A 144,179-nucleotide genomic window follows, 5' to 3' on the forward strand; every position below is an offset into this window, starting at 1 on the left:
AATATGTATTTTTAAGTGATTTTCGGAAATGGGGTTATATGGGAGCTATGACCAATAATGGACCGATCCGTAAAAAATTTGGTGAAATGATTTGTATGTACTCAAAACGTATTTTTGTCGAATTTTATCCCAATAGCTTTAGAATTCAATGAGATATATGTTTTTAAGCGATTTTCGGAAGTGGACCTTATATGGGAGCTATGTCCAATTATGGGCCTATCCGGAAAAAATTTAGTGGAATAATTCATATTTATACGAAATATATTTATGTCGAATTTTATCACGATAGCTTTATTTGACAATGAAATATGTATTTTTAAGTGATTTTCGGAAATGGGGTTATATGCGAGCTATGACCAATAATGGACCGATCCGTAACAAAATTAATAAAATGATTTGTATGTATACAAAACATATTTGTGTCGAATTTTATCCCGATATCTTTATAATTCAATGAAATATATGCGTTTAAGTGATTTTCGGAAGTGGACTTTATATGGGAGCTATGACCAATTACGGACCTATCCGGAAAAAATTTCGTAGAGTGATTTATATTTAGACTAAACATATTTGTGTCGAATTTCATCAAGATAGCTTTATATGACAATGAAATACGAGCTTTTAAATGATTTTCGGAAGTGGGCCTTATATGGGAGCTATGACCAATAATGGACAGATCCGTAACAAAATTAGTAAAATGATTTGTATGTATACATAAAATATTTGTGTCAAATTTTATCCCGATATCTTTATAATTCAATGAAATATATGCGTTTAAGTGATTTTCGGAAGTGGACTTTATATGGGAGCTATGACCAATTACGGACCTATCCGGAAAAAATTTCGTAGAGTGATTTATATTTAGACTAAACATATTTGTGTCGAATTTCATCAAGATAGCTTTATATGACAATGAAATATGAGCTTTTAAATGATTTTCGGAAGTGGGCCTTATATGGGAGCTATGACCAATAATGGACCGATCCGTAAAAAATTTCGTAGAATGATTTGTATGTACACAAAACATATTTAACTCGAATTTTATTACAATAGCTTTATTCATCAATGAAATATGTGCGTTTAGGTGATTTTCGGAAGTGGACCTTGTATGGGAGCTATGGCCAATTGTGGACCGACTGAGATCTGCGTTGGCAGTATGATTTCTGTTCATATTATATTTGCATGTGCAAAATTTTGTGTTGATACCGATATATTTGAGGGAGTTATTAGCGATAAACTAATTTCCGGGAATATATACCTTTGTATGGGGGCTATGGGAAATATTGGATAGATTCTAAAGATTTTCAACATAACTGATCACTGCCATGAAAAAATAATGTGTGACAAAATTCATCAAAATATCTTTGGTAGTTTCTGAGAAAACTTCAAAAAAATGATGAAAAAAACGTAATTTTTTTCGAGGTAGTCTGAAATTTTTACTCATAGCTTTTTACGTTGTGAACCGATTTTGCTGATTTTCAATACCAAACTGCTTAGGATAACAATAAATATTTTGGGTGAATTTGGTTGATTTCCTTTGCTTAGTTTTAACGTGAGCGTGTTTTACACAGACAGACAGACAGACAGACAGACAGACGGACAGACGGACAGACGGACATAGCTAAATCGACTCAGAATTTCATAAGGACCCAGAATATATATACTTTGTTGGGTCCTAGATGAATATTTCTTGGTGTTACACACGGAACGACAAACTTATATATACCCTCTATCACCACTGATGGTGGTGGAGGGTATAAAAACAAGTATGAACATATAGTCGGTCAAGCCCGACCATATGATACTTATTTATTTAAAATGTCATTATACGATATTGTTAATCACTTATTTCGGATTTCACCTCAATTCCTACATATTTATGTATATAATTATGATATTTATTGACTACAAACTGATTTTCTAAAAGGGGCTTTGTATGGGGGTTAGAGTCAAATATGGATCTATAAGTATAAAATTTGATGAATGGATTTATGTTGGTATAAAAATTATTTATACCGATTTTCAGAGGGGTACTGATAAGTACATATAAGTCAAAGAATTTCCGCAAAAGGATTTTGTATCGATAGTAATATTTTTGTTCGTTACAAACATCAGCACAAACGTATAATACCCTACCCACTATAGTGGTGTAGCATATAAAAACTTCTGTTTAAATATTGGTACATATTAAATTACCGTAGTATCCTTAAAGATAATATTCCTTAATATTTTATACCCACCATAAAAAATTGTTTTTGTCAATCCGTTTGTAACACATCGAAATATTGGTGTAAGACCCATAAAAGTATATATATTCTGGGAACTTATTATATTATAAGACGAGTCCAAACGGGACGAGCATTCACCTAGGTCCCTTATAATTTTAAACATGTTTTATCGGAACTAAAATCTCTCTGTCAAATTTTATAAGGATCAATCTATAATTGACTCTACCCCTCATATGAGGTCCCTTTCAGAAAATGACTATAACGCTTATAACATGCTTTAAAGTGCCAGTTTATCAACGAAATTCTACATAAATAAATTTTATAGGAACTAAAATTTCACCGTTAATTTTATATGGATAGGTCCATAATTGGACCTACCCCCATATAAGGTCCTCTTTAAAAAAATATATAATGCACATACTTGCTTCAAAATGCCAGTAATTCGCCAAAAACATGTTTAATTGGAACTAAAATCTCCCTCAAATTTTATAAGGATCGGTCTATAATTGTCTATACCCCCCAAATGAAAATTATTTTAAATCCCAATAACATATATACATATGTATAGCAATAAAATTCGACATGAACAAGTTTTATAAGAACTAAAATCTCTTTGCCCCCTCAGAAACTTACTTTAACACAGATAACTGGCTTAAGGAATATGGATAACAAACAAACCAAAATATTTGATAACATACTACTATCACGCCAGGGTGATACTATTATTTATGTATATAGGATATTAAAATTTAGAAAAAATTAGTATATTGTGGAAACAAATAACAAAAGAATAGATTCATATAGTATAGGACCACTTTCCGAAGCTTACTTGAAATATATGGCACATGATTTGATGGTGGATATATAAGATCCGGCATAACCGAATATAACACACTTATTTGTTCAGTTAACTAGATGATATCTAGTATACCAACCTGATTAAGACCGTTGAAATCGGCGATCAATTAGTGTCGACAGGGAATATTCATATACTTATAAACTAAAATCAAATCCTCAATAGATTCTGTGAGGATTGATTTAATACAATTAATATTCTTCAATAGCTTTTTACATGTCATTAACTAACTTTTAAACAAATCATGCTAATCCTCTTCAATAAATAATTTTGTTTATAAAAAATTTAATATAGTAAATCCATGAAAAAAAACATGGAAATATCAAAAATTTTCTGAATCTTTTCTTTACTGTATGTATATTAGACCGACTCACTCTGTATGGAAAGCTAAATCCAATATATTTAAACGGTTTTCACCTAAATTCCGAAATATTTTAACAATTTGTTGACAAAAAAGTTATTTTATGGGCGAGAGGTTATAGGGAGCGAAGGGGAAGTATGGACCTATCCTTATAAAGAATCCTTAAAGAATTTCATCTTAATGCTATTGTTTATAAGCGAATTATTAATTTTTAAGTCATTTTCTGAAGGGGACTTTGTATGGGGGCTAGAATCAAATGAGGCCCGATCCTTATGTATATCGGCAATATTATTTTGACTTATATAAAATAAAGTTTTGTTGATTTTTGTAGAGATACTAGAACATTTAACATAATTGTGGGCTTAAAAGCCATATTCGGGGGGTACGGTTGTATGGGGGCTATATGAAATAATAAACCGATTTTAACCATTTTCAATAGGCTTTGTCCTAGGGTATAATGAAACGTTTGTTCTAAATTTCATCAAATTATCTTGAAAATTGCAACCTATAGTTTGATTATAAGGTTTACATGGACGGAAAGATGGTCATAGCTAAATCGATTCAGAAATTGGTATACTTTAAGGTGAAGTGCCAATATTTCTATGCGTTACACACATCAACACAGACCCAATAAACCCTCCGCATATTTTCTTAAAAACTGTCCAGCTCACGAATGGAAGCACTAAGTCCAAAATATTTTGATAAATCATATGACATAACAATGTATATTTTGAGAAGGTTTATTCAATCACCAGTTTTTGTGAGTCGGTCTAATTTATATGCATACAAATTTTTATCAAAGGCTTGTTCTTTTGTTTAGGTTTTCTTTTGTAAATTGAATTTTTTTATTCTTTTGTTTATAAAAGTATTGACGATAGTGTATTTTCGTTATTTTTTATTTATAACGTAAAGATGAAATATCTCTCAACAAGAGACAAACTATTCGATTTCAAACCTAAATATTGAATTCAATCGCCTCTCAAAAAGTATTAAAAAACAACAACAACAGAAATTGTTAGAAGAATTAAAAAATAAAGCGTTTTTTCACTTGGGGATTTTAGGGGAATTTTTTAAGCCTCTTAGTTTTCAGCATCAAAAAAAAGTCGTTTATAGATTTTTTTCTTTTATTGTTTTTGTGTTTCTGGTGGATTGTTTTAGAGCGATTGTTTATTTGTTTGTGTTATGGTTGTTATTGTACTGTTTTTATTTATAGATTTGATGTTTGATGGCTGGCTGTCATAATATAAGTGGACCTTAGCTCGGTATGCAGTAAACATACACACAATTGTGGGTAATAATATTTATCTATATGCATTACGATTATGCGAGGGTTTAGTAAACCCTCGAATAATCAATTATAGGGGACACATATACAATTTATAGGTGGCTTACATAATATGTACATATGTATATTATACATGTATATCATATATATCATGTAGGTCCAAAATGTCTAATTCATAAGTAAGAACCAACGATTTAGATAATTATATAGTACGTACATAATGGCTATCTGGTTATTATACCCATCGTAAAAAATGCATATCGAAGAAACATAAAAGTATGTATATGTATGTGTAAGATGATCTAGCCATGTAAAGTATGGAGAACCTAGCTCTCATACATATAAAGTCCTAAGAAAATTCAACATAAAAAGTTTCAAATATCTCTTTACGAAATTACATAAGAATGGGTTAATCGTCTAAAATCATGATACCTATAAGCTTAACATTTGCCAATAGATATTTGTTCTGTCACAAATTCTATAGAGTTAGGTCCATATTTAAAACGAACATCCACAATAGTCCCACTTCTAAAAAGCATGATGATGATCATAACAATACAAGTCAACATAAATCTAATATGTATGTACCTTGTGTCAATAAATACCGAAAAGATTGTGCCATAATGACTAAAGTCCATATATAGGGCAACCTTCCAAAATTTTATAATAGATATATTTATAATAGATACATCAAAATATAATTCTGATATGTGTTTTTATCAAAAGAGGTTTTGATTTGATCATACATACATACATACATACATACATACATACATACATACATACATACATACATACATACATACATACATACATACATATACCCATTTATGTAAATATGTTTTTATGTATATATACTTATGCTTAAGTGTTTGTATATTAAATTAAATATATAAAAAATATAATTTTTTTGCTTATGACCATAAACGTTTCAGCCTCATAAAAATATTGATAAATTATTATATTGTAGTTTAATAGTTTAATAATAAAATCAAATTTTATTTGACTGTTAAAACCCCAAAAAGCAAAAAAACGGAAAATAAATAAATAAACCGGCAACAAATAACGAAAAATATGTATACCGTTTAGAAACAATATTTTTAACACATTTTTCGCCATTTTTATTTAGGTCTATAAATTTTATTAACTCAAACTGTCATAAACAATTTGAATAAATTAATCAGATAAATAAACATTCATATTTACCCCCTTCATTCATTTTGACAATAATGTGTCACAGGATTTTTTTTATTACAAAGAATAATATTAAGAAGGAAATTCTAATAAATAAATTAAAATTTCGTATGATTAAGTGTAAGAGTGGAATAGGAACTGATGAAATGAATGTTAAAATGATTTGATAAATTCTTAACTGCAAAGTAGATTATAAGAATGGGTAATGAAATTTTTAGCTGAATTTGGGTGGAGGAGCATAACAAACTGTAGTGTCTGCTTAATTTTCTATTTAAATGGTAATAAGTAATTTTATAACCAATATGAAATAATGGTTTTATACTTATTTTATCATTCCGTTTGTAACAGATCGAAATATAGCTAATATTCTTTAAATAATTGCCGCTCATATACATTGTGGGGTATAACCAAAAATAGGCCCTATCTCTACGTGGTAGCCAGTAGTATTCTAATTACTAAAACCTTTTTTTCGCGTCATTTTGGTGCAAAAACCTTCCCCGCAAATCGATTTTATAACCATTCACAAACAAAATTACATGAACTTTTATACCCTCCACCACCATCACTGGTGATAGAGGGTATATATAAGTTTGTCGTTCCGTGTGTAACACCAAGAAATATTCATCTAAGACCCAACAAAGTATATATAATCTGAGTCCTTATCTAATTCTGAGTCGATTTAGCTATGTCCGTCTGTCTGTCTGTGTAAAACACGCTCACGTTAAAACTAAGCAAAGGAAATCAACCAAATTCACCCAAAATATTTATTATTATCCTAAGCAGTTTGGTATTGAAAATCAGCACTATCAGACTAAACTATAGACTAGACTATAGACTAGACTATAGACAAGACTATACACTAGACTATAGACTAGACTATAGACTAGACTATAGACTAGACTATAGACTAGACTATAGACTAGACTATAGACTAGACTATAGACTAGACTATAGACTAGACTAGACTAGACTATAGACTAGACTATAGACTAGACTATAGACTAGACTATAGACTAGACTATAGACTAGACTATAGACTAGACTATAGACTAGACTATAGACTAGACTATAGACTAGACTATAGACTAGACTATAGACTAGACTATAGACTAGACTATAGACTAGACTATAGACTAGACTATAGACTAGAGATAGATAGACTAGATAGACTATAGACTAGACTATAGACTAGACTATAGACTAGACTATAGACTAGACTATAGATAGACTATATACTAGACGGTAGACTAGACTATAGACTAGACTATAGACTAGACTATAGACTAGACTATAGACTAGACTATAGACTAGACTATAGACTAGACTATAGACTAGACTATAGACTAGACTATAGACTAGACTATGACTAGACTATAGACTAGTATAGACTAGACTAGACTATACTAGACTAGATATAGACTAGACTGTAGACTAGACTGCAGGCTAGATATAGACTAGACTATAGAACTAGACTATAGACTAGACTATAGACTAGACTATAGACTAGACTATATACTAGACTATAGACTAGACTATAGACTAGACTATAGACTAGACTATAGACTAGACTATAGACTAGACTATAGACTAGACTATAGACTAGACTATAGACTAGACTATAGACTAGACTATAGACTAGACTATAGACTAGACTATAGACTAGACTATAGACTAGACTATAGACTAGACTATAGACTAGACTATAGACTAGACTATAGACTAGACTATAGACTAGACTATAGACTAGACTATAGACTAGACTATAGACTAGACTATAGACTAGACTATAGACTAGACTATAGACTAGACTATAGACTAGACTATAGACTAGACTATAGACTAGACTATAGACTAGACTATAGACTAGACTATAGACTAGACTATAGACTAGACTATAGACTAGACTATAGACTAGACTATAGACTAGACTATAGACTAGACTATAGACTAGACTATAGACTAGACTATAGACTAGACTATAGACTAGACTATAGACTAGACTATAGACTAGACTATAGACTAGACTATAGACTAGACTATAGACTAGACTAGACTAGACTATAGACGACTATAGACTAGACTATAGACTAGACTATAGACTAGACTATAGACTAACTATAGACTAGACTATGACTAGACTATAGACTAGACTATAGACTAGACTATAGACTAGACTATAGACTAGACTATAGACTAGAACTATAGACTAGACTAGACTAGACTATAGACAGACTATAGACTAGACTAGACTAGACTATGACTAGACTATAGACTAGACTATAGACTAGACTAGAGACTAGACTATAGACTAGACTATAGACTAGACTATAGACTAGACTATAGACTAGACTATAGACTAGACTATAGACTAGACTATAGACTAGACTATAGACTAGACTATAGACTAGACTATAGACTATATACTAGACTATAGACTAGACTATAGACTAGACTATAGACTAGACTATAGACTAGACTATAGACTAGACTATAGACTAGACTATAGACTAGACTATAGACTAGACTATAGACTAGACATAGAATAGACTAGCTAGACCTAGGGGGGAGGGAGACTAGACTATAGACTAACTATAGACTAGACCTATAGACTAGACTATAGACTAACTATAGACTAGACTATAGACTAGACTATAGACTAGACTATACTAGACTAGACTACTAGACTATAGACTAGACTATAGACTAGACTATAGACTAGACTATAGACTAGACTATAGGACTAGACTATAGACTAGACTATAGACTAGACTATAGACTAGACTATAGACTAGACTATAGACTAGACTATAGACTAGACTATAGACTAGACTATAGACTAGACTATAGACTAGACTATAGACTAGACTATAGACTGACTATAGACTAGACTATAGACTAGACTATAGACTAGACTATAGACTAGACTATAGACTAGACTATAGACTAGACTATAGACTAGACTATAGACTAGACTATAGACTAGACTATAGACTAGACTATAGACTAGACTATAGACTAGACTATAGACTAGACTACTAGACTAGACTATAGACTAGACATAGACTAGACTATAGACTAGACTATAGACTCGACTATAGACTAGACTATAGACTAGACTATAGACTAGACTATAGACTAGACTATAGACTAGACTAGAGACTAGACTATAGACTAGACTATAGACTAGACTATAGACTAGACTATAGACTAGACTATAGGACTAGACTATAGACTAGACTATAGACTAGACTATAGACTAGACTTAGACTAGACTATAGACTAGACTATAGCTAGACTATAGACTAGACTATAGACTAGACTATAGACTAGACTATAGACTAGACTATAGACTAGACTATAGACTAGACTATAGACTAGACTATAGACTAGACTATAGACTAGACTATAGACTAGACTATGACTAGACTATAGACTAGACTATAGACTAGACTATAGACTAGACTATAGACTAGACTATAGACTAGACTATAGACTAGACTATAGACTAGACTATAGACTAGACTATAGACTAGACTATAGACTAGACTATAGACTAGACTATAGACTAGACTATAGACTAGACTATAGACTAGACTATAGACTAGACTATAGACTAGACTATAGACTAGACTATAGACTAGACTATAGACTAGACTATAGACTAGACTATAGACTAGACTATAGACTAGACTATAGACTAGACTAGACTAGACTATAGACTAGACTATAGACTAGACTATAGACTAGACTATAGACTAGACTATAGACTAGACTATAGACTAGACTATAGACTAGACTATAGACTAGACTATAGACTAGACTTAGCTAGACTAGACTATACTAGACTAGACTATAGACTAGACTATAGACTAGACTATAGACTAGACTATAGACTAGACTATAGACTAGACTATAGACTAGACTATAGACTAGACTATAGACTAGACTATAGACTAGACTATAGACTAGACTGTAGTTTAGACTATAGACTGAACTATAGACTAGACTGTAGTTTAGACTATAGACTGAACTATAGACTAGACTATAGACTAGACTATAGACTACACTTCTATAGACTAGACTATAGACTACACTACTATAGACTAGACTATAGATTACACTACTATAGACTGGACTATTGAATAGACTATAGACTGTACTATAAACTAAGCATAATTCCAAAAATTTACATCGTCTATTAAATCATTTTCTTTATATACTAAAATTTAGTATAAAATTGCTAATTTAGTTTTGTGGCAATTTTCAGTTGTTTATTTTAATTTTTCTTTCGTAAGGGTTAATAAATTTAATGACCACCGTCATTTTCAACATCATTTTCAATCAGTTTAGAAATCTTAAATTGTATGCAAAGAATCCTGTGCACAATTTGTATGACTCTTGTGGAATCTAAAGAGTTGCTCTGACGATTGGCATTTAAAATTCATAACAAAATGAAACTGTAAATTAAAAACACCTGTCGCACACAGCAAAACAGCCGGTTAGCCTACTGCCATCTCTTCATCCAAAAATAATTACACTCAAATTTAACAATCTTCCACCAGCAACACAGCCTGTCTGTCACACAACAGCCTCACACAATAACAGCGTGATGATGAACAATTTACAAAAAGTCAATATTACTTTGTTACCGAGTACAAAATATTATCAATTTGTATGTATTTTGTATCTGGTAGATACATATTTTAGTCGTGTGTTTATATTTATTTATTTTTCGTATAGTTTTTATGTGGCAACAAGAATACGGGTATACTACAAAGGTATTCCTGGTGTTTTCTGTTGTTTTCCTTATTTGAATGATGGTTAGTTATTAACACTAAAGACATGACCATAATTAGTATTCATAAAGTAGTAGCCAACCATCTATATCCATCCCAGCCAGCCACTGTTGATTGTATTAACAGAAGGCAATGTTAAGTTCATCGTTACCCAACAACCAGCCAACTAGTCATCCAACTACGCCACAATTTCCTCTATCAACTACAGCGTCAGTAGGGCGACGAAGAGCTAGAAGTATAGAGGAAAAACAAGAAGGCGAAGTTAAAGGCAAAGGCGCTAAATCAAAATGTCGTAAAAAATAAACAATATAAAATTAAAATTAAAAAAAAAAGTTGAAAAAAACTACAAATAATAATTTTGAGTACGATCAAGATGCGTGCCATACACAAATTATGCAAAACACGTTACACGCACAAAACAATGCCTGGAATGGATGGATGGAAGGTTGGTAGGTTGGTTAGTTAAAGGCATGTTTGTAAGTGTATTGTATAGGTGTATTCGTTGGAGAGAACCAGGTATTACTTAAATCAAATTCTGTTGCCTCAACTCTAAATAACAATGACAATAAAATTAATAACAAAATTATGAAACGTAATTCCAATATCCTTTTAAAACCCTGCAGTATTACGTTTTAATTCAGGTTTTTTTTACAGAAAAGGAGAGGAGTTTATTTTTAATTTAACGTTAAGTAGGTACAAAACCTCTCTCCTCGTAACTGTTTTAGAGTCTTTTTTCGTATGCACAGTAAGAAAAATTAAACAAAAAACTTTAGACGAACTGGCCATAATATATGTCATAATATATACTGGACACATTGGAAGGCTTTACACAATAATCGGACCAGCGCATATCAGACACAGAATATGTCGCAAGCTTTGAAATACTGATCCTAGACAGAATGTACTCATGGCTCTAAATTTGGGGATAAAGGTGGCCTGTGGTTCTTTATTAAAGACCCAGAAACAGATATACATATACAACCGTTTACCTAATCTCATTACTAGCTTCCATGCAGAAGTCCGAGCAATAACGGAGCAGTAGACGGCAGCGAAAGAGCGAATGTAATAGCTTTGAAGGGAAGGGAGCTCGGGGTAGTTAAACTGATGAACGCAATGAGAACAGAATTCACAAAATGGGTGAGAGAAACCCATAAAGCCTCTTGGAATAATGAAGCGGTAGGTAGAACCACAGAGATCCTAATGTGAGCAGGACGTGAAATGAGAAAGTCTGAGATTAGTATGATTCCGAGTGTACACACAGGATTACGGGCACAGCTATACAAAATTGGACGTGCGGATACAGACAAATGTAGAGCATGTAGATAGAACAAAGAAACTCAGGAGCACATTCTTTTTGTCAGGCTTTCGCCGAAATTAGATCGAAATATCTTGAGAGTGATATTATTCCGGATATAACATCCCTCACGAACACTGATTGGAAAATTCATAGGAATTACGTCAGTTTCGATTTTCTGAATATCGGATGATAATACATTCAGCGAATATATTTTTTTGTTCATAAAAAGGAGCGCACAACAGGTCCGATAGCGGCCTAGGTGTATATCTTCGTATTTGATGTATATACATCCTCCTATCAACCTAATCTTCGGAAAAGGTATGATATCACAAAATCAGGAAATCAGACCCATCTGAGTAAAATTTCTATTTTTTGGACACCTCTAATGTATATACATTTAATTGAGCTATATTCTTGCAAAGGTTATTGGAGTACTTGATCCATTTAAGTAATTCCAGACTACTCCCTTGTAAACATTATTGGAGTATATAATCCGTTTAGTAGTCCTATATAATGCAGGCATGGATCATTATATAGGACCATGTTGCGGATAATATATTCCCATAATTTTAGCATGGGAGTAGTTTTGGGATTACACTGATCTAATACATGGTTGAATTACGTGGTCCTCACGTAGAATTAGTTTTGGACCAGTCTAGTCCTTTGAGTATTCTTTACACGTATGTACGGACTAGTCTAAATTCTGAGAGGTATGTATTTTATATCGGAGATATGGTCATACATATATGGACGATATTCACAATACTTTGCAGTTGGCACTTAAAACTGACTTATTTATCAGCATTAAGACGATTTTCCGGAATGACATTTGTATGGAGTCTGGATAAAATATTTTTTATATATACCCAATGCTTAAATTTGTACATTTCAATATGGAAAAAATACCTACATATCTATCTACATTTACTAACGATGTTTTAATGCCCTAAAACAAATCATATCTTACTCGTATGATTGTTCTTGAGGATCAGCTTAGACTTTTGTAATGTCAAATTTGCTCACAATTGCTGCATAACCAACGTATTTAGCAGCATTCAGATGATTTTCCGGAATGACATTTGTATGGAGAATGGATAAAATAATATTAATATCCACAATATTTTTAACATTTTAATACAAAATACCTAACTGGTAAATGACCAACGATGTTTTAATGCTCTAAAACAAATCATATCTTACTCGTATGATTGTTCTTGAGGTTCTGCTTAGACATTTTTAAAAGTTGCGGGCTTTTAAACTTGGGTGAAGCGCGTAGTCACATGCAAACAATCAAACACAGAAACATATGTACATTCATACATATTCCTAGATAAGTTTAAATATATAAACATGAGGTTAAATCGTACAACTCGTAAGTAGAAAACTTGTTTTTTTAAACTAACGAATAACTAAATACAAAAACACAAGTTAAGTTGAAATGCATGTACGTTTGAATATTAGTAACTACAAGTATTTACTTACAAACATTCATACATAAATACATGAGTACATACATACATACAGTCATAACAACAAAAACAATTTTATAAAAGCAACTAACTGACTGCTGACGACTGGTTTATGTATCTCTAAGAAACGGGTTAAAAGTAGATCGTCAACTCAGTACTATAAGATTCCATTGCTTGAACATATTGTTTCTACCGTTGTCGTTGTTGTGCTGTTTTTTTAAGTTCTTCTGAATTATACCATTTGATTTTACCTTGGCTCTGAGTGTCTACTAAATATCTAAGCTGTTGTTGTTTTTCACTTTAACTCACCGTATGAAATGAACATGCCAAAAACCAGATTTACACAAATACAACAACTATAGCATGAGTATGTACAGTGGCAGATAGATACTTTTTAAAACTCTGTTCCAGCTTAAATAAACTTTAACTCATACCAAGAAAAGAAAACATTTGTTTAGCTGTGTGCTTTGTAAGGGGCAACTTAAAAAATGGGTAGAGTTTTATTTACGGATAAGAAACAATGTGTCTCAACTTTTAAATGTTGTTATTTATTTTATTGCAACATTACTTACAAACGTATGTTTATAAACTACAACGACGTACACATGTTTTTAATAACTAAAACAGAGTTGTTATATGTTTATAACATCTAAATGTGGCTAAACATGAATTATGTTGCCTGTTCAACAACAACTTGTTGATTTTTGTATAATATTTATCAACAATTTGCTGTGTTGCTAACAAGGGAAATTTTTTGTATTGTAAATAAAATGTTGCTTTGATGCCAGGGATTATTTTTTTAGGTTCCAACCAAATGTGGATTGTATCTGTTTATTTTGTAGAATGAGTTTATCAGATTTTCTTTATTCGATGTTGCTAGATTACTTTCTGTTTGAATGTGGGATATTTTGTGGTTTATTAATTTGCTAAAAAATGTACATATAAAAAATGTATAAACAATTATTTTGATGAAATTTAAAGTAACATCTAAAATGGAAAACCAAAATTTTTACACCTACATACATACATATGTACATTAGGGTCTCCTTTTTTAAGAATGCCTATCAAACGATGCGTATTAATGTACTAAGTAAGAGAAAAATATATAATTTTTTTAAAAAGGCCTAACGACGATGGAAAATCCTGATCTTAGTACATACAATATATTAAACAAAAATGTGTGAAATCCTTTCGAAATGGGTCTTAATAGTTCCGTAATTTTTAGCTTATGGCGAGAAAAATAAATGAACATTTTTTAGACTATTTTGGTCCGCAAAACGATTTTAAATTCTGGAATGGACCAAACCTAATGCCAAACTATTTATTAAATATTTTTCTGTTCAAGCTAAAAATTACGACTATTTTGACACCTTTTTCGATAAAAGCGAAAATAATGTTTTGAACCAAAAATATTCTAAAACAAGTTTACAATTATTTTCCCGTAAACAGCACAAAATTACAGAATTTTTGAGACCTATTTTAAAAAGGTTGCAGAAATTTGATTTAACATTTTGTACTGAGATCAAGTCAATATTTTCAAAAAAATATTTTTTATTTTTCTCGTGTTCAGTACAGTAATACGCATCAATTGGTACACTCTAATGTATATATGTAAATACATACTAAACTAAAACTAAAAAATCTATTTTTAAATTAAATTAAATAAATGAAATAAATTTTTAAATTAAATTAAATATCTGAACTCCTTTGGACAATTTTTGCTAGGACCAATAGGTGAAAAGTTACACTCATTTGAATAAAACCCTGTATGACCAAAATCCAAAGTCCAAATCGGAAGACATCGATTTAAATACATGGGACACGAAATTGCCCATATGTTTTTAATTTTTAATTTCATTGTATTCTAGAAGCATGATATTTCGAACGGAAATTAAGATCTTCAATGATTGGACCAAACTCTTAAAAAAGTGATGAATTTCTTACTGTTATTTTTCAGCCAGTTATAAACATCAATGTAATTTTTTAAAGTAGACCTTATAAAAGGTTTATAATCCTTGACCAGAAATTAAAATGGACACACGAAATGGGATAGGATCAACAATGAATGGGGCTGTTCGCTACGTGGGACAACGAAATAAGGCGTTATAAAGCTTTATAAAAGCCGACCCATATTTAGACACAGATGCTTAAATTTTCGTTTTAAAAAAGAAGGCCTTTTAGTCGAATAATTGGCTTCCATTGGTATATAATTATATTTGAAAAGTCTCTGTGGTACAATTATATTAATTTTGCCATCCCTGTATTGAACTTTTAAGCAGTCCTATTGTGAACGAGAAAGCAATTGATATATCCGCATCATTTGTTAAAAACGAGCTGTATCACTTCGAGATAGTTCTGACTTATCCCATATGTTCCTGTCAAAATTACGTTAGTAATTTCCAAGTTGGAAATAACATACATAAATACATAAATATTTTTATACCCACCATCAAAAGAGATGGCGGTATATTGTTTTTGTCATTCCGTTTGTAACACATCGAAATATTCATCTAAGACCCATAAAAATATATATAATCTGGATCCTTATTAAATTCTAAGACGATCTAGCCATGTCCGTCCGTCTGTCTGTCTGTTGAAAACACGATAGAGGCCAAATGGAAGTAGCTAGCGAGCTGAAATATTGCATAGACATTTTTTATTAATACAGTTTGATTGGCATTGAAAATGGGCAATATCGGTCCACGATTTCGCCTAGCTCCCATATAATGTCCCCTTCAGAAAATGACTTTAACGCTCATAACTGACTAAAAGAAGCAGCTATAACGATGAAATTGGACATGAACATATTCTATAGAAACCTAAATCGCTTTTGTAAAATTTTATAAGGATCGGTCCATAATTGACCCTACCACCCATATAAGGTCCCCTTCAGAAAATTACTTTAGCGCTCATAACTGCCTTAAAGAAGCATCTACAGCGATGAAATTCGACATGAACATATTTTATAGGAATTTTAATATCATTGGTAAATTTTATAAGGATCGGTCCATAATTGACCCTATCCCCCATATAAGGTCCCCTTCAGAAAATGACTTTAACGCTCATAACTCACTAAAAGAAGCAGCTATAGCATATTCGACATAAACATATTTTATAGGAAATTTAATATCTTTGAAAAATTTGATAAGGATCGGTCCATAATTGACCCAACCCCCCATATAACGTCCCCTTCAGAAAATTACTTTAACGCTAATAACTGCCTTAAAGAAGCATCTATAGCGATGAAATTCGACATGAACCCCCATATAAAGACCCCTTCAGAAAATGGCTTTAACGCTCATTACTAGCTTAAACTAAAATCTAGAAAATTTGACCCCCCCCAAATAAGGTTCCTCTCAGAAAAATACTTTTACGCTTTTTACTACCTTAAAAATACAAGTGCAGCGACAAAAATCGACAAAAATTTCTCTACCAAATTTTAGGAGGATGAGTCCATAATTGATCCTACCGATTTACATATGTATGATGGTAAAATTATATATAGATGTAATAAATGAGAAAATTGTTTTGATAATAACAAAAGCATCGATTCTTAAATATCAAAGTTTATTTATAAGGAAGCATTCCTTTTCGGCAATGATTTGATGGTGGGTATACAAGATTCGGCACAGCCTTAACACTCTTACTTGTTTATATTCCGAAATTAAATATAATACATACAATTAGATAATTTATAATTCCCGACAATATATTCAGTTTCCTTTAAAAGTATTTTCCTTGTATAATAAGTAAGAAACGGAAGGAGGTACACATTAAGTTAAATTAACAAAATAAATATGATATTAATTACTTTATTTCCATAAAATGACTCTATTGCAAATTCATTCGTTTCTTTTTATGTTTTTCATAATTTATTTTTGTTGCTAGTTTGTTTTTTATTAATTACATAAAAATATCTTTTAAATATACATTATTTTTCAATGTAATTTAATATTTACAATGTAATTTTCTCATGTCTTAACTTCAAGGCTTGTATACAAAGAAAAAAGTTTACAAAATTTTCCATAATTGGGTAAGGACAAAAATACATTTCTGCTAAAAAATAGAACTAAAATTCCATTCAGCAATTTAATTTTACGTTTCATTGCGGTTTGATTTTGACCATTGAGATTTAAGCCAATACATGGACAGAGTGACAGACAAGTAGGACATAGATGTTCTTAGGAAATTTGGGGCACACGCACGTAGACTAGCTCAATCTATAAAGAATGAGGACGCTCTAATTTGATTTTTTCTGCCCCCACACAATAAAAATTGTTATAAAATGAAATATAAAAGTCGAAATAAAGCAGTAGCGAGCAAAATTGTTAAGTACAATATTTTTATACCCTCCACCACCATCAGTGGTGATAGAGGGTATATATAAGTTTGTCGTTCCGTGTGTAACACCAAGAAATATTCATCTAGGACCCAACAAAGTATATATATTCTGGGTCCTTATGAAATTCTGAGTCGATTTAGCTATGTCCGTCTGTCCGTCTGTCCGTCTGTCCGTCTGTCTGTCTGTCTGTCTGTCTGTCTGTGTAAAACACGCTCACGTTAAAACTAAGCAAAGGAAATCAACCAAATTCACCCAAAATATTTATTGTTATCCTAAGCAGTTTGGTATTGAAAATCAGCAAAATCGGTTCACAACGTAAAAAGCTATGAGTAAAAATTTCAGACTACCTCGAAAAAAATTACGTTTTTTTCATCATTTTTTTGAAGTTTTCTCAGAAACTACCAAAGATATTTTGATGAATTTTGTCACACATTATTTTTTCATGGCAGTGATCAGTTATGTTGAAAATCTTTAGAATCTATCCAATATTTCCCATAGCCCCCATACAAAGGTATATATTCCCGGAAATTAGTTTATCGCTAATAACTCCCTCAAATATATCGGTATCAACACAAAATTTTGCACATGCAAATATAATATGAACAGAAATCATACTGCCAACGCAGATCTCAGTCGGTCCACAATTGGCCATAGCTCCCATACAAGGTCCACTTCCGAAAATCACCTAAACGCACATATTTCATTGATGAATAAAGCTATTGTAATAAAATTCGAGTTAAATATGTTTTGTGTACATACAAATCATTCTACGAAATTTTTTACGGATCGGTCCATTATTGGTCATAGCTCCCATATAAGGCCCACTTCCGAAAATCATTTAAAAGCTCATATTTCATTGTCATATAAAGCTATCTTGATGAAATTCGACACAAATATGTTTAGTCTAAATATAAATCACTCTACGAAATTTTTTCCGGATAGGTCCGTAATTGGTCATAGCTCCCATATAAAGTCCACTTCCGAAAATCACTTAAACGCATATATTTCATTGAATTATAAAGATATCGGGATAAAATTTGACACAAATATTTTATGTATACATACAAATCATTTTACTAATTTTGTTACGGATCTGTCCATTATTGGTCATAGCTCCCATATAAGGCCCACTTCCGAAAATCATTTAAAAGCTCGTATTTCATTGTCATATAAAGCTATCTTGATGAAATTCGACACAAATATGTTTAGTCTAAATATAAATCACTCTACGAAATTTTTTCCGGATAGGTCCGTAATTGGTCATAGCTCCCATATAAAGTCCACTTCCGAAAATCACTTAAACGCATATATTTCATTGAATTATAAAGATATCGGGATAAAATTCGACACAAATATGTTTTGTATACATACAAATCATTTTATTAATTTTGTTACGGATCGGTCCATTATTGGTCATAGCTCGCATATAACCCCATTTCCGAAAATCACTTAAAAATACATATTTCATTGTCAAATAAAGCTATCGTGATAAAATTCGACATAAATATATTTCGTATAAATATGAATTATTCCACTAAATTTTTTCCGGATAGGCCCATAATTGGACATAGCTCCCATATAAGGTCCACTTCCGAAAATCGCTTAAACACATATATCTCATTGAATTCTAAAGCTATTGGGATAAAATTCGACAAAAATACGTTTTGAGTACATACAAATCATTTCACCAAATTTTTTACGGATCGGTCCATTATTGGTCATAGCTCCCATATAACCCCATTTCCGAAAATCACTTAAAAATACATATTTCATTGTCAAATAAAGTTATCTTGATAAAATTCGACACAAATATGTTTTGTCATTATATGAATCACTCTACGAAATTTTTTCCGGAGAGGCTCCCATAGAGGGTCCACTTACGAAAATCACTTAAACGCACATATTTCTTTGAATAATAAAGCTATTTGGATAAAGTACGACTCATTCTACGGATTTTTTCTTCCGGATCGGTCCATAGGTTGTCTTAGCTCCCATATTAATATACATTTTTCTCGACCTAATTAAAATTAGTTTGACATATGCATAAATGTTAGTACCCTTAATAAGGAAACAAAAATTTTACCAACTTATCTAAAAATTAGATAGTTAAATGGGTTTCAATAAAAAGTAGCTTGCTGGTGGAGGGTATTTAAGATTCGGCATAGCCGAATATAGCACTCTAACTTGTTCTTTAACAAAAAAGTTAAACCCAACAACCAACCAAACAAACAAACAGCCAACCAACAACCACACGTTTATAAGTTCTTCTTATTATATAAAATGTTCTTTTTTCAACGTTTTTCTGTAATAAACGCATTACTTGCACTTTTGCCCCCCAAATTATAAAACCAACAACAACAATTATAATGCAGTATATAAAAGTTTATTCTCTTTTGTTTGTTGTTTTGCATACATTTGCTTATGAACTTCATCGTAATAGAAACGTAAAAGATACTTGAGGTGGTGTTGAAAATTCCATTTTTTCTGTTTGTGTTGTAGGTGTATTAATGTTGTTGTTCTTGTTATATTTTCTGCAAACTTTGCAAAATAAAAAAAGCGAAATTGTTTTAACATCACAATTTAAAGTTGATCGAAATCTGTTCTTGTCTATACTGTTTTTAAAGTAAATATTTTTGTAAAAAGTAAATTTCAAAGATTTTATATAAATTACGATGATCCAGATTTGCACAAGGGTATTGATTGTATGTAGTTGGAAAAGAACATTTGCAATATTAAGGAATTACAAAAGTATGAAATTTGTACTTGAAAAGTAGTTATGCATACTTATACAATACTTCTAAATAATTACGTTGCATTCATTAGCGTGTTTTATAGAATTGTAATCCAGATTGAATGAAAATTAAGTTATGATTAGTAAAATTTTTCAATACTCTTTAAAAATGCAGATCTATGGTTGCCATTTAGATATATTCAAATCTATTTCGATCGGCAACCCTTTATGGAGGTAGCTATTTGAACAATCTTCTACGGAGTCAAAGAAAATTGCTTTGAGTTATGACTTTGATTATACATTCAGAATGATTTGTATATACATATATTTCATTCTCTTTTTGTGAATGAAATATATGCGTTTAAGTAATTTTCGGAAGTGGAGGTTATGTGGGAAACAAGACAAATTATGGGCCTATCCAGGAAAAAATATCGGAGTGTTTTGTATATACAAACAAAAAAAAACTTATTTATACGAAAATGTATTCCAATAAATTTATCTATCAACGAAATATGCTATTTTCGGAAGTGTATCTTATATGAGAGACCAATATGACCAATTATAGACTGATCCGGAACAAATTTGGTAGAGTCATTTATGTATACACAAAACATACCTATTTATGTCGAATATTATTCCAATGTCATTATTTCTTAATTAGTTATGTGCATTTAAGTAATTATCGGAAGAGGGCCTTACATGGGAGTTATGACCAATTATAAACCAATCCAAAAAAATTTCGCCCGGTGATTTATATGTTCTTTAAACATTTTCATGACGAATTTTATACAAATATCTACTATCAGTAATAAAAATTTGTGCGTTTACGTGATTATCGGAAATTGGCCTTATATGGAAGCTATGCCTAATGCGACGAATTCGAAAAATATTTTGCAGAGTAATATACATATGTATGTGTATACAAGACATTTTTAAAATATCTTTATATCTTAATTAGTTATGTGCATTTAAGTGATTTTCGGAAGTAGGTCATATGTGGGAGCTATGGACAATTATGGACCGATACAGATCTACGTTGGGTTTTAGAGGCATATTATTTTTGCATTTTATCGAAATATGTGTCAAAATTGTCTAATGAATCTTCTCGCGACAAACTCAACATTACGGAATTTTTGAGACATATTTCGAAAAAAAAATTGCAAGGGATCTTTTTATACCCACCATCAAAAAGATGAGGGGTATATTGTTTTTGTCATTCCGTATGAAACACATCGAAATAATCATCTAAGATCCATAAAAGTATATATTTTCTGGATCCTTATTAAATTCTAAGACGATCTATCCATGTCCGTCCCTCTGTCTGTCTGTTAAAAACACGATAGAGTCCAAACGGAAGTAGCTAGCGAGCTGAAACTTTGCACATATACTTTTAGTTGATGCAGTTTGTTTGGTGTTGAACATTGGCAATATTGGTCCACGATTTCGACTAGCCCCCATATAAAGGACCCTTCAGAAAATGACTTTAACGCTCATAACTGTCTAAAAGAAGCATCTATATCGATGAAATTCGACATGAATATTTTTTATAGGAACGTAAATCGCTTTGTAAAATTTTATAAGGATCGGTCCATGATTGATCTTATAAGGTCCCTTTCAGAAAATAATTTTAACTCTCATAACTTTCTAAAAGAAGCATCTATAGCGATGAAATTCGACAAAAACATATTTTATAGGAACTTTAATATCTTTGTTCAATTTTGTAAGGATCGGCCCATAATTGACCCTATCCCTCACATAAGGTTTCCTTCAGAAAATGACTTTAACGCACATTACAGACTAAAAAATACGAGTATAGCGATGAAATTCTGCAGAATAAGTTTAGTGCGAGCCAAACTTTCTCTACCAAATTCTATGATGTTCGGTCAGTAATTGACCCAACTCCCATATTTGGTGGCCTTCAGAAAATGACTTTAACGCTCATTACTAGCGAGCGATGAACAAGATTTGTATAAACTAAAATTGTTCTAGAAAAATTTGACGACGATCGGTCCATAATTGAAAATAACAAAAGCATCGATTCTAAAATATAAAAGTTTATAAGGAAGCATTCCTTTTCGGTAATGATTTGATGGTGGATATATAAGATTGCTTTGATGTGGAACTAGATCCAAGCACTTGCAGCTGATCGTGTAAATTGGAGAGGATTTGTTGGTGCCCTATGTTCTTCTACTACATGAACTTTCTATTAATTATTCTACTACTTTGTACATAATTATTATGAATAAAGGCATTAAAAAAGATATATATAAGATTCGGCACTGCCGAATATAACACTCTTACTTGTTTGTACAGAGATCAAGACTTTTAATCGCTGGAGGGAACTGAGGGCCCTTCAAAAAAATTTATTTTTTCAGTACGTGTTCAGTACATTAATACGCATCGATTGAGAGGTATTCTTACAAAAGATTTCTAAAAAGGCTGTTCCTCGGGACACCCCTCAGAAATGTGTACCTTTTACATGACTTCAAAATTTCATATGAAATATGAAGAAAATGGAAAAACCTCCTTTGGTCTAACTTCAAAATATTGATCTCAGGACGAAAAAATTGCTTGTAGATGGTGCAAATTATTACAAAAACAAACCTTCGTCACTGTTATTAAATAAACATGTTATACTTTAAACAGCAACATATGTTTCTATACGTTAATAATAAACACAAATTAAATGCACACAAATGTTGCCAATAATAAAATAACTGGCCGAATTTGTTTTAAGAGTTTTATGACTACGACTCTCTCAACATCATGGTATCAAATTCGATGCTCTCTTGAAACAATCACTCTTTTAAAAAGTACTACGAATTTTAAAGAGTAGCAGAGCCAGAGAGTTTGTATTAAATCCGAAAAAAATAAAGTTATATGGAAAATGTTAAATGAAATACAACAAATAAAAATCTCGCTTTGAACCATGAACTAAAAATGTAAAATGTTTGTATCACACGCACACACATCACAGTGTTTCGAGGGTGTGCAAACAACAGCAGCTGTAGAAACACAAAACAAAACAGAAGACAATAGAAAACATTGAAAGAGAGCGCGCTAACAAGACGGACGGACATGTTGACTCTCCGAATGATAAAAATGTTTAGGTACCTTTAGTTAAGCGAAAGATCTCTGTTGCAACGGACAGACGTTACGGATGGCAACGGTATTTGCGTACGATTTTCTTGGATTATTTCAGTTTTCTGTTTCTGTAGTTCTTTCTACATGAAATTTATAATTGTTTGCCTTTTATGCTCTCAACAAAAACAAACAAAATAAAGTGTAATAATTAGAAAAAGTCATTATAACCCGAAAAAAAGTAAACAAATTTATTAAATGTTTTGTGTTTCAAATCGAAAAAAAGATAATTAATAATTTAGAGAAATAATAAAAACATAACTACTAAAGAAATGGATACAACAAATATCAAGAGGATTATAAAACCGTTAATTTTACAATAAAATAAAAACAACAAATGTGTGTGCAGTGTACAACAATAATTTACTAAAAGGTAATACCTACAACGTCAACTAAATTTAAAGCATTCAATTTTAACAGTGATTTTTATTGTGTGTTAATAATGAGAAAAAGTTTAAAATTAAGAAAAATTTAAAAGTTTTGTAAGAAAATTAATGTCTTAAAAGAAAATGTTGGCTTCAACGCCAATATTATGACAAAAATATATTCAAAGTGCAATTATCACACCAATACAAACTGAATTGTTTTCTTTGCAACAAACAATTCCTGCCCCTTTGGATAATTTACAATTTACTGGAAAACTGAAATAGAGTTTTCTTTATAGAAAAAACTACAAAGAAAAATTTAAAAGGTGTTAGAGCAGGTAAAATGTACAAAAACCAACACTGAAATGGACGGACAGACATTAGTAGTGATTGTGTGTGTTAATTGTACCCAGCATCTGGGAAGAGTTTGGATAACATGTTTATATACCATACATACATACCCAACATTCATGCTTGATGTTATAAAACATAAAAACGTTTTTATACCCTCCACCACCATCAGTGGTGATAGAGGGTATATATAAGTTTGTCGTTCCGTGTGTAACACCAAGAAATATTCATCTAGGACCCAACAAAGTATATATATTCTGGGTCCTTATGAAATTCTGAGTCGATTTAGCTATGTCCGTCTGTCCGTCTGTCTGTCTGTCTGTCTGTCTGTGTAAAACACGCTCACGTTAAAACTAAGCAAAGGAAATCAACCAAATTCACCCAAAATATTTATTGTTATCCTAAGCAGTTTGGTATTGAAAATCAGCAAAATCGGTTCACAACGTAAAAAGCTATGAGTAAAAATTTCAGACTACCTCGAAAAAAATTACGTTTTTTTCATCATTTTTTTGAAGTTTTCTCAGAAACTACCAAAGATATTTTGATGAATTTTGTCACACATTATTTTTTCATGGCAGTGATCAGTTATGTTGAAAATCTTTAGAATCTATCCAATATTTCCCATAGCCCCCATACAAAGGTATATATTCCCGGAAATTAGTTTATCGCTAATAACTCCCTCAAATATATCGGTATCAACACAAAATTTTGCACATGCAAATATAATATGAACAGAAATCATACTGCCAACGCAGATCTCAGTCGGTCCACAATTGGCCATAGCTCCCATACAAGGTCCACTTCCGAAAATCACCTAAACGCACATATTTCATTGATGAATAAAGCTATTGTAATAAAATTCGAGTTAAATATGTTTTGTGTACATACAAATCATTCTACGAAATTTTTTACGGATCGGTCCATTATTGGTCATAGCTCCCATATAAGGCCCACTTCCGAAAATCATTTAAAAGCTCATATTTCATTGTCATATAAAGCTATCTTGATGAAATTCGACACAAATATGTTTAGTCTAAATATAAATCACTCTACGAAATTTTTTCCGGATAGGTCCGTAATTGGTCATAGCTCCCATATAAAGTCCACTTCCGAAAATCACTTAAACGCATATATTTCATTGAATTATAAAGATATCGGGATAAAATTTGACACAAATATTTTATGTATACATACAAATCATTTTACTAATTTTGTTACGGATCTGTCCATTATTGGTCATAGCTCCCATATAAGGCCCACTTCCGAAAATCATTTAAAAGCTCGTATTTCATTGTCATATAAAGCTATCTTGATGAAATTCGACACAAATATGTTTAGTCTAAATATAAATCACTCTACGAAATTTTTTCCGGATAGGTCCGTAATTGGTCATAGCTCCCATATAAAGTCCACTTCCGAAAATCACTTAAACGCATATATTTCATTGAATTATAAAGATATCGGGATAAAATTCGACACAAATATGTTTTGTATACATACAAATCATTTTATTAATTTTGTTACGGATCGGTCCATTATTGGTCATAGCTCGCATATAACCCCATTTCCGAAAATCACTTAAAAATACATATTTCATTGTCAAATAAAGCTATCGTGATAAAATTCGACATAAATATATTTCGTATAAATATGAATTATTCCACTAAATTTTTTCCGGATAGGCCCATAATTGGACATAGCTCCCATATAAGGTCCACTTCCGAAAATCGCTTAAACACATATATCTCATTGAATTCTAAAGCTATTGGGATAAAATTCGACAAAAATACGTTTTGAGTACATACAAATCATTTCACCAAATTTTTTACGGATCGGTCCATTATTGGTCATAGCTCCCATATAACCCCATTTCCGAAAATCACTTAAAAATACATATTTCATTGTCAAATAAAGTTATCTTGATAAAATTCGACACAAATATGTTTTGTCATTATATGAATCACTCTACGAAATTTTTTCCGGAGAGGCTCCCATAGAGGGTCCACTTACGAAAATCACTTAAACGCACATATTTCTTTGAATAATAAAGCTATTTGGATAAAGTACGACTTGAATATGTTTTGTGAGCATATAAATCATTCTACCAATTTTTTTTCCGGATTGTTCCATATATGGTAATAGCTCCTCCAAAAAAATCACTTAAACGCACATATTTCATTAACAAATAAAGATATCTTGATAAAATTCGACACAAATATGTTTTGTGTAAGGTCGTAGCCCCTATACATATAAAGTTCACTTCCGAAAATCACCTAAACGCACATATTTCATTAATTAATAAATCTATTGTAGTAAAATTCGACTTGAGTTTTTTTGGCATATAAATCATTATACGAAATTTTTTCCTTAACGGTTGATAATTGGTCACAACTCCCATATAAGGACCATTTCCGAAAATTACTCAAATGCACATTAACAATCAAAGTTATCGGGATAAAATTCGACATAAATGTGTATTTTGTATGTATAAATCATTCTACGGATTTTTTCTTCCGGATCGGTCCATAGGTTGTCTTAGCTCCCATATTAATATACATTTTTCTCGACCTAATTAAAATTAGTTTGACATATGCATAAATGTTAGTACCCTTAATAAGGAAACAAAAATTTTACCAACTTATCTAAAAATTAGATAGTTAAATGGGTTTCAATAAAAAGTAGCTTGCTGGTGGAGGGTATTTAAGATTCGGCATAGCCGAATATAGCACTCTAACTTGTTTTATATGGGTCTCTACAGTTATCCATCCATCTAATGAAGCAGTGAACTCCAGCCACTATCAAACCAGTCGTCGTCAGTCAGGCTTTATTAATAAAAATAAAACGACAACAACAACATCACCGTAAACTATAAAAAAGTCTCCTCAAAAGACAGCAACAACTACAAACAAACACACACAACAAGAAATCATACAAATATCAAAGAAAACCAAAGCCCGAAGTAAACGAAGTAAAGAAAAAATGCTCAAGTCGGCGTTTTATTTTTATTTTGCTTGTTTCTTTTTTTTAAATTTTACCTGTTAAACTGGTTCTTCAATATCACTATAAAATAAAATTCTTCTCTTGTCTCTTATGCCCCTCTCATACTCTACAATTACCTACCTTTCGTAGTTACTGTTGTTATTGTTGTTGCTATTGTTTGTCATCATCAGCAACCAAAGTTGTTGTCGTCGTCGTAGTAGTAGTCGTCATCATTGTGATGGTATTTGTTGTTGTTGTTGTTTTGGCCCATAGAATAATAAACAACAACAGCGACTATTACACTAACAAGAAATCTTGGTTTAAAGTTATAATCGTTTCTTAAGAAACGTACAAACGTGTAAAAGAAAATCACAAAGAAAAATAAAAAATAAATAAATATTAAAAAATATAAGAAAAAAATAATAATATACAGACTGCTGCAATCGAAAACGAGTTTTGTTATTTTTATTATTTTCTTCTTCTTGGTTTATTCGTAATTTATTTTTTTGTGTGTGTTTTTTTTCTGGCCAAGATTGACACTAGCAACAAAAGAGAGTGTGGTAGAGTGATAAAATGAGCAACAGATCAAGAGTTTAATAAAAAAACACAATATTTGATCTATACACAGAGAGAAATTAATGAAATCAGTTTTCTAAAGAGAAAACAAGATATGATATAAATCATTTCACAGATAGAACAACGAAAATTTTATAGATCGGAATGGATATGATTTGATCTAAATTGAAAAACGCTAAATTTAAATCAAGAGTTAAAAAATAATAGACCAGGAAAATTAGGTTTCAATTATGGGATTAAAAGTGCGAGATATTGGATGTCAAAGGTATATGAAAATCGGTTATATGTTATACATTTGTAGAGCATCGAATTTCCAATGTTTTGGCTGAAGATAATTTTTGCATATCAATACCTTTTTTCTACCTATAGAGCGTTTATTTTTCCTTGTAATGATATTTACAAATCATTATATTTACAAATTTCCTAGTAATATACCAATATAAATATACCAATATAGATTTCTCAGAAAACATCCTTCTAAACCATAATCCGACGTCTGTCTATCCAAAAATTACTAAAGGGTCACTAGTCGTAATTATGAGTATAATTGGTAGATTTAATCTACATATTCAGAGAAATATAATATTATGTTCGGTAATTGTTTTCAAATTTTATTCATATTTACGACCAATAACCATACCCAGCAAAAAAGAACTTCCAAAGAAGCGAAAAAGAACACAGGCTTGTCATAGGAGGGATAATTCCAAATTCACTACTTCTGAAGTCATTCTCAAGAAGTAATTTTAATGCTCTTCTTTTGGAAGTTATTCGGAAGTGTAATTGTAGTATTATAGAATACAACTAATTTGACTTAAATAATACTAACATTAATAAGGGTAATAGAAACATTAAATACAAAACCCCAAATACCTATAACATTTTTTATCTCATAAAAATGTAAGAACAAAAAAATATAACTTCAATATTGAAAATTATAATTATTTTAGCTTCTTCGGAAGTCTTTAAACATCACTTCCTCAAAAGGTAAAAAAATCGATTAGTGCTACTTTTTAAGTGGTAATAAATGTTATTCTTTTGGAAGTACTTCGTTTTATTTTTGCTGGGTATTGGACCTTTTCGATAGACGGAAATTGCACTATAGGTCAGGGAGTGATTCTGAGATAAAAGGTGTAATAAAAAGTTATTGTGTTGTAATTGTTCTTTAGCTATTTTTATAGCGAAAACTTATGACAATTTATAAAAGTTTGATTAATTTTAAATTTCATTACGAATAAAGATTTTAACATTTTGTTTAGCATGGTCTTAGCTGGTGGTGACTCCAACATCACGATTAATACAGCCTAGAGGTAGATAGCTGTACAAAGCTTTAGTTAATCGCAATACTAGTTTGGATTTCATATCTCCAGGTTATCCTACTTATTGGCCAATAAATCCTAAAAAAATTCCAAATTCTTATAGATTTTGCCATATATAAAAATATAAGTAGAAATTCCATATCCACTGAAATCTCCTATGATTTATCTTCTGACCACTCTCCTGTAATAGTAAATTATTACAGAAAATGTTATATCCATACTAAAACTAATAACAAATTCGGATATTAAAAGACATCTTCTAGAAAAAAGAAAATTTACTGCTTCAAAGAAAACTGAGAAGAGTGCTTCTATTAGAAGAGGATTGCATAAGTAAAAATTCTCCCTTTGAAAGGCAACAAAAAACATTAAGCCACCGGTAGAGTTACAAAATCCATTTAGAAAAACAGACGGAATTTGGATACGAAGTGCTAATGAAGAAGCCAATGTATTTGCTGAGACACGCATTTCAGACAAATGCTCCAATAAATAATTTGGACTTGGATGAAATCCCAACATCTGTAATGATGAATGCGCTTCAAATCTATAATAGTCCAAAAGATATCAGTATAACAATTAAAGAAAGCTTAAATGTGTGATTAATGATTAAAAACCTACCAAATGTGGCAATATTGTTGCTAGCAGCTTAAAACTGGGAGTTTAGCGTAAAAATTGAAAAATTTTCCAAATAATTATGATTCCAAATTTTCCCCTTTGGAAGGCAACAGACCTATTAGTCTACTTCCCTGCATCTCCAAGCTGTTTAAATGAACAGTTCATCAGTTTGGATTCCGTGAACAACATGGAAACATTGAATAGGTTAATCGGCTAACTGGAGAGATAAGAAAATCTTTTAAATTAAAGAGATATTGTTCTGCAAACTTTTGACTGTTGCTCAAGCTTTTGATCAAATATGGTATATCAACTATCGTTATTCTAAAAAGTAGGAGACTTCACGGGTAATTTATTGAGAACTTTAACTTCGCAAAATCGATTTCATAATTCTAAATCGTCCAACTAGATTTTATTCCACTTAAATTCCAATATTCCCACTTAATTGAATAATGAGTGCAGCATTTAACAATTTATACGATCTTATTAAGTGATCGTCTGATCCTGGTGTCATAAAGTATTGTGCACTTTATTATTATTGACTTTTTAATAATAATAGAATAAATGGAATTTAACTAAAAAAGAAGATTAATTAAGATAATCCCACGAATTAAAGAATTAATATAATCTTTAAAACCTTAAAATTTATCCCTTTCGTATAAGTGTTAAACACTGTCTAAATAAACGTTACTATTGTTTTATTTTTATAAAATTGCTTATTGCTTTTTTAAAAATTTCATATATTTTTAAAAATCTCGTTTAATTTTCAAGGAAAACATTGTCTCTCATTTAAATTCTGATATGTTTATCTCCGTTTTATTTAATTATTTGCTTAATTATGATAATGTAAGATCGTAAAGATAACAGAATTACATTATGACATTGCATGATCATTTATACAATATCATTTTGTTCACATTCCCACAATAATGGGAGGTTTATACATTTTGACAGACATGTTTGAATAAACATTATTTTAAATTAAAAGTTTTGACTACCTAGTTAATACATATAAAAATTCTCCAGTTTTAAAGTTTCCAATTTCTGTTTAGGGATTTATCAACAAAACTTAAGATCGTCCAAAATAAATGTTTCAAAGTTTTAGAACTTCACTATAATATTAAAGTGAAAGTTAATCAAAATGGAAAATTCTTGCAGTGGATCTGAATTGCCTCAGAAAACTCTTCTATACATTCTCGAAAAATTTTATTAAATTGCTAAAATTCAAACAATAATTTCCCATGAATATATGCAAAACCCCTTTTATTATATAATATTTGTAAATTTAAGCATTTTGATTTAGTATACTTTTCAATAATTAAATATTTAAATTAAACTTTTAATTATGCTAGTAAATGAATGTGTATAGAAATTATGTGGAGCATCACAGGAATAAACACATTGAAATAAACAAACTGAGAGTTTTAGTAGGAAAGTTTAGAATTAGTAACTACAATCTCTCAGCAAGAGAAAACTGCTTTTAATTAATTCATAATAAACATTTAAATACAAAAGATAATTAATAATAATGAAGAATGTTTTGTTGGAATATTTATAATACATAATCTGTTTTGAAACTCCTTAAAGGAATTTTACACAATTGGGAAACACTTCAGTAATTTTGAAAACAAATAAAAGCAATATTTAAGATTATCCTTATTATAAATATTGTTAAGTTTAATGGCAGAAATAATTTAAATTATAATTACTAAGTACCTATGTATTAAGTATGAAAAGAGCAAATGAAAAAAACTCCTGTTGACCTAAAAAATCTATTTCCTTTCTCTTTTCACATTTTATCAGTGTATTTTGGATACGATTCGAAAAGCTAAGAAATACACTGATAAAAATATTGTAGCTAAATTACCAAATGTTATATGCGAATGTTGAAGGTAACTTGGTGAGGAGAAACTTTTTTTTGCTTCTTGGAAACATTTTCAACATTTTGTTCTGCTTGTTTTTATGTGGTTTTATTGGAATTGTATTTGTTAAGTGGTTGTAGTTGTTGTTGGTATTGTTGTATCTGTTATTTGTAGTTTAAACTGTTGAAGCCTTTCAAGCGCAAGCAGACAATCGAACGTATAACCAAACAACACTCAACGTATCTCTAGTCAACACATTAAACCCTAAAACAACAAGACCAACAATTCTATATTGCTGATGGTTTTTTCTTCTTTCCATCTTACGGAATGGGCTTAAATTGTAATTGTGTGTGTGTGTGTGTGTACGGAGTTTGTTTAGTTGTTGTTGCTGGTATAAGTAAACAAGCCCTAAATTGCTTATTGCTGTAGTTGTTGTTTTTGTATTTGTTTACTTGCCAAGTTGCTGGATATTATAAGAATTTACCTGTTTTATTTTTTGTCTTCTTTTCGAGTTTTCTTACACTTTTTTTACCTTTAAACATAAATACTACAACAACAACAAAACCAGCAATAATAAAATGTTCTCGGTTTTCCAGTATATGTATGTTGTTGTATGTTTATTTTTAATTTGTGTATAGTTAATGTAATCAGCGATTTAAAGGAATTTAATCCTTACAATTTTTTTAACAACAACATCAATTATTCCAAACATATTTTTCAACTTGAATTAATAACGCCAAATAATTACTTAATTACACAGGCCAACAAAATTTGAAAAAAATCGAAAATCTGAAGGATTGGGCAGTGCTGAATCCAAATCTTTAATCTTTATTTTAAAGTCGAGAGAATGGACTTTTGGATGCTAGATTTTATAAATAAAGGAGTCTTTGTGCTGTTATAGCGCCTCAAATATGGTCGAAAATGGGATTTTTCCACAATTTATGACACGATATCTGGAAAACCTGATGTGATGTATAAATTTTGAGTGCTGTTCAATCCTTTGGAGAAGTATACTTTGGTTTCTGAGTTAAAAATTTATAAAATTATACAATAAACTTACTATATAAGTTTAAATCTTCATTAACATCAGCAATATCATGTTTCTAAAAGGGTTATATTTCTGAAATCCCATCTGACTTAACGAACATTCATTAGTTTTAAAATATATTAAACAATTTTGATCAATTTGCATACAATCACTTTAAGCACTTTATAACAGAATTTATTTTGAGATTAGCTAATATTCAAACCTAAACTGATCAAGTACTAAAGGTACTTTCATATCTATCAAATATTTTGACGCAAATAACGTGACCCCTATCTTTGAGGCGCCTTTATTACTAGTTTTGCCATTATTTGCAATTAAAAGAATCACTTGAGATCAATAAAACATCTACCAAAAAGTAGTGGTTACATCCTTTTCATCAAATATTTGATAGATGTGAACGTACCTTAAGAAGTACAAAAATAAAATTTTGATAAATTTCAGTACAATATTCTAACTATATACAGATTAGTATCAACATTTAAAGGAAGATTAATTTAGAGTAACCCGGCAACAATTAATAGCCGATAAAAACAAAGCGAACGGATCTGGAAAACTGAAAATTTATGGATATTTTTAAAGCTATGTATACACGGTTGTTAGATCTTACAACGTTGGCAGTAAAATGTGCAGAAAATGTCTACCAACAGTGTCAACTAACAGATTTAGTCGTACAATATTGTCAGTAATGCTTTTTCTGACAACGTTGCAAAAGAAAAATTGTAAGTTCACACGATTTTTAGACTTTTTCTGTACATTTTACTGACAACGTTGTAAGATCTGACAACCGTGTATCACAGCTTTAAGGAACCTTTAATATTTTATCTAAAAGTATTTTTGACTTCAGACTTGGGTAGAAATATAAAATAAAACACAAGCGAATATTTACTGAATCGTTAAACTATTTCGATTTTAAATACTTTCTTAATATCTCTAAAATATTTTAAAACCTAAAAATCACTGTTAATTTTATAGCCATATTAATGAATACTAATTTTATTCTCATTCATTAACTAGATAATTAATTCCTTTACATTACCGCTTAAGTATAATGTAAATGATTACTAAAATACTTTTTTATTTCTTTTCCTTTTCAGATCGAAAGAAAAAGGTTTCATATTGAAACAAACACATTATTACAAAAGGAGTCGAGTTTTTGAATAATAAAATAATAGAAAAAGAAAACATAGTATAAAATAACAAAATATAATAAAAAATAAGAATAAAATATAAATAAGAAATAATATAATAACGACAAGAAATGAAATGAAGAAGTGCATTGAAAAAATATAAGAAAGAAAAGAAAAAACAAGTCAACAAGTTTGAGACCAGTTTAAATAAAGTGAAACGTGCATAAAAAAGGGGTTTAAACCCGAGTGTGTGAGTTTGTGTATAAGAAAACAATTTTTTTTGTTCCATAAAAATACAAGAAGCCATTTTGTTATTTTCCCAAGAAGAAAAAAATCTATAAAAGAATTTATATGAAAAAAGAGGTTGTATTTTGTTTAAGGAAACTCAAATAAAAAACATTATGACCTAAAAAATAGGAAAAGTATTTTTTAAAATAATTGAAAAAAGCTTTCAAAAGAAAAACATAATGGCTGGCAAAATCTCACTAAAAACTTAGCAGTGAGTGAAAGGTTTCTATAAACTAAACCATAAACTTAATACCATCAACTAAAATTAATGAATTAATAAAAGTTCTATTACAAATATAGTGCAATAAATTTTGTAAAAATAACTAATTGAAATAGCAACAACAACGACAACAACAGCACCTAGTGTTTAACAACAACCACCTAAATGTTTTAACAAGTTTCAAACTATTTAAAAGCTTTAATTTTATTTCAAACGGGAATTTTATTCATAAATTTTTTTTACTATACTGTGTCTAACATTAAACTGAACTGAATTTCTAAATTTCTAAACTAATCTAAGACTAGAGCATGAATAAACTGCAACATCGACTAAAAGTATCTTTTACCTGTCGTCTCGCTGTCATTTGTGTTTAAATTGCAACAAACAAAACCAAACGTTTGCAAACAATTTCAGCAACATTAACCTCGCATACAGACAGAGGAGTGTGTTTGGAACCAACTGCAAACATATTCAAAATATTCTCTGCTTTGCGGCATAAACTTTCGACTACAATAGAATCATTTGTCGTCAGCATCATCATTATCAGCCGCATCAACCAGCAGCTTCATTTCAGCATTGTTTGACATCAAACAATTTTACTCAACTTTTGCAACAACAAATCGCAGTGATTTGTACTATAGCAACTGCAGCAACAACTAATATTACTACAACAAAATTAGCAACTTTTTAAAGCCCCGAACAACAACATAATGGCAGCAACTTGGAAATACTTTTTGATCGGTGAGTATTGGGAATTTACTGCAAACAAAATAACAATAATAAGAGAAAAAAAAATATCAAAAATTGCTATGACAAACTTCCAGAACAACAACAAAAGGAAAACTCAAAACTAACAACATTATGTATTTGTTAGATTGTTAGTAACAATCTTAAAGTACATGTGTATCTTCGAACTGACAAACCAACCAACAAGCCAGCCAGGCAACCAACATCTTTTTTACTTTATGAAAGTTTTATTTCTATTTATTATTGGTTGTTGTTGTTTTTTTTTTAAGTTGTTGGCATTATTTTTATGTTAGAACGAACCTCTTAGACGAACGTGAGTTGAAATTTTAAAAAGGAGTTGTGTTCAACTATTCTATTCTTTTGTGTTTTTTTCTTCTCTTTTCTTTGTTATTTTTGCCAATCGATGTCAGGAGAAAGTTTCCATTTCTTATTTGATTTTCTATATGTATGTATGTATGTATTTTCCATGTTATTTTCTTTAAACATTTATATTGAAAAATATACATAGACTTTTCCATTATTGGGGGTCAATAATAAAAAGTTGAGATTTTTTTCTTTTGATTTGATTTTAAAAAGAAATCACTTTGTTGCAAAACTTTTGTTAAAAATTCAAAGTTTTGGCAAGAAATTTACGCCTAAAAATCTTTGTTGAAAATCAATCTTAAAAGTTGAAAGTTCTTTCTTTTTAAGTTTTTCTTTGCCAAATTGTAAACGTGTAATAGGTGTTAATTAAAAGTTTATCTTAAAAGAAATCAAAAATAATTTAGAAAATATTTTAATAATTCAATAAATTCAGGGACTTTAAAAGCTAACTTAATTTCCACTTTTATATTAAAATTTTACAGATTTGTCACGCTTTAAAAACATAGACTTTGAATTAAAGTTGTTTGTTGATCATACTTTTTCGGGACAACATATTTTGATTTACTAAAGCTATGTATACACGATTGTCAGATCTTACAACGTTGGAAGTAGAAGATGTCTAACAATCTCGTGAACTTACAATTTTTCTTTTGCAACGTTGTCAGAAAAACCATTACTGACAATGTTGTAAGGCAAAAATTGTAAGTTGACACATAGTCAGCCAACATTGTAAAATCTAACAACCGTATATACAAAGCTTAAAGCTATGTATACACGGTTGCTAGATCTTACAACGTTGGCAGTAAAATGTGCAGAAAATGTCTAACAAGATGTATATACGTTTGTCAGATCTTACAACGTTGGAAGTAAAATGTCCAGAAAATGTCTAACAATCGTGTGAACTTACAATTTTCCTTTTGCAACATTGTCAGAAAAGGCACGATTGTTTGACATTTTCTGCACATTTTACTGACAACGTTGTAAGATCTGACAACCGTGTATCACAGCTTTAAGTCTTGTAATTCTGCTATTGATATCCCAAATAGCTTATTTTCCGAAATCCATTTAATTATATTTATATTTCTTAAAATTTTATTTAGTTCCTCTAGAATTATTTTAGTTTAATAAAAAAAAACTCCTACAAAGACTAATTAAAAGTAAATTAATTTATAAAATAATTTCATTTATTAGTTGATGCAACATTTTGCAAATTATTTTGTGTGCAAAAGTTTATATTTTCAATTAATATTGAACCAGCAGTTTTAAAGAGACACACTGACTCTCCCATAGCTGCTGAATTATTTTTGATATTAAAAATACAGAATTTTTCAGTTTCTTGTCAAATACCTGTTTAATCTTGAAAATTCCGAGAAAAGTCAAAAGCCACTTTTGTGTTTCCTAGTAGTCAAGCTGGAGGTCCATCATTACTATTGTTGCTCTAACAAAAATTAGATTTAAACTTTATAAGTTGTAAGCTAAAGGTAACAGCTTAGAACACTTACGTAGAGACAATCATCTGGAACTTCAGGGTGTTGTCAAAATATGTATGTATGTATTTTAATTTTATATTCATCTCTTGTATGATTTAATTAAAAATGCCACATATTTTACATGCAATAAAATTTTACATACAAATCTTTCTAATTTAAAGAGAATTTGTTAAATAACAATATAAAAAAACAAACAAAATCAGTGTTTATTACAACATTTAAGCCACTTTGTCACAATTTCATTTTATGTCTTCGTTGCAATTTATATAAATAATAAATTATAAGTAACAATCTATTAGTATGACATTTACCAGGAATCCATTAAATCCTTAACGTGATCCTTCTTCGACAAAAAATAATAAACAAAATAAGTAATGGTATAGAGTAAAAGGAGGAGATTTTCTCCAGTAAAAGTGAAACAAGTTCAAGGAAAATGCTCATAATAAACGTATGTATGTATGAGTTATGTATGAATACAAGAAACATACCACGACATAATTCTTTAAATCATTATAGAATGAGAAAAAAAAAGAAACAAGAAAAATGCAAATTACATGATAAAAACAGTCGTCACATGTACAATACACAAGGACAACATTTGAATCTAAACATTTGGTTTGAAATTCACACACGTCAAATAAACTGACTTTGTAAACATTACAATATTCTTATATAAAATGTATATGTAAGTATGTATGTATGTACGTATTCCCATTCATTTATACACTTACACATAAATAATTTTGATTTTTGCATAATTCATGTTTCAAATTTGCCAAGTACATTCATACATCGTTCTCACATCATACGTTTGCAACCAAGCAAGGAACCAACCAAACCACCACCATTATACATCGTTAAATGAACAGCAGCATTAAACCCAACAAACACATATATTTGATCTTAATTTAAGAATGATTTATAATCAAAAGCTTTCTTAAAAGGAAAGCATTTACACTAGAGACACTTTTCTTAATTTCAGATCAAGCCTTTGGTGATAAAGCCTAAAAATTTTCAAATGTTTGCTGGGCAACAAACAGCGTAATAAAGTAAAATGAGTGGCAGGACTAAAGATCTGTAGTAAAATTATAATTTTATTACTTATGTACATTGTAAAAACGTTTTAACGTATGTGTGTGTGTGTCTGTATGTACTGTAAGGAACATTATTGTGTTTAAAATATAAATTCGCAATAATTTATTTTTATTGAAATTTTTTCAACAACTTTTAAAACGTTTTATAAGCACTTAAATCAGTGGCAGGAGATTGTAAAATTATGCCACTTCCTTTTAAATTTAAATTAATACATAATGTTAACTTATTGTACAAATGTGTTAACAGTAAATTTTACGCAAGGCCTTGGTCTAAAACGTAAATAAGTCACCACCTGCAAGCATTTCGTCGGTACAATTTAACCAAATTATTTAACACCACATACGGAATTGTACCTTTGTAAAATTTACAAAGAAATTGGACATAACACCTTTTATATCTAAAGCTTAACATATTATCGACTAAAGCACAAATGATTGAAATTTTCCATTTTATAAAACATTTCTCTGAAATTTTAACATTATAATAATATTTATATAGTCTTCATATATTTTTTGATCCTGCAGAGTCCTGCCTATGATGAAATGCTTTGTCGATATATGCATTTATGTTTCTAAATCCATTTGTTTCATAGAAATTAAAGATGATTTAATAATTAAGCTTTTCAGAGGTAAAATTTTTGAAGATATTCATTCTTCTTTCACATGCGTCCTAATACACATTTTGTTCAGATGAGCATTTTTATAACTCGAACATTAACCGATTTTAGACTTAAATTAAAAAATGATGTCTGGAAGCTTGTGTAATGGAACACAATAACAATGCATTAATAAAAGTAATTCCACTGTAGTGTTTTTTTAATACAAAATAACTCCTTTGAAGTTTTATTTTTTCATTTTATATGGCACGCACTACGTACATATATTTATCCTCACGCATGTTTGTGTAAATATGTCCTTACAAATCTTTAAAAGGATTCACATACCTCAAACCATAAATGTTGAAATTCTTTCATATGTTGTATTGAACAATTTTACATTTTCTTTTTATTTTATTTTTTGCATAAGTATATGGGAGTTACAATAGAAGTCCCAGCAGTTCGGGAAGACGCCATTTTACCATTACATTAAGTACTTCATTACAAATACAATTACTTGTAACGTGTAATTGGGCCATTATTAATTACAATTACTTGCAAATTATATATTACCAATTACATGTAATTGTAATGGAAAACAGCTCTACTATCTTTACATTTTTCAAAAGAAGTAATAAAAATTAAAGAAAATATTGTTATGATTACTGGATTACAAGTAATTGTAATTGTTAAAACATAATTTACAGTTACTTATACAGTAATGTGATTGAAAATGTATTTCAAGCCTATAATCTTGGTTATAGAATGGCAACTAATCCTAACAAATTACAAACGCAAAGTACTTCGTTTATAAATGTTCGTTGATTCCCCAATAGATTATTTTTGGGGGATTAAAGTAATCATTTTCTTAAGATGATTTCAAAAACTGGTTAAAGCGTCTTTTCGCTAGATAATCTCTGAAAAAGGAATACACTGACTTTTTGAAAAACTGTTGGATTGTAGTGTGTCCCAAATGTTTACCGCCCGTCTAAAGCAATAACTTGGCAAAACAAAAATTGTAACGCATAAATTTTATATTAATTTTACATTTTTTTTTTCATTTTCATTTCCATTTTTAACTCCTTTAAGAAAACAAGGCATGTTGAATAGGTCATAGTGTTTGTTGCTAAAATATTAAAGTAATAAAAATAATAGAATCTCCTACAATCAATTCATAAACAAAATTTCTATAAAACTTTTAATTTTCAAAACTATATTATAGTTTCCTAATAAAGCATATTTTGACATAAAAAAGCATATTTCTCTAATTGTTTGTTAGCCACTAACGATTCGTTATAGCTAAATATATATATTGAATAGTTTTTATTGTTGTTTTTGTAGTTCTACATCAACATTGTAACACACTCATAAAATGTTTATAATAAAACGTAAAAAAATGCCATAATATCAAAAGAAAAAAAAACACAACATCACGCATAATACCCAGTCTGCACAGTAGCACACCCAGAATTTGCATAAAAAACATTCACAGACACACATTCGTCATATAAATATGTATAAATAAAAAATAAAAATATAAGTATACAACCATAACAACAACTTTGTAATAAATTTATGAAAAATTCTTAATAAATAAAGTCTGATAGCAGTATTCTATCAAAAAAAGGAAACAGAAAAACAGTTCCTTTCATTTTTTATTTATTTATTTTTTCCTTAAGTTTTTAATAGAAAAATTTAAACCTCTAAAAAGGTAGATTTGCATAAACAACAAAAATAAAAGATATTTAAAGGATTTAATTCAATTTGTTTAGATAAAATTTCTTTAAAGAAGTTCAATTTAAATATAACCGCCAAAAATCTCAATAAAACTAAAATTAGCAATAAAAAAAATCAGTTTTAAATTTAAGCTTTTGTTTTCTTTATTGGCGCATTTTTTGAAGGATTAACAATAGCATCCTTTATAATCTCTGAATTTCTATAAATTGGTATTGAACTTAGTTGCTTTTCCTTCATCTACACAACTAGTTAGTTAGTCAGTTAGTTAGTTAGTTAGTTAGTTAGTTAGTTAGTAGTTAGTTAGTAGTTAGTTAGTTAGTTAGTTAGTTAGTTAGTAGTAGTTAGTAGTTAGTTAGTAGTTAGTTAGTTAGTTAGTTAGTTAGTTAGTTAGTTAGTTAGTTAGTTAGTTAGTTAGTTAGTTAGTAGTAGTTAGTAGTTAGTTAGTTAGTTAGTTAGTTAGTTAGTTAGTAGTTAGTAGTTAGTTAGTTAGTGTTAGTTAGTTAGTGTTAGTTAGTTAGTTAGTTAGTAGTAGTTAGTTAGTTAGTTAGTAGTTAGTTAGTTAGTTAGTTAGTTAGTTAGTTAGTTAGTTAGTTAGTAGTTAGTTAGTTAGTTAGTTAGTAGTTAGTAGTTAGTTAGTTAGTTAGTTAGTTAGTTAGTTAGTTAGTTAGTTAGTTAGTTAAGTTAGTTAGTTAGTTAGTTAGTTAGTTAGTTAGTAGTTAGTTAGTTAGTAGTTAGTAGTTAGTTAGTTAGTTAGTAGTTAGTTAGTTAGTTAGTAGTTAGTTAGTTAGTTAGTTAGTTAGTTAGTTAGTTAGTTAGTAGTTAGTTAGTTAGTTAGTTAGTTAGTTAGTTAGTTAGTTAGTTAGTTAGTTAGTTAGTTAGTTAGTTAGTTAGTTAGTTAGTTAGTTAGTTAGTTAGTTAGTTAGTTAGTTAGTTAGTTAGTTAGTTAGTAGTAGTTAGTTAGTTAGTTAGTTAGTTAGTTAGTTAGTTAGTTAGTTAGTTAGTTAGTTAGTTAGTTAGTTAGTTAGTTAGTTAGTTAGTTAGTTAGTTAGTTAGTTAGTTAGTTAGTAGTTAGTTAGTTAGTTAGTTAGTTAGTTAGTTAGTTAGTTAGTTAGTTAGTTAGTTAGTTAGTTAGTTAGTTAGTTAGTTAGTTAGTTAGTAGTTAGTTAGTTAGTTAGTTAGTTAGTTAGTTAGTTAGTTAGTTAGTTAGTTAGTTAGTTAGTTAGTTAGTTAGTTAGTTAGTTAGTTAGTTAGTTAGTTAGTTAGTTAGTTAGTTAGTTAGTTAGTTAGTTAGTTAGTTAGTTAGTTAGTTAGTTAGTTAGTTAGTTAGTTAGTTAGTTAGTTAGTTAGTTAGTTAGTTAGTTAGTTAGTAGTTAGTTAGTTAGTTAGTAGTTAGTTAGTTAGTAGTTAGTTAGTTAGTTAGTTAGTTAGTTAGTTAGTTAGTTAGTTAGTTAGTTAGTTAGTTAGTTAGTTAGTAGTTAGTTAGTTAGTTAGTTAGTTAGTTAGTTAGTTAGTTAGTTAGTTAGTTAGTTAGTTAGTTAGTTAGTTAGTTAGTTAGTTAGTTAGTTAGTTAGTTAGTTAGTTAGTTAGTTAGTTAGTTAGTTAGTTAGTTAGTTAGTTAGTTAGTTAGTTAGTTAGTTAGTTAGTTAGTTAGTTAGTTAGTTAGTTAGTTAGTTAGTTAGTTAGTTAGTTAGTTAGTTAGTTAGTTAGTTAGTTAGTTAGTTAGTTAGTTAGTTAGTTAGTTAGTTAGTTAGTTAGTTAGTTAGTTAGTTAGTTAGTTAGTTAGTTAGTTAGTTAGTTAGTTAGTTAGTAGTTAGTTAGTTAGTTAGTTAGTTAGTTAGTAGTTAGTTAGTTAGTTAGTTAGTTAGTTAGTTAGTTAGTTAGTTAGTTAGTTAGTTAGTTAGTTAGTTAGTTAGTTAGTTAGTTAGTTAGTTAGTTAGTTAGTAGTTAGTTAGTTAGTTAGTTAGTTAGTTAGTTAGTTAGTTAGTTAGTTAGTTAGTTAGTTAGTTAGTTAGTTAGTTAGTTAGTTAGTTAGTTAGTTAGTAGTTAGTTAGTTAGTTAGTTAGTTAGTTAGTTAGTTAGTTAGTTAGTTAGTAGTTAGTTAGTTAGTTAGTTAGTTAGTTAGTAGTTAGTTAGTTAGTTAGTTAGTTAGTTAGTTAGTTAGTTAGTTAGTTAGTTAGTTAGTAGTTAGTTAGTTAGTTAGTTAGTTAGTTAGTTAGTTAGTTAGTTAGTTAGTTAGTTAGTTAGTTAGTTAGTTAGTTAGTTAGTTAGTTAGTTAGTTAGTTAGTTAGTTAGTTAGTTAGTTAGTTAGTTAGTTAGTTAGTTAGTTAGGTTAGTTAGTTAGTTAGTTAGTAGTAGTTAGTTAGTTAATTTAAAGGAGGATGTATATATATCAAATCTGAAGAATATACCTAGGCCTATATCGGGCCTGTTGTGCGCTCGAACCCACCACCTCCAGTCTGTCAGACTAGAACACTAGCCACTAACCTACCGGAGGCCAACAACTATATTATGATAATTGTTGCAAACATATTATGTTAAATTTCTTGTAATCATATTCAATCATAACCAAACAATGTTTTTTCTCAGTGTAAACTTTTTTAAACACGTTTCTGCTGTTTGGCTCATTGATCAAAATTTTATTTGAATAAATAAATAAATGCATTGAATTTGTATTTATTTAAGGTATATTTTGTTGTTGCTGTTGTTATTGTGCTCCTTATTTGTTTAAATTTGTATTACCAATACCAAAGTGTGTAACAATTCATCATCATCAGTTTCAGTTTTAGACTTAAGCATCCATCTTCTCGTTTTCTACTATTTTATTAAGTTTCTTTTTTTGGCATTAAATTTAAGGATTTCGTGTTTTTTACTTTTTCTTCTTTAAGCTCTTTTCAAAAACAATTTGTTGTTTAAAATAGAAAAATCTTATTTAATATTTAACGATTTTAGGCTAGAATAAAAGTTCTATGTTGTTTAAATTTTATTCTATGGCTTTTATTTTCAAAAGTAAATATTTTTTTATAAAATTAAGCTTGTTTTGGAAATCCCAAATATTTTGTTTAAATTTTAGTTGAAACTTGTTTTTAGGTTTTATAAAGAAAAGTAATTTCAATACAATTGTAATTGAAATTGCAAAATTAAATTCAGAAATTTTAAAGGAAGTAAAACGAACGATTTAAGGCTAATACTATTTTTTAAAGAAATATAATTATAAGATTTTATAGCCTAACATAATTTTAAAAGTTTAAATTTGTTTTGGTGTTAAAATTTATGATTACAGACTCAATTAACTATTTAATTAAACTTTGCTATAATAACAAAATTATGTTCTCAATATAAAATTATAAATATTTGTCTTTATGTTGGTTCGAATTAACTTATGATTAAAATCTAGGCCTAACACTTCAGACATACATACATATATTCGAGAATTTTGCTATTAAAAATCAACAAAATATTTCAATAAATTTTTCACTTAACTCATGTTTTTTCGGCTTTACGTCATTAATAATTATTAATTCTTTAGAAATTTATTTTAAATGCTTTGTTTTGCAAATACATATTTATATTTTACTTGGAAGCTAATTTTATTATTCACGTTTTTTTTTGTATTATTTCTTGCAAACTCATAATAACCTAAATTAGCATATTGTTGTTTGTTTTATTACAAAAAAATTTCAAAAACTTTTGAAATTTTTTAAACAAATTTCTGCATTTAAAAACAAACATAAAAAACCTTCTCCTGTTAATGTTTAACTAATCAATAGACTGTTAAATATTATTCTTATTTTTATCTATTTGTTGGAATTTTTCTTCTAAGAGGCAATTTTATGAGATTTTATTTTATGTCGTCACATAAAATCCAACTCAAAGCAAAAATATAAAAAAGGCAAAAAATACCTTTTTATCTACTCATGTCACTTAGGTTTTTAAGATTTTACTGGATTTTATTTCGTCATCAACATCATCATCATTATTATTTTTTCTTTTTTTATTTAAATCATCTTATATAATCTCTCTTTGTTGTTTTTGTTTTATAATATCGTTGCTGCTGCTGCTTTTGATGTGTGTGTGTGTATCAGAGTGTATCCAACAAATACTTAATGCGTTTTTAATTATGGCTTAAATTTGTTTTTATACACTTTTTTGTTAAATACAAATAGAAAAACTCATACATATTTGTCAGTATTATACAAATACATACAAAGTTGAATTTTATACACTTGACGCATTTGCTGCATGCAACATTTATGTATGTATTTATATTGTACCCAGTAGTTTTACAGGGAGTTAATGTATCCTTTGACATTTTCAATGTTAAATAAGTAAGAATGTATAGTCAGGCATGGCCGACCATATGATACCCTTCACCAGCGAGTATGTTAAAAATATGGATTTCTTTTCTGATAATAAAACATTTTACCTTAATTTCGAAATATTTTAACAATATGTTGCAAAAACTAAGTGATTTTCTGAAAAGGGTGTTTAAAGGGCTTCGTCCTTGGGTGAAAAGAAGAGTATGTGCAAAATTTCATCAAATTATATTGAAAATTGCGACCTGTAGCGTGCACACAAGGTTTACATAGACACATAGACGGACAGACAGACGGACGGGCATAGCTAAATCGACTCAGAAAGTGATTCTGACCCGATTTGTGTTCTGTAAGGTGGCTGTAGGACCAATATTTTTGGGTTTTACAAACAGCAGCACAAACGCATGATACCCTCCCCACTATAGTGGTGTAGAGTATACAAATAATTAAAAGTTTTATTTTTAGAGCATATTTTTTTAATTTTAAGAGCATATTTTTAACAGAGTATTTACTGCATAAAACGCTTAAAGCTCTTTTTTAGAGCATATTTTTGGTTACCCTGGTGATAATTCTCTATTCAAGTTCTCTATTAGTAGTTCGCAACCAAAACTCCATATTGCAGGGTATAGATATATACATTTGCATAAATATACATATATGTAGCATACTTTTCCTGATCTGCCTTTGAGGTGTACATTTGTTGTTATTGCTGCTACATGCATGTGTGATTTGTATTTAAGGCTTTTTTATTTTTAATACCCTTTTTTGTCTAACATTAAATTTGTATTCAATTCCAAACGAGTTCAATAAGTACTTAATGACTGGGGCTTGAAACAAATAATGGCAAACTGTAATTATAAATTAAACATCATTATCATGTTGTATGGTGGTAAATCATTTTTGTATTATTCAGTATGTCTGCCGGTCTTTCTGTGTATATATTTTATATTTTGTGGTTTTGCAAAATGTTGCAAATTAAAAGTTAATTTTGTATTCAAATAAATAGTATCCACAGAGCAGAGATGCCACAATATTTAAATTCCTTAATTAAGGTGCGAAAATAAATGTATAATCAAACTATCATTTAATGAGAAGAATATTCAAGGCCTTCTGATTTCCCTAGCAGCTGAAAATGTGGCAAATAGTGCCAAAACCGATGTTTGACTCTGAAATATCTGTGTCGGAAAGGTAATTTAAATCTATAATGAATGTTACCGGACCACTTGCATATGTAGAGAAATTGTGCAAAATAGACCGGAAGTATAACTTTGTTCACACTACCTTGGAACACTCTAAGTCAAAAAATTCCACAGAATTTTTAAATGATATTTTATATATAGAAAAGGGTTCCATTATATTATTTGCATTATATTTATTATAACAATTTTAGATTTAAAATCCTAATTGGCAAAACAAAGTTCATTTGGTTGTATGAATTTAATTAAAACTAAAAAAAACAAGTAAGAAATTATAGTCGGGCGAGGCCGACCATGTAATACCCTACACCTGTTACAAAATTAAAATGTGATTTAGTTTTCATAGTAAAGCATTTAAGTTGAATTGTACCTTACCTCAGATATACTTAAGCCAATTATTGTTGAATAAAATTGTGGACATTTAAGTCAAATTTTGAAGGGGGCTTTGTATAGGTGCTATGGTAAAATGAGAACCTATAATTATAAAATTCATTATGGTTATCAAGGCTAGTATAGAATTTAGTTTTGCAGCTTTTTGTCGAGATGCGAGTATATTAGACATAATGATGAACTTAAGAGCCCCATTCGGCGCGTTCAGTTGTATGGGCTCTAGGTGAAATAATGTACCGATCTTACCCATTTTCAATAGATTTCGTCCCTGTGACAATAGAAGATCATGTACCAAATTTCATTATCTTCAAAATTGCGACCTGTAGTTTGATTACAAGGTTTACATGGACGCACAGATGGACGGACAAAGCTAAATTGACTGAAATCGAAATGGTTCTAAGCCGATGGGTATACTTTAAGGTGGATATATAACCAATATTATTGTGCGTTACAAATATCACCACTAAAGTGGTGTAGGGTAATTAGTTTAAATCATATATGAATATGTATGTGACTATTACTAATAATACCAGGGAAAAGCTTTGATTTAAATATTTATAAAATTCTATTATGTTTTTGAACTACAACTAAAAAGGGGAAAATACTAAAGACATCTCAACCTTTAGGGAATTTTCTAGTAACAATCACATGAAATTTACCTTAAAAATGTTTCAAGATTTAAATTTTCTTTTAGTTTAAAGCTATAACTATAAATTCTTTAGAACTATTATTTAAATTTATTTTATTATAAATAATTTGCTTTGGGCTATCGTTTTAATGCATATGGCATTTAGTGTTGCTAAATTGTTTTATTATTTCCCTATTTTAACTAAAAATATGAACTTAATAAAAATATAAAAAAAAATATATATAAAAACTAAATTTAAATAATGCTTTTATACGGTTCAGTGAAACAATAATGTTCAAATTACCAAAAAATTTTAATGAAATAGCTGTTGAACAAAAAAATGCCCTGTTGAATTCTATAATATTTAAGTGCCATTTACTTAATATTAAGGGTATTAAGGATGCTTGAAACCAATAATTCTATAAGTGTTTGCTGATTTTTTTCAATATTTTAAAAAATTTCATTTGAGTGTTATAAGATGTCAGAACGTGGTCGTGGAACAGGAAAATATAATTGAAAAAGATTCGTATTTATATAATAACTTAGTTTTAAAATTTAAACTGATTCTAATTTCTTTTGAGACATGTTCACACGGGAACATTATTCAAAACTTGCTGTCATATTCGTAACTCAAGTGATTTGCAAAGCATTGCAAATATTACAAAGTAATTCGTAATAGTAATTCAGAATGTAAAAGAAATATTTGACGGCAATATAGAAATAGTAGATTTTAAACAAGTTTTGAACAAAATCTCTTATTTCTATAACTATTCGTTTTAATATTTTTGCTTAAGAACTATGAATACCCCTAATGCAAATAAGAAAGTATTCATACATACATATTTAAAACTAACTAAAACATAATAAAATATGTTTCTATCGCAGTTACTTTAACAACAATAAATTTAATAAAACTAAATAAAAACAAAAAAACTACATGTATTTAATAAAAACTCAATAACAAAGTAAAAAAAAAGTAATAAATTGTTTATTGGATTTTTAGAGTTGGTTTTCAAAATACAACAATAAAAACAAAAAACAAGTAAGAAATTATAGTCGGGCGAGGCCGACCATATAATACCCTACACCTTTGACAAAAATATAATGTGATTTAGTTGCCATAATAATGCATTTATGTTGAATTGTACCTTGCCTTAGATATACATACTTAAGCCGTTTATTGTTGAATAAAATTGTGGACATTTAAGTGAAATTTTGATGGGGGCTTTTCATAGCGGCTAGGGTCATATGAGAACCTATTATTATGGAATTCGTGGGGGTCATCAAGTCTTGTATACAACTTGGTTATTGCAGCTTTTTGTCGAGATATGAGTATATGAACTTAATTATGAACTTAAAAGCCCTATTCGGCGGGTTCAGTTGTATAAGGGCTAGGTGAAATAATGGACCGATGTAAACCATTTTCAACAGGATTCATCTACGGTACCATAAAAGATCATGTGCCAAATTTCATTGAATTATCTCCAAAATTGCGACCTGTAGTTTGATTACAAGTTTTAAAAGCCCTATTCGGGGGTTCAGTTGTATGGGGGCTAGGTGAAATAATGGACCGATGGTAACCATTTTCAATAGGCTTCGTCTACGGTACCATAAAAGATAATGTGCCAAATTTCATTGAATTATCTCCAAAATTGCGACCTGTAGTTTGATTACAAATTTTAAAAGCCCTATTCGGGGGGTGCAGTTGTACGGGGACTAGGTGAAATAATGGACCGATGCTAACCATTTTCAATAGGCTTCGTCTACGGTACCATAAAAGATCATGTGCCAAATTTCATTGAATTATCTGCAAAATTGCGACCTGTAGTTTGATTACAAGGTTTACATGGACGGACGGACAGACGGACGGACAGACGGACGGACATAGCTAAATCGACTCAGCAAATGATTCTGAGCCGATTGGTATACTTTAAGGTGGGTATAGGACCAATATTATTGTGCGTTACAAACATCAGCACAAACCCAATATACCCTCCCCACTAAAGTGGTGTAGGGTATAACTAGCAGCAACAAAAAACGATTTTAACCAGCAGATTTGTAGCAATAAAACCCATAAACTATGAGTCGAATTTCTACAGAGAAAGAGTTTTATTACAGATTGTTTTCTATATGTGTGTGTGTTTGTTTTTTTTAAAGGGAGAATTTGAGATATTTATGCCATGAATATAAAAATAATAACAACAAAATGCTAAATCGAAACTTTTTAAACATATTGTTGCTGCTATAGTATTAATATTGTTCTAACAACAACAACACAAAAAAATGACTAAAAACAGCAACAAATATAATTTATGATAAATTTAAAGAAAAAACAAAAATAAACTATCAAAATATTGTTAAAGTTTTCAAGTTATTGGTCTGCGCAAGGAGCAAGGGTAATGTTTGGTAAATAAAGGTGTTAAGCTTTTTTGGCGGTGGTGAAGGGGAGTTTTCTAAAGCCCACTGTAAAACATAAATTTTTCTTAACCTCGCAATGACTTTATTTAAAAAATATGTGTTTTCAATGTAGTTTTTGTTTGAAAATAATTTTTATTTTATTTTTCAAGTTTTAACAACAATTGTGTAAATAACACCAATACTAAAAAGTAAATATAACAAGAGAAAAAATAATAATAATTTGAAATATATACATCAAATAAACTGAATAAAAAAAGTTGTAACGTATTGAATGAATGGTGTGTATTGTTGCAAAGACTTATTTATCGGCAGGCACCCAGAGTTAATAATACATACAATTCAAAAAATACATCATGTTTATGGAGCATATTGCCAGTCGGGCCATATTATTCAATTAGGGTGGTGCCTCAACTAATTGTTACTACTACGTCTTAATTATGCAGCAATTTTTATAATTAAAAAAATTTAAGAGATCACTTAGTATTTAGTAATTTTTCTTGTTTAATTTTTTGTTTTTTCTTCAATTTTTGTTACCAACCTAATGCAATGTTTGTTTTATTATGTTTTTTTTTTTTTAATGCAAACGGGGCACGTGTTGCAATACTTGAATTTTTCAGTTGTGTATTGTTTGGATTTAAATAAAATGAAAAAAGCAACAAACTGTAAAATAAACTCCAATGAACGCCACAAATTAAAATGTATGTTGTGCCCCGTAAAATATTTCATACATTTTTTTAGAACTTGAAATCAAAATAATACAATTAATTTAAAAAAAAAAATAAAAAACAACTTTTACAAATAAATCTTTAGTGAAAAAATAACATAGTGTATGAAAATAAGATTTGTATTTGAAGATAATGAGCACCAATTAAGCACTCGTTTTTAACAAAGAAATTAGTTTACAAAAAACAAATTTTAAAATTAGTTTAACTAAATGTGTTGCTTGCAATTTGAAATTAACCAGAGCTTCATATTAAGTCCCGATTATTATCCAGTGAATATGATCAGAAAGTAAAAAGCTTTCTTTTAAACACGATATATTCTTAATTGTCATAGATATTAGAAAATTCGTTTAATCAGTATAAAGCCTTATGTCTGACTTTCTTCCAAGAGAAAGCTATAAAACCAGATTCAATTTTAATACTTGTTCAAATACATATTTTACATTTTTAAGGTATTGAATATCTACTTTCAATATACTTTCATAATTCTCGCATTACTTAATCATTGGTTCCCTCTGCATTACTTTTCGCTGACATTATGCCAAGCGACTTAATGCAGTGAAAACGATATGTTATCAATGTGATTGCTCTATGTTCTCAAACATAACGTTGTGTTGTCGAAATGACAACGATGTGCTGTCGAACTCATTGCCGAAATGACACAAAGCATAATCGAAATGACAACAATCCATTTTTGCAATGACAACGATGCGTTGTCAAATTTTCAATAGTGGTTGTAGTGGTTGTTAAAACGTGGTAAGCTCACTTAATGCAGTGAAAATGATGTGTTATCAATGTGATTGCGCTATGTTGTCAAACAGAACGTTGTGTTGTCGAAATGTCAACGATGTGTTGTCGAACTATTTGCCGAAATGACACAAAGCGTAATCGAAATGACAACAATGCGTTTTTGCGATGACAACGGTGCGTTGTTGCAATGACAACAATGCGTTATTGCAATGACAACAATGCGTTGTTGCAATGACAACGATCAAACTGACAACAGATTGTAATTTCGATACTTTTCTACCGGTTTTTCCTCTTTGTAAATTTTTTTTAGTAATTCCACTTCTTTGAAGTTGTTTTTTTGCTGGGTAGTGAACTAAAGTCCACAAGTTTCTAAATAAATATCTAAATGACTTACAAATATAAATGTCTAAGTATTTAAATTTGTTTCCATTTAATTTTTTCTACTTAATATTTTCAGTTTATACTGTTTTCTGGTAATGGAGAAGAATAAAAAAAAAATACAACTGCATTCAGCAACAAAAATAATTTGGGTCAAATGAAATCAAGTAGAAAAGTGTTTAGGTGCATTGAATGACTATTTTAAAGTAGAACTTTGTAATAAAAATACAAAAAATAAAACAAAATATAAACAACTAGAAAACAAATAAAAATTAACTTTGTTTTAAGTTAAACGTTTTCTTTTCTGTTTGTAAATTGTAGCCCTTACTTCATATTGTTGCACACAGTTGGCATTCAGAAATTTATAGAATTTTTCTACTTCTTCGTTGATTTTTGTATGCAAATCAAATTGAAGTGTATTTTCGTAATAAATTGATTGTTTTTGTATTTCTTGAGGAAAAAACAACAACAATAAAAATTGTATAGAAATATAAAATAGTAATAAAAAGTAAAAAAGAAAAAAAAAAAGAATAATGAAAAAGCGTACAGCGAACGCACAGAACGATTTTTTTATTATAATGTTCTTCTTTCATTTGTATGAAACGAGTATAAAAATGAAATTTAAATAGAATTCCAGACACGCATTTTTGCTTTTAACAATTGTTGTACTCGTATGAACAACGTAGAAAACGTGCAAATATTTCTTAGTAACTAACAAAAAAAATCATTTGTAAAGACTCTATTAAAATTACACTCACCCAGCCAACGGACTCACCAGGCAAACCGACTTAACTCAATCTTTTACTGATTCACTTACTTACTTACTCGGTTACTAACTTGCTTGATTTCGTACTTGATTTCTTATTCTGCCAAATAATAAGTTGTATTTGTTTGTCATGAAAAATAAAGTAAAATAAAATTTATAGATAAATTTCCAACTAAAGTGCTGTTCTACTATATCTACACTTTAGTATTTACAGCCAAACCCAAGTTAACTAACTTACAACTAAATTACGCATTTGAATAAATTGATTTAAAGTTTTAACTGATTTTTAAAGCGTAAGAGATACAAAGAAACTTAATGGAAATCTTTTTAATCAAAAATTAAATAAATTTGAAAACTATCCCAGCAAAAACTTTTATTCAAAAGTAATGAGTTAAAAAGCTAAAAAACCGCTTTTCATTACTTATTCATTAGCATTTTAAGTTATTATTTGAACATTGAAGGCAAGTATCACACTTATCACACTCGCTTACAAATCACTACTTAAATAAGTACATACAAATAAGGAGTTATTAAATTTGTTTTTTTTTTAAACAAACAAAATATGCTCACACAGAATACGAACCTGGGCTTCTTGCTTATTAGTTCGCTGTCTAAGTCACAATACCACTGCTTAGTTATTTTTTTGTGCGTCCAATAATGCTTTTAATAGAAGAGCTTTTTTCTTTCTATGTGTGTAAAAAACAGTTGATATCGCGCAATTCTATAAAATGTGCAAATAAAACGACAAAACTCAAAATAAAGTACTTACTTATCTGATAATATGTAAGTCATTATAAGAGTACTTAAAAGTAATGCAGAAGATAAGTAGAAGCCATTGCAAAGTGGTTATGTAAGTACAATCCATTACCGAGTTTTTGTTGGGTATATATTCAATTGATTTTTAGAATTAATAAGAATTAGGCCAACATAAATAAGAGTAAAAAACAAGTAAAAATTTATAGTCGGGAATGGTCGACCATATGATACCCTACACCAGTGATTGCTAAAAGGCTGATTTTTGGAATGATACAAGAACATTTAAAATATTTATATGCTCAAATGCATTATTCGGGGTACGGTTCTATACGAAATAATAGAATAATTTTAAGCATTTACAATAGGCTTCGTTCTTGGATCAAAAACAGAGTATAGGCCAAATGTTATCAAATTATCTTGAAAACCAATATTTTTTGGTCTTGCAAACATCAGCACAAACGCATAGTACCCTCCTCACTATAGTGGTGTAGGGTATAATTATGCATATACTAATTTGTACTAAAGACCTCTGTTTAAGTTTGAGAAGCTTTTGAGAGGTGTGGGGCTAATACTTATTTCAATATTCTAGACATTTTCTTTATAAATATATACCAAGTTTCATTTTAATTTATAAAACTAAATTTCTTCAACTAATACTCAATAAAAATGCAATATTTATTTACTTAAATATTTAACTAAATTGCTTACAAATCAAATAAAATATTTCTTTAAATCCTCAAAGAACATGTAATATGAAAATAAAATTAAATTTTTATTATTGAGTACTCATGAAAATTTCACAATGAAAGTATCATCTTTAAATAACAACATAACATGAAATCGTAGGACCAGAAAAACTATAACTGTAAAACGTAATAAAATTTTGTAATTAAATTGATTTATTATGCCATTTTTTTTGGAAACTCAAGTGACCCTTGATATAAAGAAACAAATTCATAATTTACTTATGTGTTATTTTGGTTCCTAAAAATGTTTAACTGTACAAAATATAAGATGAAAATAATCAAGTAAATAGACATAAAGAAAATTATAAACATAGTATGTATACTAAATGTAAGTATATTCTGTGTAGGCCTGGTATTTGTAGTTATATAGAAAATAAATGTATATGTATATTCTCTTTTAGTAAAACCAAATAAACATTAGGAATCCATGTGATGAAGTACTAGTACAGATGTTTGCATACATCCTTTATATGTTATACAGTTGTAAACAAAAGTAAACTAACAGGAAGAAAATGAAATTATGCTTGTACAAAAGCTTACATTATTTAGCTAATCTTTATATATAAAAGAGTAGCGTTACTGACTGACTGATTCATCATCGCACAGCCCAAACGGGGTAAAACAGGTTTTCTTAATTATCTTACCTAATATTAATCATACAAGAAAAATTTTAAATGCACATATATCTACTCTTAAAATAAGCAGATGAGTGTCTGGTACTTTTTTGAAATTCGTACTTTAAAGGGGTGAAAATGTGTAACAAAGGTGATTTTGGTACCTTTTTTGGACCTTTATAACTTTTTAACTAATAAACAAAATAACATTTTTGTAATTATTTTGAATATATCTCCCAAAATTAGGAGACACCTGTTTCGTACTTTTTTAAAATTCAGCCCTTTTTGGGTGTAAAAGGGAGAAAACTGTATTTTTAGTACTTTTTTTTAACACATTAAGAAAAATTTTTCTTTTGAAGTATTTTTTTATTGAAGTATTCCTATTAAATTACGGACTAGTTAGTTAGTTAGTTTGAAAGGAGGATGTATATACATCAAATCCGAAGAAATACACCTGGGCCTCTGTCGGGCCTGTTGTGCGCTCCTTAACCAGTGCCTCAGGTGGGAATCGAACCCACCACCTCCGGTCTATCAGACTTGAACACTAACCACTAACCTACCGGAGGCCTCAAAAATTACGGACTAACTCTATAATATTTATTGAAGCAAAATGTTTGCTATTTCACTGGGGAAAATAGTACCAAAAAGGGGAAAAACGGGAAATTTTATTTTATTCAAGCTCATTGAGCAAATTTTGATAAAATTTGAAAAAGTAGTTTATTTACTCACATAAAATAAGCTATTGGTATATTATTTTGGAATTCGAGTACTAAGGCCTATATAGGATCAAATTCGAGTAAATTGTTTGGTACCTTTTTGAAAGCAGAATTTTTCTTGAACAAATGAATGCAGATTTGAGTCGTTTGAGTTTTATCTGTGATATATAGATTTAAATACGGAACATTTTGTAAACGTAATGCTAAAAAAGTATATTTCTAAGCGAAAAGGGGAAACATTGTACTATTTTTATTAGAACTTTAAACTAAGGTAGTATTTATTCCACTTTTGGTATTTTTTCTTTCTTCAAATGATACTCTGTATGTTTTATAATATGATTTCAAAACACATGATCATTAAACATACACGGTCCTCATTGAATAAGATTCCTTAAGAGAGAACTTTTTAGTACTTTTTATCTTATAAATGATACTTTTTGAATTTTCTAAAATATTCAACCGGGAGCATAAATTTTAACATACATGGTCTTGAATGAATAATATTCTGTAAGTGGGTACTCTTTGGTACTTTTCCATTCTTCAAATGGTACCTTTTGGTTTCTCTATAATTGTTAACCGGAACACATCCTTATTAAATGAGAATTTATTGAAAGGGACTTTTGGTACTTTTTCGTTTTTCCGATGGTACTTTTTGATATTTTTACGATATTGAACATAGAAATATAAAATACAGGGACCTTAGTGAATGAGAATCTACTGAAAGGGACTTTTGGTACTTTTTCATTCACCAAATTATATTTTTTGAATTGTCTGTAATATTGAACACAGAAACACAACATTTTTGATTAAATAAGAGGTATTTTATAGTACTTTTTTTCAAATAGTAATTTCGAAATTTTTCTTATAATGTGGAAGCTAAACGAATGAAACTAAAAATACAAGCTTCTTCCTGAATGCGAATTTATTCATGTGATATTGAACGCAAAAAACTGAAACATTAAACAATTTTTAAATCAATTTGAATTTTCTATAAAAGTAAACAAAGTTTTGTATGTATTTAATTTTGGTTAGGGTAGCGAAGCACCTAGGGTATGCTAGTTCAACTATAAGATTAGAACGAGAGAGCTAAATAAAGCGTTCAGCAAACTGGGAATACCTTGAGTGATCCCTAAACATTTCAGCATGCTGCACAGTGGTATAGGAAAAAAAAAAGAGGGAAATAATTCGGTAACTTCTAAACGGTTAATCCGATTTTAATGAAATTTGGTATGCACAAAGAGGAGGTGTTGTCGAGTTTAGGTTTTGAATTTGGACCTTATAGGCCAACCAGGGGCCCGGCGGGGGGTCCTCAAATTAGGACACCTCGGCTATGTTAAATTTTTAAAACGATCCTATTTCTTCATTTGAGTTCCGATTTAAAAAAAAATTTCGTATATAGAATCTCCTCATCGAGCACTATAAAAAATGTCGTCGTAGCAGTAAATTATCTCTTATAGTTTAGGAGATATTCGCATTTGAATATTAAAATTTTAAAATTTTTACCGTCCTTACTTTAGTTTTTTTGATAATAGCAGGTCCAAATATTTCCGATTTTCGCCATTTTTTTTTATTTGCTTAACAACAAGTTTATATACCAAGCAGTGAAAGAATTATGTAAAAATCATGACTGAGTCCAAAGTTATAGGCATTTAAATTTAAAAAATTAAAAAAAGGCGATTTTTTGTCATTTTTTTGGGAAAAAAGTATCTTTTTCTTTTTAAGTTATCTAAAAAGTTTCTAAGAAGATGTATATAGAATTTATACTTTTTAGAAAATTTACCTAGCACTATTATTTTCATCCATATATGTAACAAATTTAAGAGTTAACCTTATGGATGAAAATAATAGTGCTAGGCAAATTTTCTAAAAGATATTGAGTTTTCCCTAATTAATTTGTCACTTAAAAAACATTAGGTAGGCATGTTATATATCAATGGAAAGGTAATTTTGTCTATTTTTCAAAACTGTATATAATTTTTGAAAATTAAAAAATTCGCGGAATACTTTTTTTAAAAAAAATTAAAAAATGTTTTTTATTCAGTTTTTGCGAAGATACAAATTTTTCAAATTGCAATAAAAATTTTATTTATGAATATTTTTTGATGAAATTTTACAGTTAGGTAGATTTTTTTACTCAAAATCCAAAATTAAATAAAAATTTCGAATTTTCTTATTAGAAATCCCGGAATTCCCAAAAAAGTTTTAAAAAATCCCAAAAATGGGATTTTTTGGTTTTTTGCCTATTATATCCATACCAGGGGCGGGGTTATCGAAACCCGTTACAAAATGATTAAGAACTTATTGGGTCATATAAAACAGGTCACTATAATTTGATATCGACTATGCGATTTGAGAATTTTTGCTCAAAATTTAATTTTCCATAAAAAATAGGGTTTTTTTGGATGGACCTGGTCCCCTCGGTATCAAAAATTTTTAGGTTTTGTTTCATTTATCGTATTTTATGTAAAGTCAGCTTTCCAAAAAGTATAAATTCTATATACATCTTCTTAGAAACTTTTTAGATAACTTAAAAAGAAAAAGATACTTTTTTCCCAAAAAAATGACAAAAAATCGCCTTTTTTTAATTTTTTAAATTTAAATGCCTATAACTTTGGACTCAGTCATGATTTTTACATAATTCTTTCACTGCTTGGTATATAAACTTGTTGTTAAGCAAATAAAAAAAAATGGCGAAAATCGGAAATATTTGGACCTGCTATTATCAAAAAAACTAAAGTAAGGACGGTAAAAATTTTAAAATTTTAATATTCAAATGCGAATATCTCCTAAACTATAAGAGATAATTTACTGCTACGACGACATTTTTTATAGTGCTCGTAACAAATTTAAGAGTTAACCTTATGGATGAAAATAATAGTGCTAGGCAAATTTTCTAAAAGATGTTGAGTTTTCCCTAATTAATTTGTCACTTAAAAAACATTAGGTAGGCATGTTATATATCAATGGAAAGGTAATTTTGTCTATTTTTCAAAACTGTATATAATTTTTGAAAATTAAAAAATTCGCGGAATACTTTTTTTAAAAAAAATTAAAAAATGTTTTTTATTCAGTTTTTGCGAAGATACAAATTTTTCAAATTGCAATAAAAATTTTATTTATGAATATTTTTTGATGAAATTTTACAGTTAGGTAGATTTTTTTACTCAAAATCCAAAATTAAATAAAAATTTCGAATTTTCTTATTAAAAATCCCGGAATTCCCAAAAAAGTTTTAAAAAATCCCAAAAATGGGATTTTTTGGTTTTTTGCCTATTATATCCATACCAGGGGCGGGGTTATCGAAACCCGTTACAAAATGATTAAGAACTTATTGGGTCATATAAAACAGGTCACTATAATTTGATATCGACTATGCGATTTGAGAATTTTTGCTCAAAATTTAATTTTCCATAAAAAATAGGGTTTTTTTGGATGGACCTGGTCCCCTCGGTATCAAAAATTTTTAGGTTTTGTTTCATTTATCGTATTTTATGTAAAGTCAGCTTTCCAAAAAGTATAAATTCTATATACATCTTCTTAGAAACTTTTTAGATAACTTAAAAAGAAAAAGATACTTTTTTCCCAAAAAAATAACAAAAAATCGCCTTTTTTAATTTTTTAAATTTAAATGCCTATAACTTTGGACTCAGTCATGATTTTTACATAATTCTTTCACTGCTTGGTATATAAACTTGTTGTTAAGCAAATAAAAAAAAATGGCGAAAATCGGAAATATTTGGACCTGCTATTATCAAAAAAACTAAAGTAAGGACGGTAAAAATTTTAAAATTTTAATATTCAAATGCGAATATCTCCTAAACTATAAGAGATAATTTACTGCTACGACGACATTTTTTATAGTGCTCGATGAGGAGATTCTATATACGAAATTTTTTTTAAATCGGAACTCAAATGAAGAAATAGGATCGTTTTAAAAATTTAACATAGCCGAGGTGTCCTAATTTGAGGACCCCCCGCCGGGCCCCTGGTTGGCCTATAAGGTCCAAATTCAAAACCTAAACTCGACAACACCTCCTCTTTGTGCATACCAAATTTCATTAAAATCGGATTAACCGTTTAGAAGTTACCGAATTATTTCCCTCTTTTTTTTTTCCTATACCACTGTGTGCTGTTGCAATCAAGCAATGGTTCCTACTGTTTGAACGTTTATGACTTGGGGAGAATATCTCGAAAGGTGCTAGATAATCTCGAATTGGTAGCCACTGGTATTGCCCAATTTTATTACCCACTGTACTTCAATATGGCAAAACTTATTTTAAATAAAAAGTCCAGACTAAATAAAATAACACACACAAAAACTAAATGATCATCACAATTTTATATTTCCATTCGTTAGAAACTGCCTTTTCCGCAAACATCTATCTATTATCCCAAGAATACTAAAACAATAACCAAATAGAAAGCAAAAAAAAAAAAAAAAAACAGAAGCAAAATCAAATGAAAACTCAATCAGTATATTGACCGCAAAACAACTTTAATACAAATAAAATATTTTATGTCTTAATAGACAAAAAAAAAAAAAAAACAACAACAGACCAAAAATCAAAATCAGTAGCTAGTATATAGTAACAACATCATGTACTTCTTGTACTGCCAATAAGTATCTGAAAGATACACATGTGTACGCCGTGTATGTACTATATGTGTGTGTCTGTAAGTTTGATTGTTTGAAAATCTTAACATGATACGCATACAAAATTAGTTAAAAAGCTTTAACGGAGAAAAAAAGATATCAAACCTTAAATAAAATCTATACATTAATTTTTTTATAAAAAACAACAACAAAATCTTTTTTGTTGTTGTAATATTTTTTTTAGCTGTTAGTAAATTTTTTAATGTGTTTTTTGTTGTTATTGTTGATTTTTTATATATTTTGAATTTCTGTTGGCGTTTAACATGTGCCACATATGGTCTCTTCTTTATAGTATAAAGATATTATTTGTTTGTTAGCTGCTCGGTTTCCTTGTATGATTTATTAAATATTTTTTTCTTTTTCGTTTTCCCTACAACTTGGGGTTAAATAAATAAAAATGAAATATAGAAAAATGGTATGGCATATTAAAATAATATAAACAGTTGATATTAAGAAAGAAGCCTTTGGAATGGAAGAAACACACATATTCTTAAGGTCAACGGGATCATGTCTATAAATTGTAATTAACTTGTATGGTTGAGTTTTTCATATAAAGACTTGAGCATTATTCAGTATCTGCCTTTCATTTCTGCATTTGTGGATGACTACAGCAGGAAATTATTTAAAATTCTTTGTGTTTTTATAGTTTTGCACTTTGTAGCGGAAGGACGGACATGTAATAGAATTAGTCATTAATTTGTTTAAATAAAAAAAATAGTTTAAAATTCTACCAGATAGTGGGAGTTTTAGTAAAAGATTATATTACTCTAATTAAAATAGCCTATATTTGTAAATTAAGGTTAGTTTAGGTTAAGTGATATTTGCTTAATGAGTCTCACGGATGTTTGTTATAAAATAGAGAATTTTTTTTAAATCAAACATTTTATCTAGTTTCAAAGTGTTTGGTTATGATTAGATAATAATAGTAGACTCAAAAGTTCAATCATCTATATGAGCCCTATCCAAGATATTGGCCTATAGCACTCTCATTGCAAAGGTTTCAGCCATAAAGTAATCGGTTAATTAATAGTGGCGCTACCTAGCGGACAAATTTGCGCAGGTTTTACCGCCATTCTCCCTGAAATATATATTTAAAGCTTTGTTTCATTAGCTGTAATAGTTCTTGAGTTATACTTAAATTGATTTGAGTAAACGAGAAGTTCATAATATATCACGCCTACTTTTACGCCCACTTTCTGTGGAAGATATATCATACAAAATATTCAATACAAATGTGAAATAAGCATTTTGTTGGATTGAGAAAACTTGAGAATTACCCAGCAAAAATTGGATAATGGCTTGTACTTACATAACCACTTACTTTTAAATGACTACTACTTACCGTCAGCATTACTTTTAAGTACTCTTATAATGGCTTACATATAATCAGATACGTAAGTACTTTATTTAAAGTTTTGCCGTTTTATTTGCACATGTTATTGAATCACGCGTTAGCAACTGTTTTTTACACACATACACACAGAAATAAAGCTTTTCCGTGGCAAAAGCTTTATTTGACGCACAATAAAATAACTAAGCAGTGGTTTTTGTGAAAAAGACAGCGAACTAACGAATACGAAGCCCAGGTTCGTATTCTGTATGATCAATATTTTGTTTAAACAAAACAGCTTTTTAACTCCTTATTTGTAAGTGCTTATTTAAATAGTGATTTGTAAGCGAGCTTGGTAAGTACTTGCCTCCAATGTTATCACCGTGATAAAATAATGAGTTAAAATTAATTTATAAGTATTGTATTGCTTTAACTCATTACTTTTCAATGTAAGTTTTTGCTGGGTACTTTGAATGTTAAATGCTCTATTTTACAAACTCTTGGATTTATTCTAGTTTTATGAATATATATTTTTTTAATAAAATACTTTGGAAACTAGGTGAACATTTTAAGCAATGGGAGGCAGGGAATGAGCTATACACTCATGAAATAGCCATATTTTGGAAATTGGTAGAACATTTTAGGTTTCAATGTAGTAATCTCTACGTTGTATTTCTTTTCTAAGAGAATGAAATATACTTGTAAGTATCACATATCTATTCTAACCCACTGTATTTTATTTTTCTGTATTGATTTATGTTAAAAAATTACAATAGTAATAATGCTTAATAAACAGAAATTAATATTTCTTCATTTACATTTTTGAAAGAATCATGTCCATTATTATTGCTTATTTAAAAAAAAAAAAAACATTTTAATTCCCCAAAACAATCAACCATAAATGTTAAGGGCATCATTTGTAAATTATTATGTATTTTTATTCCCTCATAACACTATTAATTAAAAGCAATAAATTTGAAAAAATTAAAAAACGACTAAAATAATAAAAATGTATTATTTGTTCACTCACACATACACGGGAGAGAGAAAAAACGTAAAAAATTGAATTAAAATCAAGCAGAACAATGGATGAATGCAGCTAAATGAAAAATATCATACTATATTTTTTTTTTTGGAATTCCTGGCACTTGTGCTGCTGCAATACAAAAAAAGCTACCAATTTAAAATGTTTGATATTAAAATGAGAAGAAGAAAAAAAAGTGGAATAATAATAAATAATAAAATAAATGTAAATTATTTCAAGTATATTAATCCAATGTGTACAACAAATTGCATATAATTTTTAATTAATACCAAAAAACACATAAAAAAACAAAATTAAAAAAGCTCAAGTGGTTGCAGTCGTCATCAGCAGTGCAGAGTACAAATAAATAATGCGATTGAACTGAATGCTATATATAACAACAATTCCTAAGAACACAATATCATTTTTTTTATTAATAAAATAATGAAGCACTTTTGTAATCATTCTCCTCCTCAACAATATTCTTGCAAAACAAGTGAATGAGGGTGACTGTTTTTGGTGTTTTTATTTTATTATTTTTTTTGAAATCTAAAGATATTAACAAACCAAAATTAATTTTTCCTTTTTTAATGCTTTATAATGATTCTACTTAAGTTTAAAAAATATTTTATGATGTTGATGATGCTAGAGATTTATGAAAGCTGCTGCGAAAATGTTTGAAATAAATTCATCATAAAACACATTATAAACATGTGTTTAGATTTGAATTTTATAATCTCAAATCAGGAAATTTTCAAGCTTTTTTTTTGTTAACTGTTTATAAAACAGTTTGCTTAAATGTTTATATCAAGACAGTTATTTTGGAAAAACATAAATTTAAATTGCAAGTTATCATTCTGATTTTGTAATGCATGTATAAATTAAATGATTTTGATTCTGTTCATATTAAAATTTTAAAACCTAAACTGACAATCATTTAAAAATACTGCATACAAAATGCAAATGTTTTATTTTGTTTCCAAAAAAGGATTTTTTTTGTAATTTTAAGAGATGCCATTGTATTTAATTTTGTTTTAGGAAATTTAATAATTCTTTAGCAAAAAATATAAAATACAATTTTAATGGGGAGTGTAATAAGTTTTGCCTTTGTGTAAAACTTTAAAAAAATCCAAAGTTTTTTTAAGGTTTTACATCGAAATCTGGACTAGATTGGTGAGATTTGTCAACATAATTACTGTATTTATAGAATTTTACTGAATAAGTATTTTGGTCTGTAGGTCATAGATTTAAGGCACTGCCTACGTAAATGAATTTAATATATCCCATAGAAATAAACATGAAACATTTATAGACACAGACAGACTTAATCCTACATATGGTCACATACACATGTATACATATGTATGTATATATTAGGGTATGACTACTGCAACTTTTGTTCAGCTCATATCAACAAAATTTAACCCAGAGACTAAACTATACTTTTCTAAAGGATTAAACTTCGCTGAATCCGAATCTGACATTAAAATTCTCTATTATATTAGGTTTTCGAGATATCGTGTCCAAAAATTTGAAATTAATAAATAAATATGACTTCGCTTTTTTGACAAAAAATGGATTTTGTAAATGAGGGGTTATATGGCGTTAATATGGTCCTATCCCTATAAATTTTGGTATAGGGATTTACGTCTACATCAGTTATTTATGGAGAATATCATCGTAGTATTAGTGTTTATAAGAGAATTTTGACCATCCAGTCATTTTCTGAAGCGGACTTTGTATGGGGGATAGAGTCAAATGAGGGCTGATCATTACGAAAATCAGCAGTAGACTTATATAAAACTAAGTTTTGCCGATTTTTGAAATAATACAAGAACATTCAAAATATATTTATGAGCTCAGGGGATATGGTTGTATACAGGCTATACGAAATAATGGACCGATTTTAACATTGGGTCAAAAGATCAGTATGTGCCAAATTTCATCAAATTATCTTGAAAATTGCGGTCTGTAGAGTGCGCACAAGATTTACATGGACACACAGACGGGCGAGCGAGGACAGACGGACATATCTAAATCGACTCAGAAGGTGATGATGATGCGATTGGTATACCTTAAGGTGGGTGTAGGACTAATATTTTTGGTTGTTATATACATCGGCACAAATGCATAAAACCCTCCCAACTATAGAGGTGTAGGATATAAATACTCAAAAATAACTGAGAATACTATCAGCAAGAAGAAAAGCAAAGCATACAAAAACCAAATAATGCTTCATTGCTTACTGACAGTTGGCTAAAGCAATGACAAAGAGTAATGATGATAAAATTACATTGAAGAAGCTCGTAGACTTCGATCTATGTTAATAAAAAGTAAATTAAACTCAACTCAAATCTGATAGTTTAATAAAATTATAGAAAAAGTATGAGTCTTTCGTAATTTTTAGAATACTTTAGAATGAAAATTATACAGTTGTTAACAACAATTTATAACCAAATGATGTTTACTCTTAGGAATTTCCACATAGCAGTAATTCGTAAAATTATCCTCCCTAATGTTTTTAAACAAAATATGAAAAATATCTATGAATGTATCTACTACCTACGCAGGATACAAAAATTGTTATATCCATTTGTTACGGTATTATTTACACTAGACTGCATTTTAAGTAAAAATTTTATTAAATTTTTGCAATATTCTTTTTTTTTTTTGTTTTTAATTTTTCTCTCAATTTAAATTTGTTTGTTTGACTGAATAAGTATACTCGAGTGTTCGTGTGTATGTTTTATAAGGAAGTATTACTGCCAAATAGAAAAATATATATGTACATATAGAAACTGATTGCTCGATTCATTTTACTTTAGAAAAGATATTATTTTGTGTATTTATAACATGATTTCAGTTTCATTTTAAATTCTTTTTTTTTTTAATGTATTTGTTTTTCCAGATTTTTTTCTATATCATTTTATTGTTCATTCTATTGTCCATAGTATTTGTGTGTTTAAAAAATAATTTTTGATTTTTGTGAATTTAAAATACCTAAGAGTCGTCCTGTCACAGTTTGCCTGCTGTGTATGTGTGTCTGAGCTTAATTTCATTTTATTTTTGGCAAGCATAAAAGATAAAATTTGTTAAAACAATTTGAATTGAATTTCCTTTAAAAAACATACACATACAAACATACACATTAAATGATATAATGGTCTTTGATAGTTTGAGTTTTAGTTAGTTTCTGGCAAAATATTGTGTGTATGAGAGTATTTAAATCGTATTATATTTCATTTTGTCCAGTTATCTAGTTATTTAGATTTGTTTTTATACATTTGAAGTCTCTATTGTTTAAAGGATTTGTTTTCTTTGTTTTTTTTCTGTTAAAATCTTTGAAATAGAAACAACATTGTTGCCAAAATAATTGTCATTTTTAATGTTACACCCGGAGAAAAAAATAGGTTTGAACATGATAACAATTAACAAGAAATTCAATGATACAGTGGACGTCCAATAGTACGTATACTCTTTATTACGAATGTCCAATAATACGAATGGCAAAATTGTTGCATTGTCAACTCTATAGTACGAATAAAGTCACAATTTTTCTGTTCGATAGTACGAATAACGCATTTTTTATGGGAATTTTGGTTTTATTCACGTATGAATGAAGTTTTTATTATGTTTTTATTTTATTATTTCGGTATCATTCACCTTAAGCTCAGTAATTTTAAAGATTTTTTGGATTTATTACAAGTGTTTTGTATTTTTAAAAATCCTATACACACAATTTACTGCATGTATATTTACAAATCAACAATTGTTTAGTGTTATTAATTTATTTTATTGGAATTTTGTTGACCCAAGAGAAGAAATTAAATTGGATGATAACGCCAATGAGGAAAGTATTTTATTATTTCCCGACAATAACTCTGCTGAGAACAATATTGAAGCCTCAAAAGCGCTGTTATTGAAAAAGCCGTAAGAATCATTTTACAATGTAATAAACATCGATGTTAAATGATGGATTTTTTAATAAGTAAAATGATATTTATATACATATGTATGTATGAACTGTTAATTTTGAAAGTAGTGTGACTCCACATTCCAAACAATGGGTTTAAGGATAACTATTCTAATTTTTAAGAGAAAATTATAAATTAGAGAATTGTGGTATATTCCATTCAAGTTTCTAATAAAAGTTTTATGTAATCTGAACATTTTAATACATTTTAGAACACATATGTAAATTGCAAATTGTCTTTGGCACACATCTTTTAAAAAACATTAAAATTTAAAACCTTCTACATATTTCTCATTTCAACCATTGGACTCACGATACTTTCAAAATTAACAATTCATATACGTAAATATGTCCCTTTTATGCCTGTTTATATACAAGAAATTTATTTAAAACAATACACATTTATTATATTTTGTTCCGTTATGTAATTTTCCATGAAAAATAAAACAAAAATAAATAAAATCCAATATTTTATGTGTATTATTTTAATTTAAACATACAAAATGTGTTGTTCAATAATACGAATTTTTCGGTATTACGAAAGGGCCTGACACTATATAATTCGTACTAGTGGACGTCCACTGTATAAGGTTATTTTTCAATATAAAAGTGTTTTAACGAAGTTATAAGCGATTTAAGTTTTATCAAGTTTTGTGACCAAAAACCCGATTTTTTGAGGAGAATATAAGTGCTCACAAAATAAGTGTATTTTTTAATTTAAATGTGTTATAACGAAGTTATAAGCAATTTTTGTTTTATCAGATTTTTCGAACAAATTAATCGATTACCTTTAAGAATTCCAACCGCAAGTTTAATAAAACTATAGGTATTTTACATAATACTTTTTATAAATTATTAACGCCCTCAACGTTTCCCGTTTTATTTACTTTATTTGAAGTATGGGCAACTCTACTGCCTATTTGCTGTTAACTGAAAACAACAAAAACACTTGTTGCGAAAATACAAACACGTGACACTAATTTCTTTATTTCTGTTTCCACTCTTGTTTCTTAAAAACAACAACAACATTAAATGCATATTAGGCCACCCATAACCCACATACACACAAACTTCTGCATGAAAAAAACAATAACAACAATAGGCAAACACTACAAATCAACAGTAATGGAAACGATAGCAAATGCACTTTAATTTGGGACATTTTTTTCTACATTAATTAATTTTAATAAAAATTTGATTTAACACGTAATTTTTAGAATTTCAAATAGATTTTGTATTAGTTTACTATATTAGGATTGATATTTTAAGGATGTGATAAGATTTACAACACTTTTACTTTAATTAAAATGCACTTAAAGACGGACGATAATTTTAACGTGTGATTTTAGTGGCGAACGCAGTAGAACTAAACTACTTTGTCAGTACGGCAGAGTTGCCAGTGAAAGGGGATTTTTGTTAGGTAAAAGGATATACATATGTATAAGTAGTTAATATTTGTAGGATTGTTGCGTTAAATGGGAGTTTATAAGAGAAAAGGAAATCGTTACTTTTAAGACTCTTTCTTAGTTTTATCCAAATCCAAATATCGACTTTTAGGAGAAAATATATGGATTACAAAATAAACGTATTTTTCAATTTAAACGTGTTTTAACGAAGTTATAGGCGATTGTAGTTTTGTAAGGGTTTGGACCAAAAAAAAAACGATTTTTGGAGGAAGATAAGAGTAATCACAATATAAGCTTATTTTTCAATTTAAACGCGTTTTAACGAAGTTATAAGCAATTTTAGTTTTATCAAGAATTCCCCCCGCAAGTTTTATAAACTATATTTTATATAGTTTATATTTCTATATATTACACAGGCCAACGATGAAAAAACTTTTTAAATAATTATCACTAATCCCACTGCTATTTGGTGTTCTGATTACGGATATGAAAATAGGAAAATTGTATCACCCACCAATTTTCCACATTTTCATCTTTTAGTCCTTCTGACTGTATACCTGAGTCCCAAAAATAAAATTCTATAATTTTACAGAAGTTGCAAATAGTGGCCGTCTGTCTCTGTCTCTAGACTTATACTTTTTATTGTAGAAATGCATTCAGGAAAAATTTAGCGGCATGAAGGGGAAAACGATTTTTACAAACAATTTTGGCACTAAATTTATATTTTTGGATTTTAATAGCAAATAATTGTAATATGTATGCAGTTATTGTTTCAATAAGATATAAAACACAAAAATTGGTCTAAAATTGTAAAAGTTATTACAAATTTCTCCTATCATTTAGTGTCAATGATCAGATAGTGTCAGAAATGAGAATATTTAAAGAAAATTAACAAATTTTAGGGAAATATTGTAATAATACCTTGTCATTCCATTAAATATATTCGTATTATCTTAAATTTGAGTTTTTATCCTCATTATATAGCGAAAACCGTATTTGGAGTTTAGTCATAAGGAAACTCTTCAGACGGCAATATTTGGGGTATAGTCATAAGTGGAAAACTCTTCAGACGGCAATTTCAAAACTCCAGTTTCAAACTTTTGGCAATTTTGTTAAGCAAATTTTCAAATTTTGACAAAATCTCCATGTGATTTATAAACAATAAAGCTGGGAATAAAATAGTAAAGAAATTAAGTCGATATCTTTCACATATAGGCGATACATGCGATTTGAATTTTGGAGAAAACTATTTTTTGTTAAAATTTTTGGAAAACAGTCTTTATTCTTTACTGATAAGCATTTTATATACAACTTTTTTCATAACAATTCAAGATAATACGAAATACACATCTGAATTTTTAGTAAAATCGAATAATGTTAACCCATAAACTGTGATGGTCAAACTCAAGCTATGCAATATTGGGAAATTTTCTTGAAACAATAGTGAAATATTATTTTGCTTTCAACCGATTTTAATGAAACCTAGGAAAAATATGTAATGACGATCCGTATTTATAATAACACCGAAAAAAATTACATTAACCCTTAAACGTAAATATGTATATATTAATAATTATATAAAATGTCCGTAATATCCCAGCAAAAAAGTGTGGAAAAAGATGTATTATTTTAATTACAAAGTGCTTCAAATTTGGGTGAAAAACCTACGAATTTTACATTAGCGTGTCATTGGAAGAATGTTGTTCATTTTTGACAACTTTGAACTACATCTAATCTTATTTTTAGAAGCAGTAAAAATCCGATATTTGGATGTCAAAAATTAACCACAAATTTCATTGTGTGTTATTTGTAGTGACTTTTCTACATCTCTTTCCTCCCTTTTAACTGGGTTTTTATTTTCATTTTTAGATGTAATAAAGATGTCGTTTGTAAAGTATGACATCAATTATTTTTTGCTGGGATATGCTATTTTGGGAGAAAATTATGGATGATAGAAAAAACAGATGTCAGAAAATAGTCGAATTGGTTTCAAAAGTTTTTACAAACCCGGACCGTTTCCCGTTTTATTTATTTGATTTAAAACATGGGTGAAGGTGAAGTCATTTCATCAGCTGATTGTTTTTTTTTTTTTTTTTTTTTGTCCATGGAAATTTAGCCCGACGCTGTCAATTTCTATATAAAAAATTCCCTCTCAAAACCGACGCAGACAAACCCCATATATAAAAAAATTAATGAATTTGCCGCAAAATGAAATGACTTCACCTTATAATATATTCACCTGTTGCCAAAATATAAACATGTGACTTTATTGTTTTTGCTAGTTTTTGCTTAAAAAACAACAACACACAGCAAATATATATACATACATATATCTTATAATAATGGTTAATTATAACACATATTTTAAATCCATCCCTATTAATTGTTAAATGAGACCTTTTCGTAATTTTCCTTATAACCGTTACATCCCTGGTTTTAACGAAGTTAGATTTTTGTTTTATCAGATTTTTCGTACAAAAAAAATCGATTACCTTTATGAATTCCAACCGCAAGTTTAATAAAACTATATTTTAAATAATAATTTTAGTAAATTATTAACGCCCGAACTGTTTCCCGTTTTATTAATATATTTATGATATGAGCAACTCTACTACCCATTAGCTATTAACTGCAAACAACAAAAACACTTGTTGCCAAAATATAAACACGTGACTTTATTTTCGTTATTTATCTGCTTCTACTATTGAGATTTTACAATTTTTTCTTAAAAACAACAACAACACACAGCATAGTTTTAATGCACGTCAGGCAACCCATACCCCACATACACACAAACTTTTGCATGAAGGGTTTTGCATAGAAAAAACAATAACATCAATAAGCAAACACTGCAAAACAACAAAAAAAGGAGCAATAGCAAACAGTCTTTAGTTTAGGACTTTTTTTCTACAATAATTAATTTTAATAAAAACCTGATTTTAACACTTAATTTTTAGAATTTTAAATAATTATTTTATTATATAACTTTTTTAAGATTGATATTTTAATGAGTTTATAAGATTTACAACACTTTTACTTTAATTAAAATGAACTTAAAGACGGACGACAATTTTAACGTGTGATTTTAGTGACGAACTCGGTAGAACTAAACTACTTCGTCACAAAGGCAGAGTTGCCAGTGATAAGGGAGACTTGTTGAATAAAAGGATATATATATATATAAAGTATATAAAAGAATATGAGTGATCACAAAATAAGTTTATGTATATTTCAATTTAAACGAGTTTTAACGAAGTTATAAGGGATTTTAGTCTTATCAAGTTTTGTGACCAAAATATCGATTTTTGGAGGAAAATCTGAGTGATCACAATACAGTGGACGTCCAATAGTACGTATACTCTTTATTACGAATGTCCAATAATACGAATGGCAAAATTGTTGCATTGTCAACTCTATAGTACGAATAAAGTCACAATTTTTCTGTTCGATAGTACGAATAACGCATTTTTTATGGGAATTTTGGTTTTATTCACGTATGAATGAAGTTTTTATTATGTTTTTATTTTATTATTTCGGTATCATTCACCTTAAGCTCAGTAATTTTAAAGATTTTTTGGATTTATTACAAGTGTTTTGTATTTTTAAAAATCCTATACACACAATTTACTGCATGTATATTTACAAATCAACAATTGTTTAGTGTTATTAATTTATTTTATTGGAATTTTGTTGACCCAAGAGAAGAAATTAAATTGGATGATAACGCCAATGAGGAAAGTATTTTATTATTTCCCGACAATAACTCTGCTGAGAACAATATTGAAGCCTCAAAAGCGCTGTTATTGAAAAAGCCGTAAGAATCATTTTACAATGTAATAAACATCGATGTTAAATGATGGATTTTTTAATAAGTAAAATGATATTTATATACATATGTATGTATGAACTGTTAATTTTGAAAGTAGTGTGACTCCACATTCCAAACAATGGGTTTAAGGATAACTATTCTAATTTTTAAGAGAAAATTATAAATTAGAGAATTGTGGTATATTCCATTCAAGTTTCTAATAAAAGTTTTATGTAATCTGAACATTTTAATACATTTTAGAACACATATGTAAATTGCAAATTGTCTTTGGCACACATCTTTTAAAAAACATTAAAATTTAAAACCTTCTACATATTTCTCATTTCAACCATTGGACTCACGATACTTTCAAAATTAACAATTCATATACGTAAATATGTCCCTTTTATGCCTGTTTATATACAAGAAATTTATTTAAAACAATACACATTTATTATATTTTGTTCCGTTATGTAATTTTCCATGAAAAATAAAACAAAAATAAATAAAATCCAATATTTTATGTGTATTATTTTAATTTAAACATACAAAATGTGTTGTTCAATAATACGAATTTTTCGGTATTACGAAAGGGCCTGACACTATATAATTCGTACTAGTGGACGTCCACTGTATTAATATATTATTTTAAGATTTCACAAACGTATAAATAAGAATTGATTCCATTTAATATTTCAAGTCATTATTCCCTTATTTTTTTTTCTAAGTGTAGTTTGGTTTTATTGTTAGGACCCTAATGTTAATGGGGTGTAAGATTTGTTACAAATCCCTTAAGATTGTTTTCTTTTTTTTTCAAAAAAAAAATTGTAAATTAAAATTCTTAATCACAAGCCATTACTTTTGGTTAAAAGGCGTAAAATTTGTATTTTTATTAAAACTTACACATACAGCTCCAATTATTTAGTTTTACACACAGTTGCACTTTTATACTTTAGCTTAATTTCAACTAAAAGTGTGTGTAAATATTGTACTTTATTTTTTAAATAAGAAATTTAAAAAATGGTAACAATTCAAACACATTCGTTTGAGGCTTTTCCATTTCATTTGTATTTTTTATTATTGTTTGTCAAAGAAAAAGGATAATCACCCAAAACTACCCTGAGGATGTATTTAGCCCAAAACACAACAAAAATCTAAACACGTGCACTGCGGATTTCTTCATCATTTACTAGAGTCTTCAAACCAGAAACAAACAAAAAAAAAAAAACATTTTAAATTCGATCATCCTTTCTTTTAAAGTCATTTATTCCTGTTAGATTCACTCTAACAGGGGTGGAAAAAGTTTTTAAATGTTTGGTTATGGTTAAAAAAAAATCTGTTTCGCAAACACATGCAAGTTTACATTTACAATATTTCAACACACACACACGAATTTCTCACACATTTTAAAAAAAATATGTAACTTTACAGGGGGTTTTCTACAAATTACCGCATAAATGGCCTGAATGTAAAATAAAAATCAAGTAAATGCGCTTTTTATGCATAATAAAAATCCATTCCCCGTATTAGAATAAGGATTATGGTGCTTTTGTCTGACAAAGGATACCATTACCTTTCCTCTTACCGTTTAGTTTAGTTTCAGTCTTTGTTGTTTGTTGCTGCTGCTGCCACTGCTACTGCTTGCAATTAATACATTTTATTTCAGCACCCTTCTTGCAACGGTCTTTTTTGTCATACATCTCTTTGTTGTTTTGTGACATTATGGCTTTTTTTGTTTGACAAAGAGTTGATGTTGCAACCGCTTTTGTTTTTTTTTAGTATCACATGCCCTGACATGTCATGTTTTGCCGTTAAGGGATATTTTGCCTTTCAGGTCTAAGCTTAACACTAAAATAAAAAAAAAATCCTTTAACCAGGAACAAGTAGTTTATCCAGTTGTCTTTCGTTTTGAATGGGCGTGTAAAATTGCCAGACAAATGTTAATTTTTTTTATGGAAATTAGACATTTTTGTAATTTTTCAAATTTGTTTTAAAATGTTTTATTTGATTTTTTTTCAACTGTTAAGCATTTAAATTATGTGCTAGCAGCATCCCTTAAATATTTTAAAACACTTTTTTCAGAGCCATTTTAAAATTTATCTAGGAAAAAACTGTAGTTTTTAATTAAAAAATATTTGTTTGCTATGGAATTAAATGAAAACCCTTAACTGCTCGTTTTTATTATTATATGTAGAAATTATTATAGAAAAGTCCTTAAGGAGGATTGTGGCAGCTATTATATTCCAAATTTAAAGGCGTTTCAAAAAGATGATTTTAAGCACATATTTAAATTTGTGCTGTGTCATTAATATTCCAAAATATGCATTTTTTATCTTTATTTTACAATTTTAAAACTTAAGAGGATTATAATAATCAACTCATAGAAAATGGTCCCGAAGGTCCTGAAATCTCTTGCTGTAGAATTAATAAATAAATAAATTTTTTTTACAATGTAAGAAATTTTAACGTTTTTTTCCTGTTTTTTTATATCTTTATAATAAGAAATAAAACGATAAGATAGGACTATAGAATATTGTCATAAATAACTTCTTAATTGCACAATTGAATTGAATGAAAATGTTTGCCTATAATGTTAAAATTATCCTAAAAACGGTTATCAAACTAATGTGGAAGTATTAATGTCTGATCCATTCAAATGTTCTATAATAATGATCGTCAACTATAACCTCCAAGAGGAATAAAAGCTTTTTTTAGTGAAAAAAGTCTATTCTCTCTTTTTGAAACAATTTTAAGCTTATTCTCTTTTTAAAAATGTTGAATACCGATCCCCGTTCTACAATATAATTTCAATTAGTGAAAAATAGAATAGTTCTTATTTATTAACTACAATTTTTAATTTATTATTTTTGAATGTCCCTTCAGAACCCCTACACTCTTTAGAGGGTTAATTAACATATACAATATTTGTGATTATTTATTTCTCATTTGTAATTAAATGCATAAAATTTCAATTTCATTGGTAAATATTTTTTTATTGTTTAGAATGAAAACACCACAAAAAAGTAAATTGCAAAATGTATATACACTAGCTATACCCAGTGTGCTTTGCAACCCTCAAAACAATATAAATAAAAACGTCACTTTATGATGTTTTTGATTCTAGCTCTAATATTTTTCCAGATGTACGATTTTTGTATTTGCTTCATGCAAGAGATGCCTCGCCAACTATTGAAAGTTTTCCAAGCTGTAATTTGGATTTTAATGTAATCTATGAAAAATCTGAATAATCTAATAGTATCCCAGATATATATGAGAGGCTTCAAGCCCCTTTAATGAAAGTCTGCCCACTTTTCCTAAAAATATTCATCCATCTGAATTAAAATTCTTCGTGCAAAATTTCAAGATTTTAGCTTCTATAGTTTCCTGATAAACTAAATTTTGTATATAATCTATATGGGAGGTTTCACTCCCCAATTTCCCAAGTCCTCTAAATTATTAGATATACGATTTTTGGTATTTAATTAATGTGGGAGGTTCCGAGCCCCTTAATTAAAGTCCGTTCATTTTCGATATGTTCACATGAACGTTAGAGTTATTCGTGCAAAATTTAAAGATTCTAGCTCTAATAGCTTCCAAAATAAACGAATTTTTTTATTTAATTTATATGGGAGGTCCACCCATTTGGTTCATAAATACTCATATTGACAGTAAAGTGGTTTCGACAATAATAGAGAACTCTAACTGTTTTTTCTCAGATATACTAATTTAAGATTGTCTTTATTTGGGAGGTGCCACGTCCACTACAGCTAGTACATCCATACTATCCTCATATATTTATGTGGATGTCAAAGATGTCCATACAAAATTTAAAGACTCTAGTTGTTGCATTCTCTGATATATGAGACTTTTAATATTTATTTTGTATGTGGGCGTGGCACCTCGCCCACTTGAAATTTAATAGCCTATAGTTCCTTCCATACTGGAAGACACTGTGAAAATTTAGGGAAAATGTGTCTAGCCGTTTAGCAGTCTATTAAGTCCAAACAAACATACAAACACACATTCATTTTTATATATATAGATATACTCATACCTACATTAAATATAATATATATTTTCATGATGAATTATTTTACAATTTGTCATCATTTTGTGGAGAAAAATAAAACATACACTCAACTTTTCAATGATTTGAAATTAACAATAAAATCTCATTTGAAATTCGTATTAAAAATAAATTTAAAGTCAAGTATAAATAAAACAAATAGGTTTTTTTAAATTGCAAATTAATGTTTAAAATTCTGATTTTAATTAGCAGTGTTCACAGTTTTTGGTATTAAAAAATAAAACCACAATGGGATCGATTGTGTGATCAAAATTATATTTTAACTTAGTACATTGCTTTAAAACTTGACATGCAAAGAGAGGAAATGTCAGCCTTTAAGTCTTTATACATAATTTTTTCCAGAATTACTAAATAGCAATGCAATGTTTTATTTAATACATACTTTATGTCTTCTTAAAATATGTTTGTGGTAACAAAATTTTGTTGTAATAACAAAATTCTTTATAAACGGAAAATACCTTTTGTTGTTTAGATCATCATTTTGTAATGGAGAATTAATAGAATTAACACAATTAACCAAATAATTGTGATAATATTGTGAGGGCAATCGTCATTATATTAGAAACATATCAACCTAATTTTAGTTACTACAATTAAAAATTAAATTAGTTGACTTTGAAAAAATTAGTTGGGACAACTAAACAGTTTGTTTGTTTTCAAAAATAGTCTGGAATATTTAAAATTATTAAAAATTAATTGAAATATCTTTGTATTTTAATAATATTAATTAAATTTGTTTCTGTTTTCTTTTAGGTAAGTGCAATAACTGTAAAAAAACTTTTTATAACCATTTAAAATGTAAGTACAAAAACAACTCTTAGTTTTAGTTTACAAATTGAAAGTTTTTGAAATTCGATAAAACCAATGGAAAACTTCGAAAGTTACAGAACACAGGTACAGTGTGTAGACTACTTACGTGAGAAGAAAAACGAATCATTAAACTCGAATCAATTCTTATTTTTTACAAACACTCTTGTGTTCGCTTGGACACTTCTTCACTAGTAATTTCAATATCTTCACTAGTAATTTCAATATCTGCCTAAAACGTTCTATTGACTAATACGCAAAGACATACCCCTGTTTAACTTATCAAATTAATGTCTAGTAATTAGGTTAAGTTAGTGCGTAATTCTAGTGGTTATTTTTAGATTTTTCATCAGAATTATATATGCGTTAAAGAGGGTAACTTTGATGCTTCAAACTAATCTCCATTTAGTAAGCAAAATCTATAGCAACTTGTTTTGTTTGATTTGAGTTAGTTTTTTTTCAAATTGAACAATAAAAGAAACATTTTGTAGAACACTTGTGTTTCTTGTCTAATAATAAATAATGATGAATTTTCATTGCAGGAAACAACTTTTGTTTGTTAAATTTCCAACTGAAATACAAAAGTTAATCAAGCGTAACAACGTTTTGTGTATTTAAAAGTTATAAATAGAGAAAAACAAATAAAATCGTAATAAAATAAAATTGATTTGTTTGAACATGTTTTTTTTTTACTTTTTTTTGGTTCAAAAGTGGTTGGCTGTAGGATTTTTGCAACTATTTACACTCACACTGAGTTGTAACAAGTGTTTAAATTGAAAAAGGAAGCTATAAAAATTGGAAAAAACACAGACAACACAGAAAAATAAGTTCACCCTCTTTCCTAGACTCAAGTACTTACTAAATGTCAGTTTTGTTACCCTAATCGAAATGTTAAAGTCAATCAGCCAAAGAGATACTGAATCCGTAGTAAACTGTACAATTGACCAAATGTAATGAAATCAAATCAAATAAAATATTAAATAAATAACTGTGTGTAGCTTAGAACAGTGGTTGGCATCTATAGCCAGCAGGGGCTGAGAGTAAATAGTAATTTTTGATAAAAAGCAAAAATGTTAATATAAATTATAAAAAATACAGGAAATTCAAGACAAAAAAATTTTTAGCTTTAAGTTTCAAAGTCAATTTGTTTTCCTCTTTATGTTGAACCCTTAGCTTGAAATAACTACTTCCACTAGGAATCCCCATAATGGTAGTAAAACTACAATAAAAAGAAACTACTTAAATACAAAATTTGAAACACTTGTTACTATTGGAACTAAATAGTGTTAAATTTATCAATTAAATAACAATCAATAGATAAAATTCATAGATTTTGCACAACTTAAATTACAGCTGGAGTTTTGCTTAAATAAGGGGAAAAATAGGGTGAGGGTTTTGTAGAAGAAAAAAACGAAAACGAAAATCATGACCATTTAATATTAATTGTTGTAATCACACGTTATTCTTATCCTGATTTTATATTTGAACTAAATCTAGAAAAAAATACACACGCACACACCAAAAATAGATAAAATACCATTAAAAAAATATAGAAAAAAGTTAAACAAAAGACATTAATTGACAGTTATTGATTTAACTTGGTGTCATTTAGCTTTTATTGTTGTTGTTTCTGCCGTTGCAAAGGAATTTGGCTAAAAGACAAAGTAATTTAAGTTGAAAGTTTATCTATAGCAACATAAATTTAACAATTTTAAAGCTTCCACGTTTATGGATTTTCATTTAAACTTTATTTTCTCTTTGCCAATCAACTAACCAACAAAAAGTCTATACTTTATAGTGACTTTTAGGTTTAAAGTCATCAATAAACCAACAAACTTTGGCAAGAAAACTTTGAAATTAAACATAAATACTCTGAACTTGAAGGAAAACATTATTTAATTCCTGGAAATGTGTGCTGGGACTTTTTACTTACGTATATGTTTAAGTTTACAGGCGTTAATAACATTTAAAATTTATTATAGTCTACTTTTAGGCCGTAATAACACTTTAAAATTTATGAAGCCGGTTTTTTTTCTGGCTTTTTTTTAGTTTTTCTATACTTAATGGCATAGGACCATAAAAAGTTACTTGCTAGTTGTGAATACAGGAGTAACACATACATATTTTTTCTAAAAATATAATTTTGAGTTGAAATAAGAAACAAAATACCTTTATGGCCTTAAAGGTTTCTTTTATTTGAGTTGTTATATTGCTTTTTTGGTTGAAATAAGAAAGCTTTCAAGTTATATTGTGTAAAGTACCATTCGAGTTTAAGGTTAAACGTTAAGCAATTTGAATAATAAGGAATTTTTCTTTTAAGCCCGGAAGTATGCTACAAATTATAAGAAGTGTACTTTGTTGATCAGCTGCTGATAAGAAGATATTTAAGAAAAATGGGATCCCCGTTAGGTTATTGGTTAGTGTTCTAGTTTAAAGGTCGTGGGTTCGATTCCCACCTTAGACATTGGTAAAGCAGTGCACAACAGGCCCTATAGAGGCCTAGGTGTATTTATTTCGATTTGATATACATTCTCCTTTCAAACTAACATAAAAAATTAATTCTTGCAACTTTTAATACTTCTAGAGTATGAAAATCAAAACTTTACACAATTCTCGCGAAAAGACTCTATTTGTCTTTAAGCTTAGACAATTTATCAGATTATATGTTCAAGAGAAAAACACTTTTTTATTAATAAAAATTTCTTGATTTCAATTTCCTCAATTGAAATAAACCACCTTTCAAGGTTAAGCTAACAATGCCGACATTAAGAAATTAAAAGTTACAAATATTTTTTAAAACCATAAACTTCTTGGCCAATTGTCCTCATTTCACGGTGCACAGAACACAAACGAAGAAAATTAAAAGTGTAAAACTGTCAATCATCGTGTTTGTTGCTAAACATTCCCATTTTCAGTGTCAACTTGTTAAAATAGCCATGATCAAGAAGAAAACGAAAGGGAGGTGGGTGTAACAGAAGAATGGGTGATTTCATATAACACCCAGTATTAACAACAGTTTAAAAACAAACTTCTCTTACCAAAATTTCATACAAAAGAAAATTCTAAATGATTTTGTTTGTTTTTTCCCCCGTCTATATATGTACGTTAACAAGGATACATGGGGATGTTGAACGAAGAAAAAAAAAAAAACACAACTAAACATGTCTTTAGATTTTATTTTTCATTTTCTTTCCTTTTTACGGTATTTGACATGTATTTAAAGGTTACAACGACAACAACAACAAAAGCAACAACTTGAGAAAAATATTAGTTCTCTTTGTTAATGTTATTTAAAATTCATTAAATGATTTCTGTTGTATTTAAGTTTCTTTTTTAAAGTTTCTTCAAATATCACAGGACATATTTACAAGAAAAAAATCTAAAGTGTACTTAAGCTCATTATTTAGTTGATTGTCAAATATGTTTTTCAAAACTTTTCAAGTGTAAATTTAAGCGAATTTTTCAATTCAGTACTTGTTTGCAAAATCAGCTTAACAGATGTTGTGAGAAAAAAATCAAAAATTCAAACAGAAATTTAAATTTTTACAGAATTTATATCAATGGTGAAAGGTTAATACCAGATAACTAACTTCTTTTTTCAATTGTGTTATAAAGTTAAGTAAATGAGTTTTTTTAAGTGGTGATAAAGTAAGGGAAATATTTGAGTTACTGGATATCAACATTTCATCATGTTTAGTTAATTTATTTTATTTATTTTAAAGACAGCTAGTTAAAATAAAGCCACAATCAAACAATTTTTGTAGTAACAATTTCCTGGTAATAAATATTTTTCTATTTTTCCAAACAAAAACCACTTAAAAGTTTCTTTAAACTCAGGAAGTTAGAAAGTCAAGCAATTTCTCTGGTATTTTCTCCATTTCATATTGTTGTTGGGACTTTAATAAATATTTATGTTATTGACATCACAAAGGACCTTTGCAACAAAAAAACGAAAAAAAAAAAAAACAGAAAAGTAGTGATGTTTATAAAATATTGAAAACAACAACAACAACTACCATCCTCCTGTCTAATGTATAACATTTCGTTAAAAAATTTCTTTTTACCTTTTTTTTTTTTGTTTTTGCTCAATATACTTATGTGTCCTTTTGCTAAACCGTGCTGCTCTTAAACAACAACATGTTGTTAGATCTTAATATTGTTGTTGCTTTTATTTTACTGTCTAAACTGTCGTAGATGTCAAATGAATATAACAACAACTTCGAGAACAACAAAAAAAAAAAAAAAAAAAAAAAAATAAGTGTCCTTCCTCTACTTTACTAAAAAACATTTTTTTCTACATCATTTTTAATATTAAACATTTTTTCTTTAACTGATTGGTTTTCCTAAATTTTTGTCTTGTTTCCTTTTTTTTAGTGTCTTTCTATCTAAAAGAACAAACAATTTTCTTTTATTTATTTATTATTTTTTTTCAATGTCATCGTTTATCAAATTGTTGTTAAAGTATACAAAAATACCCAAAAAAAAAAAAAAACTGTAACAACCTAGAGAAAGGAGAATGACACATCAAAATAAATTCCTAAAAAAATAGCAAAAAAATGGAATAACATTTTTTTTGCAACATAAAAGATACCAGATACTAAAAATGTAATAAAAGAAATTTTAATTTCTCAAGACACATGGTGTCATCTCAAATGATCAAAATTGTAAAGTAATTAATTAAGTATCATTTTATTTTGGGGTGTTGTTTAAAAAAAAAGCACACACACACATACATACATACACCCACTAAAAATAAGTAAAAATAATATTAATTTGCTTAAAATCTAGAATTTCATGTTTTAAGTAAAAGTGTAGGAGAGTATTAAGCTAAAATTAATGTTTTATTATTGGAAATATTTTACACCTGTATGGGATGGTTGGGTTTCTGCAGGTTTAGTTAACGCACATAAGTTATGGAATTTTCCACTCATTTAAAATGACTTGAAGTATTTATTTTTAAACAAGTCATGGTATATTATATTACTTCCTTTTTTAATAGAAATATTTCTACATACAGGAAATATTGCATATTTTTAGTTATTATATTTTTAGCCGCAAAGTAATATATTTGCAATATATTTATTTTAAATTTACTTGATCATTGCTTAGTTGTCTAACAGCTGGTAGGAGATTAAAAATTGTTTTATGATTTAAAGTAAATGTAAGAGAATGTTAATATTTATTCAAATTTAATTTTTACGAATGGATGCTTATTTTGAAAATTGATGAAGATGGAGATTTTAATATGTCCGACCGTCCGACATTCAATATTAAACAAGAACCAGGTGATATACATAAATCTGAATCTAGAGATTAAATGGAGCAAAACTGCGTTCACAATTTTTGTTATTTCGTGATCCTGTTTTCTTTTAAAAAGGACTTCAAAATATTAAAGCAGTACATTTTTAAAAAAATATTTTAAAATACTTCTGCTTGTCCAACTATCCCAAATTTGGTTTCAAGTATTCGTCTAAGACCCATAAAAGTATATATATTCTTGGTCCTTATTGGATTCTAAGCCAAGTCCGTCTGTCTGTCCGTTGAAAACACGATAGAGTCCAAATAGAAGTAGCTAGCGAGCTGAAATTTTGCATAGATACTTTTAGTTGATGCAGTTTGTTTGGTATTGCAAATGGACAATATCGGTCCACGATTTCGCCTAGTCCCCATATAAGGCCCCCTTCAGAAAATGACTTAATCGCTCATAACTGTCAAAGAAAAGCATCAGTAGCGTTGAAATGCGGCACAAACATGTTTTATGGGAACTTAAATTTCTTTGTAAAATTTTATAGGGTTAGGCCCATAATTGACCCTACCCCCTATATAAGGGCCCCTTCTGAAAATGACTTTAACGCTCATAACTGTCTAAAAGAAACATCTATAGCGGTGAAATTCGACAGGAACATCTTTTATAAGAAACTTAATATCTTTGTAGAATTTTATAAGGATCGGTCCATAATTGACCCTACCCCCATATAAGGCCCAATTCTGAAAATGACTTTAACGCTCATAACTGTCTAAAAGAAACATCTATAGCGGTGAAACATATTTAATAGGAACTTAAATCTCTTCGTAAAATTTTATAGGGATCGGTCCATAATAGACCCTACCCCCCATAAAAGGTCCTTTTCAGAAAATGGCTTTAATGCTCATATCAGAGCATTAAAGCCATGCATATATAGCAATAAAATTTGGCATAAAAAAGTTTAATAGGAACTTAAATCATTTTCATAAATTTTATGAGGATAGGTCCATAATTGACCCTACCCCCTTATAAGGTCCCTTTCAGAAAATGACTCTAACTATCATTACTGACTCAAAAATGCGATTACAGCAGTGAAATTCTACATAAACAAGTTTTGTGCTAGCCAAAAAAAACGCAGTTTTTCTCCATTAAATTTAAAGTTTCAGTCGTATCTCATCCGGTTCATGTCTAACAAATGTTTTTTTTTTCGGACGGTGTTATCATCTAGTCGTTCAGCATCCCACCAAAATTTCACTATTTGATAGAAAAAGTCCAAGCTGTTCTGCAAGTTAATATTATCCAAAGAGAATCTCATTTTTATAAAAATCTATCTAACGTCAAATGAATCGAAATGATTAAATTTCATTTACATATTTACATTTTACAAAATCATTTATTTAAATTTTCATTTAATAAAATAAGTCAAATTTTAATTAATCATTTTTCAAAGAAGCTTCAAATTTTAAAACCCCTTTAGAGGAATGCATTAAATCTTTTTTGTGTGGGGTTTACGCCTCTTTTTTGTTAAAAACTAGAGTGGGAAATTCTTTATATAAATTAAAATAATTAGGCAAAGAAAAACACAACAAAACCAACAAATATATTTAAAGAATTTAAAAAACCGAAATACTAAAGATAAATACAACTACAATTATGAGCATAATAATATAAAGATATGATTTGAATAAGAAAAAACACATACATATTTATGTTTGTGTTTGTTTTTATGTATGTATTTGTAAAGTATGTGTTGTTAATTAAAATAAGTAGGAGTATGTGTATGTATATTTAATTAACTTATTGTATTTATCTTTAGAAGCATTAAATTTATCACAACATTTAGGCTAATCACAAAGTAGTCGTATATGCTTAAGAAACACAGACAATTGAAAATGTTTTAACACATAATTCTAACTGTTTGTAACTTGTTGATTCGGAGCATATGCTTTAGAAAATTAGCAGTGATTTGAAATTTTCTTAACTTTCTGTTAAACTGTAATAACCTTAAAAAATCAACAAAAGTTTTTTACTGTCTAAATTAGACTAGGCATTTCATATCATTGTATATCTCTAAGTACCTACATACTTAAAATTTTCTTTTCTTTTCCATAATTTACTTCGTGTTTTCTTCTTCCTACAAACGTCCGTAATAATTATTAATTTATGCAATTCGCGCAAAGTTTATGCAAACAATTCTAATTTGTTTACACAATGAAAAACAAATCAAGTATGTAAATTATTTATATTTATATTATTTTTCAGTTATTTTTTTCTTCTTCTGCTGTTTTTAGCTACTCGATTGTATCTAACACCAGTATCGCCCTTTTATCCTCTTACTTCTCTTATATCCATCAATTTGTTGATATGAGTATAAACAAAATACCAAAGTTTTTTTTTTTATTATTATTATTTATTCTTGTACGTCTTATTTTGCTTCTAAAGACGCATTTAATGAGTGTTTTATTTACAAAGTTGATCGTTCTAATGGAGCAACAGAGCAACAACAAGAATAACAACAATAACAAATATATTTTTAAGTGTGGCATATTTAAATATAAATTGAATGGGCCTAAAGAATGTATTAAAAAAATCAATAAAATTTAAATTTTTAAATTTTCTTCGTAATCAATAATTTTTAATAAAATTTTTTCTAATTTAACATAAAACTAACATTGAACTAGTGCTGTGACTGGTCTATTGGGGTTAGAAAACGGTTCTAGTGTGATTGGTTTAAAATTTTTGGAATTTTCTCAAACTTTTGATATATTTACCACTGATTCTACATAGAGGGAAAAGCCGGTAGAGAAGTACCGAAATTGATACAATCCGTTGTCAAAAGTGAGCTCAGTACGTTTTTTAACATTTAGACAACGGATGGGTATAAAATCTAAATAATACTCAGTTATCATTTTGCACACATCGTTGTCATTTTGATAATGCATCGTTCGACAATGAATCGTTGTCTTTTCGACAACACAACGTTCTGTTTGACAACATAGCGTTTTCACTTTGGTAACACATTATTATTATTATTATTATTATTATTATTATTATTATTATTATTATTATTATTATTATTATTATTATTATTATTATTATTCTGTCTGTCTGTTAAAAACACGATAGAGCCCAAACAGGATGAGCTAGAGAACTGAAATTTTGCAAAGATACTTTTAGTTCATGCAGTTTGTTTGGTATTGAAAATGGGCAATATCGGTCCATCTATCCCCCATATAAGGTCCCCTTCAGAAAATGACTATAACCCTTAAAATTCGCTTCAAAATACCAGTACAGCAACGAAATTCGACATAAACAAGTTCTATCGGAACTCAAATCTCTCTGTAAAATTTTATGAGGATCGGTCAATGATTGACCCTACCCCTCATATATTGAAAAATTAAAAAACCCTTTGGTGTCAATTTGATACCAAGCGTGTTTAGTTTTAAAACGAGTTTTTTCCCTTTGTGTAAGACTTAATTATTTAAACCAATTGAATTGTATTTTCCTTTAAAAATAATACATATTAATATTTTTCATTAATTTATTAATTAATTGCAACATTTTAAAGAGCCATAAAGAAAAACAACAAAAATTATGATAAACGAACGAAAAAAAAAAAATCAAAAACATAACTGTTGTATTTAAAAATTAACAATATCAATTATATGTATTTATAGAGGATTTAATTAAATGTTTATTTATTGCATTAAACTTGTTATAAATAAACAAATAAATACATTTTTTAAAGAAATTAATATGTAAACAAATGTAATTCCATTTCATTAAAGTTATTTTTTAATAAATAAATTAATTCATAACAAAATGTATGAAATTTTTACAAAAGTGTTCTTCAGTAATACCCTATAATATGTCTCGCAGCAGTTTAAGGCCATTTGTTTAATTTTTCTATTATTCAATTAACAGTAAGAGAGCTCTTACGCTCACTCTCTTTTTTTAGTTAATGGTGTCTGTAATCAATAATTGATATTATGAAAGCATACCTTGGGGCTGTTGATATAATTTAGATTATTATACAACATTTTAATTATGTTTTACAATTTAACTTATTTTTTATGTTTAATTAACCTACATGAGTTTTAAATTCAAATAAATAAAGGCAAAAAAAAAAAAAATATGTTATTTTTCTTTTCCCGAAGGCATAGAAATTTATTATTCCGCATGTAGTTTAGTTTAAATGAAATTCAAATTTGAATATAAATATTAGTTAATTTAAAATAAACACTAGTTTACTTATAATACTAATAATAATGCTATGTTAAATTTAAATTTTAATAAAATCATTAAGTTTAGGAAATTTTTTGTTTAAACCGCCTGCCAGTTATGCTTTAGTTTTTTAAGCTTGACATACATTGCAAAAGTCGACCTTGCTGTTAGATTTCATTTTGACTGGAATTGTTATTTGTATAAATTATTAATATATAATTAATAAATATACTATTTGTTATGTATTACTTAAATGGATGAATATCGGCGTGTGTGTGTGTGTTATTTCATGTTTTGTTTTTTAACAAACATTTTTATTGCAAAATACGAATATTTGTATGTATGAATTTTGTATATAATTAGTGAACTAATTATATATAAATTATTTATTTATTAATTTCTCAAAAAAAAAAACATGCCAATAATAAGTACAACAAGTAACTACATATAGGCATGTACGTATGTTAATATTGACATATTTGTTTTATTTGTTAAATATTTATTTATTTATTTATTTACCTACATGTAATTGTTTGATTTTTTTTATTAAATATAAATTTTCAATAATAACAGGACGTTAGATTTGATTGCAGCAATAATATATGCAAACCTTTTTTTCTTAGCATTTTTATAAATTTAATTAAGTGCTAATGAAATGTACATAATAATAAATATTAATAATAATTTTCAATTTATTTTAAAGATATCTTAATTTACGTACATACATATCTGTGGCAACAACAAAAAAGTACATAATTTAATTTTTATACTCAGTAGTAGATGCCTATAATGTAAAAACATTACTTGTGATAAGCTCTTTTACTCTGCTACCATAGCTACACATACATACATATGTACATATAAAAACTTAATTTTAAAATTTATATCTTTCACTTGTGCTAAAAATAGCATAACATTCTAATTCGACATGGAATTTTAAGCCGTTATTGTCATAAGTCTTTCTCGCATAAAATTGTCTAAATTATATTTTTAAAAGTTAATTTCATAACAAACAAACCTTGACTTAATTTAGACAGGATTCTATGTATTGGCGCTCATAAATTTTGCTTGAAAACTCATACATTTTGATTTAATTAAAATGAAATATATATTTTTTTTTTATTTTGGCTAAATACGTTCACACTACCATACTCCCTTGAGTCATGGCAACAGTAATAAATAATATTTTATTCGACTGACAATGCGGCGATGATGGGAAATCATTATGAAAAATTGTGTTATCACACATATACGCAAAATACCAACACACACACATTCGCATTGATGGGATCCAAAATATAGAAAATGAATGTCACAAACATTTGAATATATGTACATATGTATGTATGAATATCGGGGAAAAAATACGAGTCGCAAATGAAAATAAACAAACCCCAAACCCATAGTAAACTGAACCCAAATATAGTTGAGTTGCATGCAGCAGAGTTGGTTGGTTTGATGCATGTTGTGTTGATGTGATGTTAATGTTGTTATTGCAGCAGCTCTCATGGCTGTTATTTGTTGTTATTATTGTTGCTGTTGGGCTTGAATAACAAACCACACAGATACACATAACTATACATACATACACATGTATTTGTTATAGTATTGTATAAGAAAAACACAAACATTAGTTGCAAATAACAACAGCACCAAAATGTAGTCATGCAGCATGAGATTGTGACTGTGAATAAAACTTCAAATAAATGAGAAATAACAACCACAAATTGTAACATTAAATGTACACAAAGACAAATATACACTTGCGAATGTATGCATGAGTGCTTACGAGGATAGTCGAAAAAGTTCTTCGAGAATATATTAAATTTGTATTAACATTGGTATGAAATTCAACTTAAATAGTCAAGATTTTGTTTAGTCTATAGTTTAAACTAGAATCTGATCTATAGTCCAGACAATATTTCAGACTTTTGTCAAGTCCATACTATAGTCTAGTCCAAACCAAAGTCTAGTCTAAAAGACAGACGTCAAGATTACAGTCAAGTCCACAGTCCAGAATCTAAACTATAGTCCAGAGGTTTCTCTAGTCTATAGTTTAGACAGTAAATTACAGTACAGAATAAAGTCTACGTGGTAAGCTCACTATTGGCAACGGATTGTTTGTCGATAGTGAGCTTACCACGTTTGTTAACATTTAGACAACGGATGTGTATAAAATTTAGATTTCGACAACGAATTGTTGCAATGTTGTCAACATTACATAGTGTTGTATTACGTATGTATATACTTTGACAACGGATGGTATTGAAAAATTATAAACAGTTTGGTGTCAATTTGGTACCAGGCGTGTATATTTCTTTTTCCCTCTGTGTATAGTCCATTTTTTATTTAAATAATTTTCTAGTTCAGAATATAGTTTAATCTCTGTATTTATAGTCTAGTATATATCCCATAGTCTAGTCCATAGTTGATACTATATAATAGTCTAGTCTAAAATTCAGACTATAGTCTAGTTTATAATCCAGAATATAGTATAGTCTCTAACGTAGAGGAATGTATAGTCTATAGGCTAACCTATAATCCAGATTCAAGTCTAGTCTATAGTCCAAACTATGAAAAATCCATAATTAAGAATTTTTGCAAAAAAAAATCTATAGAATTCGATTTAAAACTGAATACTCCTATGATGCTTTCTTCTAAAAATTACGCAGTCTTTTACTAATATTGGTTTTTGATAAATATGGTAATGTTACAAATAAAATTGTTGTTACCAAATAAAATTGTTTTTGGTTGATCTGTTCAAATCTTTAAAAATTATTTAGTAAATATCTAAAAACTTTTAAAATCTCCCTCGTACTTACACACAATGCAACCATAGAACACATACACATCATACACTCAAATAAATGTCACAAAATGTGATTTTGTGTTTGTTTGTTGTTTAGTTAAAAAATAACAAATACAAATTGCCAAAAATATATACACATACATACCTACATACATATTTTTAAGAGAAAAAAAGCCACTAAAATTTTCAGAAAAAGAAAACTCCAAAGGACTATAAAGTGGTAGCGTTACAAATATTTACATAAAATACAACTATAGGAACCACTTATGCAATATACACACACTTTCGTATACTTTGGAAATTTCCTGTAGTTCCGTTTAGTGGCTACTTTCTGATACTAAAGGGGTCTGATACAAAAAGGGTCTTCTAGTAGAATACTTAGCAACGGTTAAGTGGCTATTGATTTTCTTTTGCACTATAATGTGTGCAAACTTATCAAATGACAAAACATTATAAACTATCGAGTCCATCAAATACAAAGTTAGCGATTTGGAAAAAAAATTCTGTTTAAAAAAGGGATAACCCTCCTAAAACTACTGGGGATCTTGTATCTGAATATGAGAGTCTGACTCATGTTTTGTGTTGCAAATAGTGTTTATGTTTTAAATGATTATAATGATTTTACTACTTATGATTACAGTGATGATGATGATGATGACAGCGTCGTCATTTATTTTTTTATTTATCGCTGCCACTTAGAAAACGCTACTGATGTTGCAACTTCGTTATTTTTGCTAATGGCATATAAATATAGTGAATGGCAGAAGATTTTTTGTATATCGTCAGCTGAAACGACAAAGGGACTTACATTATAAATTAATGAGCCGGATGAATTGCAAAATTCTACTTTTAAATCTTCAATATTAGTGACAGCCTTTTGCATTTTAGTAGTTGATATACATAAAAGCAAATGTGACAACCAATATATCGATAAAAATTATAAACATAAAAAATGAACTTTATGCACTTTGTGTATAAATACATATTGCTGGAAAAATGCATAAAAATGAACTAAACGTAAAGAAGGGGGTGTGTGTGGAAAAAATAACAAATAGAAAATCACAAAAAAATATACAAAAACTAAACGTTCTATACATGTATGCGGTTTATATTTATGCCTGATGAGTTTTTTTTTTTTTTTTGCAAACGTTTTTTCTAACAACCATAAATGTTTTGAAATGTCATTAAGGACAAAATATGTGTGAACATCCAATACATCTTTATGCCAACACACAGATACAAACACATACACACTCACTATTCTTGACACCCTGAAATACACATGTATGCATTCAGCTTGAATGCATAAAACGATAGTGAGAAATAAAGCCTCTAGAGGCAGAAACATAAAAATGGGGAAAAAATAACTTGGAAAAATAACAAATAGATACTTTATGGATCTTTAATATTGCAAACACTCAAACAAATACTCATCGACACACATATGTACTTACACAATACCACCAAAGGACACCTCTAAAGCCATATACTTGGCGGTAGAATAAATTTCAATTCTGTTAGCAGGATGCTGACAATTGTGTGAGTATGTGTAGTTTCTGTTTTAAGGATTTTTTTCTGTTTTTTTTTTTCTTCCACCATTTGTTGATATCAATATGTAAACATATACATATGTATGTATGTGTATGGTTTTATTTATGATGCATAAACACTCTCACAAATGCACTAAAATGTAGAAGAAATGGTTTTTAATAAATATCGTAAATTTTATAATGAAAAACTCCTTAGTATAAAATTTTTAGTAGAAAATTTCCCTATAAATATTTGTCCAATTCACAAACGATGTCGTATCGTTGTATATCATAAAAACTTTTCAAATAAACTATATTAAAGCAAAAACAAGTCAATGATAAAACATTACGACATACTGCGATACAACCATACAACAAACTAAAATTTCATAAATTCACTATTTAAGTTTCTTAAGTTTTCTTAACCTAAAACCAAGAAATATACACGCCTGGTACCAAATTGACACCAAACTGTTTCAATAACATCAAACAATGACAAGCAATACGTTGCCAATAGTGAGCTTACCAGATTTGTTAACATTTAGACAACGGATGTGTATAAAATTTTCGACAACGAATTCTTGCAATGTTGTCAACATTGTCGTACGTATGTATATACTTTGACAACGAATGTTATTGAAACAGTTTGGTGTCAATTTGATAACAGGCGTGTATATTTCTTTTCCCTCTGTGTAGTAATATTTAAAGGATATGTAGAAGATATTTTCAAACAGTCTATATATATAAAACTAGATAGATTTCGATACATATCATGTTACAGTATCCGTTACACTAAATCGTTGTATTCTATAATACATAGATATATTCTATAATACTACAATTTCACTTACGAATAACATCCAAAAAAAGAACATTAAAATTAATTCTTAAGAATGACTTCAGAAGTAGTGAAATTGAAATCAAATTAAAAGGATATCCCTCCTATGATAAGCCTGTGTTAAAATCATTACTTCTGCAGGTCTTTTACAGTACTTCCATAGAGTAAATTTTACTTCTTTTTCGCTTCTTTGGAAGTTCTTTTTTTGATGGGGTTATACAATATTGTTAAGAAGAAACGTTAATGTTACATACTATCAAACTGGAACCATCGATCTTGTAAGTTGTAGTTCCAGATATAAACATTTCCTTAAGCAAAAGTTAATTTTCTCTTGGGCCTGAAGTGACGAACTAGTAAATTAAACTAAAAATAAATAAAATTTTAAATCATATTTCAAATACAATAATAGTTATTCGTGTCGACTTTGAAATTAATTCACAGCATAAGTAAATTATCTTTTAAATTTAGCACAAAAAACTATATATGTAGGTCAACGGAAATTTCTAACATTAAATTAATTTAGGTGGGTATTTTTTTCATAATAAAACAAATACATAACTTGAAAAAATCTAATATAAATCTAGTCTAAGTAAAAAGAGCAACAACAAACCCCATCTTAAATGTGAAATAGTTAAATATTGAATCACAGTTTTGTTTGTTTTTTTTTTCTACTTAAAAAAAGTGGCTTAAAATGAGTCATTCATTTAAGATGACGGGCTAAATGTTGATAGAAATAGTATTTATTATTAACAGGAGTTTACACCTTAATTTTTTTGTAGTTTAAATATCATCAGCAGTTTTGATTGATGTTGGTAAGACAGTAAAAGTACAAGAGGTAATAAAATAAATCTTAAATGACATAAATATTAAATGTCAAATACAGAAGATGTTTTAGGTTATAAAACTAAATAAAATGTAGAAACTAATTTCAAATTAATTAAAAGTTTTCTTAAAGAGCAAAGATAGACATTACATTGTCTGTTAGATAATTTTAATTTTTAATTGGATTTATCTTTCGGAAATGTTAAACAAGTGTTTTGCTATTTGGTCTATTAATTCTAGCTAAAATTAGGTCAATTCTAAAATAAACATAAAAAACACTTGTTTCAACAATTTAAATTGCTATGTTTTTTATTATAAAAAAAAATATTTAAAAGCAAAAGGAAATTTGCAAAAAATATATATATATATCAGCCAGTCATACTTGAGTCAGTCACTCAAACTTAAGAAATCTTCTACAATCTTGTTCATGTTCAAGTGCTTTGAAAAATCATTTTATGACATTGAAATTAAATTGTCTGCAACAAACGGAACTAAAAAGATTTCAAACCAACACTTAAACCCATGTACATATGTATGTGTATACGCATTTTTAAACACAAACTTACTTACTTGCTTGCAACAACTGCAACATACATACATTTCATATTACAGACAGAGAAAAATGATTACAGTAATCTTTCTAAAATTATTATTGAAATGTCAATAATATTATGTCGAACACAATTAGATATGATTGAAGCAAATAAGTATATGTTTGTAACATATTGTTCTCAAACAAATTTATAAAAATGGTTGTGCCAAACATATATTTGTTAGAGATAATCATATTTAACATAATATGATTGCAATAGCCGGAGACTTGATTACTTCCTACAAATTTGTTTTCTTAGTGTATGTATGCATGTGCAACAAAGGAACTACACAAATTTACAATGTTTTAGGAGGACGATTAAATAGGGAAGCCAAGAAGAGCAAAAGAATGTAAAGAGTGAAAGAGAAGATATGTAGTAGATATGAATATAAAAGTGCATTAAATGGAACAGATGTTGGAATGAATTTGAATTGTAAATTTGAGTGCACATTCATTCAATATTTTCAAAATCATCATCATTATCATCATCATCGTTGGAATTAACATCATCAACATCATCATTACCACAATCTTGCTTTGGCATTTGTACAGCAGGTTAATTTTTATTAAGCAAATGCAGCAACAACTGCCAAAACAACTTGTATTTAAGAAGTGACACTTGTACTTAGAAATTTTCAATACTCTAGCACATACACACACATACATACAAAATCTTTTGAAGTTCAGGGTGATTTACGTAAAACTACACAATCCATGACAACAAGCTAAATGCACTTAATGTGGGTTGGCATTGTTTTCTGGAAATATTTCCTTAAAGACTACAAGTTTTTAAATTAGAAAACTTCTTCCAACATTTTGTTAAACTTGTGTTAATTTACAAACATTTTCCTTTTCTTTTCTAAAGACTGTAATTAATTAAACTGCATTTGATTGGTTTGTGAAATTTTAAAAGATTAATTTTTCATTTCTATTTTTTTATAGTTTATTTTGAGAAAAATGTCTTGTGAAAGTGGGTTTTTTTCAACATACACGCTTTACTTACCTTTTTTCAACTTTATTCATTTAGCTTTTTTATTTTGCTTGGAAAGAAAGCAATCAAACAGACACCAACCAACAAATAAAGCCAAATGAAACAGAAGCCAAAGAAAACAACAATCTTTAAAGGCATAAAGACACCAAATAAGCACAAAGTTACATAGATATTATGTACATATAGTTGAACAAATACAATTGTGCTAATATTTGAAGTAGTTGTCAGTAAGTTTTTTTATATACTCGTAGAGTGAAATCATGCGTAAAACTTAATATAAGACATGTCTTCTTTATCATTCACTTGTAAAGTCTATCTATGTATGTTTGTATCTATGCATGTGTTTGCTTATTCTTTTAGTATGTGTGTTTTTTGTTTTGTTTACAAGACTCAAGTCAGAGTTGTCTTTTTTATTGCTGCTACGTCTTCTTCTCAACATCTTGAACGTCGTTTTTTTTTTTGCTTTTCCATCAACATCGTCATAAACAAGTGTTGAATACAGCTTTTTATACGGATGTTGCTACAAATATATATTACTACGACATCTGTGTCTCCTAAAACGCTTTAGTTGTTATCTGACTAGATCTGTTCATGTTTTCATAAATGATAAGAGTTAAGAGTTAATTATAATATCATTAGTATGTATATATTCAACTAGACCAATTTCCTCTGTTTTTCATTTAAAAATAAAGCATACTTACAGGCTGCATGAACAAGAAAACATGCCACTCTTCCACTCTCTTTTACTTGATGGTTTAACTGTTTTGTTAATAATATCACAGGTTGCATATAAATTGCTACAACTATGTATGTTCAATATTTTAATCTTGTACATTTAGGCTCTGGTGTTTTTATTTTATTTATTTTTGTTATAGTTGTTGTTGTTTTTTTTCAACATATAGATTTAATTTTTATTATGTTTGTTGTGAACGCATGAAAGGCCATTAAATATTATGGGTTTCAGTCATACAAACATCGTGCCTCTTTAACAAGAAGGAGAAATCTTTGGGTAAATGTCTTTTCAGCACCTCTTCTTTAAACACGACACGCACTTTTCTTCCATTACACTGTTGTTTTTTTATACGTATGTATTTTACTTAATACTCAAAATACATTCAACCTTAGCAATTTGGATGTTTTTTTGTTTTTCTTAATGAAATAATTTCAGATGATTTTCTTTTAACATGTCTCTTAATGTTGTTTTTTTGGGGTTTCATTTCTAAATGTTTAAATGATCCAAACAATTGAATGAAAACAAGTGAATTCAATTGTAACACTCACAGGTATTTAGGCATTTAAGATGATAAAAACAAAAATAAATTACAAAATCATAAATTGAAAGAAATTTGAAGCAAATCTTATAACAAACATTTTAAGAAATTCAATACATGTTTGGGTTTGACAGCAAAATATGGCAAATATTGGAATGTTGTTATTTGCAGCAAATGAATGAACGAATGAATAACAGAGTGTTGCATTTCAAGCTTCAAACATAGACAACAGCCGGCAGGCAGCAGTCATTGTACTTGAAGTCATGAACTATTTAATAATGAAAGTCATAGCGTACCCAAACAGGTATCAATTTTTAAAAAGTTCAATGAAATAGAAATTGCAAAAAAATTTTTCTTAAACAGAAAATCAAATTCATTAAAGCAAATAAGTTACATTAAGTGCCACCTCTGGCTGTGACGTTTTAAACACCCCAGCAAATACTTGTGTCGAAACATTAAAAGTGAATGACATTCTTTTTCAAGCTTCATAAAATTTCAATCAAATTTTCTGCCCTTTCAAAAATGCAAATGCATTTGTAGAAATATTTTGATTAACTTTAGTATTTAGTATGTTTGTTTTTTTTGTTTAGCTCTATAAAAAAAATTGTTTTATTTTTGTTAAATACTTTTGGGGTTTCTTTAATTAGTTCTTGCTGTTGCCATTGCTGCTTAAAACTTATGACCACCAACAACTTACAACAATTTTTATTTTTATAAAATATTTTCATTTTCATTTTCATTTAACTTGCCTTTTTCGCTTCTTCTTCTTCGTTTTTTTCCCTTTTACTCCCACCGTTTAACCGCAAAAGTACTTGATAAATTTTAAACGCACCAGCAAAAAAACACGCAAGAAACTTTCGCATACTTACAAGTTTTGCTTGCCTGGACTTTGGCAAACTTTGGGGGTTTTAAAGTACTGACTACTTTATCTTCTTAATGGCAATAATTTTGTTGTTGTTCACATACTTTGTTGTTGTTGTTGTTGGTACTGAAATACTTTAGTATCCAGTGAGTATTGTCATAACTTTGTTAAAGGGAATAAACATTTTATAAGTAGAAAATTTCAAATAATGGCAAATAATTCTAACAGTTTTTTCTGTCCTTTTTTCGCTTTATAAAGCTTGAATATTATAAATAAAATATGATCGTCAATTTTAGTTGATGAAAATATTTTAAATTTCATTTTTATGCATATTGTTTTTGAGCTTAAGTAATTCTTTTTTGTCTTGACGAGGGAAATCTTTAAGAGTTTCTTGCATCTTTTTTTCATAAAATTAAGCAACCGTAAAAATTATGTATTTCAGAGAAATGTTCGCTTATATTGTGCATATTTTATTTAGGACAAAAGAAAATAAGTTACACAAGGCTACAAATATATGTTTCTAAGACGATCTCTCATGAAAACATGCTCCCATGCATTTTAGTTTCAATTTCAAATTCATTTAAAACAGAAAAAACAAAAATCATGATTCTTCGATGCTCCTTCTTTTTGATGATCTCTAATCTAAATTAAATAACAAATCTAGCATCACTGTTACCCTGTGTAATAAATGTTGGCAATTTGTAAAATTTTGTTTAACTGTTTATTATTGTTAATGTGCTATTCATTACAAATTCATAAATATTTCCGCAAATCAACACGTGTTTCTGTTTAAGAGCTGTAAATAGAATTCTTTTTTAAAAAATTTTTGGTTTGTTTTTTTTCCAGCTACCAGTCACTATTGTGCAACACACTCATACAGGAAGTATTTATTTGACCATTAATGTACAAAACTGTGTTGCAATTGTGCATTTTTTTTTTTTTTTTTGGTTTGTGCATAAATCTAAATATAAAAAACACAACATAGATTTCTTTGGAAGTGAGTCATTATTACAAAGCAAATTTGCTGTATAAAAAGTGAACGAATAAATTTTTGTTTAATTTTAAACTTTCTCTTTATGAAACAGTTTAATTATGCAGAATATTTTTGGAGTTTTATTTTTGTAAATTTTCAGTGAGCGAATGGAATATGCTTTATATATAACTTCTGGCTTTTCAAAAAAGCTTTCTGTAACCTATTACCACATCTTTAAATATGTATAAGGAACCCCCCTCATTTAACCTGAACTAAATTCTAATTAACTTCTGCTTCTTTTGAGGTTTAGTTCACTTAACATTGATTAATTTATTTTAAAAACACTTCCTGCCCAACTCTTCTTCTCTTACATTAAAAATTAAATTAACCATAAAAGAGAACTTAACAAGAGAAAGCAGTATGTGACAATAACTGAAAGTAAGGTTAAAGAGTCCATCACAGATCAAGCAGAATGAGTGAAATGCTTCTAAATGATTGAAATGTTTAGGACCGTAAGTGAGTGTTATTTTGTGGTAAAGATCCCTGTAATTCGGGGTGGCTATACCAAACTGGGCACAATTGGTTTTGCAAACTATTTTTTATGTACTTCTTTCTAGGAAACTAAGAAAAGCTTTAAGCCTTTAGGCAAAAGGCTTATTATAAGCGCTCTTGCTTTCACCCATACATAAACTCACACAACTATAAAAAACTAGCCAGGGAACTTATTTAAAGTGTTTTCTCTCTGGAATACTTAATTGCACGAAAATTAGGCCTATTTACTCTCTATCTCTATGTTAAACACTAAATTGACAATTTAAGTTCCTCTCTGTCATATGATGCCAAAATATAAAAATTTATGTCAATCAAGTTGTAATTAGCTACTTTGTAAAAATTCTGAATAAAAAAAGGATACATTGATCCCTTGAATAACTGCTGGAAGGTTAATTATATTCACATACTAAATAACATACTAATATAACGATAATTGAACCAAAAAAATTAAATGTCCTTGTTTAAAACATGTAGGCTACACTTTATATATGCCACTTACTATATGCATATGTATAAAATGTGGCACAAATCAAACGCACACTTATGCCGACATCATCTCGCATGAACATGTGTCGAGACACACTTGTAAAATAACCAGAAGCAGGCAGCAGCGGCAATTGCAATGTAACAACGGCAACAGCAGCAAGTGGTTGTGTTTTTGAAACTCATACGGTTAATTGATTATAAGCACAAGTATAATGGATGTTTTAGAACCGAAAGAGAGGGTGTGTAAAATGAGGGAGTAGGAAATGAAATTAAATCGAGTAAGAGTGTCGGTGTCGGAAAGAATCATATTTAAAAATATCTACTGAGAAATTGAGTCATTTTATGTAAAGTAAGTGAGTGAGTGAATGGGTTTAATTAAACGAGGATTAAAGCAACAGTTTTAAGGAAATAAATTTAAATTTTGTTGCCGATCGGTGACCATATGCAGCAGCGGACGAAAAGCTTATGTCTCTCAATTTCTCATTTTCAACATAATCACTATTGATCTACTTAAGTAAAAACATGTTTTCACAGTCACAACCATATATGATCACTTTTACAAACTTTTTGGTTTAAACCTCGTATTTTGTATTATAATATTCACATTCTATGAATGTGTCATCATAAGTAGTCGTATATACATACGTCTCTGTATAATAGTTGTAGAGTTGTTGCTATTTTTTGCAAGAAAATACTATAACATGTCATTTAGTTTGCTGCGTATGTAGTTTTTGTCATTTCTTTACATCTGATAAGTACATTAGGATGGACCTCTTTAGTTGAGTAAGAAATAAATTACATATTTAAAATAACATCAAACTTGATTTTACATAATAGAGTTTCAACAACATAATATTTTGAATTTCTCATTAATATTTTAATTTGCTCAGTTAACTGAAAGTTAATAAATATTCCTTTCGGGAGCTGTCCTAATTTTTACCTACACTTTTAAGTATCTAAGTTTGTATATTTGCCTTGATATATAGACCTGCCTAAAAATATACTTAGAAAGTATGTAGACACATACCAGACCTTTTTTGTATTTAGCATATACGCGTGTAATATTGCGTGTGTGTGTGCATAAGGATGTGAGTGCATGTTTGTGTGAGTGTCTTTTGTAACTTCTGGCAACACTTTAATTATTTCTCTAGTGTTGGCTTTTTAATTATTAAATGCACTGAAAGTACAGAAATAGCAACAGCAGCAGAGGCAGTAGAGGCACCACTACGAATATCATCAACACACATGCCACATTATTTTTTCTATGGCAAAAATAACAATAACAACTATATTATTAAAAAATATAAATGACACATATCAAAAGCAACAACAAATGATAATAAAAGAAAAAAGCTGTAGAAATAAAAGTAGTTTAAAACAGGATATACATACTAACACACTTACATACACAAGTATGTATGTGATTGTGTTTTCGAAACTAAGAGAGTGGGCTTGAAGGTGTTTACTTCTGAGTAGATCGTAAGTGAGAGCATATGCTTTTTTTTCCAGCATCATAAGAAATTAGTCCTGTGGCTATAAAAAATAATAAGAAGAGCAGCACAACAACATTAAAAACTGTCAACGACACGTTTTAAGTCACACGAATGTGGAGAACATCACACTCTCACTTACACACAGGAATTTAGAAACCTACACAAATTAAATGTGAGAGAAGACAGGAAATATATTAAAATATATAAATAAACAGACATACTCAACATTTTAGTACATTCAAAAATTAAACCAAAATATATATTTTTTTTGGGGTATGAAAATGGGGTTTCAAATATAAAGTGGGTAAGTGTGTGTTGTGGTGTTGCTGGAGCTTAATGTTAACAATGTTGACGGTTGGTTGGACGAAAAATGATGCATAAGTACTTACTACATCTCCCGCTATCTAGCTAGCTCATATTTTTGTCATCATCATCATCCAAACACACGTTTAATACAAAAAGTGGGGAAAGTAATCCAAAAAGTGTGCTATATATTTATGAGCCTGCTGCTGCTATTAGGTGCTGCGTCTGCTGCTACCACGGTAATAAAACACTCGCACCAACAGTTTTACAGCCATAAGGTGCTGATGTATTTAACTTTAAAACTGAAATCAACAGTAACAATCATGTTTATTTTTTCACTTTGTTGTTTTTTTTTATTCATTCCACTTTCAACTTTTCCGTTTCTATTTTATGTTTCTTTTCTACTTGTGCAACATTGTTTTTTATGTGTGTCTCCGTCTGTCTGTCTCTAAGTCCAGCCGTTTGTTGCAAACACTGCAATAGCTGTGTGTGTGTGTTTAGTCTACATTGTTTAGTAGTTTTACACCGAGTGTGATGAATGTTTAGCCCATAAAATGATTTTGCTATTTTTTTTTTCTATTTTGTTTAGTTGGATTTCTTTGTCCACCCTCTGGATGTTGTGCCGGTACTGCTGGTGCTGTTGTCTTAAATGTTTTTGTTGTTATTGTTACAGTTGTTCTCTTTATTTCATCCTTACAAAGTAAAAGACAATTTACTCTAAATGCTTTTAAAGCCGTAACACAGACACTCACACACATACAGTTATAAACAAAAGTCTTACGTGTATGTGTGTTGGCCAAAAGCAAGAGTATAGCATTTTTGCAACGTTTTCATTTTGCACTTTTCTTGCTTTTATTTGTATTTCAACATTTGTCTTCTACTTGTATACTTTTGTTTTTGTAAATTGTTGTTTTTTCAGCAAGTATCTATCTATCTGTAAACTACAATGCAACATTTTTGTTTGTGTGTGTGTCTGTATGCATGTGTGTGTGGCAAAACTTATGTTGACAGTATACTTGCAATTAGTTTTAAGCATCTAAATAAACCAAGCACTTTATACTAAACTATCTGTCTGTCTTTCATATTTTTATTTTCTCATTTTGTAGTGAGTGTCCTTTTTTTTGCTGTTGCTTTTGTTATCTTTTATTTTACTCTGACACCCACAAGGGCCATGATTATCCTAGTTGTTTTAATTTTTTATTGTTGTAGTTGGTTTTCATTTGCTTTTCTTAAGGACTAGAGCCACAGAAGTCATTTGAGTTTTTTTGTAACAGTTATCAAAAGTACTTTTTGTAAGTATGTAGTTTGGTTCGAAATCACAAAATATGGTTTCTTAAGAAGTTTTTAGACTATCCAGGGTCCTGTTAGTGGAGTTACTTGGCATTTTAAAACTAAAATTTTTAAAGTCCTTAAAATTAATATTTTTCTGTTTTTAATATTCTTGTGTTTACAGATTTGATTTTTATCTGTTTTAATAGACAATTTTAAAAATGGTAAAGATCTATAGAGATAAAAGTTATTAACTATGTAGATCTGACAGTTCTGGAACTAAACTAAAACTGAACTAGAACTGATTAAGAACTGAACAAGAGCTGAACTAGAACTTAACTAAAACTGAACTAGAACTGAACTAGAACTGAACTAGAACTGAACTAGAACTGAACTAGAACTGAACTAGAACTGAACTAGAACTGAACTAGAACTGAACTAGAACTGAACTAGAACTGAACTAGAACTGAACTAGAACTGAACTAGAACTGAACTAGAACAGAACTAGAACTGAACTAGAACTGAACTAGAACTGAACTAGAACTGAACTAGAACTGAACTAGAACTGAACTAGAACTGAACTAGAACTGAACTAGAACTGAACTAGAACTGAACTAGAACTGAACTAGAACTGAACTAGAACTGAACTAGAACTGAACTAGAACTGAACTAGAACTGAACTAGAACTGAACTAGACTAGAACTGAACTAGAACTGAACTAGAACTGAACTAGAACTGAACTAGAACTGAACTAGAACTGAACTAGAACTGAACTAGAACTGAACTAGAACTGAACTAGAACTGAACTAGAACTGAACTAGAACTGAACTAGAACTGAACTAGAACTGAACTAGAACTGAACTAGAACTGAACTAGAACTGAACTAGAACTGAACTGAACTAGAACTGAACTAGAACTGAACTAGAACTGAACTAGAACTGAACTAGAACTGAACTAGAACTGAACTAGAACTGAACTAGAACTGAACTAGAACTGAACTAGAACTGAACTAGAACTGAACTAGAACTGAACTAGAACTGAACTAGAACTGAACTAGAACTGAACTAGAACTGAACTAGAACTGAACTAGAACTGAACTAGAACTGAACTAGAACTGAACTAGAACTGAACTAGAACTGAACTAGAACTGAACTAGAACTGAACTAGAACTGAACTAGAACTGAACTAGAACTGAACTAGAACTGAACTAGAACTGAACTAGAACTGAACTAGAACTGAACTAGAACTGAACTAGAACTGAACTAGAACTGAACTAGAACTGAACTAGAACTGAACTAGAACTGAACTAGAACTGAACTAGAACTGAACTAGAACTGAACTAGAACTGAACTAGAACTGAACTAGAACTGAACTAGAACTGAACTAGAACTGAACTAGAACTGAACTAGAACTGAACTAGAACTGAACTAGAACTGAACTAGAACTGAACTAGAACTGAACTAGAACTGAACTAGAACTGAACTAGAACTGAACTAGAACTGAAATAGAACTGAACTAGAACTGAACTAGAACTGCACTAGAACTGCACTAGAACTGAACTAGAAATGAACTAGAACTGAACTAGAACTGAACTAGAACTGAACTAGAACTGAACTAGAACTGAACTAGAACTGAACTAGAACTGAACTAGAACTCAACTAGAACTGAACTAGAACTGAACTAGAACTGAACTAGAACTCAACTAGAACTGAACTGAACTAGAACTGGACAGGAACTTAAACTGAGCTAAGCGTGAATTGCTTTATAACTGAACTAAAGCAGAACTTAACTAGAACAGAAGTAGAATTAAAATAAAATATAACCAGAACTGAAATTTTATTCTTTTGGACCTTTTGAAAAAGTGTTAAATAACTGCCAAATATATAGTAAAATAATACATCTGCTTTAACTTATTATTCATGTAATAAAAATATGACTCACACTGTAAACATTTAAATATTCTGTTGTTGAGTTTGTCACTTTAGACTTTATTTGAAAACAATATCTACACTATATCCGACATTTAATTTGTATATTTAATAAAATGCTTTTTAATTTCAATTTAATTTGAAACTACAAACAAACAAACAAAAATCTTTTCAAAAGTTCAAAGATCTTTAATTGTAGATGAAACTATTCAATTAAAAATTCATTATCAAATATTTGTTGCTTTCCCACTTTATTTATTGTCTCTCTATCTGCGTACAAACATCTCTTGCTCTAAACCACAGCATTTAGTAAGTTATTTTAACTTTTAGTCATTTATCACAACAACACACCTGCTATTTCATAAAATTTATATAAATAAAATTTCATTTAATAAAAACGAGTTTTTAAAAACACACATACATATATACATATTTACATACATTTTTATTCTAAAAGTATTTGTAAATATCATATAACACACAGGCTGTGGCCTATTAAATGGAAACAAAAGATTTTAAAAGTAGGAAATTCTATATAAAATGAACTATTTACACAAATTATTTAACATATTATATTCTTTTTATCTGCGGAGTTTTTAAATATTGTTCTTATAAATATGACCAACACCTGTAGTATCATTTCACATGCATATTTATAACTAAATTTTTTTAAAATAACCATATTAAATAATATTTAATACTATAGACACACTCTCTTACATCATCATTCTAAACAATAGAATTGAAATTGTATTTAAATTTATTTAGATTTACTCACATAGTATTTCTTTTATAAATTTTTGTTTAATTTGTTTTTCTTCATTTTTTGTTTAGTTAACAATTTTTTTTCTAATTTTAAAGAAGTTTTAGGAAATTTATGCAAATTTAATAAGAATTTATTTTCTAAGATGTTTTGTATGTAACAAAATATGAAACGATTATGACACATCTTAAAAATATAAAATTAATAAATGTATAAATTTACTTTTATAAATTATAAATTTTTTAATACCCAACTTAAGGCGAGTTTATAATCCAACCAAGTATATAGTGTTTGATTTTAAATATGGACTTAGTTAAGGATTTTCTGTGAATTTTAAAATCTAAGCACTTCTTAGGAAATTTCTACTTTATTTGAAACACATAAATTTATGTGAAAGTAGTCATGTATGCAAAAACATTTTAATTTTAATAATTATTTAGCCGGCATAGTTAAATATATATGTATGTCAAAAAAACTATAATGCTTACTATAATTTAGAAAATTTAGAGATTTATACACTTCAGTTATTATTACAGTGAGATCTAAACGATATATAGTTTATTTTTAATACCAAATTTAATTCAAATTCATTTTGAAAAATAAATCTCTAATAAGCTCTTTATTGTGGCATTTTACTGTTTTTTTATTTATATAATACTTATAATGTACATTATTTTCTTTAGAATATTATTTTAATTTTCTTCTATTCATATTTATATTTGTAATTAAACCTTTCTAAGGATTTTAATAATAAAACTTGAGGCATTTCTTACAGTTTCATGCTTTCTGAAGTAAAATAATTACTCGATTTTTTTTAAACTCTTAAATGAAAATAAACCAGCAAATTGTTTAGTTTGTGGAATTGCTTTAAACATATTTAAGCAGAAAAATATGATGTTCATCTCAATCTCAACAAAGATCCTAAAATGTGACTAATTTGGTTACGATCATTCAATCGGACTTCGAAAACCCAATATCGATAATATGGTTCAGTATCGCATTTAACTTTAATTTCAAAATTTTGCTGGTTTACTTTTAACTACAAAATGGATAAATTTCTTTTTAATAATATTTTTTCATTATGTTTCATAACTCCTTTTAAAATTAATTTTTTCAATGTAAATATCTTATCTTAAACAACTACAACCACAAAAACAACAACTGAAATCTTAAAGATGAGAAGAGAAAACTAAAGATTTTTGAGTTCTTGATTTCTTTATGTTTTCTTTTTCTTTCTATCATCTTAAGATGCTCTGTTACTTATTGTCTAGATATAGTATCTGGTCCTTAATAACACCGGAATGTACAATAAACAACAGAGCAACATTGCTTCCACCACCAGCAACAACAACAACAACTTATCTTCATAACAACAGCGGTAGAAGAGGTTCTTTTTCTTACAAAAAAAAAAAAAAAAAAAACAGTATTCAACAACTCTTAATTTTTTTCTCTTAACAATCCTTTAGTTTTTTTCTTTGCGTTTTCTACCTCCTTTTATTTGTAAAAAATCTACTTTGTTTGTAATTTCGACTAGATATTGAGTAAATTTACAACAAAAAATCAAAATTTTTGTAAACGCCTTTATGATGTCTACTCTTCCCACTGCACTCCTGCAGCTATAGACGCTAGAGAGCTGTTGTTGTTTCTACTTGTATAGTTCCCATATAAACCAAAAAGTGTTGAAAAACAGTAGTGTGTTCAGATGATGTTAAAGCTGCTGTTGAAAGCAGCAGAACCAAAAGTTTGTTGTAGAAAAAAACGCCTGTTGAAATGAATGAATATACTACCTACTGAGTTTTTAAATGAGAAGAAAAAAACAACAAAAACAGATGCTTTCAAACTTATTTTTTTATTTAAATATTTTTTTCGGTTTTAACAAAAATAAAAAATATTAAAATTTATATGTATGTGTATTTTTTGTTGTGTCCATGTTTTTTTTTATTATTTATTTCATTGGATGCCACACAAGGCCAACAAAAATTCACTAAAATTACACCTGCCTTCAGCAGCAACATCATCGTCATCATCATCACCAACAACTCGACAAAGGAAGAGGATTCATCCATCAGTTTATTGCTGTTGTTTTTTGGTTAAACAAAAAAAAAATATCTTTAAATATTTTTGTTGTTGTTTTATTTCTGCTACAAATAAGGATTTACAGATTTTTTTTCACTTCTGTTTTCAGTTTTATTTTAAGATGTTTTCAAAGCAGCTGTTTTTTGAGGGAATTAAAAGGTATTGAAAAACGTTATAAAGAAATATTTGTTAAAAAAGAAATTCAAACAGACAAATAACAATAATAATAAAGCAACAAATATTTGTTTAAATGCGTCAAATAATGCTATTTTTATTCGTAATAAAAATTGCGTAACACCTACAAAAATAAGTTAAAACAAGTAAGATTTTATAGTCGGGCATGACCAACCATATGATACCCTATACCATTGATTATGTTAAAAATTTTGATTATTTTGTTTTAATAATAACGAATTTAATTTGATTTTTACCTTAATTCAGAAATATTTAACCAATTTGTTGATAAAAAAGGGATTTTCTAAATGAGGGGTTATATGGGGGCAGGGGGTTAATATCTATCCTTATAAATTTTGGTAGGGATTTATATCTACATCAGTCAGTTATGCAGAATATCATCGTGATATTAGTGTTTATAAGGGAATTTTGACGATCCAGTCATTTTCTTAAGGGGACTTTATATGGAGGATAGGGTCAAATGAAGCCCGATCATTACGAAAATCAGTAGTATCTTTAAGACTTATGTAGAACTTAGTTTTGCAGATTTTTGAAGGACTACAAGAATATTTAATATATTTATGAGCTCAAAAGCCCTATTCGAGGGGTTGTATGGGGGCTGTACGAAATAATGGACCGATTTTAACCATTTTCAATAGGCTTCGTCCTTTTATTTCATCAAATTATCCTGAAAATTGCGACCTGTAGAGTGCGCACAATGTTTACATGGACACACAGACGGACGGACGGACAAAGCTAAATCGACTCAGAAAGTGATTCTGGCCCGATTGCTCTACTTTAAGGTGGGTGAAGGACCAATATTTTTTGGTGTCACAAACATCAGCACAAACGCATAATACCCTCCCTCCCCACTATAGTGGTGTAGGGTATAAAAATAACTAATAAACATAAATTGTTCTATGGAATTTCTATTTTTGGGATTTAAAACTAAACTTAGAAATTTTATTTGTTTAAGAGTATGAGCATGAAAGCTTTAGAAATTAAAATGTGTTAATAATAGGTTTTAATATGTTTATTTCAATTTTGTTTTTATAACAAGCTTTAAGTTTAAAGAAAATCAAAACTTTCGACTGTGTATGCTCGCTTTAAATTTCATGAAAATTATGAAATTTACATATTGAAAGTTAAATAAAAGCTTGTAAAAAGAGACAAGTGTCTTGTTATGATCTATTGTGAATGGTTAGAGGCTCAGCTTTTAAAAAGCGTTTAAAATGTACAGCTTTCGGAAGCAGTGTCTTGATCTTGTTTTCCATTCACTTGGGTCCCTAAATGAGGTATAAAATTTTTATTTTTGTAAATATCTATAAAAAGCTTATAGTTTGCCCCTAATATTTCCTTAAGCTTTTATTTACTTCCGTAGTACATTATTTTTAATTGGATCATAAATTTTCCAACAAATTCCTACTGTAAAATTGTAATAAAAAATGTCTATTTTAGTTTTAGTTTATTTTCAAAATTTTATGTACATAGTTTTTCTCTATATAAAATTTATAACAATTTGTCATAATAGATTTAGAAACGAAAGGAAAGAAAAAAAAGTTTAGATTATTTGTCATAAATAAATAAATTTCATAGTTTAAATGAAATGCTATTCATTTTATCAATACTCCATACAAAAGTGTTAAAAGAAATATGTTTTACAATAAAAATTAAAAAAAAACTATTTATTCTTTTTAATTTTATTTACATTAATTCAATATGTGAGTCAAAATTTGTATATTTTTATTTAGTTTTAGGTATAAAGATCATCATTTGATTTCAATTTCCTTAAACAGAAACATTTTTATTGTTTTTAAACAACAATAAAACTACTGCTCCCTGTTCGATAAACATACATATTTTAAAAATATCGTGTGTGTGTGTGTGTATCTTTGTATATTATTAACCTGAACATAAAACCTTTAACTTTTTAGGATCATTTCATTGGTATACATTAAAGCTTTTTGTGTTTTTGTATCTGTTCGTTTGCCTGCTGCTGCTGCTCTTGTATCTTGTAAATGGATAAAAGATTGCTGTTGTTATTGTTGCTGCCTCTTGTGCCCTTTTTATATTCAAATTAAACTGTTTCTTGTGGCATTTATGTGTGTGTCTGTCTGTCTTTATAGTGTAGTGTCAGTTATTGAAAAACATCTGCCTTTCTCGGTTTTTTTGTTTTGTTGTCTTTCATTATTTCTACATGCAACTTAAGCACACGCACTAAGTTCATTGGTATTTATGGACTGACTGTCGGGCTGACTGTGTCTGCTGTTTATGCGGTAGTTCGGCTTTTGTTGTTGTTACTTCTCGAGGAATTTATATTCTGGGTGTTTTTCTTTCCAAGTTGTCGTTGTTTATTTATAGTTGCTGCAACCTGGTTATTGCATGTAATTTTTTTTATATATTTACTCTTTCAGAGTTGTTAATTATTTATACAAAAATGAAAATAAAACTCTCTAAATTATACAAAAAGTTCCAGGAATTTCTTGTAAATCGATTTCATTTAATGGAATTTCATAAGTTATACAAAATACTTGAAATTTTTTATAGAAATATGTCAAGACTGAATGATTTAATTAACTGTAGAGAAGATATTTACTTGAGATTTGGAGAAAGAATAAAAAGGTGTAGCATGGTTTTGTGTGAAAGGAAAATCGCACAACGAGGCGAGGTAGGGGATTGGAAACATGCTCGGAGTAAACCTGTTGAGAATATAAAATATTCAGAACTATCCTAATTTCAAACCTACTCCTTATTTAACGTCTTGTTCTAACAATTTTTCTTTAAGAATGAAATACTTGGTAATATTCAATTGCAAGTAATGATTACATTTTGAATTACAATTACATTTGAATTAATTGCAATTACTTGTAATTGTTATTAAAGTTTTGCCAATTACATGTAATTTAGAAATTTTTATTTAGAAGTAATTGTAATTGGTTAGTATATAATTACTTGTAATGTATTACTTGTAGCACTAACCAATTACAATTACTTGTAATTTAAAATTCCTAAATTACATGTAATTGTAATTGCAAAACTTTTATTACAATTCCAAGTAATTGGTATAGATTTAATAATAATTTGTTATTACAAAGTTACACATTACAAGTATTTGTAATTGACCAAGTAATGAAATATTTTGTGAAATCATTACCCCAAGTTTGGTAATATTAACACAACCTTGACCATTTTTTACAATTTTAATTATTTTCTATGCCAAATAATTTCCATATAATTGTTTCCCCAAACATGCAATTGCAAAATTACAACTTAAGTATTTTTCTAAATCTTTTGCCAAACAACCAGTAATTATACACATCTTTAATTTTAATTACTAGAAAAATTCAGTAAACAAAAAGATAATGCAATCTTATCTAAATTTTATTTATTTACACATTAAATATAAAAATTGTGCAGAAAAATTAATAAAATTCTCTGAGAAATAAAAACAAAAACAATAAATCCCCCTTGAAAGAAACCAACTGGCGGCAAAGAAAAAATAAAAGTTTTTAAGCTCAAGCCAGGCTTATGTATTATACAGACAATGGTGTGAAGTTTCATTTAATTATATTTAATAAGTTAATAACTGCTGTGGTTAGTAAAGAAGTTCGACAAATGGAGAAGAAAAATGAATAAGAAAAAGAAACATTGGCGGAAGTTTTAAATGGCAAAGAGGGCGTGAGATAAGTGGCTTGTATTATCATTATAATTTCTATAACTCTTTTTGAAATAACAAAAATGATGATTTCAAATTTGAAAAATCTTTGATTTAAACAAACATTTTTAAATTTTAAAATTCTGTTTAACATTTTGTTTGTAAACTGTCACTGCTGCTGACAGTTTCAATGATAAAGCTTAATATTCAAATGCATTAATGCTAATGACAACTTATATAACGATAATGTCATTTACTGTTATTACTGCTTTTGCTGCTGCTATTGCTCTTATTTATATTTATACAAATAAAAGCCTTTGGGGTTTTGGCAAAAAGTAAAGGGACACTTTACCCACATCGTCTACTTTATGCACTTGAAGAAACACAAAAACAAATTATAGAAAATTAAACCAGCCAACGAGGCAGGAGTTTAGACCGGAAATTGTTTGAAATATAAGAACTTGACAGTTTTTTTACTTTCGTTGTTGTACAAAACAGATATGTAAACCATACTTGAACACTCTCATATTTGTATAACAACTACTATATTGTTTATGTTGTTGCTGACACTGCTACTGCTGCTGGTGGTGGTGTTGCTGCTGTTATTTTTTTTTGTTATTGTTCACATCAAGACAATAGAGGTAATAGCAGACGATTCTATAACATGTCCACACATAAGAATGGCCACTGATAAAGAACCCAATGCAGACAAGATGCAAATATGCACATTAGACTGGTCCTTGAAAACAGATATGCTTAGCAGTCATTCGAAGTTAAGATTTAACATAATACGGATGCAACTACATTTACATATATAGCTATGAGTGTAACGACTAGAATATAGTTGAATATTTTAATGAAGTCATCTTCATAGAGTGATTACTATGACCATGTTATGACATTTCACTTATAACTGAATCAAATTTTAAAACAATCTGGCAATTAAAAATTGTGTATACATTGTTACTTTTTTCTAAATTCTTCTAAAAGTTTCCTTTTAAAATTATCTTTATGTTTAAATCTAGTCTTTAAGGACAGGTCTAATATAACTTTTTATATATGTGGAAATATTTCCCATTATCATAAACAATACATTTTTATCATTATGAGAGAATCAAAGCATTCGTTTTTCTTTTGCCTTGTTGTATATATGATGATTCTATACGTAACTAGAAAATAAAAGGAGTCGACGGAGTATAGTATGTGTACGGAATACATGCAAAATAATAATAAAAGCCCACAGAAAACAAGCCATAATAATGCCATCATGCTATTTAAACAACTAAATACTTTAGGAGGAAAAAATAATCATACCACACACTTTCACATTCATGTGTTGCACGTACACCAACACTGGCAAAACACATACACATGATGAGTTCATGATGCAACATGGCCAACCGAACAGATATAATTGTAAATGGATGGATACTAAAAAATAAAATGTTTTATTTTTTTTAGCAAACATACATACATACATATTGTAATAGTAAAGCAGAGATTCTTAATTGTTGTTTTCGGCGAGACAAATAAATGACGTTCAAATGAACATTTCGACGAAAATTCAAAATATATAGTTGGGTATTTATTATAATATCCTGCAAACGGCATTATCATATGTACAAGATTAAACTTATGTTAAAATCGGACAAGGTATAAATAAAATATTTCCCCAATTAAGAGTCTTTCAAACTAACATTTCGATCAAAATTTTAAATATGTATGTTCTTTGGCAGTCATGGAAAATTTTGTACTTTTTTTTAGTATTTTTGGTGTCGAAAAATACCGCGTTATTTTCGGTACTTTTTCTAACGTATACATTTTTGATTAATAGTCCACATATTAGACAAAATACCAGATTGTAGTCTAGTTTATAGTATAGTCTGTAGTCTAGTCTATAGACTACTCTCTACTATAGTCTATAGTATACTCTAAAGACTAGTTTGTAGTCAAATTTATAATCTGGTCTATAGTCTAGTTTATAGACTAGTCTATAGACTATATAGTCTAGTATATATTCTGTAGTATTGCCTGTATTCTAGTCTACAGTCAAGCCTATAGTCAAGTCTATAATCTTTTCTATAGACTTACCTGTTGTTTAGTATTTCTTCTTATATACTGAACTGCATAACCTACAAACTGCATTATCAAATGTTTCACCTTAAACTTATTTTAAATTTGCACAAAATATTACTCTATGGGACATACATATATTCAAAACCTATATTCGCTAGGGAAGTTGATATGAAATCGAACTTTTAGTTATAGCAAATTTACATTCATTGTCCTGTCAAACTTTTTAAATATTAATTTCTAGATTGATTAATTCAAGCTTAGTACAAATATGTTGTTTTAAAACCTTCTAAGAATCACTGTATGCATAAATTTGAGAACAAGTACCTTGAAAAACTCAGCACCATTGAATGTAAATTATGGCAATAAATATGTATGTAATTTTTGTATAAATACAATATGTATGTAAGATTACATGCATACATATGCATAGATAAAGTTATATGTATCTATACAGGAACAGTGGTCGGCACAAGGGAATTTTTCGCACATAATAAGCATCATTCGTTCATGTTAAAAAGCTACTAATTTGATATTTGTTTTTTTTTTTTGTATTATACAGCTTCCGACCCCTGCAAACAATGAATACCCACCATCGAGCTAGAGCAAAAAAACACTTTCAAACCGACTAGGGTACATAACAATAACAAGTAATTGTTCTACAGACTACAACAAAAAAAGTTAAAACGTTTGAATTGCAGTAGTACTCGAACTCATTCATACTGGCAGTTTTTTTTTGTTTTTGGTACATTTGCATCTTCATTTAGTATGGAGTCAGCAAGTAGAGATTTCATTGTTTTAAGTTTTTTTGTTATTGTGATGATTATTAAGATCAAAATTATTTACTTAAGATTTTAGTATGTCGACATACATTCTAGGAAGACAACGCCACTACACTCCAGTCATACGTTTATCTACTTACTTGTACGAGTAGAACAATTTTTATTTTATAAAGTTATTAAATATTTTTTTATACTCATAGTACATGTGTGTGCTTGAGGAAGACAATGAAGTAGAAAACCAGATAATAATAATTGATAATAATACTGATGATAATAAAAATTATGTGTGTTCTTAAAAATGTTAATTTCTTTGTTCTTGCTGTTTTGAGTTGTTGTAGTATAAAAAGAGATTAAAAGTTTTAGATAAAACTTAACTTATATGAGGAATGAAAATATGTATTTATTTTTACTTGGAAGTACCTACTACAAGTTCAAATGTAGTATTACTTAATAGAGAATTAATTTTTTAAGACAGTTTTAACCGATATATGTAATTCGACAGATTACTTTTATATTTTAACTCAAATTTGTGTAATGTTTAAAAATTACTACAGAACAATTAGGAAAATTTGTATGTACCGGTTTGATTGGTTGTCAATTATGTCATTTAAGCAGAAACTTAATGAGTTTGAAAATCGATTATTCTAGAGTAACCTGGGCCCGTATTCAGAAAGAAGAATGTAAAATAATATTTAAAATTTTATATGAAAAACACTAACATAAACTGAGTAGTTTTCATACAAAATTTTAAAAATTGTTTTCTTTTCTTCTTTCTGAATTCGGGGACTGGTACCCATACAGTCCAATACGGTCTTAGATTTAACTTTATCACCTAATATCGCTTTAAAAGTCTTTTTTATGTTAACCCCTGTTGGCGCTATATTTATTCTAATCCAGTTTAAACATTCAGTTACTGTACAGTTATTAGTTAGACGATAGTTTAATTCTCTTGCTGGGTTTTCAATGCAGAACCCCAAAACAGGAGTCCTACGGGTATTTGCTCTAATAATCTGCATGACAATGATATTCTAATTGGGATTAGTGTTTCAAGGATCAAAGATATGTTTGGTATGCGATCAGGCAAGTTCGAAGTTTGTGTATAGACTTCCAAAGTATTCAGTGTACATTGCTGATGTGATGCACATTTCCCCTAAAGTTTAGAAACGTCCGGTTGTAAGTGCAGCCTTGTTTCTTATATTATTATTTCAAATTTGCAAAACGTACTTTATTCTTTATTTTTATTTTAATAAACATTTTATAACCTATTACCATTTTCTTTTTCTTTCTAGGTAAGTGAACGTTTTTATCCTTTAAACATGCAATGAAAAAGTAGATCTGTTGTAAGTAAAATACACAAAAACACTTAACATTTTTTCAAATTATGTAATATCACTCAATAATTAGGTATGAATACACTCTGAGAAAAAATATGTTTAAACAAGGTCAGAGGGCATTTAATAATATTTTATATTTCATATTATATTCATCGTTCAACTGACTGTTCAATCATAATTTTTCTCTGCGTGTATTACTTCTTATTATCATTAAGGCATAACAATTTGAAAAACAGATTCTTTTAACCAAAAGCTTCTGGACTTTTAAAAGACAAGCGTATAATTAAATCAGATGACAGAATTATTGCTTTCAAATTATTGTTAATGAAAATACTTACTTTCATTTTCATAACTACAACGATAATAGCTAACAAATCTACAGACATTTTCTTTTCTTTTTATTATTATTATATTTTTTGTGATGTTTTCCTTGAAAATTTCGAAAGGTAAGATTGGGGAGGCCACAGCAGGAGTAAATAATAAAGTGCTTAGGGATGCTGGAGAGAATGCATTAAAAAGTTAACAAACAATATTTTATGTAAATATATTATGCTACGAATAATAGTTGTAAACTTTATTATTTCAAAGCAATTGTTAAAATTTCTTAGTTGTAAAAATATTTTTGTTGTTTTAGTTCCTTTGGTATTAGTAACCAACTACCAACAACAACAACTGCCAAAAAATAAGGAAAACTTGCTGCTTTTTAAACTTTTTTCGATTTTTTGCTTTTGTAAAATAAACACTGATTAAATCAAAGTGAATTCATTATAAAGTTGCTACTTTGGGTTTGCTGTTACTACTCCCTGATGAAATTGTTAAGATGGGTATGATGTTGCAGCTTGAGCTTGATGATGTTGCACATTTAATGAATGAATGTAAACTGTAAGAAAATTTTGCACTTTTATTTTAGTTCGTTGTTCTCTAATGCATCAAAACCATTGTTTGTGTGCCTTACGTGGCAAACATTGAAAATACATTTTTTTTGTCTCTTATTCATTTTCTTTCACATTCATTCATTTATTCTACTTACTTAAGTTTTCTAAGAGAAACTGAAACCAATTAATAAATTTTATGCAACTTTTCTTTTTGTATTTTCCTCTAGTTTTCTAACAATTTTTATCTGTTTTTCTTTTTCCAACAACATGTTATTGTTTTCATTGGGATTTTATGCAAATATGTATAAAGAAAGAATACCGGGAAAAAAGAAAAGTTTTTTTTTGATATTTTTATTTTTAATAATAAGAGTTTATGGTGTGTTGCTTCTATTAGATCAAAGCCAAATGGGCGTTAGAAAAATTCTCTATGAAATTTCCAATTTGTTAAAGTATTGAAATATGTAGTTAGTGAGTTAATATGAGAATTTGAATTAAATTTTATACAAATTTTAATTTCATATTAAGAAAATGTTGCATAATTTTTAGGCTTCTATATTAGCAAAAATACGTTGCATAATTTCAGGCTTGGTTAAAATTTGTAACTAAAGGAACTTCATAGATTTAAAGTAAGAAAGCAATAAAATTGTCAACAGAAATATTTAAATGATTCACATTAAAAAACGTTGCCTACATCCAGGCTTTGCTATAATTAAGCTAAATGTTGCAGCATTAAATTCTAAATTAACTTTTGCCTAAATTTTGTTGTTTAAATTTAACTTGCTGTCTGTTAGTAATAATTAGAACCACAACAAACCTAAAATTTACGAAAGCAAAAACTGAAAAAAATTCTTAGAAAAATACACCAAGAAAATACAAATTTGTTTTTTAAGAAAAATTTAATAAACAATCTACCACCACATCAGTCAAATACATAAAATCTGTTTTTCTAACTGCAACACACAAGCACTTTTTAACTGATTACGTTGCTGTTGCTGCTCTAGACGACATGCAGCAAAATATATTTAGCTTTAATATGCTTAACTAACACACCAAACTCTTGACTGGATGTGAGAGAAATTGAAAACCTTATAAAACTGTGCAGCAACAAAAATGAATAGTAAAAAAAAACGAAAGGAAATAAATAAAATAAACATCAATAAACGTTTCGTTTAAATTTTTCATTCGTATGCATAACAAGACTTAAACATTTTGTACTTTTTTTTTCATTTTATTCCTTTCTAATATTCTAAACTAAACTGTGTGCATGCATTTTTATCGTCGTTTTTTGTTGTTTTTGTTGCTGCTTGTAAATGGCGAAATAAACAATCATAAACAACAAACATGCATACAACACCATTTAGTTAGCAATACATACATACACATATTCACTGAAACATTTACTAACACATGTATTTCTCACTCTTGCAACAAATTTTAGTTAAAGAGAATAAGGACTCAAGTAGCAATGTTTCTTTGGTAACATAAACAATTGCTTATTATTGTACTTGTTGCAACATTGACAATTGCAAATTGCAAAGAAAAATTTAAACCATTTTGCATGTTGCAAATATGCAAAAGAGTGTAAATTTCATTCAATATGTAGTTTATTGTTAGATTGCATCATTTGCAAGACTATTTGCCACACTCATCATCGATCTGTAAAATTGTTTATATCTAGTTTCCATTTGTTTCACCAAACTGAAACTTAAGTCCTTTTTCACATAAACCCCATAACACTAACAACAAATAATAATAGTAATAAAACTAACAACATGGAAATAAAAATGAAAAAAATTGCAACTGCAAACAAATATAGTGGCCACAAATGGAAAAGCCACAATTTAGCACAATCAACTTTAAATAAAAACAAAACATTTAGCAGCATAAAAACCCTGCAAAAACAGACAACCTCAAAAAAAGCGCTCCCCACTTTGCAACAAAAAAAAAAAAAAAAAACGCCAAAATTTAACAAACAAGACCCAAACAATCCTTAACTGCAATGGGTACAAATGGCGCAGCAAACACATGTTGTAAATACGCGCTTATTTTACTTTTAGTATTTTATTTTTTTTTTTTGTTGTTGCTGTTTTTGTTACAACAAAACGTGACTTGTATTTTGAAAAACAATTGTTTTTTTTTTTTTTGTTTTATTATAAATTTCAGCTATTTCTGCCATTTTGTTGAAATGCAATTTTTTAAAAGGTTTCTTTTTCTACTTCTTCGGTTTCCCAGAAGAGAGCGGTTTGTAGGAGTGTGTGTACTTAGTAGCAGCATTTGTTTAGAATTATAGTTAGTTGTAGAATTCCTAAGAACAATTTAAATCAAAAAAATATTTTTTCACTTTTGCACAAACATATAATTTTGTTAAATAACACATATACATAAATATATAATTTTCCAGAGTTTTTCTGATTTTCAGTTTCTTTGAAATTAATTTTTTTCAGAAAATTCTAGTTCAGCGACCAGACACAGAAAGCCTAAAAGGCTTCATTTTAAGGCGCCCCACTTAAAGTTTTCTCTTCTCTTTGGGACAGTTATAAATATCCCACACAAGGGGTGTGTATAAAATTTAAATAACAACTAGTTATCATTTTGACAACCACCGTTGTAATTTTGACAACGCATAGTTGTCATTGCAACAACATATTGTTGTCATTTCGATTACGCTTTGTGTCAATTCTTCAATGCAACGTTGTGGTTTCGACAACGAATCGTTGTCATTTCGACAACGCAACGTACTGTTTGACAACATGGCGCTGTCACTTGGGCAACACATTATTATACCCTACACCACTTTAGTGGGGAGGGTATATTGGATTTGTGCTGATGTTTGTAACATACAAAAATATTCGTCCTAGACCCACCTTAAAGTATACCAATCGGCTTAGAATCGTTTTCTGAGTCGATTAAGCTATGTCCGTCCGTCTGGCTGGCTGGCTGTCCATGTAAACCTTGTGCGCAAGCTACAGGTCGCAATTTTCAAGATAATTGAAATTTGGCACGCACGTTTGATTTGACCCAAGGACGAAGCCTATTGAAAATGGTTAAAATCGGTCCATTATTTCACCTAGCCCCCATAGAACAGAACCCCCCGAAAAGGGCTTCTGAGCTCATAATTATGTTAAATATACAGATATATCGATAAAATACGGCACAACTAAGTTTTATAGAAGTCTTGATGACCCTGCCAAATTTCATAAAGATCGGGCCCCATTTGACCCTAGCTCCCATACAAAGTCCCCTTCAGAAAATTACTTGAATGTCCCAAATTAACTTATAAACACAAATATCGCGATGAAATTCAGCACAATGAAATATTATGTAAATATAAATATATTCACAAAATGTTATCGGGCTTGGTCCATATTTGCCCCTAGCCCCCATATAAAGCCTCTTTCAGAAAATTAGTTTTTCATTCATAAATTGCTTAAATGTATCGGAACAAGGGAATATTGAAGATAAATGCTTTATTATGAAAAATAAATCATATTTAATATTCATAATTGGTGTAATCGGCCACGCCCGACTATACTTTCTTACTTGTTTTTTTGTTGATTTGAAAACGTCGTGTATTTTTAATATTTTTGTTGTTGATTTGACAACTATCCGTACATACTTTGACAAAGGATGTTATTGAAAAATTATAAACACTTTGGTGTCAATTTGGTACCAAGCGTTTATAATTTTAAAACGTCTTTTTCCCTCTGGGAAAGGAAATTAACAAAAAACGTATTCTTTTGAGGTAACGACTACTACTAGTTCTCTTACTTAGTATATGCACATATTAAAAGAATTGAAATCTATACTAACTTGGAATAGTACTTATTATTTGAGACTTATTTGTACCAAAATTAGTTTACAATAACCGGTACTATTTTACATTAATCCTCAAAGAACTTCTTCGCGTTAGAATAGAAAATGTATTTCATGAATTTCAGACTAGAATCACAAATCGAATTTTTATATCTACTACTTTATAGCAACTTTGTCTAATAACAGTTAAAAGGAAGATTTATTTATTTTGTGGTAGTTCTGGTTATAAACTATTCAAAATTATTTTATTTAAAATTCTGATTCTATAGCAATTTTTTCTTACACACCTTAAAATTTACAACAGCAGCAGCACTCTGTTATAAATATTTATGCGAAACGCATATTTTTTGTAATTTTTGTGTTTTTGTTTGTATTTGAGATTTTTCGTTAATACTTATGAAGTATTTTTTTTTTGTTGCTTTAAGTAAATAAATAAATTCTAATAAAATGCAAAACAGTTATAGAAACAACTCAGTAAGAATAATAAATCTGCGTTTCAAATTAAAAATGGAAAAAAAATATTAAACAAAAACAGAAATAAATGAAAATATAATCATAATAAACAAATATAGGGTGGCTGGTGCTACAATTACAATTAGGTCGACTGAGGTCTACGATGCATACAAATAGACTATTTACAAAATTTAGAAAAAGTCTTGGCGTCGTAAATATTTGGTTAATAGTATAAAGAACTTAATTTATTTTACTTAAAGTTTTTATTTAGGACAGAAAAATAATTAAATTTGCATTATGTTTAATACATACATACATATAACGTTTAAAAAGATCGTAATAGTTATCATAAATATGTATATTAAACATCATGGTTATATTTTATTTTCCAGCCTGAATGTAGGCTGCATATTATGTATATAAATAAGTAAACATAAGTTATAGAGATTTGTTCTAGATTAGGTATAGGCAGAGAGTATCAAATGAGCTCTCTAAAAGGTTTTGTTCGATTTTCTATACATGTATGAAAGCAATATATTAAGTGAACGCATAGGAGAGATTTTTGCCTATCCCTGCTCTAGATCTGCATACTAACTCTTTTTAAACACTTTAATGAGTTCTAATTATCATGTTCATGACTTCATGCTGCCAGATTATGGAAGCCAAACCGACATGATTATGCTTCTATCCTGGGGAATACAACTTACATCGATTACGAGAATATCGATTACTGCTCTCCCACGCTCCTTCCGGACAAAAGATTCACAGTTAAGATGTCAAACGAACCATCCTTCTTAAAGGGTGTAACACTTGACATCTATACTGATGGATCTAAGTCCTCTACAGGCGTGGGTGTTGGTTTCTTTATCCCCCGCTTAAATAAGGCGGTGTGTTTTAGGCTAAACAACTACTGTAGCGTCTTACAGGCTGAAATCTCAGCTATAAAAAGAGCGGTTAACTGGATGAGGTACTATAGGATATGCAATAGAAAATTTCAAATTTGTACTGACAGTAAACCTGCTATAAAATCTTTATATGGTGTCTACACGACATCCAGACTGGTTCGCAAATGTCGGCTGTCTCTTAACGAACCATTCGTGTCTGGAACTACTCTGGGTACCGGGTCACACTAATATTCCCGCAAATAGAACAGCGAACGAACTAGAAAAAACTGGTTCTCTCCTTAACATAGGGGACACTGACACATTAGTTGGTGTCACGCTTTCATGTTGTAAATACTTCATCCAACATGAAATTTACGGGTCTGATCAGACCAGATGGCCATCACTTATCTTCTGCTCGACAACAAGAATGACCTGGCCTCTCTATGATGAGCGAAGGTCTATTTGTATGATGGGTCTTTCCAGGATGAGACTACGTATACTGATAGCCATCCTAACAGGACTATAGGTGCGCATGCAAGAAGACTAAATCTTCCATACAATGACTATTCCAGGAGTTGTTAAAGTGAAGATGAAGAGGAAACCGTAGAACACTTCCACTGCCTCTGCCCTGGCAAAGTTTCTAGGCAGTGCAACATTGCATGAACTTGTGGCTAATATAGACACATATATAAGATAGAATCGTTCATTCAAGCCTCTGGCTGGTTTAAAACCATGTCAATCACGAACATGTAATGTCCCATAGGTTGGTTTTCTTTTTGCAGAATTATGTTTTGTTCTTATTGAAGTCATTTTAATAATATAAATTTGTTTCTTAATTTTTAAGCATCAGCCATCCTTTCGAAGGATCTAAAACATTTGTTGGAAAATTGTTGGAATGAGAAATATGAAAGAAATAGTTTCGTGTCTAGCGTGTTTAAAAGCAGTATATTTTCCTATAACAAGCATATTTGTTTATACAAAGTTTTGTTATTTACTTAAATTTATTTGTATAATACACACTAGTTTTTCTTTTACTATTATTATTATTTCTATTCTTCATCTTCTCATTTTCTAACATTACTCTACGTGCTTTTTAAGTTAGAAGAGACAACATATTGTTGTCTCTTTGTATGTGAACAACAAAGTAAAAAATTATACAACAATGTAAGCTAATGTTGCATGTATTAGAAAAATGCAAACGTATGGTTATTTGAAATGAATAACAAACCTGCAGTTTTAGAAGGTTCAAATTGGACCTTTTAGTTAGTGTTTCTTACACAAATATCCTAACTCTCCTAAGCCACTAAAAGTAACCTACTCTAGAGTAAATTATTTATTTGGCAAGTCAATTTTGACCTTAATATGGAAACCAAAAATTATAGTTAAAATTACTGACCCAGAGTCACCCCGAACTACAGGTTAAGAACCAAAAGTAACAGAAAGAAAGAATAATGTCTTTTCAAATAGAAAATTTATATAAAAGTTCACAGATACATGTGTACATAAATATTTTTCCATTTCCAACTATGTACTATGTAAGTATAAATTTTCTTTTGTAGTAAAAGTAACTTTTACTATGTAGAATGCACATTTGTTGCCAACTTTTGCGTACATGATGATGTACTCATATCATGACGCAAAAAATAAAAAAAAACTAAATAGAAATTTCCCAGTTTTGATACATAAGGGATTTTGTTTACTGCTACGTATCACATGCTACAAAAACATTTTGTTGTTGCAAAAAAGAAATTCATACATAATTTTAGTTGTTTTTTATTTTTTTTGTTTGCCAAAACTTAAACAACAAAATACATGATTAAATATAATGAACATAAAATAAAACTTATTATGTGGTAATAATTTGTAAATATTTTATTTAATGTATACAAGTCGACACATAAGTATACGCTACGGTTGGTTGTGTTGCAACATGTTTGTTTTAGGTTTTTTCTACTGTTAAAATTAACTTAGAAATTTTAAGGTTTTATATGGGGCAAGTGTAATGTTTACCCAGCAAACAATTTGTATTTAATAAACTATAGCATATTTTTTCTTGCAATAAATATGCCTTAATAAATTATTTGGTATTTCCAACACTCAAAATGTTGTTGCTTTTTTGCAACGTTTTGCAAATCTAATCTCCTTATTAATATGACTTTATATATATCTTCTTAAGATATTAACTAAGCAAACTAAATAACTTCTTAGAAATATTAGTGGAGTTTAGTGATAAATGCAAATGCTTTATTAGTAGTGTTGTAAATGTACTATGTTATTGTATTGTAAAGATATTTTTCATTTACCATGTTACAAGACCACTTTCAACGGAACCATTATGGCAAAGTTTTCGTATCCAGTAACAAACAATTTATTATCATAACTAGTTTGCTATAATTGTTTATATTGTAAAGTTGATTAAGTATAGTAAACCTTGTATTAGTGTTGTGGTATTCTGGCAAAAGTAAGATTTAAGCTAAAATCACTAGTTTTTCAATATTAGCAGGAGAAAATCTATAATTGAAAATATCAAAAATACTTTTGTTGGGTTTTCCCCATACACTACTTTATCTTATGTATGTATCTGAATTAATTTTAAAGTTTTCTTGTGCGTAACAAAAAACACACATTTTCAACTTTAAGTTAAAAATATTGCCAGATTGTTTTCATAGAAAACAAACATAAAGAAGCATGCTGCAACATATCATTACAAACTTATAAATTTCCCATACTCTTGTCTCATATGCAACATGTACAGGTCTTTTCATTCCCATAAACTCTTGTAAATTTAAACAGGAAACAGAAAAACAACGAACCAACTTACAAAATTATGAAAAAAATTGTTTATATTGTAGAAAAACTGAAAATATTAAAAACTTTTCAATTTAATAGTTTACAAAAATTTCATTAATTTTGTTTGCAATTTTGCTCTTCTTATTTATTTAGTTGTAGTTGTTTATGGAGATGGCTTTTAAAAAGGAGAAAGCAAGAAGGCCACATGAGAATTTGTCTAGAGACAGTGACTCTTATGGTTTAGGGTTTTTTATCTTAGAGAGGAGAAGAAGGGGTCAATAGAGTATGAGTGTATTAAATGCAATTTGTACGTGCCTTTTTCTACACTTTTTTCATGATTGTTGTTTTTTATAATATTGTGAACTGAAACTTTTTTTGCTTCTTTATAGCACATTTATATACCCAGCAATTTTGCAGAATTTTTCCCAAGTATCTAAATTTATATATTTCGGCACGTAGAATGATACATATGTAGTCTTTGTAATCTAGAGAAGGAGACAATTGTCACTTTAGTATCCCTAAGTAATCTGAAGAAAAGTTATTTTCTGCTTAAGAAAGTAATTATTTAAATAACCACAAGTAATCAATTGTCCACTTTTAGCCGTTTAAAGTGGTTTAAACGTGTGTAACTCTACACCGAACTGCAGGGTTATAATACAATTATATATTTATTTTTTATCTATATATCTGTGTGTGTAACACACTGTGTGTGTATTTTGTATAAAACTTTTATGAAATTTTATTTCATTTTGTAAATTATAAACAAAAAGTGTTATAAGTAGTGTCTGTCGGTCTCTCTTTCTATGACAGTTTGTCTGTCAGTTGGTCTATTTGTAACTCTTTAGTTTTATGCTTAATATTTGTTTTTTTATTAAATTCAATTATGAGTTTTCTTCTGCATTTCCCTGGAAACATGAGAATGACTGTAAATTTGTAGTATAATTTATTTTTTCCATTTTTATTTATATTTTCATTACAATATTTGTTGTATAACGTTTATGCACATTTCAAATGTTACTTTTTCTTTTTTTAATAACTATTTATTTTCCATTTCTTTTTAGTTTTTATATATTTTTTTAATAATGTTAATTATGTTGTATGCCAAATGTAGTTTATTTATTTTTATTACTTTTCTCATTTTTTTTTTAATTTTTTCAACATTACGTTTTTTATTTGCTTCCTTTAGTTTTATATTTAATTTTGGTTTTTGCTGCTGCCAACATGAACAATGTTTAACATTCATCTACTTTAGCTATTAACGGTTTCACATGTTTGTATATCAACTAGCTAATGAGTTAATAGGGGTAATCACTTCATGCTAACAAAATAATAAGACAAGGATTTCTAAAAAAACTAAATTAAAGCCAATTTTTGCTGACAAAAGCTATTTGAAATAAAACCATCTAAAAACTTATTTCGTTTTGCTACTTCAAGTGATTACCCCTACTGTTGTCTTAATTTAACAAACAGAGAATAACATTTACTATCTTCTCCATAAACTCATATGAAAACAGAAAAATCATTTATATTTAAACTCAAATTGTTGTTAACAATGTTTAAAAAACAACTACAACCACAAAATAATAAATTTATGTTGTATGTACCATGAATATTTCATATAAACATGATTATTATGATCATGATAATGATTATCATAACTTCTGTTAAGTAGCCACCGCCAAACCAACAGACCAACAACTACCATGTAACAAACAAACCTCATACACAACGAGCGTAATAAACAATTTCATTATGCAACAATTAAAGTCAGTCATTGAGTTATTTTTTACACTTTTTTTATGGCAATCATGCAAAATAAGATACAAATTTCATTTTCTATGAAAGTAGAAAAAAAAAAACAACACACGTTAAATGGAGAAAAGACATTTAAAGAATGTTTATTGTTTTAAAAAAAGGAAAATAGAAGCAAAAGGAAACTAATTCATAATTTTTAGAGGAAATTCATATTTTTCACTAGATGGCGGAAAATCATTTGAATTCTCTTTACAGTTAAAATTATTTTTAATTTTTAAATATTTTGTTTATTATAACAACTTTTCATTAATAATATGTTTTATTTTAAATAAATGTACTGAATATATTTTCCTGCCTAAAACACACACTTCTATTTCGGTTTTATAGAATTTCCTAAATGTATGCCATTATTTTTGTTTTCGTTTTTAATTCCATACAATACTTCTAGGAATAACAAAAAGTAAAATAAAAACAACAGTTGTAACAACAAAAGGCATCTTATTTAAACAAAAAAATCTGGGTAAAGCCCTTAGAAAATATTGAGAACATTTTTAACTGAAGTTCTTATTAAAAAAGAATTATTCATATGAATATGTTAACATGAATACCCAGCAAACAGTATTGTGTTATATTATAAAATATTTAAATGACAAAATTATTGAGTTTAAGTTTAGTGAAGTTTTTTAGTTAGTTAGTTAGATAGTTGTTAGTTAGTTAGTTAGTTAGTTTTGTTATGTTAGTTAGTTAGTTAGTTAGTTAGTTAGTTATTAGTTAGGTAGTTAGTTAGTTAGTTAGTTAGTTAGTTAGTGTTAGTTAGTTAGTTATAGTAGTTAGTTAGTAGTTAGTTATTTAGTTAGTTAGTTAGTTAGTTAGTTATTATAGTTATGTTAGTTAGTTTAGTTAGTTAGTTAGTTAGTTATTTATTCTTAGGTTCGTTTAGTTAGTTGTTTTTAGTTTCTTTTCGTTAGTTGTTGTTAGTTCGTTAGTAGTTCGTTAGTTCGTTAGTTAGTTAGTTGTTCGGTCGTTGTTAGTTCGTTAAGTTAGTTCTTTCGTTGTTTAGTTCGTTCTTCGTTCGTTCGTTAGTTAGTCTAGTTAGTCGTTAGTTAGTTAGTTAGGTTGTTCTTCGTGTTAGTTTTAGTTGTTAGTTAGTTAGTTATTAGTTAGTTAGTTAGTTAGGTTAGTTAGTTAGTTAGCAGTTAGTTAGTTCGTTAGTTACTTAGTTAGATTAGTAGTAGTTAGTTAGTTAGTTAGTTAGTTAGTAGTTAGTTAGTTAGTTAGTTAGTTAGTTAGTTAGTTAGTAAGTTTGTTTGTTAGTTAGTTAGTTGAAAGGAAGATGTATATACACCAAATCCCAAGTATTACACCTAGGTCTCTATCGGGGCTTATTGTGCCCTCCTTAACCAGTGACTCAGGTGGGAATCGAACTCCGGTCTACCAGACTAGAACACTAACATACCCTAGGCCACTTTCAACATGGAGAGCGCAATAAAAGTGAAACAGAACAGAAATAAAAGTGAAAAGAACATACAGTTCTACACTTGTTATCAATATGTTTGCTGGACTTTAAGCAATAACATGCATGTATTTACCAAGTATTTAAAAGAAAATGTGTAAGCAGATTTTTGAAGTATTATATTGCAAATTTTTTTTTTCTCCGACTTCTCAAGGTATTTAAATGAAAAAAATAAAAATAAGAACCCAACAAAATAGAGTCGTATTAAGTTTTAAAAACAAGACATTTTAATACCACAAAATTGCCTGAAAAACAATTCGTTTTTAAGACTCATCGGTTTTTTTTGTTCTGTGAGAAAATATCTAGTTGAATTATTTAAAATTTTTAAATGCAAAAACAAATGGAAATTAATAAAATGGTATAATGGTCAGCCCTATGTTGATTATATGAAAAAATCATTTATGGGGGTTTTTAGAAATACAATGTATGAGTACATACTCTGCTGTAGACGTTTTGCAGTTTCTAACTATGATAATATAATTGAAGCTTTTGATTCATAAAAAATAGTTTTTATTTCACAATCCTTAATATAATTTATTATACCCTACATCACTATAGTGGGGAGGGTATTATGTGTTTGTGTTGGTGTTTGTAACACCCAAAAATATTGGTCCTACACCCATTTTAAAGTTTACCAATCGGAGAATTATTTTCTGAGTTGATTTAGCAATGTCCTAGAAATTCAACAAAAGTCGGCAAAATTGAGTTTTATAGAAGTTTAAATGACACTGCCGATTTTTGTAATGATCGGTCCTCATTTGACCCTAGCCCCCATATAAACTCACCTTCAGAAAATGACTTGAAGGTCGAAATTCACTTATAAACACTAATAACACTATGAAATTCTACATAAAAAACTTTGATGTAAACGTAAATTCCTCTATCGAAATTTATAAGGATTGGTCCATATAATCCAGTTCTTTAACATACTCACTGGTGTAGGGTATCATGTGGTCGGCCACGCCCGACTATACTTTTTTACTTGTTTATATATTGTATATTATGATAAATAATTTTTGTTATTCGCTTCCTTTTATAATTTCTATAAATTATAACATCAGTTGATTTTTACAAAATATTTTTAAAATTCAAGTACTCATCCTTTGTTTCGTTTGTCATTGTGTGTATCTATTTAAATGTTTTTGGTTTTTTTAATCCTTCTTCTACTTTTGGTGTGTTTTTCATTTGACCTGGCACAACTCTTTATTTTACTTTTGTCATTTTAATTTATGTAAATTTTCTTGTTTTTTTCTTCCTTTTTCACCTTTCTAACCAGAAATAATGACAGAAATATATCTGTAGGTTTATACATTCATTAGAAATGTTAAATAAAACAGATTTTCCAAAATAAAAAGAAAACAAACAAAACTACTATTTGTGCTAAAGTTATGCTGTCAAGGTGTTTTTGTCCACTTAAAAGGTGAAAAGGTTTTTTTTTCAGAAATTTCCATAAAAATGTGTATTTTATTTTTGTAAACAGTTCTAGGGAATAATTACATTATGAGTGGAAATAATGTGTTGTGGCATACAAATTGTTGTTTTGCAAATAATGCTTAAGTATCAGGAACATTGATTTAATTAATGTCTAGAAAATATTCTTGCTAAATTTAGAAATTAATTTGAAATTAATTATGGGATTTAAGGGATTTTTAAATGATTTATTGAAATTTTCAAAATTTCTCAAGGAATCACGGATTGTTTGTTACAGAATGACACAAGTCCCATGGGAGAAAGTATAAAATACAAATTATATATACCAAGAAATCTGTGGGTTGCAACCAATCATTCATGTATAAGACTTAGTTTGATTTTTTCTCTTCAGTTTTGAGAGAGTTTGGCATATTTCTCTCCCTAAGAGTGATACAAGTATTCACCCAGATCGTCTAGTTTTGTAAAAAGATAAGTCGATAAAGTACATATTATAGGCTTAAGAGATTTTCTGTCGAAACTTTCGCTACTATTGATCTTTACTACAATAGATAATAGAGAGAGAGGGCTTCTTTTTTATTCGACAGGTCATAGAAACGGTCCTTGACTTATTAGGAGATTTACTGAGTAAATATACTTTACAATGTGAAATAATCCTTTTTACGAAAACTAGAAAACAAATTTTACACCTTTTAAAATTGTGTTGTGTAACCAGTTTTGTTGTGCCACAAATTTTTCATTAACATTTTATGTCTAACAATTTAAAGTTGTTTCAATTAAGATCCTTCACAATTCAACCTTTTAATTTGTTTAAAAATCCTTTTCAAAAACGAGGCACGTTTACAGAAATTTAAATTTTTTTCTCAAGGTTTTTCTCAACATTCATTGATTTGTGTTTGTGTGACATGACAATTAATTTACACATTTTTTGGATCTTTGATATTCTTATCTCATAGCAAAAACCGAAAAAAACTGCCTTTTTTTGGTGTTATATTTTTGGTTTGAGAAAAACCTTAACTTTAGGACTTATGCCCTGATGAATCAGCAAGCAGTGAAATTATCAGTATGCCTGTGCAGCAGGCACCCAACTCTTTTTTGTTATTGTTGTTGTTGTCTATGATATCTGTATTTAAGATAAAAGTATGAAAAACATCTCGTTTACAAATTTCATTTTATGTTTGTTGTCAAATTCTTAATTTTTCCCCTTTTTTCATAGATATGTTTGGATATTATAAATATTATATTCATAACGATTTTTCCAAGTTTATTTCCTTATTTCTGGGTTTCTTTATTTTGTTCACGTTTCTTTGCAGTGGTAAATGTTTTGTTTTATATCTTTTTTGTATACCCTACATCACTATTACGAGGATAAAGGATAGTGTGAGTATGTGCTGGTAGCAACCGCTCAGAGTGCTATCCATTAAACAAACGGCTGGAAATTTAAAGCAATTTTGCGTTGTTCCTCTGTCCTTGTGAACCTGGCAAATCAAACTACATTTCCCAAATTATTTGTTATTTTCGGAAACATTTTGATTATTTTAAGTATAGGTCATTTTCAATTCCATTCTCACCGAACAAAATATTCGTCTCTAGGAATTCTCCAGAATATGTCTTTAGAAATATTTTTTATTTATCTTTAAACTAAAGAGTTGTTTTTCCTTTCCTCTTTCTGCTTTTCATTTGCATAGTATCTAAAGATTTAAGGATTAAACTACAGCAAGTAAATTCAAAACTACAACAAAACAAGTAGAAATTATAATCGGACATTGCCGACCATATGATATCCTATACCAGTGACGATGTTACAAATGTTGATTATATTTTAATAATAAAGCATTTAATTACATTTTTATCTTATTTCAGAAATATTTTAACAATTTGTTGACAAAAAACGAAATTTTCTAAAAGAGGGGTTATATGGGGTCAGGGGTTTAATATGATCCATATCCTTATAAATTTTGGTAGAGGGATTTACGTCTACATTAAAGTTATTTATGCAGAATATGATCGTGATATTAATGTGAATTTTGACCATCAAGTAATATTCCGAAGAGGAATTTGTATAGGGGATAGGGTGAAATGAGGTCCGATTATTACGACAATCAGCAGTATCATTAAGACTTATATAAATCTATGTTTTACCGATTTTTGGAGTAATACAAAAACATTTAACTTATTTATGAGCTTAATAGCTCTATTCGAGGGGTACTATGCGAAATAATGGACCGATTTTAACTGTTTTCAATAGGCCTGTAACGTGCGTACATTACATGGACACACAGACGGATGGACGGACATAGCTAAATCGACTCAGAAAGAGATTCTGAGCCGATTGGTATACTTTAAGGTTAAGGGTGCTGCACCAATATTTTAGGATGTTACAAATATCAACACAAACGCATAATACCCTTCCCACTATAGTGGTGTAGGGTATAAATACACAACACTTTGTCTACTTCCTAAGTATTTCTGTGCTGCAAAAGAAGAAAGTATTTGTATTGTCAGTTATTTTGTGTTTAAATAATTTTTGAATATATTTTGCTTTCGTATGCAAAATATTTAAATTTTCCTGATATTTCTTCGTGTTGTTGATTTTGTTTAATTTATCCCTGATTTTGCTGCTGCTGTCGATTTCTCTACTTAAAATGAAAAGAATTTTCATACTTTTCTTTTCACTCTACTTTTAATTTGTTCTACTTTGAATTCATTACAATTTGTATCTGGTATTTTAAATCTGTTTGTTTGTTGTTGTTTTTAATTAAATCTTCTTTTAGTTTCTTTGGGCTTCATTTATCTCTGTTACTTTGTATGTATGTGTAAATGTATTTGCTCTATTTTGCGTTTTCACACATAATTTTCAACTAATCAATTGCGTATTGTTTGTTTATTTATTTATTCATTCATTTGCTACTCGTATTTATTTTATGTTGCTGATGCTGCTGCCGTCTGTTTGTTGCTGGTGTAAAGTGTAATTTAAACGCTTAAAGGCAGCTTTAGTACATGTGCTAGTCAGCTAGCTTCCCCATCAACATCACCATCATCGTCAGCAGCAATTAGAATATGCAAAATATTTCTCCATCCCATGTTTAGATATTCAAAAGATTAGGAAATCTTTGAAATATTTATTTTTGATATTATTGTTTAAATGTGAGCGTGTGAATGTTGTAGATGTTTCAAGTGATGAAATTTTCTAAAGAAAGATTTATTTAAATCTTTTGTTTTTTAGCTAGATTTAAAAAAAAAAACATAGTTTTGTTGCTTGATTAAATTGACTCAGAGCAAAAACACACGTTAAACAAGCCTTGAAGTAATTTATTTGTTTGTCTGATACTTTTATTGCTTCGAGTAAAGCAATATGTATAGCCTACTTTTAGGTGATTATCTCTGTATTGTATTTTTCCAATATTCAAAGTAAATTTATAAAGAAGGTTTTATTCAAATCCTTTGTTTTAAGCTATTTTTCCTTAAAATCTGCTTATATTAGAAAACCCTTTCGAGTTTCTCTGAATTGTTCTTTGCTTTTACATTGAATTTTCTTTCCAATACAAACTTGAAATTTTTAAAGTCTACTTTTAGGCTGTTTTCTGTATTAGTGTGGACAAGCTTTACCAATCGACTTTTGCAATTCTGTTTTTAAATTCTTACATTTAGAAATATTTCAAAACTATGTGAATACAAAAGAGTTTGCTTTTTAAACGTGCTAATTGTGTTAAATACATAATTATTATGTATGTATGTTTGTGTATTTAAATTTTATTTCAACAATTTGTTTATAAGAAAATTTTATTCATATGTTGGTTTTGTTTATTTTTATTTATGTGAGAAATTTTGTGTTGTTTACTAATTAAATCTAAACATTTCGTCTATTAATTCAACAAAAATATTTTGTGTGAGAATTGGCCACATTTGTATCTGTGTGAATTTTTTTTAGCAAAATATTTGTTATTTTTAAAATATAAATATTTATACACTTTTCTTAAGTAATGAGCTTTAAAAAATAAAAAGATTTATATTTATATGGACTATTCATAAATTTTTTGCTATTTTTTTACTATTTGCGCAGTAGCGGTTAGTAATTGGATTAACATGTTTACAAATTCAAATTATTAAGCTTTAAAGGAAAGGTAGCATTTGATTCCGATGGTAAAAAGATTAACATTTTCTAAGTTTAGTATAACTATAAGCTATAATAAATATTTAATAATTTCTTTGCTGAAAAAGAAAACGTTACAGTCGATCACCTTTCACCTCTATCCATTCCTGATCAACAATGCTGCTTAGATTAAGTGTTAATAATTTCTTTCCCGAAGGTGAAAGAAAACTGTTTGCTGTAAATCGTTAAAAATACTTACTTATTTCGAAACGGTTGGATGAATCCTTAAATAAGTCTACATTTAAAGAAAAATAAAACGGAGAAGAAAATTTAACTTCAATGTATAAAATGTTTTAAGATTTTCTTATTTTATTTTAAATCCAAATTATATTAAATTGCTGTGATGTCACTTACAAATGTCTGACTTTTATGTAGTGATTATTTACAAACATACAGACATACATTCTTACAAATGTATGTTCATTTATACAAAAGTTGAATCTACCATATGCCTTACTTTATACATACATATGTATGAACATATACATATTTATTTTCAACAAACTATATTTGTATATAAACGAATGGAAATGTTAAATGGCCTTCTCAGTAGAAGGACAACAAGTCAGACATATAACAGACAAACAAACTGACAGTCAGACTGACAGACATTCAAACTGACAAACTTTCAAATAGACTGAGAGATAAATAATATGAAGTGAAGCATCATCATCGTCATCACCATTTGCGTAATTTTTTTTTCTCCAACATCTTTTACTTACGAGTACTGCCAAACAAAATGTTGTCACTATTTTAGACATTATAGTTTCTACTTTCAACATCGTTGTTTTCATCAACTCTAACGTCATTGTTGGCGCTATCACCATCACCAACTGAAATATCAACGCCGTCGACGTCATCAGCAACATCTGCTAGCGGTAGTCAAGGCAATCATTTGTAGGTAATGATTTTTTTTTGTCTGAATGTTGTACGAGTTTAAATGTTTTGCTACAAATTTTCGAAAAAAAATAATAATAAAGAAGGGAAAAAAGTAAAATAAACACAAATTGGGCCTGTAGATTCTACACACACACATACATTTTTTACTCTATTCATTCAGTAAAGGATTTTAACCTGGTTCACCGACACTTACGCGCACACATTTGGTTTCATATACATACTAGTATGTGTGTTTGGCAAAACTTTTCGCTCATAATTAAAGCTTTAAACATTGTTGTTAGTTATACATGCGGGCAGTCTGATAATACCTACAAAAACTGTTTAAACGAGAATATCAAATGAATATGAAACACTCCTTTTAAATGACCATTTGGACGCACTTTTGATTAAGTGAAAGGAATTGCAGTAGTCATCGGAATGATAGTTTTTTTTACCTAAATATTTATATTTTTTTATTGTGTTTTAATCTATATATTTCCTGTGGTGTTTAAAAACAAAACATAAAACATTTGTTGTAGTTGTTCGCTGTTACCAGAGCTTTTTTACATATTTTACTAACACATACAAACATATGTACATATGTATAACCCAGCTGTTCGACAAAGAGTCACTGCATCCGAAAAATACAGTGATTTCCATTAAAGTCTAACCACCTGGTTGACTCTAAAGTCACGGATATACTCTTTGTAAACGAGTATGAAGATAATGGTACTTTAGTGTAGGGTTCTATAAATCGACTTTCGAATAATCGAACAATCGACATTTTGTAGAAAAAAGTCGAAGTCGACTATTTTGTTCCAAAAAAGTCGATAACTCGACTATAGTCTATGAAAAAAGTTGAAAAGTCGACTTTGTAAATAAAAGTCGAAAAGAGTCGACAAGTCGAAAAAAGTCGCAAAGTCGAAAAAAGTCGGTAAGTCGAAAAAAGTCGGAAAAAGTCGAAAAAGTCGGAAAAAGTCGAAAACTCGAAAACAGTAGAATAAAGTCAAAAATAGTCGAAAATTTAAAAAAAAGTGGAAAAAAAATCAAAAACTCTAAAATAGTCGGAAAAACTCGAAGAAAGTCAAAAAATAGTCGAAAGAAGTCGAAAATAGTCAAGAAGTCGAAAAAAATCGAAAAGTCGAAAAGTCGAAAAAAAAATCATAGTGGGTGGTATGTTAAATAGGTAATTCGGGACTGTCCGACCGAATTGCTGGGCAGAGTTTTTAAAATATTTTACTAACACACACATATAAATATTTAAAAAAAAGAAATTCACATAAATACATGTGTGTGTGTATATGTTTGTGTTAATATGTGTATATTTGACAATGATGGATTTCTTAGTAATAAATATTAAATGAGCTTTTATGGTTCAACGCTTAATATTATTTTATTTCAATATTTTCCCGGCGTTCTACCTTTACTGTTGCCTCTATACACACATTGTAAATACGACTAAATACCAGAGTTATTGTTCCTTTTTTCCTATTGATTTATAAATGTACGAATATGTTTCTGTATCACATTTTATTATTTATATACATATACTTTTTTTCTCTGTCTATATAAATTTTGTAGAATTTATGAACCAAAAAATATGTTGAAATATACTACATCATATTGGTGAAAAAAAATTGAAATAAAATATATATTATAACATAAAGCATTTGCTGCTGTTGTTGGTTTTTTTGTTATTTTGTTACAAGCCACCAACATTTATTTATTATGAAACGAAAATTCAATTATGCATGCAGGATTGCCAAAGTATTTTTAACTGATGCTGCTGATGCTTTATTTATTGAATTTGGGTCATACCTTTCTATAGGTATGTACATACGTACACACATTACAATACCGTTAATCTTGCATTGATGTTGCAGGACTTAAAATATGAAATTTTTAATTCGCAGTTTACATTTGATATTAATGAAAGTACTAGAATTTAGACCACTAACAAATATTTTAAATACTAAAATAAAATATTGTTTTATTTATATAACATTATTTTGTACGTTTCAAAAATTTAATATTTCAAAAAAATATTCCATTTTGTTCCATAACTAAAAAATTATTTAAGCATGTAGAACATACTTTCTAATTTAACTTTACTTTGAAAATATTACTTTCTTTAAAAGGTAATCCTAGTTAATAGATCCCTAGAGCTAGTTTCCAGTATGCAGATGGAAAAAGAAATTTACACGCCTGGTACCAAATTGACACCAAACTGTTTATAATTTTTCAATAACATCCGTTGTCAAAGTATATACATACATACGTACGACAACACTATGTAATGTTAACAAACAATCCGTTGCTAATAGTGAGATTACCACGTTTGTTAACATTTAGACAACGGATGTGTATAAAATTTAGATTTCTTATAAACTCTTTGGTGTCAATTTGGTACCTGGCGTCTATATTTCTTATTCCCTCTGTGTATGTATCAGCTTTCTTCCCTTTAGGTTAGGTAGAATTTCGTGTCATAAACATGAAATTTGCTGAAATGTACTAAATCGATATCAATGCTATAATCATTTCGATCAATGCAATTCGGCTTTCAGACTATTTGATTCAAAACTAATAAGACCTATGGCAACCTTACCCATATTGAAGGAACATAATGTATCAAAAATGATGCTAGGTAAGCTTCTTCCTGTACAACTAGTACATTCACAGCTGTTCAAAACACCAAAATATTACAACAGAATATGACTCAAAGAGAAAAAGAGCAAGAACAATTTTACAATAACTACCATCATAAATTGCAATAAAAAATGCAAAAAATCTGATTTTAATTGATTTTTATTAAAACAAAAACAACAACAACAGCAAAAGCAATATTACAAAAACTTTAATTTATACTTTCGCCATACTGGATGTATTTGTATTCGGACTCACTCAAACCATTATTATTATTAAATATTATGGCGTATTTATGGATTCAAACAACAAAAATTTTACAATGATTTATGATTGTAAACATTTTATTTACAAAAAGGATATGAGATGTGCTTTTACTTCAGTTCCTCTTTTTCCAGTTTCACAGACAGAAAATTACAATTTTTTCAACTCAACATCTCTTTAATTTATGATATAACGACAAAAAACTAAGTGAACCAATTTGTTTGATATTTTTTTTCTTCGTTATTTGCTCTCATTTGGCAGGGTATGGAATTTCCCCCCGAAAAAAAATTGTATATAATCGTCTAAAAAACATCTTGATGGACTTTTTTTTCATTTACTCTGCCGTTTGGCTGGGACATGTAAGAGAATTTTGAAAATTTTATATGAAAATTGTAAAGTTTATTATTTATACTTTGGATTTTGTTGTATGTGGTTTACTAAACTTCAAATAAAAAAGGACAAACTTCTCAAGCTTATTTCTGTTTTTCTACATTCACTTGTACTTTTCTTGTTTTTTTTATTTTTGCTGGAGGCTATAAAAAGTTGAAGTAGAGAGAAAAAACCAGTAGTGTATGCTTCAATGGAGAAGATTTAACAAAAAGTACAACAAATAGACACTGAAAGACATTGAAAATTGTTTAAAACAACCAAAAATCTAAACAAATGTAGCGGACTCTTAATAAAAGTTAGTAAAAGACGACTTTTTAAAGAAATAATATGTAATTTACACAATTTCAAAGTTTTTGTCTTTAGAGATAGTGGAGACGATCTATCTATAATATAGATTCTATATATCTACTACATATTAGAAAGTTTATGATATCCCACAGATCTTCGATCAAGAGACAATCGTTTTTAACTATGAAAAAAGTTCTTTGTATAAATAATATATATGTATATCAAATGAAAGGTTATTGAAACAACTTTCCTAGAAAATAAACGGTAATAGACAATACTTTCACTTTCTATTTAAACTATTTAGAATATATAAGGTATATACCAAATTCGTTACATCATAAGACATTTAGTTAGACCACAAAATAATATAAATGTTACAGTTTAAATCTGTCCTAAACATGCAACTTGACAGTATGTAGTCTTTACAAAAACATTATCATTCTTTAAAACGAAGAAAAATTGAGAATTTCCTTTTGATGTTTGGAAAAAAAAGAAATGCAAAGTAGCTGAAAAACCTCAATACTCTGGTGTACATTGATAAAAAAACAAAATAAATAAAAAATTTTACACAATATATAGAAAGAATCTCTAAAAGGAAAGCAAATTCTAAAACCATGTTGAGCTTGAACTAAAATACAAATGTAAAAAACAGCCTTCTTTGTCATTTCATTGGTTTTATTATACCCTACACCACTATAGTAGGGAGGGTATTATACGTTTGTGCTGATGTTTGTAACGCATAAAAATATTGCTCCTACACCCACCTTAAAGTATACCGATCGACACAGAATCATTTTCTGAGTCGATTAAGACATGTCCGTCCGTCTGTCCGGCTGGCTGGCTATCCATGTAAACCTTGTGCACAAGCTACAGGCCACAATTTTCAAGATATTGCGATAAAATTTGGATCATACGAGTTTTTTTGCCACAGCGACGATGACTATTGAAAATGGTTGAAATCGGTCCATTATTTCACCTAGCCCCATACAACCTTACCTTCCGATTTAGGGTTTTAACTCATAACTACGTCGAATATACTACACAAAAATTTGGCACAACAAAGTTTTATGTAGGCATAAACGACCATGCCAATTTTTATAATGATCGGCCGTCGTTTGACCCTAGCCCCCATACAAACCCCCCTTTAAAAAATAACTTAAACTTTATATAAAGGCGCGCACAACAGGCCCGATAGTGACCTAGGTGCATTTCTTCGGATTTGATGTAGTATACATCAACCTAACCTTTATATAAAATTACATCCCTCTTCCCAATTTGCTGAGGATCGGCCCATATTTGACCCTAACTGCCATATAAAGCCACTTTTAGAAGTTTAGTTTTTCATCAATAAATTGTTTAAATACATCGGAATTAAGGTAAAATTCAACATAAAAGTTTCTTTATGAAAAATGAATAATTTTTAAAATATACTCATGGTATAGGATATCATATAGTCGGCCATGTCCAACTATACTTTCCTACTTGTTTTCACTTGAATTTAGGCTGCTGTTAGCCTACTCTCCCCAATTTTAGCTCATCCCTTTATAAGTTATTTCTGTTTCATTTGCCGCGTTTAAATTTCAAAATTATGCAAAATTTATTTAAGCTTAAATGGTTGTTGTTATTATTCTGCACTTTTTTGTTGTTATTTTTTTCAGTAATTTTTCTTTTCCTGCTTGGGTGGTTTTTTTCGGTTTTTTTTATTTCATTGACGAACATTTCGTCTAATTGCCAGGGATATTAAAGTGAAAGTAAGCACTTTTTTCCTACCAAGGAGGCAGGCCATCATTTAGTAACTTTTACTTTGCATGTTCGTAGTTGCTTTATAATTTCCTTCTTTTCCTTTCCTCCTCCTGCTGCTGCTGTTTTGTTTCTATCATACTACATAATTTTTCGCTGTGCTTTTTTTTGTCTGCGTCAGCCAGGCAGCCAGCCTTATTGAGAATTTCTTGGAATCTTACCAAGTGTTGGTCTTTTTAGCTTTAGGGTCAAATTGTAGAGTATTACATAATAGTGGTTTAGAAAATAAAAATAAAATAAAAATTATTGCAGTTTTTAACACTCGGAAATTTTGTAGTCATCATGAAACTTAAAGCATGAATTTTATTTTCTTATTCTAAGGAGAAAATAAACAAATTATAATTGTCACTTTTTTCTGCTAATGTTTTGTTTTGAAAACAATGCTGAAAAAAAGGTACAGGTATGAATTTCAATTAATTACAAGCATTTGTTTGTGTTGCTTTCATTTGAAAGCATAAATATAATAACAGTTGATTATGAAGTTTACACAATTAAAAATAACAAGCATACTTTTAGGGCTTTAGTTTAATTAGTTAGTAAAGCATAACTTAAGTGCCTGCTGTTTAAAGAAAATATTATTATAATATATATTCACTAAAAAATATTAACATAATTTTAAAGCACCACTTTACATTTAAAATTTTAAAATTAATTTTCTTTGAAAATATGTTACCTAATTTAATATTAAATTTTGTAAAATTCTAAACTAAAAACATGTCTATAATATTATTTTATTAAAAATGTTAGTAAAACACGTGCTTGTTTTAATATTCTACTAAAGCTTTAAACTTTAATTTATGACCTAAATCTCTTTACATATTACTACATACACGTATTACAGCAACAAAAAAAGGCAAAAAAGAAAAATAATTTTAATAACATTTCTTAATAAAAATAAACATAAAAATTTTATCCTTCTATTGTATTCATTCATATTATGATGTCCACTGACCCATTTATAGAAATTTATACTCGTACATGGTTTTTAGTTAGTTTGTTTGTTGTGTTATTGTTGTTGTTCCCTAGTAATTTTAAACCAAAATTTCTCCTTGGCCGGCTAACAAATGATGGAAAAAAAGAAAGTAAAAAGAATAACACTTTTACTTTACTCGGTGACAATGTCTCCCCACAAGCTCTGGGGACACATTAAAAATTGTTGTTCCATGTTGCTGTTGTTGTATGTTGCACAGAAACTGAAAGCGACAACAATATTTGGGAAAAAACGATTTTATATTTAACTGAAATGGAATTAAACCAAAAAAGTTGGGGAAAAAGAAATAAATACGAAAAGGAACCATCAACATATTTTGGTATTTAGCAAAGTATGAATATGTTAAAGCAGACATCTAAAAGAATCAAAAAAGGGTTTGAAGATAATTCGAAATATTGATTGAATTTAAATCAATTTTTCTATTGGGTAACGTTTTAAATGTTTAGTCTAATTATAGTCCAGATTTTCAGTTTAACTTAATAAAAATCCAAGGTCTACATATTGCAAGTTTCACTCAATAAATGGCCATAGGTGGCACTCCTTTAATCGAGCTATTAATTGTTTATAGTTATTAAACTGCTTAGAGGGAAAAAACCGGTAGAAATGTCCTGAAATTGATACAATCCGTTGTCAAAAATGAGCTCAGTACGTTTGTTAACATTTATATGTGGATGTGTAAAATTTAAGTAACAGCCAGTTATCATTTTAACAACCACCGTTGTAATTTTGACAACGCATCGTTGTCATTGAAGCAACGCATTGTTGTCATTTCGATTACGCTTAGTGTCATTTCGGCAAGTCATCGATGTGATTTCGGCAAGTCATCGTTGTGATTTCGACAACTAATCGTTGTCATTTCGACAACGCAACGTTCTGTTTGACAACATAGCATTGTCATTTTGGTAAGACATTATTTTAAAACGTAAGACATAATTTTAAAACGTCTTTTTTCCCTCTGTGTGCTTAGAAAGTTTATATTCTTTACAATTTCTGCTAAACTACAAGGAATAAGCAATGTTAAGGATATGCACACACATGAAGAAAATAATATTTAAATAAAAAATATATAAACAGGAAACAAGCAATATAACCCAGAAAAATTAGAGAAGTAATGATTTTGCTTAAAAACCAAATCGATGAATTTTAATACAAATTCACGTTCTGGGACCTAATGACATTGAGAAAAAATCGTAAATAAAGGATTAGTTCTTGATCCTTAATTATATTTATTTTTTTAAATATTCATAATCTTTATAAATATTGATATTGTAATAAAATTCGATAAAAAAGTCCCATAAAAATCCAAGATCTCCCATTGATCCAAGTTAAAATCTGGTCACTCGAGAAAGGTATTGTGAGTTTGGTTTTTCCATTTTTAACTTTTTAGTTTCTTTTATAAAAGCTATTTCGCTAATAATTTTCCTCGAGCGTAAATTGGTGTTATTGTTGTTCACATTATTGTTTCCATACTGTTGTTATTGTAGTTGCCAAAACGAACCCAATTTTTATGGTTTGTTATTGTTGTTATTGCTACTGCTGTAGCTACATTTTGTTGGACTTGATGGTATTGAAATAACATTATACTGCTGGTATCTAAATATCTTTTCATCTAGTGTTGGCAGTATGTTTTCCAATACTTTCCTTTTTCTTCTATTTCTGATTATTTATAACATTTTTACGGGTTTTTTGGGATGCTTTTTCAATTTTGTTGTTTTCTTTTTTGTCACTACCACTATCCTGCTATACATATACTTATTATGTTAGGACCTAAAAATTCTATAAATATGTAAATAATGGTGGTATTCATGGGAGAACAAGGACATTTTAAACATTATAAAACAAGATTCGATTAATATTTTGTTTAAGGATAACACACACATATACACATAAATTCTATTAAATAATTTCTTAAGGTTATTGGTAGTAAAGTCGTTGTTGTTGTCGAAAATTTAGTTTTAATTATGTATCTTATGGTTTTATGGGTTTTGATCATGGAGTAGTAGTAGTATCAGTGTGAATAGACTTTTCCTGAAACAATTATTTAAAATAGTCTAAATACCTTTTTGTTTTGTTTAGATAATATGAACTGTGAAATCTATTTAAACATAGACAGACTACTTTTAAATGTTTTGTGTGTCAAAAATTTGTTGTTTTCGTTAACCCTTGTCAATAAATGATTTTTAATTTAAACAGATTTTTTTGGTATGTTTTTCACTCCCATTCCAACTTTGTGTATAAATTTCATCATCATCATTTGTTTAACAAATTTTCATTTTCAGTCATTAATTAATTTAAATGTTTTTTATTCTTGTGTTTTTTTTTCACAACATAATGGGTGGGCGTTGCTGTTAGTTGTTCAGTTTTTGGTTCTGAAATTTTTGTATTTTAGCTTTTCCTTTTTAATTTACAGTTTAATGTTGTAAAATAAAAATTAATTTCTGTTGAGTTTTTCCTCAATGTAGTACAAACAAACATATTTTGTTGTAATTATTTGTAAACAAAAGGGAACAAAAATCCATTTATGTTTATTTCGTTTTTTATTATTTTTTTAACCAAAAAAAAAGACAAAGTGTTGAAATAAAATAAAAAAAAAACTTTTGCTTGTTTGATATTTTGCCGTTATTTTGACTACAATTCCTGTTTTTCTTTTGCCTCATGCAACTTCATATTCACACACATACATCCACAGATAAAAACTAACAAAAAATATGTATAATTTCATTACATTTTTTCCCCTTTTTAAATTTTGTAAATTTATATTTTAGTTTTGATAAAAAAATACTGCCAAAGAGGAAAACTTGTTGACTAAATATTCATTCACTAATTGTAGTGTAGTTACAAGTGAGTGTGTGAGTAAGTTGGTAACACCCAGCAGATTTCCCAGGGTTTGAATTAGAAATACCTTTTTGACGATGTATTCCGAAATGTGTTTGTAATTTGACATTTACCCAGCAAAAACTCGGTAATGGCTTGTGGGTACCAATAAAACCACTTACTTTTCAATAACTACTACTTATCGTCTGCATTACTTTTGAGTAGTCCTGACTTATGTAAGTACTTTATTTTGAGTTTTGCTGTTTTATTTGCACACAGATACAGTTTTTTACACACACACAGAAAGAAAATAGTTTTTCTGTGTGAAAACCAGTGAAGACTGTTTTTCAAACTGTATGTTCATTAAACGTCCCTTCCAATCTTAGCGTTCGAGTATAATAACTCTCCAGCTGTCTGATTAGTACAGCTAGATCTCACTGCTTAAAGTCAAACCACTACGATTGTGGATCGTTGCAGCATCACTCCGAACTGCATTTCTCTTTGAGAGGACGTACCAAGTTTCATCTAATATCGTAGTAGTTGGTAATGAACACTAATAGCACAACGAGTACAACAATTTAGTTAAATGGCTTGTTACACACAAATGATATTTAGTTGAAAATAAATTTGTTGTAAAAAAAGCTTTGAAATTGCATAGAATCTATACAAAAAAGAAAGTTGTAATTTTTTATTATGAAAAAAATGAATATATTTTTATTTTGGGGGGTTCACTACGAATTTATTTTTGCATAAATTTTACTCCCTTCAATTAAGTTAAGAGTATTTTTTGCATGAATTCAAAATAAACGAAGTTTGAAAGTAGACTTGGTGAAGAAGATTATATGATACATCATAGTTGTTATCGGTGTAGCAATCAATGGATGTTGAAGCATTAGTTTCCAATGAAACTTTTATCGAATAATATCATAATACTGATGTTAGACAGTCCATGCAGATTGGGTTCAATTTTTGAATAAAGTTACAGTACCAGTTGGAGTAACTAAATTCTTAGGTGCAGCTTTTGTAGGGATAGCGTCAGATGTAGCCCAGTATCCAACACCAACTCCAACACTATATCGCTGTAAATTTTTCTATATATATAAAAGCTATAAACCTTTAATAAAAGCCATATAAGAACATATGTATTTTACAACTCCTAATACCTTTTCTCCTGTTTAATTATTCCGTCCAAGTTTTGAAATGTTGATTAGGCACAGCATAAATCTCTTTCGCAATTAAACGTATTCTTTTCAAAAAGTGTAAAAAGGAAAATGTACAAAAAACCCCCAAAAATTTGGCAGATATACTAAGTATACAATGAGCAATTAGCAATTTAACATTTATCCAAACCACAATCATGGTGGCAAAAATACGTTTCTTTGTAATTCTATTATCCATTATTTCAAATGCGTTTTTGTTCATTCATTCCTCTCCTCTCCACTTCAGTTCAATTTATTTGCTTTCAACACTTAAGTAAAAAAAACAACAACGAAAAATTACAAAAAATGAAAAAAAGTGAAATTAATTTATTGAATTAAATTTTTATTTTGTTGTATTACTTCAGTGACATTAGTGACTAAAATTTTTCTTTTTTTAATCTTCCTTCACAGCCACTCTTAAGTAATTTTGTCATTGGTCCACATGGGCCCAGAGACAGATACGATACGAGTATTGGTGTAATGTTTGGTTTTTTGGTGTTATCTTTCTTCCTTCTCCTTCTTTAGCGCTTTTTTTCTTCTTCTGATTGTTGGCACAATCTTTGGGGAATTTCTTAGCAAATATTTGTGGTGACAATGCTTGTATGCCGGATATACATAAATTTTATTCGGTATTTTATCAAACTTAAGGACCAAAGAATATACTTTATATCGCTTGTATTTGTGTGAGTTTGTGTGCATGTGTGTATGTTCAAAAATTGACAATGTCCTTGTATTGTAGCAAAAGTTGCAATCCCCCAATGCTGGATATAAAACCAAATAAACCAAGTGACCGAATGAACACCAACAACTAAGAGATTGAGAGAAAAAAAGAGAATAAAAAATTATCACACAAAAAAAATGAACCACAATAAATGGACCACCAAGTAATGAAAAGAATAAAAAATACAAAAAATTGAAATTTGGTTCATAAAAAAGCATTAAATGTGGAAATAAAGAAAAAATAAGTAAAATATACTTGAATGGAAAAAAAGTACAAAATTAAAAAAAGGAAATGGCCAGTCATTTTATTATTTGCTAAAAGCAAGTTTCAATTATAGTTTTGTTTTCTAATTGAAGTTTAGTGAACTGCGTTCATATGGAAAAACTCGGTTAAGGTTAAATTGCAGAGCAATCTCTGGATTATTTCTCTAAATAAAAGAAAATCACTTAAAATGATAAAAATAATAAGTTGACCAGTTTAAAAACTAGTTTCCCTCATAATTTAAGGAAAACTAATGGAAATGTGTTTGATTCGAGTTTTAAATTTATTTTAACCATTTCACTATATAGTAGAGATTTGTATACATTCAAGATTTTCGCCTATAAGTTCGATATTTACGAATACATATTAAAAAAAATAGTTTGTTTCTGGAATATATTTCGTGATATTAACAACTTATTTCATTGAATTATCGCTATTCGTGATCGATTGATAGCAATTTGAAAATTTGTCAGATTTTTGATATCCAATTTTTTTAAAGTGTCATTGAATTTATCCAAATAAAATTTTAAAAACTATTATATTGTAAGAAAAATGGTTTCAAATCTTTAAATGCAAAAATAAAAAATATTGAAAAAAAAACGTCATTGGTTCTTCAGGATAAGCTTACAGGATCAAAAATTAATATCAAATAAGTATCAGACAAACCAGTACTCGTAGAACCTTAATATTAATACCAGTCAATATCGATGTCTATACCAACCACGTTAAAGTTTAAATTTGTAGCGAAAGGGTTAACTGTTCCCATTTAAACCTAGTCATTTTTTGTATGTTTGTGCTTTTCTTTATAATCTTTGCTCAAACTAGATTAGCAATGTTTTTCCACACACATACTTTGAAATTTAAACTATATATTTATTCAATTCCATTTCTTCCATGTCAGTTAGCAATTTGGTTGTCATTTTTCTTAATAAAATACAAACCAAAAAATAATAATAAAAGCAGCAAATATTAAATTTAAAAATTGTTGTTAATCCTAGTCTTCTTAAAATATTTTTTTATATATTTTCTAACACTATTATGTTTATTATTCGCAGAAATTTACTTTATTCCACTTAACTAGGGTTTTCATATCAAGAATTTTCGGGTTAAATTTCCTGGGGTTTCTAAATATTTTAAATTCCAAGTGGCAATAATTCAAAATTGATAAAAATTAAAAATACAAAAAATTTCTGTAAATTTTTTAAAAAATTTTAATAGAAAATTTTCTATATATAAAATTTTCTATTTGTAAAACAGTGTTCATTTAAATC

The 144,179-nt window shown here is 28.7% G+C and overlaps 1 long non-coding RNA gene across 2 annotated transcripts; it reads left to right on the forward strand.

Annotated features, from left to right (window-relative positions):
- The first annotated feature begins 23,661 nt into the window (after nt 1-23,661).
- LOC119616086 lies at nt 23,662-113,027 on the forward strand. Of its 2 annotated transcripts, none has more exons than XR_005232502.1 (3): nt 23,662-24,073; nt 33,901-35,182; nt 112,950-113,027. It is a non-coding gene; the product is annotated as an uncharacterized LOC119616086 (long non-coding RNA). The 2 variants fall into 2 exon arrangements; XR_005232503.1 differs by lacking the exon at nt 112,950-113,027 and adding an exon at nt 75,897-75,915.
- The last annotated feature ends 31,152 nt before the right edge of the window (nt 113,028-144,179 follow it).

This window comes from Lucilia sericata, unplaced genomic scaffold (genome assembly GCF_015586225.1).
Source record: "Lucilia sericata isolate MDLA Ls3-8-SP2 unplaced genomic scaffold, ASM1558622v1 Contig000056F_arrow, whole genome shotgun sequence".
In the NCBI taxonomy this organism is placed as follows: Eukaryota; Metazoa; Arthropoda; class Insecta; order Diptera; family Calliphoridae; genus Lucilia; species Lucilia sericata.